The sequence below is a fragment of the Candoia aspera genome, chromosome 6, assembly GCF_035149785.1.
Source record: "Candoia aspera isolate rCanAsp1 chromosome 6, rCanAsp1.hap2, whole genome shotgun sequence".
Classification (NCBI taxonomy): domain Eukaryota; kingdom Metazoa; phylum Chordata; class Lepidosauria; order Squamata; family Boidae; genus Candoia; species Candoia aspera.
This window is the reverse complement of record NC_086158.1, coordinates 97,177,879-97,308,979: the sequence shown is the minus strand read 5'-3', so window position 1 is coordinate 97,308,979 and position 131,101 is coordinate 97,177,879. Positions and strand designations below refer to the sequence as shown.

The window sequence follows — 131,101 nt, the reverse complement described above, 5'->3', positions numbered from 1 at the left end:
CTGAATACACATGCAGTAAAACCGGACTTGGGTTCCACTGGTGGCATTCCATGTTGTCCTCCCCACTAGCAGATGATGCAGCCTGCAGGACTAACACTAACAGTATAGCGATGTTGTCCACAGAGTATAGTCAAAAAAGCCAAGAGGGTGAAATGGAAGCTCTGGCTGTTTTGAACGTGCCTTGCATCACTTTTTTTACCATACCCTGCAGACCTATCATGTAGAACATGTACCATGTAATACAGGGGTCCCCAACCCCCGGGCCACAGACCGGTACCGTTCCGTGGCCTGTTGGGAACCGGGCCACATAGCAGGAGGTGAGCAGTGGGCAAGCGAGTGAATTTACAGCCTGAGTGTCTACAGCTGCTCCCCATCGCTCACATCACCCCATGAGCTTCGCCTCCTGTCAGAGAAAGCAAGCCCATTGGCTGCTATCTCCAAACGGCATGAAGAAAGAAGAATAAAAGGACAGGAAAAAGAGGAAGCCCTTGAATCACCCCAAAACCATCCCCCCCACCCCACACCGCCAGCCTGTGGAAAAATTGTCTTCCACGAAACTGCCAAAAAGGTTGGGAACCACTGATGTAATAGATACAAAGTTAAATAATCAGTGAATAATAAATGTAAAGACCCTTACCCAATTTCAGAATAATCCTTATATGGACCTTCATAGTATAACTCATTTTCAAAGGATTCATTGGATATCTCTAACACTATAGGACCTAAGCAATCTTTGTATTTTTCATACCATTCTCTAGGAAACCCATCTGGCCTGGGGCCTCTCTGAATTTCATAAACTCAGTTGTATGAAATGTTTCCTCTAGCATTAAAGATGCAGCTCATTTCTTTGAATAAGCATGAGAAATTTTTGGAAGATTTATTCTATTCAGAAAACTGGTATCCTCTTTAGAACTCTGATAAGTATGGAAGTCCAAAGATTTAAAAATAATTGCCCCTCAGTTAATACGTATTTTTCCCACAGACTCTTACATTGTATTGCTTTAGTTGTTTCAGCTGAGGAGCTAACAAGTTCCAGGTTTCTCCTGTTCCCAATTGTTTGTTTAATACACTTAAATGAATATTCATATAGCTGATCAAGTGCCAGTTTAGCAGACCTGAAGGCATTCTATTGTTCCAGAGTATAATTTATGGCATACATATTCAAGGCCTCCTTTTTCTTTCCTTTCCAAATTATTACAGTATGATTTTCTTTCTTTTTCTGCTTCCATCAAACATATGCTGTGACTTTAGCCTGTATAAAAGCTTTAAATATATCCCAAACAATCCGCACATTTGTTGACCTGTATCTATTTGAAAAAGAAAATCTGGAAGTGTTTTTGTTGTGGATCAACAAATGATAGATCATAAAAAAGTGACATGCACTACCTTAAACCTACTTGCTAAAAACCATAATATCATAGGACCATGGTCAGATATTGTGACAGAGTCCTAACTTTTATAAAGAATGCAGAATGCAGGTGATCAGGGGTCAATTTTTTAAAAAAAATAATCCAAACAGAAATGCGTACTTTGGCTGAGTTCAGAAGCTATGCACAGTTGGTCTTGGTTAGTACTTGAATGGAAGACTACCAAGAACTTTCCAGGGCTATCAAACCGGGATGTCAAAGAAAGATCTGGAAGGTGGCAATGCTAAACCATTTCCACAACTACCAAGAAAACTGCACAGACACAGTTGTTTCCAGGAAATGTAATGGTATGTGGGAATGACCTTAGGAGACAGGACAATGAGACATAGCCAGGGCAATAATCAGATAAGTGGCAGCTGAGCCCGCAGCAGGAATGTGGGTGGGGCAAGAGGCTTAGAAGAGACCCTCCCTAGTTTCTTGGGCTTTAAAGGGGATGGGGAGAGAGAAGTACTTTCAGACTTTCAAAATTCTGTTGATGTAATCTTACAATAAAGTAGACTTAGCTCATCTGGTCGTGTTTCCTCTCTTGTCTACCTCATAAGGCTGACATCAATCTTGCAAGTCTGAAAGTACTTCTCTCCCCCCACCCCCTTTACAGCCCCAAAACTAGGGAGGGTCTCTTCTGAGCCTCTTGCCCCACCCACATTCCTGCTGTGGGTTATACTGCCTTTTACCTGACTGTTCCCTTGGTTGCATCTCATTGCCCTGTCTCCCAAGGTCATTCCCACATACCATTACAGGAGCTGACTTCCACAAGTGAATCTTTTCCTTTTTTCTATGACTCTTAACTCCATATGGATTTTGCTTGTAGATTTGTAAATAAATAATACTGAACCATCAGCACTCCCTTGACAGCTGAAGTAAGCAGGATCCCTGGAAATTTCCATTTCTCAGAGGAAAAAAATATAAATAGAAAAACCCACTGCAAAACTTCAGGATACAATATACAGTGAAAAATTCAACATCACCATCACTGAGGACAGACTGCCAAAGCCTGTTGACCTGCAGAAATGAATAAAGTTGTGAACATGCAAGGAAGATGGTCTTATTTTTATATTATCATATGACCAGTGATACCATTTGTTCCCTCAGGAAGAAAACATTCAGAGCAAAGTTCTCACAGAAAAGCATACAGCTATGAAAATAGCTGAAGGTAAACTTGTCCTCTTAGTGAAGGTAAATGGTCCTCTTTGGTGCCAGATGAAAACTGATTCTGGAATTGTTTACCACCCACTGGGTGACATGAGCCATCAATCCATTATTTGCCATCTCGTCTTGGCCATGCAAGGCGTACTTGATATTCATAAGTATCTCATATTGAAAAACAGTATCTTAGAGGAAGTACTGATTTCTTGAGAGATTCCAAGCAGCAAACCATGTCTACAGAGAAATTGGAGAAAAATACACATCTCAAGCCCTGACAGGTGCCTTCAAATAAAAGCATTATTTTTCATAATCATAGCAGGGTGCTGATCAAACAAACAGTGAAGCAGATCGACTACCAGCTCCCTTTTCCACACCACATTTGCTTCACGGGTCCTATGTTACAGAGAAAACATCAGAAGATTGCTACAATCAGCATTTTTATTCTTGCTCGGGATGCCATTCTTGAAAGAAGTAATAAGAATTTTCAAATACCTTATCTTGTAACAACAGGCTTGTTAAACTCTAGCTTCAGAAAAATTCCTGGCAATGTGTTATCAACGCACATTTTAGAACATCAATAAAATAATACTTCAGGACCAATAGATGTTCTCAGAATAGCATGCAAGCTTTTGAGCAACAGAGATCTCTGTCAGATTATATTTAAAAGCCATATTAATTGATATTTTTTTTTTAAAACCCTTTAAAATACTGAGTATCCATATGAGATGGAAATGCCTCTTTTTAAGAGTGATTATGGCTAACCATTATGTCATTACAATACTTTTGCCCAGACACAACTTCCATATTTCAATGTAATTATACGATGTCATCTGGGGACATTCTGGCCCATTGTTGAGGTAGTCATGATCTAGTTCCCTGATTCATAATTCCATAGGATGGCCATGGTTTAATCACTGAAGTAGCATCCAGGTTGAGGAAATAATGGCAGAACTAGTCACCCCCATTTGTAACATCTCTACTATCTATCTGTCGATCGATCGATCATCTAACCATCCATCCATTCACCCTCTATCCATTTATCATCTACACATATATCTATTGTCTTTAAAAAAAAAATGCATAGCATATTTGTATCCTTAAAAGACACTCAAGGCAGATTATATGAGTTTTAATGGGAAAAAGATTCTACTCTCTTTCCTTAAGTTAATGGGTGACAAAGCCTAGTAGGTTTCAGACACCATGAGACTGAAAGAGTGTCAGAATAAGAGGGAAATATTTCTTTAATATCAGAATAGCTAACAAGGGCTTTCTTTCTTGTGCTGGGGATGAGATAAAAGACTCATCACGGGAACGAGGGGTGCAGGAATTGTTGTTGTTATTTATTTATTTATTTATTTATTTTCTATCCCGCCTTTATTATTTTTTATAAATAACTCAAGGTGGTGAACATACCTAAGACTCCTTCCTCCTCCTATTTTCCCCACAACAACAACCCTGTGAGGTGGGTTGGGCTGAGAGAGAGGGACTGGCCCAAGGTCTCCCAACCAGCTCTCATGCCTAAGATGGGACTAGAACTCACAGACTCCTGGCCCAGCACCTTAACCACTAGACCAAACTGGCTGTTATGAGATGATTGTGCTATAGTTAGGAAAAAATGGGGACACAGCCCACTGTCAGCAACAAAGTTAAAAGCATCTTCCACAATGAACTAGCAATAGTAGCATAATCAAGACCTTCTTTCCTTCCTTCCCACAATACATGATCTGCACACCGACAATAGCAATTGAACATGTATAAATGTTTCCTTGCCTGCCCACTTGCATTTTCTTCAGTTCTCACGTGCCCATTTACCAGAGAAGATGTCCCTTGTGTTTAGAGAGTGAGATCAAGTCCCCTTAAACTGGAAGGATATTTTAGAATGTGAAAAGTTAGGAGGCAAAGAGTGCTTTGGAACATAGACAGACTAGAGGCAGCTCTTCTTCTGATGGGTAATTAAAAGGTATGAGCTACAAAAGTGAATGCAAAGCTCACAAAGCAAACTCCAGTAAAAGCGCAGAGCGTAGCACCCGGTGGTTTTTCCAGCCATTTCCCCCTCGAGCCTATCTGCAGACTCTTCTATCTTCCTGTGCCTTGCCAATGCCACTGGGGCCATTCACTCCCTGTCTAGTCAGTGATCTCAACCCAGTCTCGAAAGATTTGCCCTGTCTGGAGGGAAAGCCATAATTCAAACTCCCTATTAGCTTAGATGTAAACCAAAAGATGACGGGTGACAGATTTTGCCAGTTATGCCTGGTGATTTTACAGTGTTGAATGAACTGTCAGCTGCAAACATTTCGCTGTAGAGCAAAGGCTTTGAGCCTGTCCCAAAACAGAGGCTTAAGTGCTTTCTCCTGTGAGCTTTGCGGGTTGGAAGCAGAAATGGTGGTGTCTGAAACTGCCCTGCACACACTGGGATTTGCCTAAGACTGCTTGTACTCTATCTCGTCCATGCGTATTTGAGCCTCATATATAAGGTCCAGTACAAAGACTGATACTCATAAATACACTGATAGTAAAACATGTGGAATATTGTTCCTATGTCATAACAATTACTCATCTGAATGTCTCAGGGATTTTTTTATACGCACCCCCCCCCCGCCACCTGCAATTTCCTTTGCAGTCCAGCTGCAGAAATGAAGTAAATGGTCAATATCCTATGAAGGTTACAATGGGTGAATCAAAACTAGTTGATTTAGGCAGTATACATACTTTTTAATGCCTTCAAGTCAGTCTTGACTCCTGACCACTGACAGGTCCCTGCAGTTTTCTTGGCAATATTTTTGGAAGTGATTTGCCATTGCCTTCTTCCTGGGACCGAGAAGGTGTGACTGGCTCAAAGTCAGCCAGTTTATTTCCACATGTAAGCAAGACTAGAACTCATGCTTTTCAGTTTCTGGCCCAGTGCCTTTAACCAATACACTGGGTCATAGTACTCTAAGTAAAGGTAAAGGTTTCCCTTGACATTAAGTCCAGTCATGTCCGACTCTAGGGGGCGGTGCCCACCTCCATTTCAAAGCCAAAGAGCCGGCGTTTGTCCATAGACACTTCCGTGATCATGTGGCCGGCATGACTGAACGGAACACCGTTACCTGCCCGCCGAAGCAGTACCTATTAATCTACTCACATTTGCATGTTTTCGAACTGCTAGGCTGGCAGGAGAGTACTCTACTTAGTACTCTACTTGAGGATAAATCCCAAGGAACATGAAACCTGTATCTTAGTAAAGATCTATCAATTAACAAATGTAAGTCATCTTCTGAAAGAATATAGGAAAACGTCCTAAATGGTGCAGCCATTTTCATTGCCTACAAAAACTGGGTGCTCAGTTCCATCAGCTATGCCAAAATTGAGAGTTTTTAAATGATCATAGTGAAGAAGATAATGACAAAGTGATGCCTAGCGTGTGACTATAAATGACCCCCTGCCTTCCAGTCAATCTGTCCTCTTTAATGGATTGAATGCCCAGGCGGTGAGTTGTCCGAAGACCTTGAATGTTTTACATTAACAAAGAAGGGTGATGTGGGAGGAAGGTGTTAAAAAGAAATTGCAGGCCTTGCATCAATACAACAGGTTTGGGAAGTGGCTTCAAAGCCTTCCATTAAAAATAGATATGGGACAAAGAACAAAAGTAACAGAAGCAGCAGCTTCGTTCTGGCAGAATAGCTCGGCAGGTGCTTTCTCTCTAAAGAGAACTTCAGCTTTGAGGCTCAACATGATGTTGATTAGTGCAAATAAACCTCTAAGTGAGGCACCTTTTCAGAAATTGCAATCAAACCCTGTGATGGGGGCTTCAAAAGCTTCATTAGCTCCCCCCCCACCAAATATAACCTCCCAACGTGAGCTGCACTTTTCAAAGACCAAAGGACTTGAGTGGATGGCAACCTCATCCTCTCTAAAGTTCTTAGCTGGTCCTAGTTGATTGTTTTTGCAAATAGGAAAGAGCCTGGATAGAGAAGTTGGCACGTTAAAAGAAATATCAGGAAATCACCTCCCCTATGCTAAAGAAAACAGATCAGGCAAGGACTATGGAGTGAAATGAAATCTATATTAAAAGGATAATGCATGGCATGTCAGATTAATCATCCAGTAGAAAAGAAGCCCATTAAATGTATTGAGAGAAATGTTATGTAAGAAGAGCACACGAGGCATTTGTCTTATTTTTATGTGCTGAAAGTTATTTGGCTAAAAGGATTCTAACAAAAACCAGATTTTAAATTGCTTCCCCTGGCCCAGAGAAACTGAACATACAGTTATGTAAGAGCCACAGGTCACAAGGATCAGATCCACATCTGGGCAGGGTGGCCAATATAGGTTTCAGTGAGACATTTCATGGAAATTGTAGGGTTAGGGTGTTAGTCTGTGGTGGCCAAAAAAAAAGCACCTTTTCCAACTAATATATTTAACTAAATCACTTAAGCTTTCATGAGCTTGGTCTAAGCCCAAAGGAATGTCAATTCTACACTTAGAACAGTCTCATCCTAATGGATAGGGTGAGGCTCTTAGTCACTGGGCAGTAGAATGAAGAAGTTCATAGAACTGCACTTGGGGGAAAAAGAATGTCTGTCAGTCTCATTAATACGTTATCAGGAAAAAACAAAGAGCAGAGCCTTTTTTTAGGTTGGAATGATAAATCAAGGTCATCCAGGACAACCTCACAATGATAAGAGAGCTCTTACTTTTCAACGTGTTTTCTTCCTAGACCTGAGAATGATTGGCCCCGGATCACCCAACTGGTTTCATGCCAAAAGCAGGGCCAGAACTCACAGTCTCCCGGTTTGTGGACTGATGCCTTAACCACTGTGTCAAACTGGCTCTCTTTTGATAGCAATGCAGAACAATCCAGGATCATTATCAATCATGAATCGACAGTCTCTGCCGAGGATGTTCCACTTGACACTCTCTTAGGTTGCATTTAAAATTGTCCCTGGGATTGCTGGCATGAAGAAAGAGGAATGAGCATCTCTCATTTTGGAAAAAGCATTTCTTACCTGTATCTGGCTACATTTTTATGTAGAACACACACATTCTTCAGAAATAGGAGCAGACTTTTGGCACCACATCAGACCAACTTAAAAATGTTTGCTCCTGAAATCTTCTGTACCTATATTGCTGCCATTGCTGTTCTCACAGCCAATTTTCCCCCATGTCCCTGATTGCATTTTGGTGGTGGTGAGGAAGATAATATGTGTGCAGAGACATAGTGACACTGTCTTATCCAGGACAATCACACTGAGCAGATGAAAAATAAAGGAGAGAAACCATCTTGGGCGGTGTATATTTAAATGACTGAAAGAAGGGACAATAGAAAACTTGTTTCCACTTTTGTGCACACGAGACCAACATCGGTTGTGTTATGCAGCCATGAACAAAATGTTATGTGAACAAAGTTGGAGATGAATTAGGCTGCAGATACTGCCCAAAATGGACTTAGCATTCATTTGATACTCGTCACAGCCGTGCTGTGTAGCAAACAAAACAGCAACTGACCTGTTCCTTTTCACAGGCTGCTGCTAAGACCCTTTTCATTTCAGCAAACCAAGGCTGCTCCAGCCCGCAATATTTGAATCCTAATTATGCTAAAGACTACCTGAGAGGGCCAGTGAGAAGCCTCTGGAAGGGCAGTTTCACTTTTGCAGCCCAGCAGCATTGTGTCCATTAGCTGTGATGCGTAACCAGAGAACAGCCTTCTCCTGAAGGGTTTTTCAGTTACTCATGACGCTTTACAGAATCGTATCATTGATCAGGGTCCTGAAGATCACCAGGGACATGTAAAGATCAAAGCCCTCCAAAGACAGTTTGATTAATTGGATTTCAGCACCTTACTCATCAACACAAAATGACTGGCACAATGGTGGCTGTTATGGAATGTGTCTCTGAAGGGGGAGCGGGGGTGATGTGGTGGATTTCGGCGGTGCCGCTGGTTCTCGGGAAGGAGGGAGCACGTTCCAAGGAGGTGGTAGAGATAAGAGGAGGTGCAGTCCAGGAAGCAATGGTGGGAAAACAAAGAGGTTCAGAATAGCCCTGCCCTAGGGTTCTCCCAAGTTATTTCCCCCTAGGTTAGGTAGGGTAGCTTTAGATTCTGTCTTTGAGGTGTGAGCAAATAAAGAACTGAAGTTTGAATGAACTGATTCTTCATCGTTCTTGGGCTGGGCCTGGCAGTGTCTAATATCATTTCTTCAGAATTATATTCTTCCAGAACGTATTCCTTGGTCAGCCTTCCCCTTTTTGGAAGTCATCTGTAAGTTCCACGATGATGGTTGCTGTTCCAGAAAAGGAGACCACAAATGTCCCCTTCCAACGTTTAGAAACCTATGTGTTTCTTATTTTGAATTCTCTGCAACCTATTCATGTGAAGCAATAATGACAACCGGGGTTCTTCTCTTTCACATACAGCCCAAATATTCCCCTGCAGCACCTTTTGAAATTCCCTTGTCGCTGCAGCTAGCGTGACCAGGGAAAGCAATTTTTGCAGCCCACCCACCCAGTTGAATGAATCACAACCGTTCCATCTTCTCTGCGTCTTTCTAGATCAAGGGAACGTTTGCCTTCGTCCTGACTGCCTCCCAACCTCAGCCCAAATTGTGATGCATGTTGAGGAGACGGCAATCTTAATCCGCTCCACAGATGAGAGCCCTTTGCCGGAGGTTGTTCCGCTACTCCATGAATCACAGTAAAGTAAGTGCCAGAGTAGTGTCGTCCAAGCAAATTTAAAGCAAATTTGTGTCTCGGAAGAAAAAAATCCAGGAAAAGAGGGGTGACACAAAGCAAGAGTTGCAGGGGATGCTCCGTAGCGGTCCGCTTGCCGAATATTCAAGCAGAGAAGAGGCAGCATTCCTCGCCCTCCCCCAGACATAGGGATATTTGTGTATAAAGTGGAAAATACTTCTCTTTTATTCTCTTTTTAGGCTGGCATTAAATGGTCACACACCAAAATGATCTTGGGAGCGAACCCACCCTCTCCCCTTGCCCTGGTTTTCTTTCCCGCTGTAGCCCCATAAGCCAAGATCATCTGCTGCTTGTCGCTCTTTCGTGCTGGCCATTGCAGGCCGCAGGGGCAAGCGAGGGGCGTCCGGGGAGCAAGCTGCAAAAGACCAGCCCCGTCGGCTGCGGGTTGAGGCGGCCCGCGGGCGCCCGCCCTCGCGCCGGCGCGCATGCGCGGCCGCTCCAGCACCGCTCGGCTCGCGGACAGCGGCTCCCCGGCAGGCAGGCGCGCAGGTAGGCCTCTCCGCCGGCCGTCCCCGCGCGTGGGGCGCGGCGTTCCCGGGGGCTCGGCCTCGCGGGGCGCGGGCAGGGGGGGCGGCCCGGTCTCCACGGTCTCCGGGCCCCGCGCGCCCGCCCCCAGGGGTGACCTAGGCCGCGAGGCAGGCAGCCCTGCTTCCCTCCGACCGCGTTGCTACGGCGACTGAGCCCGGCCGTTCGGGCGACCCGCCCTCTGCCCGCGCGGACGCTCGTCTCCACGGCAACCGGCCCCGCCCTCCCCTCCGCGGGGGGATCGTTGCGCAGCTCTCGGGGAAGAGTTGGGTTTCCACGGCAACCGAGCCCCGCCTTCTCGCCTGCCCGGGAGAGATGCCTTCGCCTTGCGGGCGCGTCTGGATGGGACGAGGGAAGCGAAGGGCTGGGGGCTGAGAGGTGGGGGGCCTCTTCGCCTGGGGGGCGCCCTTGCAGCAGGAAGGGGAGCCAGGGCCCTGGTTTCAGCCAGGCGCCCTCCGAGCACCTCCCAGCCATCGCCCAACCTGGTCCATTGGCTCCAGGAGACCCTGCGACCCGTGTGTGGCGGGGGGGGGGGAGGTGGCCAGTTGGGGCTTGGGGGCTGGATGTTGGGGGTCAAGGGGGGACCTTAAGGATGGGGAGTCTGGGAGTCCCGGCTGGAAAAGGGGCCCCGGGTTGGCCGGGTTTCTTTTTTGGTGCTTGCAAGCGCTTTGGGGTGTTGTGCAGGGGGCCAAGCCTTTCACAGCCTGGCATTTCTCTCCCGAATGATCTCTTGGTGGATGTGCCACCGCACGCTAAAGGAAATGCAGGAGGAAAGGGCTGATGATGGTGTCGTCGTCATCATCATCATCATCACAGTAAATATTCTTCCTTCCAGTTTAAGAGTCCAAGCAGAGCAGTTTACAAGCATTATAAATACTGTCAATGGATGCACAACAAATAGTTATTCAATTAAAACACCCTTCAGTTGCAGGTGGTGAAAAGTAGGTAGGTACAGAGATAGACAGACAGATATTCTTTGGTGTGGTCAATGTAACAAGAAAAAAGCACAGAGCAGGGATGTCAGCCAAGTAGGGTGAGAAAGAGGCAGGCTGGGGGCTGTGACAGCACAATTGGAGCTTTGCCTTTCACAGCTGCCATCTTGACTTTTTGACCATATCCTTCGGACACCCTTTGGGTTAACAGTATAGCAGTAAGAAGAGCCCAAACATTAGCTTGATGGATTTTACAGACCGTAAAGCAACAATTCGCAGTGTTTAAGAATATGGATTATTTTGTCACAGTCACTTAAGGTAAACAAATCTGAGGCACCTCAGAGTTTTGTTATTAACGGGGTTGTGAGGTGAATGTGGATATCCCTTGTAAAAGTGACTACATGAAAAACATGGGCTGTGGTTTCAATTGCACAATGGCAAAATCTAGACGGTTGCAAGGAGTGCGCTATAATGGGCTAAAGATAAGGCTCTTCTGAAATTTGGAACTGTAACTTTGTATAAATATAAACTAATAATAACAGGCAGAACAACCAGTCTTAGAACTGACAATGAAGATATTGAAGGGGTTGATAGCTTCCACCTTTTAAGGTCCACCTCAACTGTAAAGGAACAAGCAGTCAAGAAATACACTGCGGAGTAGCGCTCGGTAGAGCAGCTATGAAGGCCTTGGAAAAGATACTCAAATGCTGTGATGTGTCTGTATCTACAAAGATCAGAATCATGAAAACTGTGGTATTCCCTGTGACACTCTGTGGAAGCAGAATAGGAAGAGTATCGACACCTTTGAACTTTGGTGTTGGAGAAGACTCCCGAGAATACCATGGACAGCGAAGAAAACAAATGGATCATCAAACACATCGATCCGGAGTTCTCACTGGAGGCACAAATGACCAGGCTCAGATTATCTTATGGCGGACACATTATTCAAAGACCTGGGTCTCTGAAGAAAGCTCTAATGCTGGGAAAGGTGGAAGGAAAGAGAAGAAGAGGATGACCAGCAGCAAGGCGGATGGACTCAGCTACGGTAGTGATGAGTGCAATATTGGAAGACCTGGAAGACCAGGCTAGGGACAGATTGTTACAGCAAATCTCGATGTGGTCAGCAAGAGCCAACAACAACTTGATGGCACACTTTTTTTTGGTATATATTGCCGCATAACACAAAAACACTTAGATGTTATGGCTTGCTTTGTATCCCTAAGCAAATACTAAATGCAATTATCCATGTACATTTGCCTGGCCAGTTTTAGAATTGTGCACAGAGGAATGTCTTGGTGTGCCCTAAATATGTCAATCCACTGCCCTCAAAAACAATATGTCCATTTCCCTGTGAGTGAATGCATAGAGGTAAATGAATGAGTTTACACTGTGCTAAGTCATGGTGTACTAAATTGTGATTTATTGAATGAACCACAGTTGGGTGGGTTTAGACTATACACTAAGACAGAAAGTGTACCTTATAGATAACTGCAGGGCTCAGTTCACACCAAGTACTAAATCAAAATAAGACAACTCACATTGTAGCTTTATGAGGGGGGATATGACGACACGTGCCTGATAATGTCGTCTGGCAAATGTGACTTACAAACCTGTAAGTATGTGACTGTGCAATATCAGGCATGTCCTCACTGTATCGTACCTGTGTCACTGCTATCACAATTTCTTACAGATGCCACTGCTACTACTCAAGATAGCGTTTTTCCCAACCAGATGCTTCCCTGTACATTTAATTGCTGTATTCTATTTGCAATTTATTGCCAATGCATTCAGTTTAGGAATGCCCTTTGGAACCCCTGACCTGGGTTGTTTTTGAAAGCAAAGGAACTGAGGAAAGATTAGCCTGCCCCCTCTTCCCCACCTGTGTGCTGTGGATCCAAGCCTGATCAGATCCACTACATTTTTTGTTGGGGTTTACAATAAACCAAAGAGAGTGCTGAATGGTGCAAAGATTGCCAGGATACTGTCCAAAACTACTCTTAGCAGGTTGTGGAAATGCATTCATTGTCTAACTCCTGTCTTTGTATTTCTGGGTGATAGTTTTAGGTCTTGGAATATCAGTTTTTGTTCCACTGTGAATTTCATCAGGATTTTTTCCTTAAGACTTACAGTTACATTTTGTGGAAGTAGAATGAATTAGCATGAAATTGTTGCTTTGGGTACAGAATTAGGTAATAAATATATTGTGCAAACAGTGTTATAGGGAGTTAATTTCAGTGGCTTTTATCCAAGGTGCATTTGTATAGGTAGAAAGATATTTTGCTGATGCTTTCAAATCACATTAAGTCACACTCTTTGCATTATACATTGTTTATTGACTAAGCCAAATCATGCATACATAAAACTAAACTATTATTGTTTATAAGCTGTAGTTTATGGTAGAGAGAGTTGTGCAGACCCTGTAAATTCTGGTTTATTCAGTGAACAAAAGATAAGTAGATAAGCTGCGTTCATACATTACGCTGTCGTAACAATGTTTGTGGATAGATAGATAGAATACTTTATTGGCCAAGTATGATCGGACATACAAGGAATTTGACTTTGGTGGAAAAGCTCTCAATATATTTACATAATATCAAAAATAAACAATAGTAAAGTAATAATGTATAGTACTAAAACCATACGATCAAGAAAGAAAAAAATTGAAGGAAATAACACTACAGCTGTCAACCAACACCCACTCATCTTTAAAGGGAGAATTAAGGGACAGCATACTGCATCTGTTGTCCAACGTACGTTCACATCCAACAGAGCATTACCGGTCACATCTCAGCAGTCGGGTCTTACCATACATTGTCAATCATTATATCAGGCTACATTAATAGGAGTTCAACAGAGCAATGGCACGAGGGAAAAAACTGTTTCGATGTCTAGATGTTTTGACATATGGCATTCTGTAGTGCCGTCCTGATGGTAGAAGTTGAAACTGTTTATGTCCAGGATGCAAAGGGTCTGCAGGTATCTTCTCCGCCCTCCTTTTGACCCCTGCAATATACAGGTCTTCTATACAAGGCAGGAGGATTGCAATAATTCTTTCTGCAGACTTAACTATCCATTGAAGTCTATATTTGTCCTGCTTGGTTGCAGAACCAAACCAGACAGTTATGGAAGAACAGATAACAGATTCAATAATTCCTCTGTAAAACTGTACCAAAAGCTCCTGAGATAGATTAAATTTCCTAAGTTGATGCAGGAAGAACATCCTTTGTTGTGCCTTTTTGATGATAGTTCTGATAAGCAACCATTTCATGAGAGTGGCCAGGTCACATGGTATGCTAAACAAATCATAGGATTTGGAAGGCAAGATTTGCTGCCATGGTGTATGAAGCTTTTGAGGATTGTGTACATGTTTTAATAATTAATTTTGAACCCCTTCTCAAACTGCCTTTAGGAGTTTTGGCAGAACAGTGGAGAGGTGTCTACAAAAATGTGGGCAGAAATGCACCACGCAGTGTCAGAAATTTTACAGAAATGCAATTGAAAATCAAGAACAACAGATCCTTTATTAAGCAATTTATCAGGAACCTTAATCTTTGAGGATATTTAGAGGGCAATTCTCTGTGATACCAGAAATGGATCTAGCCTTTATTTTCTGCTAGATTCTTGAACACAAAACAGATCCCTCCAAAGTGGGGCATCTTCTAAGCATGGGTGAAGCTTCCAAGGATGGGCATTCAAATTGAATCATCGGATCCTTAAAATGCAGTCCTAGGAAAATCATTGGGGAAAGTGGATTCAGCTAAATTTAGGTTTGAGGCACAATTGTCTGTATGGAGAGGTGGGTGGGTGGGTGATCAATTTGGCCAGAAGGTAAACGGGGGATTGCAATGTGAGCCTGTGTCATTTTGTACTTGTGTCAGTGCATGCTCATTCCAAAGAGGTGGCCCGTGCATTGGGACGCTCTGTCCACTGTCTTGCTGGTTTTGACCACCATTGTTTGAGCATGTCCTGTTTTAGAAGGAAGGCTCAACAAGTGGGCTGACACTCACTTTAATATTTATGGAGAAACAAATAGGCATTTAGCAGCACTGCATTCTAAGAACGCTGACAGAATTAGGTTTCCGATATAGCTTTCCTGTCTTCTAGGAAACTGCACACGCAATTCTTGTTAGAATCAATAACTTTTGTGGCAAAGTATTTCCTAGGAATTGGCTTTTTCCATCAGAACAAGATCTTTGTTCTCAGTACCTTAAAGCGTAGTGTCTTTTATGGTAAGGTGCCCATCATATGTTGTCTGTTGTCTGTTTTTCCTTTTAAATAGTTCCTCATCTATGAAATATGAGTCACTTGCGGTTGCTCGCTGATACTCTGAAATGTTGTGGCATTTCTTCCTTGGTGAAGAAGAATATAAACAGGAAAGCGTTTCTGCCAAGTCGGCCTTATGTTTCCCCTGGAGTCAAAGAACCGTTTCTGAGTGGGAGTAATTCAAGCTACATTGAGGAAATGTATTACGCATGGCTTGAAGACCCAAACAGTGTGCATAAGGTAAGATTTATATATCCAAAACGTGTGAGGACCCTTCCACACCTAGAAATCTTAAAATTGGTATTTGTGCTTCTCCCTGTTTCATCTCAGGACGGTGTGTGCTCCCTGTTTACTCAGAATTAGAACCCATCTATTCAGATGAGAAGCTCCTTTCTGGGTTCAGGAACAAAGCTTTAATTAATAGGGGATCACCAGCAAGTTTCTTCCACAATTACGGGCTTTTGTGTTCCTGTTATACTATTATAATTTTATTATGGTTATCTTGTCTCGTGAAATCTAGCATATCAGTGTTGTGCAGGATGATCTGCTCTGGATGGAAGGGTGGATGGAAAGGAACTTTACTCGTACAGAGTTTGTTAATTAAGCTAAGAGTTCTTGTGCTTCGTTATTTCTCAGCTGTGGCTTAGTTGAGAAATATGACGAGCCGGCTAGGGAATCCTGGGAGTTGAAGTCCACAGCAGTTAAAGTTGCTAAGGTTGAGAAACACTGGTCTAAGCTGTTAGATTGGTTGAGAATATCAGCACGTGGGTTTGGGTCTTTCACTTACGTGAATGAAAGGAACTTCCATACGAAACCAAGCAAGAGCAGGGCCTTGCAGTGTATGGAAAAGCCCAGCGTTGCTAACACTGATTTGAATCTCTTTCTCTCAAAGCAGAGTGCAAGTATAACTAACACCGTGGCTTAATAGCTTATGCTTTTCCTACAGAATTTAATTTTGTATTTTTATCAGTCGCTTTTCCTACAGAAAACTACAGGTACAGCTTATAGTTGCACTTTTCCATGGGATTCCTTTTTTATCAGTGCTTGGGTTCATAAAATGCAGGAACTGACCTGAGAAGTCATATAGGCAGGTATCCCACACATTTTCATGGATTCCATCTTAGGTAGTCGAGAATATTTTAAAATAAACTTTTCTAACATTTGAGAAAGGCATCTTCTGGGGAGAATACCATGAAGATATGTGCATTAAGAAGAAACATTTTGCAGTGGCTGAATCTCTACAGATAAAATAAGTTATATTTTCCACTTTCTTGACACGGCAGTAGTGTGGAAAGGATAACGGTCATGTCTAAAGCCTTATCCCATGCAGGATTATTCCACAGTAAGGCTTGCTTAAGCACAAACCTGGGACTTTGTTCTGAAAAAGACAAGATACTCATGTAACATTCCACACAATCAACGGCCTGCTTAAGATCCTTTTTTAATGGGATGTTGTCACCTAATGCATGCTGTGATAGCATGGCCATGCTAAACTCTCAGGACAGCTGCTAACACCTGAGTTTAAACATGATGTCACAGATATATTATTTTTTAAAAAAATATGGCCAACGTTATGTTTACATCAGGCCTTATTTTTAGAGGAGTGTAACAAGTATATACTACAGTGCAATTTTTGGACTTCTAAAGAAGTTACTTTCCAAAGGACAGCATTTAGTAAAAACAATATAGAATCTGTTATATAAAAATGGGATAAAATAGACTTAGCAAGTAAAAAAAAAATACAATCAAATATAATAATGCAGACTGAACAAGGAATTTGAAGTCTCTGCCCAGGAAATATGTCCTGGGGAATTGTGACCATCTCCATATTCTGATGTAGTTGAACAGTGCCCTGAGAGAATCTGGGAAAAATTCATCCATGCTGGAAAACCAAAATCGAGAAAGCCTCTTTCACGTTAATACAATACAATACAATAATGCTCTGTTGGATGTGAATGTATGTTGGACAACAGATGCAGTATGCTGTCCATCAATTCTCCCTTTGTGAGAGTTGGTTGATAGCTGCAGTGTTATTTCCTTTAATTTTTTTTTCTTTTCTGATTGTATGGTTTTAGTAAATAACACTGCTGTTTTACTATTGTTTATTTTTGATGTGGTGTAGATATGTTGAGAGCTCTTCCACCCAAGTCCAATTCCTTGTATGTTTGATCATACTTGGCCAATGAAGTATTGTATTGTATTGTTAACTCTCCTCCACCCCTCTTCACCTTGGGTGATCTGCAACTGGCAGCTTCATGCAGACTGTAATGGCCAGACAGGCCCCCTTAATGGTCATTTGATTGAATGTATGGGTAACCCTGGAAGCGGGTGTTTTAGCTAATATACACTATGTGACAATAATGTTAAAAGCATAGTACAACACAGTTGTCTTTTGACTCTTAGTAAAACTGCAAATCTGAAGCATTCCACCAAGAAGCCGTGAAAGAAATTAAACGTGTTTAGATTTCAGCTGTAATTGCCTGGAATCTGTATTTTTCCCAGTTAATCCTTTGAGTTAGCTTTTAAGTTCCAATGTGCTTTTTCCTTCCTCCACCGAAGCTGTCCTCTGTCCCCCTAGTGCAAACTAGCATCTGAAGCAGGTATGGGAATGAAATGACAGAAGCCCTGAGAAAGGTATTATTTCTACTCATGGAATGGTGTCAGGACTATATATCACAGGGAAGAGGTTTGACAAGATCCAGTTATTGCTATCACAAGATTGATTGAAAAAAAAGTGCTTGGATGCCTATGGAATTTCTGTCTGTTGTCCTCTTCCCAATATGCAGCCAGTCTTCCATGACGGTGCCACGACTTCCTTGATTTTGTTTACCTGATGTGGTGGAGGTTGTTGTGCTTTGTTTCTTTAATGAAATTATAATGCCCAATATCAATAATGTTTAGAAATCCAGCTACTAGGAATGCAAGCATTAGGGAATACCACTATGTACTAAGGAAGATGTTACTTAAAATCATGCAAATAACTTTTTTTGGAGCCATTCTTAGCACTGGATTTTATAATAAATTAAATTGAAGCCTTGTGGATGTAACTATCTACATTAAGATGTCCCATAAAGATAGATTATCACTTATATTTAAACTCAGTGTTTCTAGCTTAAACGAATTCATTTTTCTGTCTTCATGTGCTTGTTTTGATTGCTCAGTTAATAGCATATTGTTTCCCTCTTAAGATTATTCATAAAATGTAAGCTACTATAATGCATTTAATCAGAAGAGTCTGCACCTTTTCTGACTAATAAATGTTATTACAAGGGGTATGCTTTCATAAGCTGCAACACTTCATCAGATGCAAAGAGTAGCTAGGCTGATGTAGGATTTCAATTGGGGGAGGGGAAGACAGGTTTGTTATGTGGTTGCAGGTTATATGTGAGGTAGATTACAAGAACCTTGTCAATTAACAAGGCACTTTTTTTGCCCCATGAACTAACATGGCTCTCCTCCTACAATATAATGCATTAGGTTCCACCCACATCCTGAATCGTAACAAATAATAATATTCTGAAGCTGTTTGGCGATGTAGATGGTGACAAGGAAAAGGAGAAGTCCTGTCCCCATGGGGAAGCTGGGTGTTTCTCCAGCATCTCTCTGAGTAGATTAAGGCAGTTCTTTAAGACTCAGATGGACTGCTGAAAGGAAGGACTGCTTTTCTCTGCCCCTTTGCTGAGTTAGCTGGGGTAAAGACAGACTAACTTTCTCCTAGTATGCTATTAGTCAAAGAGAAGCTCCTTCCTCTTTCTCTGTCCTGGAGCAGGAAAAAGTCATGACCTGGGAGAGATGGGAATAGGGAAATGTTTAGCAGGCCAGATGGGTAATCCTGGTGGGAAATATTCACCCCCTGGCTCAGAGGTTTTCCATGTCCATTATAGGGGCAGTGGGGGAAAAAATGCGGAGTTTGCTTGTATGAGATTTGCATCACACCTTGCCTGTCAATCCCAACACTCCTTTTTGCTGCAGAAGGGGGTCTTTGGAGGCTTTTGTATAAGGTTTAATTCAGTAGTTTTCAAGCTTTCCAGATTTGAGAACTTCCCTTTAATTCCAAATTCCTGTCCATTGTTTTTCCCCCATAGTGTAGGACCCACAATATCATGTACTCTTCCCTTACCAAAGTGGGACTCTAGACATTGTAGGAGAGAATTTGGAGGGAAGGGTACAGTATGAGGACAGGAGAAGGGAAAAATATTTCCCCATGTTAGAGGATGGTCAGCAAACTTTTATAGCTATGTAGTGGGTGGGGTGGCACACCAAATTCTAGAGTCTAGAAACAAGAAAAAATGCCATTTATCTCACTACTTCTAAGTTCTAACTCTGTACAATATCTACAATAAGTTATTTATAGTGTGTCTTATGCTCTCTTTGTCTTTTGTAAATCAACAATACTACTGAAATAATTTATTTTAGGCCAGGGTGTGATCTCTTTTGGGGCAATGAGTGTTTCCTTGTTAATTCAACAGATAATAATGACTTTTTGTTCATTTAGTTGAGGATTTGTAACTCATACAAATTGAGTTACTTATTCTCTCTCTCTCTCTCTTTTTTTTAATCCATTCAATCGTGTCTGATTCTCGAGGACTGCCTAGACAAGTCCCTGCAGTTTTCTTGGCAAGGTTTTTTGGAAGTGGTTTGCCATTGCCTTCTTCCTATGGCTGAGAGAAAGTGATTGGCCCAAGGTCACCCAGCTGGCTTTGTGCCTAAAGAGGGACTAGAACTCACAGTCTCCTGGTTTTTAGCCTGGTGCCTTAACCACTACAGCAAACTGGCTCTCCTATTCTATTATACAGACAGGGAATTAATTCATAGCTTAGTTAATTGAGTGCATCATGGTTAAACTAAGGAAGTGCACGTATGTTGTGCTAACATCTGCCTGCCTCAATAGGTGGCATCACTTAGTTGTCCTTGGCTATCTCAATTGGCCTTGAAAAGAAATAATTAAGAAGTCCCAAGGCTGATGGTAGACTGGGAAAATATCCAGGAGGAAGACAATACATACCACTTCCATCATGCTGCCAAGGAAATGGCAGAGATGTTGTTCCCAGTAGTCGAACTTGATTCCATGGTGCCTTGTTGCAGCAGGGGCTGACCTTGTCTGCACATGAAAGCTAAGCAGGATTGAGTCTGAGAGACCTCAAGTGCTGTAGGTTTAGAAATTAAAAAAACATCTTGGATGAAAGCACTACCAAGAAAACAACATGGGACTATCTGCCCATGAAGTCACCAGGAGCTGACTTTCACTTATGGAAGACTTTCACATTTATATGAATGCAATGAAAATATAGTATCATTATCTAACAAATCTATATCTCATTAGTTTTCTAGAAGATGGAGAGTTTTCTGGTGGATAAGCAAAAATACTCAAGGACAAACTTCTTTGGAGAAATTTGATTACCTGGACCATGGTTTATTCAACTACTTGAACCGGACACTAACTACATGGCCTTGGTTCATTCAACATGCTAGGCTTCAATGTAGTTGGCTCGTCTGTGGCTCATGCTAACCTACTTATTAAGTTTGGGCTTAGCATTATGAGAGCCCAGCCTGTTGTGAATTATTCAGCAAACCATGGATCAGCCAATCACAGCTTACTGCATTTTGTATTAATATTAGCAAGGTAGGAGACCATTGTAAAGAGAAGACAGGATTTAAATGCATCCCTGGGGAGGGGAGAGGAAAGATAACTATATAAATCCATTTCTTGTTTCTGATTCTAGTTGTTGACTCCAAGTGTAACATGGCATTTGCAATTACTGCCTTTGGTTTTTCAGCAGGGATGATAATAGGATGGATATGAAGACCTGAATGGGAAGTTTAGGATATGGCAGTAGTAAAAAGGAACCAGAGAATGAGGGCTTGAGTTTGGGATCAGCGTTATGTTGTTTTAAAACTTGCTGGATCTAAGATAACTGTTTCTCACTCCTCTCTCTCCTGCCCCCTACCATCTTGTTTAGTCTTGGGATTTATTTTTCCGTAATGCGACTGCTAAGGCTCTTCCTGGACAACCCTTTCAGTCACCTTTGCCAGACCTTTCAGAAAGCAAAACATCACTTATCCAAAGCCATGGGCTGACTAAAGCCCCTGGTAAAGCTGAGAAGCTGGTTGAAGATCACCTGGCGGTCCAGTCGTTGATTAGAGCCTATCAGGTAAGTGAACAGGGGGACTTGCCATCCTTTCCACTTAAAAATGCATTTGTAACCATTTACTAAACATTTGTAAGAGTTGCCCAGCTTTATGCTATACTGCCAAAGGCAACATTTGATTTTCTAAAGCAAGTGGTTGTTCTCAAAGGCTTTAAACAAATTTCTAAGGGTGTGTATGAAATGAGTACCATCGGGCATAACAACCCACATTCTTGGGTGATTTTATAGAAAACAATATTAATTTTTTTAGTTTTTCATACTATATCACTTCTCTACCATGTTTCCATAACTGTCAAATTCAGTAGCTTTCATCACATATGAAGCCAAAGAAAGAAAGAAGGAAGAACAGACACATTGTTCACAACAAGCAGTTGTTTCCTACATGGGCAATGTTGTGTCTCTCAGCAAGATACCAAGTGCAACAGAAGGCCTACATCCTTCTGCTATGTTTTCTGTTTCTTTTATTAGAACAGAAATTGTTTTATTTTTGTAATATAAATACCACCTGAGTGGAATTTAAGAGAAGAGTGCTGTTTACAATACAGTCATTCTAAGTGGAATATGTTCAAAGCAACAGAAAGAGCCATCATCCGTTGTAAATATGAAGCAGGCACTTGTGCAAGCTATATGTGCAAATAGGGCATTTGGGAAGAAAAGTCCTATTTTCTGGCTGTTTCAGGGGTTCTTAGACTATAATTTCTACAGATAGTGATTTGGTTGCTTAATTATATGGTCACAAATGCATTGGAAAAAATCAAGAAAAACCTTTCCAGAGGTGAAATCCTCATGAAAGCTGGGTTGAGACTTCAAAACTGCAAGAAGCTGGAGGATTATTTTAACCAAAGGTAAAAAATACAGTCTTCGTCTTTAAACCCCTCAGAATAAAGAAGGGATGAAAGAGGAAGCCACTTATTTCCTAATAAAATCTTTGAGGCTATGCCTAGAGGATCAGGACCTTTGAACTTGGATCATTGTACACCTGTGAAGTTTTATTGTGGTGACTCTCAGAAAATGGCTGCCATAGAACCTGACAATTCATAAAACAGTTGTTTTCCAGGTCCAACTGGGCATAATATTCTCTGCTGTGACCTGTTTCTCAGATTGCTCTCTACCACCCACAATATATTTTTATGCTCCAGAGTTTAAACGGTATGGTTTTCCTCCTCTCCCTTCCAAGTTAACAGATTTTACTAGTTTTTCCTATATGGGGGAAATGCAACTGTGAACAGAAGGGTGAGATGAATGTTTCCCTCTAGCTCTGGTCATTCATTTAAAACTGGAACAGTAGATCCAGGCAGGCCAAGCTTGTTTCCAGCTGATAATTTTCTTCATTCGTACAACATCTCAAAGGCAGTGGAGGTGGGGAGGAGAGCACGGTTTGTTTCCTGTTTTTGTAAGTCACCTTCATCTGAATGTTTGCAGCCATTTGCCTACATCCAATTTGTTTGGATGGGCAGTTGTGTGAGGCCAAAGCACAGTTGCAAAGTATGTACTCTGCATTTACAAGGACTCAACTTGGTCCTCATTATTTCCTTGGGGAAAAAGGAATATCAGACAGTAAAACTAAATACTATCTGCTTGTGATCCTGGGGAGGTGCTGCTAGTCAGAATTTCTGCAGAAGAAGGCAAAGGGGGTGGGCAAAAGATGGCACGTGCATGGTGACATAATCTTGCAAATGCTATGACTTACGTACTTGCTGCAGACAGCGTGAAACAAGGATGTAATCACTGCATTTGTATGACATTCTTGTGCTTTCATTTTGAGTAAGAATGACTCCAGATGTTGCTAATGATTTACAAGGCAGTTTAATATGTAAATCCTAAACCAGCTTTCTCCACCCAAGTGCTCTCCCAACCTGTGCTTGTATCTTAAGATTTCCAACTAGCTGTAAACAAAAAATCTCAGAATTTCAGTCCCAGCATATCTGGAATGTAGCATCAGGTGAATAATGTTGACTCATGTGAAGAGTTGAAGACGTCTGACCTCAGGAGACCTTCCATGGTAGTTTCCACATAACTCAATGGTCTCCTCAGTCCAGACGTCCTCAACTCTCACATTGACAGCTGTTCTGATGGGACATTGTGGGTAAGACATGGAACAGAACTTGTTTCTGTAATTTGAGTGGTAAGTTCGATGTCCCAATAGTCCTTTTGTCAGAACTGTGTGGGTTCATAGTTCACTAGATGATTGACTAGATGACTGAGCGATAGGAAAGATGGGATTTGTATGACAGACACTGTTCATAGTTCACTTGTTTCTAAACACACATATGTGCACCTCTACTTAAAAAGTATTTAAGCAAATTAAATCTTAATCTTGAAGTACACATAATTTTTCAGTCACACACATGATATAAGCTTAGCCAGAAAAATACCAGCTAGGGATAATTTTGGAACCATGTTTAGTTGCATGCAAACATGTTTTCTTGTTCTTTATTTCTGTTTCTCTGTTTTTTCTCTCACGTTTCCAGTTCTTACTTATGTATCTTCTTTTTAAATTAGGAGTCTCTGGAACAGTGTTTCCTAATTTCCCTTTGGAAAAATTCCAGGGGAGGAGATTTGTAGGAAAACTTAGGAAACTTCCTTCCTAATCCACTAAATGTATTAGCAGAAAATGAATACTTGGGGTGGAAAATGGGTGGTTGCAAGGATAACTGATCAATGTAGAGGGTCTTTTTTCTTCCCACTTATTAATAAATAAGACTGTTTATAGATTTGTGGGGCCAAGAATATTTTTTGTATTATTAAAGAGAGTTCAGAAGAGTTATACTTCAAATCCATTTGAGAAGCCTGCATTTTAGGAAAGAATTTTTCCATCTCCCAACTGCAAAAAAAAAAAAAAAGTCTATAGCATCATTGTGCATCATGGCTCACCAAATTGTTTAAGTCATTTAAGGCAAACTAACTTTATGAATAAATGAAAGATTTATTGTTTTCTTCCAAATACTTATATTCATTTGCTGTTTTTGCGTTTTCCAAACTTAAAGGAAAATCAGAGGACACAAAACTGTCAAAACCTACCAGACTACCTTGTCTGCAAGCATGTCTTGGCTCAGTCTAAACCATGGCTTGCTTTACAATGGTTTATTGAATGAACCTCTATTGCCTAGATTCACACAACATGCAAGTCATCAACCATGATTTACAAACCAAAATGACTTCTTCCATAGAACAAACTAATCTAAGTCAAACCTGTTGTGACTTAGTACAGTATGTAACCCAAGTCAATGAGACCTTCTTGGTCAGTGTGTGCCCACTGCAAATAAATCAGTTTTCAGGGCCATGACACAGAGGTACGTTAATGACGTATTGTGCTGTGAAATGGGAATTAACCCTTTAGGCATTAATGCTTAAAGAGCCTCAGATTGTCTATGGATGGATGGACAGATGCATGGATTGGCACATGGATGGACAGATGGGTAGGCAGACTGATGGATAGACAGACTGATGGATAGACAGACTTATTTTATCTTACCTTAGTCTATTTCATTTCATTTCATTTCATTGTATCTTACCTTACCTCATTTTATTGTATTATACTGTGGCTGATGTCCATTGTTTTGATTAATTAATAAAGTTGTTCTACTACTACTACTACTACTACCTTTCCTGGAATGCTAATTGAGCAGCCTAGAAAGACATGAGAATTTATCAAGGTAGCACAAGAAGGAGTAGAGAAGACATCAGCTTGCTCTTTTGTGAAAGAAGATTCTTCTCATCCAGAAGAAGCAATCCTTACAACCAACCTCTGGCTCTATTGCATAGGCTTTGCTCGTGAACTTTCTGTATGTGGGAAGATATTTTGGGATGGGGAGAGTGAGCGTAGCAAAAGACTTGAATTGACCCCACCTTCCCTGCAATGAATTCATTCTTTCCTTCTTTGTATTAAATTAAATTCAAACACATTGTGCAACAACAGTCCAAGTCTTGGTTTCAGTACATTTCAAAGGCTGCCCAAAGATGTCATCTATATGTGATGAAAATATAGTAGGGGATAGCAGGAGATGGAGATGCAGAGGTCAGCAGATGTGCACCTTTTGAGAACTGACTCTCTCAGAAATGTTCCAGTGGAGGGTGTCGTCTGAGTTCCTAGCAAACCCTGCACTGCTCGGTGCTCCACCATGGACCGCAGGCCTACCTCCGCCTGCCTTTTCCATAGCCAGACAGTGGCAGGGCCCATTAATTTTTAATTTAGCCCTCTCCACACTGCACTGTCTTGTGTTTTATGGGCCCATTATGCTGAAATGAAGGCTTGTAAAACAGGGAATTTTCAGGTTCAGAAAGGGAGGGCAGGAGGAGGGAGGGCAGGAGGAGGGAGGGCAGAAGAGAATACTCTTTGTGCCTAATAAGAATGGCAAACTGGAAATGAAAACAAATTTATAACTGAGCCCAGTATTTATTAGTATTATTATTTATTGTGCCAAAATGTGTAACTTGGCTCAAAGTAGGAAATAAAAGTTAGGCTCAGATTTTGTTTTAAAAAAGAAAACAAACTCAAAACTTCCGTACCCACAGACACCTTGAATGGATGACCAGGGTGTTGCAGAAATCCGTCCGTCTGTCCACATTAAGGAAACCTTCTCCCTTCCATTGGCTGGCCTTATCTTGCCTTGCCCCAACTCTTTTTCCTCACATAATTACATTCCCATTCTGTCAGTCACACTCAACCCAGATGCTGAGGCTGAAAACCTCTGCATTTGTTTCTTCTGGCTTCTTCCACGCAAAGGAGGCAAAAACATTCTTCCCCAGCAGCATTGAGTTAGGATGGTGTGGGACCTCCCGCTCACCACTAAATTTCCTGTGTGTGAAAGGAAATGGAGGAAGAACAAACACCATCACTAATCTGAGTGGAAGTATTTGATTGGAATAGTTTCAGGATACCAGCCGGTGCTGTCATACGGCAGTTGACGTGCTATGAAACTTTCTGTGCCTCCTCTGCTGAATGCTCCTCATACAACAGAAGTATCTTATGACCTACATATCATGGGAAGGAATCTAGGGGTCCTTGTTGTCTCAAAAACAGGATTACTGGATCTGTACTTTTTGTATGGGGATAGAACATCTTTGGCCTTCTAGACGTAGCTTAACCACAGCTCCCAGCACCAACACGCCATTGGTCATGCTGTCAAGGACTTTGAGTTCTTCAGCAGCATCTGCAGAACAACAGGTTCCTCACCTGGGCTCTTTTTGCTTTCTTGTGCAAGCTTATAAAAGATACTGTGCAGGAAATCCCACGGAGATTAAAAAAAAAAAAACTTGATCTCAGGCGAGGATGGTTTACATCTTCTATAACTTTATTCTGTTCTGTGGTTATTCACTGAAGTTCCCCAGTGCTGTTTTATGATGTCAGTAGATGGGGTTTTTTTCTGGTTGCTAAGAGTAATGCATCTTAGAATTGTAAAAGGTAGTTACTTGCAATTGGAAATAAAAAATAATTTCTGTTTTCTAATTAAGCAAAATATAATGTTTAGTTTTGCAAACGATGTAAGACAAGCTTTACCATAATCCACAGGCCAATGACAGTACTACTTATTTTCAGTTTATAGGGCACTACAAAGCTCAGCTTGATCCTCTCGGGATTTATGCCATTTCTTTTGATGCTTCAATGAGCGATCAGTGTAATTCCACAAATTTCGGTGAGCTCCCTCCTTTGATTTACTTTGTTAGGATGATGTTTGTTCTTTTCTTTGCCTTTCCTACTTCCCTTCTTTCCCACTCTAACCTATTCAGATCCGTGGACACCATGTGGCTCAGCTGGATCCCTTAGGAATCCTGGATGCCGACTTGGATTCATTCATTCCATCGGATTTAATCACTACTATAGATAAACTGGGTGAGAATTTTAAACTTGTTTGGAATAAATTAATATCCATAGTCAGAGGAATGTCTCAGGAAGAAATGCAACTAGCAAATTAGTTACGCATTGCAAAATGGAATATTCTTTCCTATTGGAATATAGTAGGAAAGATCCTGTTTAGTGAGATTGTCCTCTAATTATGCATATTAGTTTATCATAAATAGATTAGTATTTCTTTTTTATATGTATGTGGGTTTGTGTGTGTGTGTATGTGTGTGTGTGTATACACACACACATACATGTACAAACGTGTACACATACATTGTATTCTTAACTGAAGGAGGAGCTCTCTCTGTGTCTCTGTGTCTTTGTGTGTGTGTGTAGGCCTGGACAGAGGAGTTTTTAAGCAGCAAGGGTCTGGGGTGAATTTTAAGAAGTGTTCAGAAGTCAGTTCCATCTTCCAAAAGTTAACCAAGAAATTAAAATGAAACCAAAATAGGAAATACTGGGAAAGAAAATACGTTTCTCAATAGGTAGGGCATTAACTTGCATCATAATATCTTGAAAAATTTGCTCTTATGGTTGCAGATATCTTCAAGCAAGTATCAACTGTGTGTTCACTCTACACTTACGTTTGAGCAATATAACGGGGGCATTCACACATCACATTAGGCATTGTATATGTTAACCATGCTTATAGCATAGCTTGCTCAAATCCAGTCACCTATGGTTCCCTCAGTAAATCATGGGTTGAACAATTACTCAATGTGTTGTGTGAATCCAGTCAATATGTAATACTTCTTCTCCCCTTTTGTACCAAAATGAAAGGATAATTCTTTGTAGAGAAGGTCTGAAAGGGAACAAGGTAAGCCATATCAGGTGGAACTGGGATGTAGAGTCTATGTTTGATTTTGGCTTGCTGTCTTCCTGTCTCTTTGCTAACGATGTTAATGTCACAGAGTTTTATGGCTTGTATGAATCTGACTTGGACAAAGTGTTCCGATTGCCTACCACCACCTTCATAGGGGGAAAAGAGACTATGCTTTCTTTACGGGAGATCATCAGGCGACTGGAGGTCAGTGTGGTTATATATCTTATGTTGCTTCTTGCTCCTAAATGGAACATGGGTGATTTTCAGTCTTCGCTCTTCATCTTCTGGTGAGGAGTAAAAACTGATGACACTAAGATTGCAGTATCATTTATTTGCTACAGTTTTACTTATTTTTATACCAGTTCAGAGATTCCCAGCCACTATGTACAGTAGATCTCGGAAAGAATCCCAACAGAGGATGCTGTCTGCCATAATTGTCTCCTGTAGATGGCCAGTATTTCTCCAGAAGAAAGGGATACAGTATACATTTGACCCAGGACCATCATTAGGCCTTTAATCTAGTTCTGCAAGCAGGAGGGTGTCCTCCTGCAATTTTTTGAAAACCCTGTACTGAAGTTAACTCAGATGGATATGGAATTTCATATACAAAATGTATAGCTCATCTCTGCGTTATGAGTCCTCTGAATGGTCCTTTTTAAAAACATTCACTTCTTTGGAAAAAAAATCCAGAAGCATTTAATTGATTTCTCCTCAAATAACAGAACGTTCTCTAAATGATAGTTGGTTTAGCAATCACAAGAGGGTCTACGCCTCTTACAGTCCAATTTTTACCCCATAATTCCACATCATATTTGACAGAATTTCTTAAACATGAATAAGGATGTTGCAAAACTATTGTTCAGAAACAGTTTTAAGGAGTATTATTTTCTGTTTGCATGTATATGTTACCTATAGTCTTGAGTTTAAAAGTGTCATGAGCACTGATGGTGAGCAGGAGGGGGCCCCTATCCAAGAGGGAAAATGCATGCGTAGTTTAGAGGCTTTGAACTTTCCTTCGAAGAAACCCAGAACAGACCCGCCTTGAGTTTGGGGGTTTATCTGTCTGGGTTTTCCCACGGTCCTTCAGTTTGGTAGGATTTTCTGTCTGTTGTTGTTGTTTATTCGTTCAGTCGCTTCCGACTCTTCGTGACTTCATGGACCAGCCCACGCCAGAGCTTCCTGTCGGTCATCAACACCCCCAGCTCCCTCAGGGACGAGTCCGTCACCTCTAGAATATCATCCGTCCACCTTGCCCTTGGTCGGCCCCTCTTCCTTTTGCCCTCTGCTCTCCCCAGCATCAGCATCTTCTCCAGGGTGTCCTGTCTTCTCATTATGCGGCCAAAGTATTTCAGTTTTGCCTACTGCAGCAGTAATAAAACACTAGGGACTTATTCCTCGTCTCGGCGTGGTTCCCGCTAGTCAGGACAAAAAGTGTGTGTCTAGAGCTTGTTTTCTGGTACTATACATTTTTTTAAAAAATTGAGAGCAACAGTGCAAAGTTGAGGGAAGGAGTATGAAACTCCACAGCAACTCCTGGCTAGCATTTGAGTAAGGTTATATCTACACTGAGGTTTTGAAGGAGTTAATTCCACGGGCATGGAGAAATGCAACCTTTTATGTAGGAAGCAGTAGTAGACTATAAAATAAACTTTATTGACTTGTCTGTCATATCACCCTTTTAATGTATATCTACGTTACCTTCCTATCCAGAATACCTATTGTCAACACGTAGGGCTGGAGTTTATGTTTATTAATGATGTGGAACAGTGCGACTGGATCCGGCAGAAGTTTGAGACTCCAGGCGTCATGAAATTTAACAATGAAGAAAAACGGACGTTGTTGGCCAGACTGGTACGATCAACGAGGTACGTTGGGAAGGAGTGATGAGTGTGATGCTGAGATCTGTCTCATCAGAACATATCTCAAATGTCATCAAAGCTGTCTTAGCTGTTAATAAATGGTTAGTTTTTTCCCTAAGTTCTTAGGGCGGATTGAGCCAAAGATGGGAGGAAACAGGGAAAACCCAGACAGGCTCTTTCAGCCCTCATCACAGTTAATGAACATACCCATTAATGCTAGTCTTCTCTAGAACGTTTAAATATTAATTTTACACTGTTACTCAAATATAACATTTGCCTTCCCTGGGAGTATTTATTCAGCGAGACAGCGGTAGTTCACTCTTGCCCAAGTTTAATTAAAAGAAAAATGAATTTCAGCCAGATGCGTTTAATAATTGGGTTAACATGGCATTTGAGTGACAGGCTGTTAACAGTGTGTCATGGAGAAGTTTTGCTCATTTATCTTCCGGGAAGGGGGGAAAAGCCTTCAGCCGTACAATTCCTGCTGGTTGCGCCGATTAACACGAGAAGGATCTGTTTAACAAAGTAGGAAGAAGTTTCTTAGTGTCTAGTTTATATGCAAGAACTGTCAAGAAGAGGAACTGAACCAAAGCATATCCCTTAATAATGGTTATATGCGGGTGGGGGCTGGACAATGGATATGTGCTACAGAAAAGGCTGGTAAAGAGATCTAGAGATAACACAACCTGAATGCATTATTTGGCATGCATGAGCTCACAAGGGAGGGGGGCATGCTCAGGGGAGGTAAAAAAGGGGGCGGGGCTTAGCAGTTGCAACCACCATCTTGACTGGTTTGATTCCCCACCCCACCCCACCCCTTGCAGATGCCCCTGCTTTCTCACTTGCTGTCCTCATCTGGTCACTGAGACTTTGGTGTCAATAAAACATATTTATCACCTTGTGTGTGCAGGTTCCTAGCGTCACAAGAAGCTAGATTCCAAAAATGGTGACCAATCCGTTGATTCAGTTGCTAGATATTTGAAGTGCTGGGTAGAATAGAGACCACCCCACCCACTCTCATATAGTATGTTGCTGCTTCAAATAAAGTAAAAAAACCTGTCCCTCTCCTACTTGACTTTTTTTTTTAATGCCCATTTCCCCCCCTTGTGGTCTGTCTTCTTGGCATATCTGTGCTAGTATTAAGTAGTTGTTAAATGACAAGAAAAGAATAGTGACTGTAGGAACCTAATGTCATTTTTCTTGTCATGCTTCCATCAAAGTGAGACTTTCTGTGTTGATGGGAATGTCTCCCACAAAAGAGCAAGTGTAAGTTTCATGCAAGAAACTTATAGTAGAGTTATTCAGTTACATGGAATCAGAAGGAGTCTGGTAGCACCTTTTCCAATTAACACTTTAATAATGTATGCGTTTGAATAAAATGTGTTAATTGGAAAAGGTGTTACCAGACTCCTGAATTTTGGCTACCGTAGACTGATGTGGCTTTCCTCCTACAATGTGTGTGTTACATGGTGTGTTACCTATAGTTATAGTATCTTAGAAAAATATAGCGATTTTATTTTATTTCATGTGTTTAATAATGTGTGAGTCATGCTGAAATCTCTTTGGGGAACAGAAGATAGTAAGTCAGAGATTTTGAAAACTAATTAAATAATGCATAATATTAATTGGCTCCATAATGCAAACAAGTTTTTATAATCTTGGTGATTCTTGGAGTTCTCATGTAGACATTTTATCCTTTTAAGGTTAGTATTTCTAAGCTTTACTAATGTCTTTTTCAGGGTTCATTGAAATGCTTCCAGTTGTGTGTATTACCTTGAGCCCACTTGAATTAACACGGAACACCCTATTTGGGCTTGTCCTTTAAAAAATGACTTCTCTGAGTATTGATTTTTAAGGAATAGATGCCTGTTTAGTTGTTGCTGGCAAATAACTATGCAATGCTGTTTTATTCAGTGCAATTTCTAAGACTGTGATTGTTTGACGTCAATAGACAGGATGGGCCACTTCAGTGGATGTTTGGTTCTTTGTTTTAGAAACAGACTTGAATTTGTATATAATCAGTAGTTGCTTTTTCACTTTCTTAGGTTCGAGGATTTCCTTGCTAGGAAATGGTCATCAGAAAAGCGCTTTGGTTTAGAAGGATGCGAAGTAATGATTCCTGCTCTTAAAACTATCATCGACAAATCGAGTGAAATGGGAATTGAGTACGTTATAATGGGCATGCCCCACAGGTAATTGCCTGGCTGATGCATCTGATCCCTTAGCAATGAACTTGCTTGCACTCACTCACTTCAATAACTTGCTGAATATTATTAGAGATTTTGGTCTCACTTTTTTTAGAGGTGGGCTGTACAATGCCACTAGCTTCGAGTTACCCTTGTAGAATGGCGTCAGGAGCAAACCACATTTATGCATTGATGTTAGAGCTCCTATTTCCACTTGAAATGGAACAGACCTCTTAAAGTTGCATAAATCTTTTTTGAAACAGAGTTGAGGATAGGGAGAAAAAGTTTCCCTTTGTAATCTTCAATTGTGGTTCAAGCTGCCTTGGGGAAATGAGATCAGGTGGTGAAACGGAGTCTTGATCTGTGAATTACATTTGCCAAACCTCTTAGGGGAGATCTTCGTCAACTTGGAGGCTGAGTTTGAATTGGAAGCCGGTTTGGATACATTTAGTGTTACGCCATGCCAGGCTTTATCAGTTCCTCAAACCACTGCATTCTATGAATAAGAGCTTATTTCTCAGCAGAATGGCATATTCCTGAACAAGAAGATTGCATTGCATGTAGGAAGGATTAATTTATATAAGAGAGGCAGGGATGTTGCTTTTACTAAATGAGCGCATATCTAATTTCCTAGAGGTAACAAATTCCAGATTTTTATGGAACATCATTCCCTTTGAGCTTTTCAATTATTTGATAACACCAAATCTTTATATTTAGCTTTCCTTGTGTTCCATTGTAGGCTATTTAGCTGACTATTTTCCTCACATTATTTTTAAGTTTTTTTCATTTAACGTGTCATTGTCATTTTTGTGCTAATTTGTTCTGTTAACCAAGAACATTCCTCTTCAATATAAACACTTGGGGGAAGGGGGGAACCACTCCAAACCTTATTGCTTAGGATCTCCTTTTCCTACTATTTTTTTAATTTCTTGCTTTGCTATCAGTCTAAATTTAAGTAATAAACCTGCAACATACAAATTTTAACAATTCATGCTGTTGCCTGCTGCTTTTTCCCAATGTTCTTGTCCATTAGTCCCCAAATTTGGCAGTTTAGCAATTCAGCTTATTTCTGTTTATCAGTGGTCTGCTAATTTCAGCAAGGGTCTCTTTATTTTTTAAAACTGTTCTGTTCACATTTATGTAAGATAGAAATAAATTGATAATAACAATTAAGCAAAGAAATAATAAAATTATAAAAAAATTGTGATGTATGATACTGAACAAAAGAACGTAGTCATCAGTTCTCTAAACGAAGTATATTTTATTGGCATAGATTTGTTGATTTTTCTTCTTTGTGGTTTATTCTGGATGCTTTTTTTCCCTGCTAGAGGAAGACTGAATGTGTTGGCTAATGTTATCCGAAAGGAACTGGAACAGATATTTTGTCAGTTTGATCCAAAGCTTGAAGCAGCTGATGAGGTGGGAAACAGTTCTTTCCTCTTCAACACGTTGTCAGCTGCAACTGCTTGTCTTGATCACAGTGCTGTGTGGGCATTTGGGTTTCGGCAACTAGATCGCTTTCCATAAAAGCTAGAGTTACTATTTATTTAATTATTTTCACTTTTTGTAGGGTTATGTAAACAGATATAGGTCATGTTCTGTCATATCACTGAACAGTAATAGTTGACATTATATATTAAAAAAGCAAGTTTTGCTATCTCAATTTATCACAGTGCAGTTTTCATTTAAAGTAGGCTTGTAGCCTTCTGCTGCTGCCTCTGAATATCAGACTGATGGACCAAAGCATGGAATGGCCAAGGAATAGAAAAGGGGGGCTACCAGAAGTTCAGATGACTACTAGAAGCCGACAAAAACAGAAAACTCTTTAGCCCTTCCTGCCATCTACTGGTTACCTGGATTTTTGCATACCCATTCTGGAAGCCATAGGCAGAATATGAGTGTGTTGTCAATTATTCTGCTGTTGGGCAGTTCAGAAACTTAATGGACAACACAAACACTCTCCTCCCAGGATTCAGCTACGTTATGAAATAAAGAAAAAAAAAAACACAACTAAAAGAATCTCAAATACAAGAGCCAGCTGCAAACTTAGAATTCTGGGTATACTTTGCTGGATCAGATGAAGACGTTCAAATAAGTCAGAGTTTAGCTGAGTAATCACTGTTTAGCATTCTGCCAGTCCATCCTAGTAGTATATGTTTAAATTAACATTCACAATTTCTTATTGCCTAAGGGATCTGGAGATGTAAAATATCATTTGGGAATGTACCACGAGAGGATCAACCGAGTAACAAGCAAAAAGATCACCCTGTCCCTTGTGGCCAACCCTTCCCATTTGGAGGCAGTAGATCCTGTGGTACAAGGGAAGACCAAAGCTGAACAGTTTTACCGAGGGGATACTGAGGGAAAGAAGGTAACATTGTCTGAATAGCTTCGGTTTAGTTTCATACAGCTTCAGTTTTGAAAGCTTGTTTTGATTCCAGCTGAATTTTTAGAAGACGTTGTGTGGGGAATCACCCTGGATGTTGGGTAGAAGCCATGATGGCATCCAAATTATGTCTGGTCTGTCATGGCATCATTGTGCAGATGATGCACATAATGCACTTGGGTTATAACCAAAATGAGGCAAGTACATAATTCAAGTCATTTGGGGGACGAAGGCACGATACATGGGCCACTTGCCTCCGTGCCCTTGGATGGTTCTCTCTGAGGACCACACTTTGGTTTGAACTGACCAGGTTGTGCACGGTGAGGGCAAAACTCCAGCTACTTTTGGAAGTATTAGAAGATTGTTTCCCTCTCCTTCCACTTCTTTTCAGCCTTATGTCCAAGTCAAATCCAATATTCTAAACTCCTTTCGTAAGCCATTCTGCAATGCACAGCCTGATGCACTACTCGTTACAGCTTCTTTGGGCCAACTGCTGCTCGTGCTAATTGGGCTAGGGCTTCCACCACTTGTCCTTCTAGCAGCTGAAGGATACCTCTAGCACACTTCCAGCCCGCGCAACGTTGCATGTCGCCCATCATTTAAAATAACTCCGGTTTAGAATAATTCTTTCTTAAGTCTCCAGCTTATTATCTGGGGCAAAATTCAGCTTTATTAGAAATTTACTCCGAGAAGGCAGTTTTAGTCTGAGAAGGAAAGTTTCCAGTTCCTCTCTGGTCAAATTACCTGCTGGCAACTCAAGTCGCAACAGGCGTTCTGCCACCTATGTGACTTTGTTTGCAACGGGCGGCCTGACGTTGTTCCCCGGGGTTTACGTCAGACTCACGCAGCAGACGTTCTTCTTAATTTCATGAGAAAGCTTCACTGAAGCATCACATTCTTCCAAGGATATGTTATGCGGAATCAGAGCAGGGAAAATACTGTATTTAAGATATCTTTACATGACTTTGTGTTTTACATCATTCAAAGAAGGCAGCATGATCATTTGAAACAGGATTTAAAATACAACACATCTTTCAAATGGAAATTAAAAAAATAGACTATCTTCACGGGAGTGGGCTGGCTTGACTGAGAATGATATAAAACTAGATCTGTGAAAGGAAATGGAAGGCAAGGCAAGGCAAGGCAAGGCAAAGGAAGGGGAAGGAAGGGGAAGGAAGGGAAGGGAGATCCGCTAAATAAAGCCAGCAAGAGCTGGAGGAAACAACCGAGATTTCATGAGCACAGAGTGGAGAAGGCGTTCCACAAAATGGCCCAGTTTTATATAGATAATAGGCTGGTTTGTGAGAAAGCAAGAGCCTGGAGGGAAGCTGGAGAATTCCTTCATGACCAGGAGCTCTTTTAGGTAAGCTGGCCCTAAGACATTGAGGGCACCGAAGGTCATAACCAGTAGGGCTCTGCGCCTTCAGAAGAAGAGCTTCAGGACCTGTGGAAATGCAGAGGTCTCCCTTTCAGAACCATTAAAGCAGCCATGTCTTCTTCCAGACTCACTGGTGGCTTTGGGAGCTGCTCTCAGCTTCATGGCATAAAGTGGCTCTGTGATGCACGTATGTGGAGATCCGGCAGCAGCTTTTAAAGCATTGCACAAGCCTGGGAAAAAACCCCACACTTGCTTTAATTATTGGAAAAGGGATGGTCCATGCAGTGGCTTCCCATTCACATGTCCTCTTCCAAAGCACTTGCACCACCTTCATGATCATCTTTGTGAATTGCATCCAAGAACAGGCATGCTTCTTTGTAACTTGTTGGCTGATAGGTAACTACATACATTACTTTTAAACCCATTATGACTTAGGTCATGTCTATTCTTCTGCACGGAGATGCTGCCTTTGCTGGCCAAGGAGTGGTTTATGAAACCTTCCATCTCAGTGATCTTCCATCTTACACCACGAATGGCACTATTCATGTTGTGGTCAACAATCAGGTACAGAGCAGAAAATACCCTTAAGAATTTGAGTTGCATTAGCATCTTTGAACAGCTCTTTTTGAAACTATTGTAATAGGTAACAGAACCTATTTGGCCCTGCATGGAACCAAATTGTCCTATGGCAGAGAAATATGTGTTAAGAATTCCAGTTCTCAGAATGTCCAGTCAACCAGAGTTGTAACCCCAATAGAGTTGGAGGACACTAGGTTGGAGATTCCTGGTTATAGGAATTTGGTTCTCTCTCTTTGGTGTTGCATATACAAGGTAACTCTGAAATTAGAAGCAAAATATTTAATCATGCTTGTCCAAACCAATCCTGCAATGCCATGGAATGTGTAGAGTTTTGTTTTCCATCTCTTCCACTAATGAAAATGTTGCTAAATCAAATAAGAAAAAAATGAAATAGTACATTTTTCAAAAAATTAAGGACATACGCCAGGCCTAAAAGCATACAATACTGTCATAGAATTAAGTACCAAAACCTAAATCTCAGACACTTTAATGACTCCAATAGAGTAGAAGAGAATATCTGTAGCTCAGGGTTGAACTGTGGAATCCTTGGTGCTCTCCGAGCTTGGTTATTTGCTTGCAGATATTTCTTTACCCAACTAGGCACGTCATCGGTGCTGAAGATGTTACCTAGTTGGGTAATGAAATGTCTGCAAGCAAATAACCAAGCTTGGAGAGCACCAAGGAAAGTCACTTTAATGACTTTCAGTAACAGAGAGGTGAAGGAAGAGGAATACTGCAATTACTCAGTTAACTAAGCAGTCTTGCATTTTAGATTGGTTTTACTACGGATCCGCGAATGGCTCGCTCATCTCCATATCCAACGGATGTTGCTCGGGTGGTCAATGCACCCATCTTCCATGTGAATGCTGATGATCCGGAAGCGGTGATGTATGTGTGCAATGTCGCTGCAGAGTGGAGAAATACTTTCAATAAAGATGTGGTTATAGACCTGGTAAGGGCTCTTGTTCTTTAACCAGATGGCTATCTAAAATGTTTACGTATAATCTTCTTTCCCATGCGTACGAGAGAGCTTTTCAGAGTGGCCACTTCCTACCAATTGCTTTCTGCTGCTGCTGAAAAACCTCTTCTGAGAATTTCTCAGGAGCAGCGCTGTTCTGAGAAGAGACAATCAGCACAATCTTGCATTTATGCAGATAGGCGCTGAAGGGGGTGCACGTACTTTTTAAATTCTGTTTTTAAATTCTCTGTACAGAAAGTTATGAACGTGATACAGTGTTAATGATAAGCTGCGCATTTCTCTTTGTTGTAGGTAGAAGTCAGTGAAAAATAGGATCTCATGTTGCTTTGATTAGATGCTTCACTCTGCAGGAAATCAAGGAAATCCTTCTCCTCTATAAAAAATGTATTTTACCACTTATGCTTCCCAGCAGTTTATATTTTGCTTTTTAAAAAACTTGCAATTGGGTGGATAGCAACGAAGAGCATGCATTATATGCACACCAACATTTCATGCTTTAGTAAGTCTGAGCACCATTTTACGTGGAAATGGAAAAAGCCATCAGAAAAAAGGAAAAATTTCTTCTCCTTTCTGTTCAGAGGGTGAGGGTGATACAACTTCACCATGACAAAAAAACCAACCTTCCTCTGCAGGTGTGTTACCGAAGACGAGGCCACAATGAAATGGATGAACCCATGTTCACTCAACCGCTGATGTACAAGCAGATTTCAAAGCAGGTGCCTGTGCTGAAGAAGTATGCTGACCAGCTGATTGCCGATGGAGTGGTAACGCTGCAGGAGTTTGAGGTAGCCCATGACGGTGGGGGATGCTGGTTTTGTGGAAAGGAACATTGCTATCGCCTGTTGTTTTTACTGGCTATATTAATAATGGATCTTTCCATTTATTATTATTTTATATTATTATTATTATTATTATTATTATTGTTATTGTTATTATTATTATTATTATTTGTAACTAACAGCGGAAGCCAGATCGTTACTTCTGAGTCTTTAAAATGAAGTAAAATTGGACATCCGACAAGGTTAAGCAAAACAGGAACGAAGCACAGCATGCGTGATGAGTGTGTAATAACCGGAAAGGTGGAAAGGCAGAGGCAAATCAGTGAAGTTCGAGGGAGGGAAGGTTTGATTGCAGTGTTGCACACCACACTATTTCTAAAATGGGGCATAAACCCTGAGACAATTTCTCACAGGTTACCAGCAGCCTTTCTGTATGCCTGGGGACTTTGGAGAGAAGGGGTTCAGCGAAATTAGAAGCAATACCTGGTGACGGTGGCCAGCCAAAGACTGGGCATGCCTTGTTAAGCAGAGTTGCCCCAGACAGCTGATTCTGGCTGTTGCAGAAGAGTAGCCAGATGTTATTTAGATTATTAGGGTCGCATTTCTGCTGCCAGAGAGCAAAGGGACGTTGCTTCCGTAGTATGTTTTTTCCCTTCCACAGTCCCCAAATAATTGAATGCACAATAATTAAACTAATTAATTCAAATAATTGAATGCAGAATGCAGCGGCGCAGGCAGTTTTGTGTGCCCCTAGGATAGCACATATTATACCTCTGCTCCCTAAGCTGCTTCAGTGGCCAGTTTGCTTCCAGGTCCAATTTGAGGTGCTGGTTTTAACCTTTAAAGCCATTCATGGCAGGGGACCGGTTAACAGGGACCTGAAAGGAGCCCCCTCAGGCGTCCCCCGGGCAACAGTGACGTTACCGGCAAATCCTTTCAATACAGAAGTGCCTTGGTAGGTGCTTCTGACACCCACACACACACACACACACACACACAAACACAACAGTTATCTGAGGGACCGCCTCTCCCCAGTTATATCAGCCCAGCCTATTAGATCCGGCAGAGAGGGCATGTTGCAGGATACCATCTGCCAGGGGCCTACATTTGATGGGTCCCTGGCGATGGGCCTTCTCTGCCGTGGCACCCACCTGCCTTATGGAACATTACACCTCCCCCAATATTAGGATAGTTCCATCCCTTTTGACGTTTTGGAAGTCCCTCAAGACCTAGTTATGCCACCAGGCCTGGGGGTCCCAGGGAACTGGAGATCTGTTAAGATTGGTCCACCATTGAGGTGGATGTACTCATTCTCTTTCTACCTAAACAAACATTTTTTTAATGTTGATTTTTGTATTTTCAATGTTTGTTTTTATATATGTACTGTTTTTATCTGATTGTGTGCTGCCCAGAGTCACTTCCCATGAGATGGGCAGCTATATGAATTTGACAAACGAACAAACAAACAAATGGCCTGATCACATTTTGACTTGGAGGGCGGAAAGTCTCTTAGGTGCTATTCCTTCTTGGTAGTAAAATACAATGGAAATATATATATTTGTTTTTACTTTTCTACTCTGTTGTTCCTCTGTGGAGCCCCGTTCATTGGGGGGACGGGCTTCTCTCATTCTCACAGTATCTATCAGTATGAGAGGCTGAAAGATAGAGATGGGTCCAAAGACATCAGGTAAGCTCACTGGTTAAATGAGGACTTAAACCTTATAATACAATGATGTAGCCTCAAGGGCTGAATAATTATTAGGGCTGTGAACCCATTCAGAAGGCTGCTTCACTCACTGGGTCACCTTGAGTGGAATGTCCTTCCTAAGCTGCTTATCAAGACATCATCCACAACAGTCAGCGTGGCCATGTTGAGGGCCTTCCAAAATCTGCACATCTACTCCAGAGGTCCAGAGGTCCAGAGCATACACAGAGAACTGTGAATGTTCCAGCAGGCCTTTGATGGGACTTGCCGATCTGTGAGCTTCAAGGAATGTCTTTCCAGGTGATTTATAGAACATAGATCAGGAATCAGCAAGACTTGGTTGATACTCTTGGATACACAGATAGGTCTCTCCAGAGACTTGGGGATCCTAGGAATGTGTTTGTGGGAATATGGTCATGGAAATGGGAGGAATCAGAAGGACTTTGGGCAGATGAACTTTTGCAATCAAATAGTCTTTCCCCTCATGCTGAAAACTACAGTTAATCATAGTATTCTGTTATATGTGAACCTAGGACTGTGACTAATAGCTTTCAGATGTACCACATTTGTATATTTGTAAATTCTGTAACCCTTCTTCTATTCGACAGGAAGAAATTGCAAAATATGATAAGATTTGTGAAGAAGCTTATACCAGGTCCAAAGATAATAAAATTCTCCACATTAAGCACTGGCTTGATTCACCTTGGCCAGGTATCAAGAGTTGTTGCCAATTGCATTGAGATGCCTAGCTTTTCAGTGACTTTTTTCCTGTTAAGCATGGTTAATGGTACGCTTGAAAATTTCCTCACTTAAAAATAAAGAGTGTTTTAATTGGTTATGCAGAAGACATTTTAAGTGGTAATGCAGAAGACATTTGGATCAGAGATCGGACAACCTTTTCACAATTTCGCTTTTAAGCAAGTTTCTAGAGAAGGACCATCAAGAAAGCAAGAAAACTAATTCTTCTTTCTTCTTAACTCTGTGTTTAGGTGTCCAAATCAGACTTCAATAGCATAGTCATGGCTGCCTTCTTGACTATTTTGGCACCCACACACTCCCCAGGCATCCCTGGTGGTGGTGATAACTTTCGTATTATTTTCCTCAAACCAGCTTAAGTCTGTCCTTGTGTGGGCCTTTACAGTATTAAATTTAAAAAGGGAAAGCTGTTGCCAGCATGTCTGAGAAGCCAAAAGGAAGTAGTAGCTTAGCAAATCTCCCTTCCTGCAAAAAAGGTTAAAAATATTTCACTTTCCATCTCCTATCTTAATCATACCTCCCTGTTAAGGTCACTGAAACCACCAAGCCAAAAAGTGTTTTCAGCCTAACAGTGGCTTGTCATTTCCATAGAAATCATAAAAAGTTGGGCAGGCAATAAATTTAAATAGTAAATAAATAAAATCTGAGAATATTAATGGGTGGGATCCACATGTTGTGTAAGAGGCTGAGTCCTTTCTCAGAGTATTAACTTAGTCTTGGAAGTTGGCAGGTTGACCTCTACAGTCGAGTAGTGGATTTAGACAGGAGCGAAGCAGTCTGAAAATAGATACTTCTGCCCTTCAGAAACTTCCTTACCCCATTACCTGGTAGTGAAATGCCAAGGCAGCCCTAAGCTAATCCTTTTAGTGCCAGATAATGCACAGGGAGATTTTGGGAGACAAGGAAATATAACCGACCCATCCCTTCCAGTCCTCACCACTTCAGGTTCCACCCAACGTGGAACAGGAATACTCTGTTAAAGGCTGGAGATGCACCGCCTTTTGTTGTAATTCCTCAATTAATTTTTCAGAGAGAAAGATTTAATGGTTTTGCCTACTATTCCAAATGTCTCTCATTTTCCAGGGTTTTTTAACTTGGACGGTGAACCAAAGAGTATGACTTGTCCTCCTACTGGCATCTCTGAGGACGTGCTGACTCATATTGGGCAGGTTGCCAGCTCTGTACCCCTTGAAGGCTTCAAAATACACGGAGGTGAGAAGAGCTTAATTCCTTCTGGGTTGGGAGTATCAGCTGCTGACACTTGGACCCTCCAAAAAGCATCAGCACAAAACTGTTTCTTTCTCTCTCCTGTTCCACCTTTTGTTTTCCAAAGAGAAAACATTTACCTCTCTTCATGCCCCCGCACTTTACCATGTGGCCATAAGAGCTCATTGCTATTTGAATTTGAATATCAGATTTTTTTTCTTCAGGTTTATTAAAAACGAACACAAATAATCGTAATGGGATTCATTAATTAAGTTTTTCTAGGTAACCGAATTGAAACCATCATGAAGGTGTTGTGAGCTTTAATCATCTAGCAAGTGTTGCATTGCCCTGGGATTAGTGCTAACCTAACCGTAAGGGAAGTAATAGTAGAGGATTCATGCATTCCTCCCCACGAAAATGAAAGTTTGAAAGGAAAAATGCCTTTGCATTTTGCATGCTTGTTTCCGCTTTATTACAAATAAAGCGGAAATAAGAAAGAAGCTGGAAAGGGAGGGTTCTGAAGGAAATCAAGAGCTGTGTCCACTGTGATCACTCCGTATCTCTAGATTGAAAAAGCCTCTGCCGAAATCTGTACTCATAGCCACTGTCCAGCTTCTCTAGAGAGTCAGCTTTATCATGAGCTAGATTAACTGGTTATTTTCACATCTGTATCTCTAGTCATACTGTGTCGGTCTAATAACAAATTATTCAATGAGCTGGCTGTATTTTATTTATTTTTCCTTCCTCTGAGATTGATCAACAGGGGCTTTATGCAATTAAAATTCCCGAGAAGCATTTATAGCAATGTTTTCAATTATAACTCTTTAATGTTTTGTGTCCAAGTGGCATGTAATTAACAAAAATGTTATTACTGAGTCACAATATCATTACTCATTAGGAAGCATTTGAAGGAAGCCATGCAGATGAAGTGTGACAGTTCTTTAGTTGCTATAAATTTCGATACATAAATATTTTGTTAAATCTGGGTAGGCATTTCTGGATCACCGAAAAGTAATAATACATCTATGAACTGTCTGCTTGCTACTTTACGGACATCTGTAAATCTTTCAAATTTAAAGAGGCAATTGTTAGACTGATTCAGTTTCAATTTATCAGTCATTCTAGAGTTGAAACTGTCAGTTGCAACAAAGTGAAATCTTGGTTGCTTCATGAAATAGCCAATGGCTTGCCCACAATATTAAGCCTTAATACAATTGTTGAACTTGAGGAAGGCTTTATTCATGCAAAAGGCACAGCATTCTAGACAGCACCTTTGCTTCTGTTGGGAAATGTCACAAATTAAGCAAAAAAGTAACTTCTTTCATGAATGAAATGTGGAATATGCTTTATTTGTTAATAGGTGTTATTGCAACATTGTGTTGCTTATTTCATGAATAACACTATTTTCATGGACATAAATAAAAATGTAGGGATTTGGATCAGGCAGATCCAGTCAAAAATGCAAATAAAACTGAGAAGTGAAGTGAACATGTAAAGTCGTTCGGAGTTTGGAAGTTGGGAGGACAGATATTTGTCTAAGGGTTTAGTCTTTTTAAAAGCAAATATATTAACGATGTGAGGTGTAAGGAATATTAAAGTGTCAATTATAGTCAGGCTTTGTATATGACTGCCCAAAGTGTTTTGCCATGTAACAATGGCAAATGAAGGTAAATAACAAGCTAGAGCTGAAACGTAGCTGGAGCTTAACTGTGTGAAAGTTTTGCAGTGAACTGAACTGCTTGCATTATTTTCCAGTAGTGCAGCTGGTCAGGGAGGAAAGCGAATTGAAGGTTTAAATGAGGTTACCATAGAGTCCGTGGTATCGTGTCTTTGGGAGAATTGACATACATGGTTTACCCACTGCCTTGCAAATGAGAACAAGTCAATACATCTCCAACTACCAGTATTTTTTCCTCATGCCGCATTTAGGACTTTCTCGGATTTTGAGAAGTCGACTAGAGATGACAACGAACCGGGTTGTTGATTGGGCCTTGGGAGAATACATGGCCTTTGGATCTTTATTGAAAGAGGGTATCCATGTCCGGTTAAGTGGACAGGATGTAGAAAGGGGCACCTTCAGGTGAGTTGTAGATCATCTGCCATCCATTTGGGAGAAAATAGACTTTGCTGAGAGTTGATGCTAATATTAGCCTGCCTCAAAGTTACAGTGCACTTTTGGGATGCATACTGTATTTTCTGTAACTGCTGAAACGTTAGTAAAAATGAGACACAATTTGCAGTGGAACATGAATCTCGGAATTTGAAATTGGCTGGAAGAATTCCTAGAAGTGTTAGGGGCAGGCCAGTGTTCATGGGATGAGGGTCGTTGATTAAGCGTGGAGAACAGAAAGCAACTGCATGAAATCTTTGATGCTGCGATTATCACATTCAGATTTCAGAGAAATGTGGGACCATTCAGAAATTGCTACACATTTACCGTTTGCTTTCTAAAATATGATTTAGAATTTTACTACTTCCAAATGAATAGTTGTCTTCTGTATGTTTCAGCAAAAATGATGAAGAATCTTTCCACCTCTTACAGATAGCTCATTTATTATGGGATAACTCCTCTGTTTTATTCTGAAAAGCTTTTGATAGTCATTCTCTCACCTCTGACTCAAGTCAGTCTCGTTTTATGCTATTAATTTGTTTCTGAATATACTTTGGGAGAGTTCTTGCTGGATGCTTTAGAAGAACAGAGCTTCTGTCTGCAATGTGTTCAGCTTGGGGAAGCATATGCACACAGAATAGCTATTTTCGGGGTAATAGCCCTTCTTTCTTTAGTGGTTCTAGAACTTGAACATATTGGTGTGTTTCACTCAGTTAGTCTTGCTCAGGGAGTTAATGGATTACAGTAATTACTTCAATCGTCTCTGTTTTGATAATGTTCCTTGGTGCCCCATTCTAATGCTGATTAATGGAGCTCTAGAGGGCTCTAAGCAATGAGCGTGTGGAGGGTGGGCAGCAAAGAATCCAGCTCTTTAAGGCCTTGGTCTTGAGAATTGCTCAAGGAGGTGGAAACAGAGGCGCAATGCAAACCGCCCACATCTAAAGGCAATGAGTAATAGAATTTCACAGCTGATTATAATTTGAGGGAAAGCAGCCGTGTTGTGTAATAGCTTCCACACTTCATATTTTATGGAGTATAACCGTTTACCTCTAAAAGCTTCATGCATTGCATAACAACAATTCCAAAGTTATCTTTAGCGGCAGAGAGACAGCATAAATTCACTTGAAGTTGAAGGGCTTTAGTCCCATTCCCCCATTTTAAAAAAATCGTAATGTCAATATATTGACATCAGTTGTTAGTCCATGTAATCTTCAGGATGTGGTGAACATTGCTACTTGCGTACAGTATGCTGATTCTGATTGAATACCATTAGGCGTTAATCTCTAAGAATGTGAAAAATACTTGGGGAAGTGTGCACTGCAGCGGGTAAGCATGTGAAAAGTGAGCAACGAAAGCACTGATTTAAGATCTCATGTGTGAACACCTTTGGTAAAAGGCAAACCACTGCATCTCGGCCTCAGTCCACCCATGGTAGGATGGAGACGGATCGATGATAGTTATTGCAGTAACATATTTAAGATGCCCAAATGTTCTGTGTTTCATAACTCCATTGCGTTTTGTTTTTCAAATACCTTTTCTCTGTCTTTCTGAAAACCTTGGTAGCCATCGCCACCACGTGCTGCATGATCAAGATGTCGACAAAAGGACCTGTGTTCCTATGAATCATCTCTGGGAGCAACAGGCTCCTTATACCGTATGCAATAGCTCTCTTTCAGAATATGGGGTCTTGGGTAAGTCTGATGGCTTTCTGTTGAGTTAGGCTTTAGCTTAAGTGGATGTACGTAGCTTTGCTAATTAGGTTTAATTATATTTTGACATTATCTCAACATATTCACTAGATTTTTATCTTTATTTTAAAAAATATTCTATGATTTCAGTTTAAAAATAACACATGGACCTCTTTTATTGTGTTACACCTGGAAATAAAATCTGGCTCCTGCGCTGTTAAACTCACTGGAGATAATTTTTAGGTGATGATCACTGGAAGTGGAATATAAGATACAGCAAATCATTCTTTAGCAGAGCATTGTGTAATGCCACTTCGGTGGTTCAGCTTGTACTGGAAAATAGATTAAAATAGTTCTTCGGCATGAGGTTCTCTAAATGAGGTTAGGTTAGAAACAGAGTCTGTACAGAATAATTGGAGTGAGGTCCAAATCCTGTAAAACAGACAAACGAATAAACAGACTTACTGCTTGAGCATCTTGATGGGTGTGAAAACCATAGGAAATGGGGGAACAGCTGCTTTAACATTTTTAATAGGAAGTGGTTTAGAATTTTTTAAAAATGAAATTAAATATGCTTCCTTGAATTCCTTGAAGGAAAGATAGAAAATATCTATACTGCAGTAGGATATATAATTGCAGTGGCAAACACTGCAATTGCTGAACAGAAAGGTATGGAGCTATTTGACATGCAGTATGTTTCACATATTATTGTATCTGACTTTAAGGATATTGGTACAAAGGTAGTGAAAATGGGCTCCTCAGATAAAAATCCTGCTTCAATACCCTCTGCTTAATTGCTGGAGGCAATGAAAATGTTGAAGTCCCCACTATCCTTCTGACTGGAAGTCCTTTTAATGGTAATTGTGGCAAGAAGAGGGAGCATTCGCATAAGCAGAAATTATTTCACTTATTTTTATTTTTTCCGTTTCAAGGCTGCCCAATCCCATAACAACTCTGAGCAGCTCACAGATAAAAATCAAAAGAAAACAAAAGCTATTAAGAAAAAAAGACAATTGACCAGAAACCCCAAAAGCCAAACAGCTAAAAAACCAGCCAAAGTGTCAACGAATACTCTACAGTATATACTGCATTGCGTAGACCGATAGTGTAATGCCCAGGAATTCCTGCATCCTACTTCTTTTATTTTGGTTCAGTTTTCACACACACCATACCTAGAGCTATGATAAAGAAGGGGATGAAACAGTGGATTCAAATTGGTATTCAAGTAAACAAGCACATTTCTCTTTTGGGAGCTCCCCTTAGTGTTCTTTTGGATTGGAGTTAATTAAGTAAGAACAAATTGAACAGGCCTATGTGATGACGCTCCAGATCGTTTGCCTGGCAGGGGCAGCGGCAGAGCGCGGGCAGCTGTTCAGAGCAGCGAACCCCAGGCTGAGTCATTGTGATACCATTAAGAAGCACCAAGGGAATAATAATTCCACTAAATTGTTAATCTGGCATAACTAATTTGCCAGAAGGATAAAATTATTAGCTTGTAATTACGCTGTAGTATAAAAGAGCATTTCTGGAGAAAGGAATAGTATGAAGTTGGGGATAATGAAAAATATGCAAGCAGTATCCTTCCAGTCATTTGCTGGGAGTTGGATATACAATAATATTTATTTGTGTAATGATGGGAGATGATGATGATGATGATGATGATGATGATGATGAAGAAGAAGAAGAGGAAGAGGAAGAGGAAGAAGAAGAAGAAGAAGAATGGGATATTTGTAGGGTGCGAACCTTTTACGTTGTTATCCACTCCTGGGCCACCCTTGATACAAGTTACTTTTATATAAAAGCGTGGGACAATTTCTTCTGATAACAAACGTATCTATGAACACATAATGGGAAAGGGTTTAGCATAGTTACAGAAACCTCAAACAGGCCATGATAAAAAACGTACTATGGACAGCAGGCCTGAACTAGTTGTGACGATTTTAAAAGTCAATCCTAGGTTATATTTTAATTCCTTTTGTCATTAGCCTAATAGCCCTCTTTTATTTCTGGCCTTCTTTTAACTAGCAGTGGTTTACTAATAGCTATTTGGAGCGTAATTTAGATGAAGGGGGCAGCATTCATATATTTCCAAATCAATATATTTCTAATTATACCAAATGGAAGTTTGAGGGTGTGCACTTACCTCTCTATAATAACATTAAAACATTATATTCTCAAAAATGCTAAGTGGGGACCAGATTCTACTTTTGTCTCTTTTTCTCATCCTTTAATGTCTGGTTACATGATAGTTCTGAAACAGAATTGGCTCGAAATGCTTTTGGTGAGATGTTACAGTCCATAGCTTACTCTCACTTCTTCCAAAACTGCATCTCAAAGACTAAATGACTCCTGTAAGGAATCATTATATTTATTATGTATTTCTTTCATTTTACATTTGTTCCTTTCTAGATATGTTAAATGCAGGCTGGAATGTATTCAGTAGACTGAACCAGACATTTTGGTAAAATAAGTGATACATTATTCAAAACACTTTCTTTAAAAAAAAATCTGTAGTCAGAAAACCCTTCCGTCATAGGAAGTCTTGTTGAATTCTGTTGTAGCTTCATTTATGTTAATTGAAAGAGTCTTGCTATTTTTGACCACCCAGCTTGCTGTCAAAGAAAGATTGGGAAACAATACAATATGAACTAAACACCAACATTGTTTCTGAACACTTCTGTCTGCTGCAGTAATACATAAACACAGAGATGAAGGAGGGACCACCACCGTAAGATTCTTAAGACAAAACATTCCAGCATACTCCTTCCTTGTCATTTAATCCCAAGGAGAGAAATTCTCCTTACTAGTCATAGATGGAATCAACCCACAGGTCTTCTGTGGGTAAGCCCATTAGGTACCCATTACAAGTTTGCTGCAGAAACAGTTTCCGTGGATGGGTCTCTGCCTTTTAGTTGAAGCACTGAAAGAAGTAACAGTCAGATACAGTTTGGTTCAGTGGAAGACATTGGTGAGTCTTGTGTGCAACTCCAGCATTTCTTTATAGTAGCTGTATTTACTCTCATCTGGTATATAAAGTATAAATTGAAACCCTTTGGGCTTTTAGTCAGGGCCATCCAGCCTGGAACTTTGCATCCGTAAATGCTACATGGATCTCTCGGCTTATAAGGAAATGATTACTAGGGAGCCCAAAATCCTGGACAGAAGATTTATAGATTCTATAGATCCCATTGCCTTTTCTTAAGTGTCCTGGATCTGCACTCTAGAACTCAGCTTCTTCCTTGCCTTTGTATCCATAATTTCCACTGCAATCCTCATGTTCCTTGAAAAGTGTGCCTTGCAACAGACTTTTGGTTCTAGTGTTGAATAATCACTTAGAATTGAACCCAGCAAGACCTTTCCAAAAATCATAGCATATGATAAAAAAGAAAGATGCATAACTGCCCACAAGGATTTAAAATAGGACCAAATAGTCAACATAAAAATACTGCTTATTAGATTCTGTGGATTTTATATTTCGTTTTTGTTTTGTCTAATTTTGTCTTTTTTCACATAAACTGTTTCCAGTCAGAAATTGCTTCGTGATGGGAAAAGTGCATAATTAAGGCTGTGCTTTCTATGCTAAAACTATTTTGTGACTAAACATAAAGCATAACAATACATTATGCAGTTCTGTGGCATCTTCCATGATCAAAAATGCAACCATATCCATGGTAATGAAAAGGTATCATTGTTATGAAGGGGAACTGTTTTCCCTTGATGCCACCCATATTAAAACAGCTTTGCTTATACAGCATTAACATTCATTCTGTGAAATAAATCAGGCCTCAGATAAACTCCCAGAGGCCTTTTATCTTGAAACAAATTGCAGGCTTCAGTCTGTGCAATCTATATCTCAAGTGACAAGTACATGCGACCTGTCAGGAGGGGTTGCTGGTGGGCTTGAAGCTGTAGCTGACAGGATACAGAACATCTCAAGAACCACATTGTCGGTCAGCAGGAGCTTCAGCATTCCTAAAGCTTCCCAGCTGAAGGCATGAATGCAGATTTTATCATAGCTGGAAATGGAATCCCAAAATTTCATTTCTATGTTCGTTGATGACTTCTCCCTAGGTTGCCCAATTTATGTGCAAATTATGCCCATGACTCCTATAATTAAATAGGACTGTCATTCATTTTCAGCTGACAGACACTGAATTTATCAGGGTTATCTTCCTCAATCTGAATATACATTATGTTCCCTGATTTTCAGTATGGACAGGTATGTGAACTTGGGATATAGAAACTATGCATGAACTTTTGGGACAGTTTGAAAAATTGTTGGTTCCTGCAGGAGATTTGTGGATGTTGTGTGAGTTCCCTGCATTGACCTTGTAGACAATGGGGATGTACTGGGGGTTTCCAAAATCAGGAGGAATTGCTGTCTGTAGCCATGAGAGCTCATGTATTTCTATTTAATGATGGAGGTATAGGAAGAATAATTTTCGAAAGGGAAATTACTCCTATTACAATGCAGTGCCTAAAAGCCGATGAGGTAATTAGCTTTGTAGTAACCTTTTTTTGAAAATACATCTATCTTCGTTTAACTGTCCACCTCTATATTTGATGCCATTCAGCATGTTTGCCTTTTTCAGATGCTGCACCCAATTCTGCCTTTCAGCTGTCAGCCTTTGTGAACCTGTGCTGTAAAAATTTATTTTTCAACCAGGTTATTATTAATAATATTATTTTTAATTAGAACCTTAGTTTCTTTTGCTGCCTCTAGGAACAAAAATATATTCCCGTGAATCAGATTAAAATGTAAAAGCATAATTGAAAACCAGTAATTGGGGGGAAAAAAACACAAATCCAAGGAACTAGCAACCTCTAACTAAAATATGAAAAAAAATCAACTTCCAAAAAAAGCATCTTTTTTTTTTTAAGATCCCATCTGGAATAATATAGGGTGGAGGTTTGGGACATTTCTTTAGGGATAGATAGATAATAATATACTAAAATATATATTGAATGGACTATGCATATGTTATATGTGTGTGTGTGTGTGTGTGTGTGTGTGTATGTACTGTTTTTCAGCTTTTGTGGAAGTAGCAATACAAATCACAGAAACGTCTGCCAAATGTAGCCACTGTGGTTGCAATCACACATCAGAATTGCTCCCGTAGGAAAAACATTTACCAGATGCTGTTGAATGCTTTGAAATGCTCCAAAAAATAAATGCCTGTGAATTAGCCTCTCTGATAAAGGTTGCTGCACCCAGTTCGACCCTTCCTTCCATTTGACCCAAACCCATTCAACTCTGGCATTGCCCCTTGTGCTCCATCTCACCTGCTCAATGCTCCATTTTGCTTCCAGTGTTCCCTTCTGAACCCCTCATACTTTCCTGGAAAGATTCCTCAATTTTGTTTTCCCTTCAACAATTTTCTCTCCAGTTTTTGGCTTTTGTTCTCATATATTCAACCTTCTCTTTGCTTAATTTCCTGTATTAGAAACTCCTCTAATATGGTATCTCAGGTCAATAGGGTCCTTATAAATAGGGTCCTTATAAATAGGGTCCTTATATTGACCTTATAAAAAGTTATTGTGAATTCAGTATTTTATTGTCATTTACTAACATATATTCTTCAGCAAAGGATCGTTACCTTGTCGTGGTGCTGGAGCTTGAGCACCTCAGTGATGCCATGAGCTAAACCGTGAAGGGCCACCCAAGACGGGAAGGTCATGACAGAGAGGTCAGACTAAATGCGATCCCTGGGGAAGGTAATGGCAACCCACCTCAGTATTCTTGCCGTGAAAACTAAATGGATCAGTACAACCAGAGATATGTCGGTATACCATCGGAAGATGAGACCCCCAGGTCAGAAGATGGTCAAAATGCTACTGGGGAGGAACAGAGGATGAGCTCAACTAGCCCCAGACGTGATGACGCAGCTAGCTCAAAGCCGAAAGGACGGCTAGCGGCCGACGGTGCTGGTGGTGAACGGCGAATCCGATGTTCTAAGGATCAACACACCATTGGAACCTGGAATGTAAGATCTATGAGCCAGGGCAAATTGGATGTGGTTATTGGTGAGATGACAAGATTAAAGATAGACATTCTGGGCGTCAGTGAACTGAAATGGACTGGAATGGGCCACTTCACATCAAATGACCACCAGATCTACTACTGTGGACAAGAGGACCACAGAAGAAATGGAGTAGCCTTCATAATTAATAGTAAAGTGGCTAAAGCAGTGCTTGGATACAATCCAAAAAACAGTAGAATGATCTCAATTCGAATTCAGGGCAAGCCATCTAACATCACAGTAATCCAAATATACGCCCCAACCACAGATGCTGAAGAAGCTGAGGTAGAGCAGTTCTATGAGGATCTGCAGCACCTACTGGACAACACGCCTAAAAGAGATGTTATTTTCATCATGGGAGACTGGAATGCTAAGGTGGGCAGTCAAATGACACCTGGAATTACAGGTAAGCATGGCCTGGGAGAACAAAACGAAGCAGGACATAGGCTGATAGAATTTTGCCAAGACAACTCAATGTACATAACAAACACTCTCTTCCAGCAACCTAAGAGACAGCTTTATACATGGACTTCCCCAGATGGACAACACCAAAATCAGATTGACTACATCCTTTGCAGCCAAAGGTGGCACACATCTATACAGTCGGTAAAAACAAGACCTGGAGCTGACTGTAGTTCAGATCACAAACTTCTTCTTGCACAATTTAGGATCAGACTAAAGAGATTAGGGAAGACCCACAGATCAGCTAGATATGAGCTCACTAATATTCCTAAAGAATATGCAGTGGAGGTGAAGAATAGATTTAAGGGACTGGACTTAGTAGATAGGGTCCCGGAAGAACTATGGACAGAAGTTCGCAACATTGTTCAGGAGGCGGCAACAAAATACATCCCAAAGAAAGAGAAAACCAAGAAGACAAAATGGCTGTCTGCTGAGACACTAGAAGTAGCCCAAGAAAGAAGGAAAGCAAAAGGCAACAGTGATAGGGGGAGATATGCCCAATTAAATGCAAAATTCCAGAGGTTAGCCAGAAGAGATAAGGAATTATTTTTAAACAAGCAATGCGCGGAAGTGGAAGAAGACAATAGAATAGGAAGGACAAGAGACCTCTTCCAGAAAATTAGAAACATTGGAGGTAAATTCCAGGCCAAAATGGGTATGATCAAAAACAAAGATGGCAAGGACCTAACAGAAGAAGAAGAGATCAAGAAAAGGTGGCAAGAATATACAGAAGACCTGTATAGGAAGGATAACAATATCGGGGATAGCTTTGATGGTGTGGTCAGTGAGCTAGAGCCAGACATCCTGAAAAGTGAGTGTCATGTTTCCCATTTCAATGTTCTGTTAACATTGTAACGTTTCACATGTCAAGTCATTTTCCGTGTCCATTCGCTTCGCTCGTTCAGGGTTTTTCCATTCCTGCGCCCTCCTTTGTTTTGGAGCTTTGGAATGTATGTTTGGGTTTGCGATCCTGTTCAAGGTTACTTTCCCAGGCGTGTGTAACGGTTCCTAGCACCTGGGAGGGGGCGCGTACTGACGGGTGCTTGGGGCGGGACTGGCTTGCAGGCAAGGCTTTTAAGTTTGTATTTGGCGCGCTTTTGCCCATTCTCAGCTTTCTCTGTATTTGCATACTATTCCTTCAATAAATCAGTTATCTTTAAGCCCAAGCTTGTGAGACTGAGTATTTGGGATTAGGCAACCATTACAGTGAGGTTGAATGGGCCTTGAGAAGCATTGCTAATAACAAGGCAGCAGGAGACGATGGCATCCCAGCTGAACTGTTCAAAATCTTGCAAGATGATGCTGTCGAGGTAATGCATGCTATATGCCAGCAAATTTGGAAAACACAAGAATGGCCATCAGATTGGAAAAAATCAACTTATATCCCCATACCAAAAAAGGGGAACACTAAAGAATGTTCAAACTATCGAACAGTGGCACTCATTTCACATGCCAGTAAGGTAATGCTCAAGATCCTGCAAGGTAGACTTCAGCAATTCATGGAGCGAGAATTGCCAGATGTACAAGCTGGGTTTAGAAAAGGCAGAGGAACTAGGGACCAAATTGCCAATATCCGCTGGATAATGGAAAAAGTTTCAGGGAGTTTCAGAAAAACATCTATTTCTGTTTTATTGACTATTCTAAAGCCTTTGACTGTGTGGACCATAACAAATTGTGGCAAGTTCTTAGTGGTATGGGGATACCAAGTCATCTTGTCTGCCTCCTGAAGAATCTGTATAATGACCAAGTAGCAACAGTAAGAACAGACCACGGAACAACGGACTGGTTTAAGATTGGGAAAGGAGTAGGGCAGGGCTGTATACTCTCACCTTACCTATTCAACTTGTATGCAGAACACATCATGCGACAAGCTGGCCTTGAGGAATCCAAGGCTGGAGTTAAAATTGCTGGAAGAAACATTAACAATCTCAGATATGCAGATGATACCACTTTGATGGCTGAAAGCGAAGAGGAACTGAGGAGCCTTATGATGAAGGTGAAAGAGGAAAGTGCAAAAGCTGGCTTGCAGCTAAACCTCAAAAAAACCAAGATTATGGCAACCAGCTTGATGGATAACTGGCAAATGGAAGGAGAAAATGTAGAAGCAGTGAAAGACTTTGTATTCCTAGGTGCAAAGATTACTGCAGATGCTGACTGCGACCAGGAAATCAGAAGACGCTTAATCGTTGGGAGAAGAGCAATGACCAATCTCGATAAAATAGTTAAGAGCAGAGACATCACACTGACAACAAAGGTTCGCATAGTTAAAGCAATGGTGTTCCCCGTAGTAACATATGGCTGCAAGAGCTGGACCATAAGGAAGGCTGAGCGAAGGAAGATCGATGCTTTTGAACTGTGGTGTTGGAGGAAAATTCTGAGAGTGCCTTGGACTGCAAGAAGATCCAACCAGTCCATCCTCCAGGAAATAAAGCCAGACTGCTCACTTGAGGGAATGGTATTAAAGGCAAAACTGAAATACTTTGGCCACATAATGAGAAGACAGGACAGCCTGGAGAAGATGCTGATGCTGGGGAGAGTGGAGGGCAAAAGGAAGAGGGGCCGACCCAGGGCAAGATGGATGGATGATATTCTAGAGGTGACGGACCCGTCCCTGGGGGAGCTGGGGGTGTTGACGACCGACAGGAAGCTCTGGCGTGGGCTGGTCCATGAAGTCACGAAGAGTCGGAAGCGACTAAACGAATAAACAACAACAACAAAAACATATATTGCTTGGGTGTTTGGGGTTTTTTACAGCCATAAATTCAGAAACAAACTGTAGTTATATGCAATTCTGTCTAGCTATTGTGTGAGAGAAAGACCTTTGCACAGTGAAGAAGTATATTTCTTCCTCCCTCTTTGCCACTTTTGCATCATCTCCAAAAGAGCCCCCGGGAGGGAAATTGCCCCTCCCCCTGCCAGCAGATGGAGGCATGTTGAATTTCTTCAGTGTTTCTGCATCTGAAATTTGACCATGTCCTCTTTCCAGTGCAAGGAGTGACCAGTCACATTATTCAGAAGATCCCCTATGCCTACGAATGGGGCATATAAGTAGGGAAGGAGGGAACAAAGGCAAAACAGGGAACATTAACAAGTCGTTCTGCCTGGCAGTAGACACACAGACAGAAAGAGAGAGAGAGAGACAGAACAAAGTAATCTCCTCCCTTTACAAGTCTTCTTCTTCTTCTTCATCATCATCATTATCATCTCTTTACAGTGTAAAGAGACAAAATCTGACATTCTTATTCGTCATAGAAACAAAGGATGAAAATGAATGTAGCTCCCTTGGTCCACCTATTAATCACTCTGTTGTTGATTCCTCTCTAAAAGAAGCAAGGACAAATGCGACTGGCTGTTCCTAGCCCTTGTTTCACAGATAAAAAGTGAATTTCAGGTGACTCCTTTGAGTCAGGCTTGGCTGCTCACCACTTTACGGAGGCATCCACGTTGTTTAGTTAACAATAATATGGAAACAGTTTACTATTAGCATCTTCAGAAGTGTGTTCAGACTTTCCAATCTCATTAACAGCCCTGGAATTTCCAGGTGGGCTCATTTCCATTTCTAACCAGAGCTGGCCCTGCTGTCTTCGACTTAGTAAGTTTAATTGAGGGAGCAGCCCAGGAAGGCCAAATAAGGCCACCAGGTGCTGCTACCGGCAGAGATGAATTGGATCTCAAGAACTCCAGAATTATTTTTTTCATAGATACAGACTAAGGCTCTGGATATGGAAAATAGATTCCACACTTGGAAGTGTACCCTTCCAGCTTATTTATTATTCCCCATAAAATTTCAAATCATCTAGCAGAACATTATATGGTAGAGCAGTGTTTCTCTACCTTAGTGACTTCAAGATGTGTGGACTTAAACTCAACTCCCAGAATTCCCCAGCCAGCAAAGCTGGCTGGGGAATTCTGGGAGTTGAAGTCCACACATCTTGAAGTCTCCAAGGTTGAGATACAATGTGGTAGACTATTTGTTTTCTCACCCCTCCCTTTGATTTCCACTGAAGATCAGGTCTTTATGGGCATCGTCTAATGCTCTTCTAGGGTCCTTTGTACTCTTACCAATCTTGTGACCTATTTAAATGCAAACACTTCAGGAAAAGGGTAGGTTGAGGGCAGGGGCAGAGAGAGAAATATCTTTTATCTGGCAGGCATTGCCATCTATAGCTACACAGGACATGTGAAGATAAACAGGTCAGAGTTGGCATGGGTTATTCAAAAATAAACTAGGTTAATATTGTTTATAATATTTCCATGAACTCTCCAGCTGTGCTTGAAATCTTGTATTCTGGAAGGACACAACATAGCTGCAGAGTGGTTACAGCTATTCTACCCATGGGCTATTATTCCACCTGAACAGGAGCTAGGCGAGAATGATGGTAGTCACTTTACATTCTATAGTAGTTCTTTGTTCCATTCTTTTAGCAATTATTTAATGCCCCAATTCATCCCCAGTGTCAATATTTTACTGTAAATGTGTTAATCCTTTTTGTGGAGAAGGGAAACAATAGTAAGAGAGGCTCATTTAACATTTGAAGGCATTCCAGCTGAATTTGGAATATGACCAATTTTAAGAATTGAAGCCGCACCAACTTTGGCCCGTAGCCACCTTTCACGTTAAGTGTACTGTGGACTTTTCCTATGTGACTCCAGTTAATTCTCTGTCTCCATAAAGTAGATAATGCTTCAGTAAGTGTACCATATAACTGAATGGAGACTGGGTTTATTCCCAGAGCTGCCCCCTTTCTTTCCTGAAAAGGTTTTCTAAACTAGTTTAGTGTTGTGTTGTGTTGTGTTCAGTTTAATACAACAGCTGAGAACTCATGTTTCCATTTCAGAAACCATGATGGTTTCAGAGATGGAGATACACAAGACAGATTATTTTTTGACATACAATGTAAGGAAGGATTTCTATTCCTTAACTGGAAATGCTTCAGCATAAGAGATCTAATCATAGCTTACTTTCACCTCTGATTCTGGCTGCTAACTCTGTTTTCAGTATGTCTAAGCATGGCAGAAAGTATTGTGTCTAGCTGGGTTCTTAGTGTTCTCTGATCTGGCTTCTCATCCTACAGATGTTTAGCAGAAGCTTGGCTAAACACCAAGAGCTCTATAATTCAATCCTGAGCTACAGATACAGGTAGTCCTTGTTTAGTGACTGCCTCATTTACTGACTTTTTGCAGTTATGAAGTGATGAGAAAGTAATGCTACCTCCAATCCTCGCATTTACAACCTTCACAGGTCTGCAAAGCAAAGGAAAGCTGAAGTCAGATTGTAAGCACAGTTGTGGTTTCATTTTGTGACTGCTTCGCTTAATGACTGAGTTGCTAGTCCCAGTTGTGATGGCTAAATGAGGACTACCTGTATTTTCCACTATGGCAAATATTGGGTTTAATTGCATCTTTTCCCTTCTTGCTTAGGTTTTGAACTTGGTTTTGCGATGTCAAGTCCCAACGCGCTTGTGTGCTGGGAAGCTCAGTTTGGTGATTTTCACAACACGGCACAATGCATCATTGACCAGTTTATCAGTTCTGGGCAAGCCAAGTGGGTTCGTCACAATGGAATTGTCCTCCTTTTGCCCCATGGAATGGAAGGGATGGTAGGCCTTTCAGCGATCACAATAAGACTTCTCTGTCAGCCAAAAGCAATTAGTTTCCTTATTGCAGATTTGAAATAATGCATTTTTTCTAAGTATTTTGCCATTCCTATTTAAATAGGTTCATAGGTCCATAGACTCATAGGATTAGAAGGGGACTTTTTGGTCTTCTGGTCCAACTGCCTCCCCTGCCTAGTGCAGGAACCCTCATACCATCAGTAGTACTTTATATTGTGAATCTTTTGTGGTGAATAAAAGTATTAGTGAAAGAGCACACAAGTGTTTTAAAATGATTAATGCACACTGGAGAACAAGCCCCACTAGTTTTAGTAGGTCCTGATGCTGAGAGATTTTGTAGAGTTATGATGTGTTCCAGCCATACAATAAACACATGCACTGATCAGCAGTCTTCTACTAAATCTGCGCTGCAGCCATCAGTGATAAAGACCACAGCTTATAGGCCACTGTTCGAGTCAAGTGACATAAATTCACGTAATGATTCGAGCAGGATTTGTACTGTAGAACATCTTGCTCGACCAGTTTGAACATGCTGCTGTCTTTTGTAGCTGTTGATTTTGTGTTGCACTGTGCTGGGGATGCTGGCAAGAAGCTCTCGTGCCTGGAATGACAATTGTATTTGGAACTAGAGGGTACATAATTAAACTTGTTTTCCTTTAAATGATGTAACCATCAGGGCCCAGAACATTCTTCGGCCAGGCCAGAGAGGTTCCTTCAGATGAGTAATGACGATCCTGATGCATTCCCAGTAAGTTTATTGATTGATGCTCATAGTTGCTCCCTCTTCAGCTGCCATTTCATCCTTCTTAATAACGTTCCCTATCAAGCATTGGTTTTAATCCTTCAATGACATTAGTTGAGCAGACTTCAAGAAAAGCACACATGTAAAATATCTGGTGGATTAAGCATAAAATCTGTCTGGCAGTGGAAAAAACTCTATGTAGTCATTAGAAGCTTCCTTTGCTAGAAGAACAATAAAGTCACAACTAGGATCACCAGTGTTAGTAAAATATAAAATGTGTATGGGCATATTAATATATAGGGTCAATTAATATATTATTTGTTGCAGAGCTACAAAAAGCGGCAAACATGATGTTATAACCATTACTCGAATTATCTGAGCTAGGCAGAGTTGCCCCATGGTCTGCATAGGTTACACAGAGCACATAATTTTGGTATTCTCAGTCGTTACATTGACAACAGAGAAATTTTTCTGAGAGTGCCTTGGACTGCAAGAAGATCCAACCAGTCCATCCTCCAGGAAATCAAGCCAGACTGCTCACTTGAGGGAATGATATTAAAGGCAAAACTGAAGTACTTTGGCCACATAATGAGAAGACAGGAGACCCTGGAGAAGATGCTGATGCTAGGGAGAGTGGAGGGCAAAAGGAAGAGGGGCCGACCAAGGGCAAGGTGGATGGATGATATTCTAGAGGTGACGGACTCGTCCCTGGGGGAGCTGGGGGTGCTGACGACCGACAGGAAGCTCTGGTGTGGGCTGGTCCATGAAGTCACGAAGAGTCGGAAGCGACTGAACGAGTAAACAACAAAGATATGCCAGGGAAGTTAACTATGGATCTAGGCTGTTGTCCTGGAGCAGAGGAAGAGCTGTGCTGAATCACACTTAGTACCTGTTTTGTCCAGCAATCTGTTTCTACAGCAGGCAAGGAGTTATTATAATCCCACAACGAGGCCAACTGGCACTCAGAGGCAGAGAGCCCCTGGCATTGGGAATATGTGTAGCTTCATGGTTAGTCGCTGAGAGTAGCTTTATCCTCCACTGGGGGAAGAGACGACTGGGAATTAGTCACAGGTCCAAAGACTAAGGCAATGTAAAGGCAAAATAAAAATGTCATTGGCTATTCATCGATCATGCATTTAGAAGTATATTTAGGGTCCCAGTGTTTATACACAAATTGCTCCTAACTGGAAAAATATCTTAAAATATCTTGGATCTTGAGCAGGGTTTTGGAAACCTGTTATCTATAATCCATCCTGATAGTTCTTGATGAAAATAGGGAACTCTTTAAATATTTTTATGGGCTGGGCAACCCCTTTCTTGCAGGAAAGAGATCCTGGGCTAACTATTTCTGAACAGAACAAATAATCAAAACTTTTAATGGCACTTGGTGGAATCACTTTGATATGTAGCATTTTAGGTATTCTGCATTTTAGCCATTTCAGTAGAAATAGAATTTGACTCAAAATTTCCTATACTTCCTTATAGGAATAAAAAACATCCCCAAACCCTAAAATACCACATGGTAATTGACTCTAACCACAGCGGAGAATAACCTCAGAATCAGACACAAAGAAAGGCGTGAATCTGTGCGCACTGTGAGAAGAAGCTGTGTTATTTCACTGAAATTGGTAAATTGTGCCCTCCGTGTGCCTTTTTTGATGGTACCGAGGCAGTGTTCGCAGAAGCATCTAAGTGGTATAAGTTTGTCTGACCAAGATGAGTCTTGAAGGGCTGCATTTCACCTGCCGTTCCGAAGCCCTTTGTTCCCACCAATGGCTAAACACTTAGGAAGATAAAATGGATATAGCAGATGGCACGAAAGCAGTGGCTGGCTTTCTAATATCTCTGATCTGTCCCTCTCCAGCAATTTGATGATGACTTTGAGGTTTCTCAGCTCTATGACTGCAATTGGATTGTGGTGAACTGCTCAACGCCAGCCAGTTATTTCCATGTCCTCCGAAGGCAGATCTTGCTGCCATTCAGGAAACCTGTAAGTCGTTAAATGATCGTGCTTTTCTTTTATTCGTTGCCTGTAAATTATAGACTGCAAGGTATTGGAAGACCAGACTTATATCCCAGAAATGACCTAAACAGTAGAAATGATGAGAAAATTGTTTAGGGCCCACCTGGAAGTTATTTTTCTGCCCATTTTGGATATTTATATTTATACTTGGATTTGGATTTGGGCTGGTCCAACTTTTGCAGCTGATCCAGACTATAACGAATGGTAGGTGGTCCCAAGGGATGAAAAACTGCATGACTGGATTCTTAGAGATACTGTTCTGTTATAGTAAGACAACTTGCCTCAGCTGGCATTTTCTGATGCAATTCTGATGTATTGCGGTTTCCACATACTTTGGTGGAAGCTGCTTGGAAACTTTCTTAAAGACTTGAATTATTTCATTTTTTGCAGTGACTGATTGCTGTGGCTTTGATTTATGAAATGTGGTTGGGGGGGTTAGCTATCTTAAAAAACAATTGAGCGGGCTGCATTGCAGAACTTCATTTAAGGGCAGGGCCCAGTTTCAGTCAACTTGATTAGTAGAGAGACATTTTCAGTAGGGTGTTTCCGTTATGGCCCATCTTTACTGAGGATTTGGTTGTAAACAATTCAGCATTTTATTCAATGTGTGCAAGACTTTGTTTGAATATACTGGCAAATATACTCACATTTTAATGATTTTACAGCTAATTATCTTCACACCTAAGTCATTGCTGAGACATCCTGAAGCAAAATCCAGCTTTGATGAAATGGTGCCAGGTAAATTTGCTTGTTTTGGAAACATTTTGTTTGCCCCCTCCCTTCTTGTGACTTCCTCATCTTCTTAAAGGTAAAGGTAAAGGTTTCCCTTGACGTAAAGTCCAGTCGTGTCCGACTCTAGGGGGCGGTGCTCATCTCCGTTTCAAAGCCTTGGAGCCGGCGTTGTCCATAGGACACTTCCGGGTCATGTGGCCAGCATGACTCACGGAACGCCGTTACCTTCCCGCCGAAGCGGTACCAATTAATCTACTCACATTTGCATGTTTTCAAACTGCTTGGTGTGCAGGAGCTGGGACGAGCAACGGGAGCTCACCCCGCCGCGCGGTTTCGAATTGCCGACCTTCCGATCGACAGCTCAGCGGTTTAACCCGCAGCGCCACCGCGTCCCTTCCTCATCTTCTTACATTGCATTAATTTACATTGCAGAATTTCCCTGGGTGACACGGGAGACAGCCAGAACTCCTTGCTGTTCAGGGTTTCAGGCTGACCCTGAAGGGTTTCCTGTCTGTCCCCCGGCTATAATCCTGCGCCTCCACAGCCACTGATTTCCACTTGAGAGCCAGGAGACAAAAATAGCAACTCACTGAGATGCCTGAAGATAGGACTCGGATTTGTGGAAGTTTCTGGGAGAGATTATTGCTGGAGTCCTGTCTGCACTAACTGGGGAGTCAGTCTCCCTCAATGTGTGTGACTTAGCTTCTGAGTAGACCGTCCTATCCTGCCAAGATCCATTAGCCAAGAGGGAAATCCTGTTCCTTCTCTGAATAACTCTTTGACGGTGTTCCAGCTTTTAAAAAAAATATTTATTTATTCGTCATGGTTATTTGCTGCCCATCTCGCCAAAGCGACTCTGGGTGGTTTACAATCAAAATAACAAGAGATTAAAATACCATAAAAACAAGTTCATCATAAAAATATATATGTAAATATAAAATATAAAACCCAAGATGGAGAAACAAACAGTCTCAATAAAATTCCTCAGGGCCGCATCAAGGTGCCAACCACCCCCATGACTGACTATCTCCCCTCCCACGCCAAGCGAGGTGGCAGAGCCAGGTCTTCACCCCCTTCCGGAAGGCCGGGAGACGGGGTGCCTGCCTCACCTCCGGGGGTAATGTGTTCCACAGGGCGGGGGCCACAGCAGAGAAGGCCCCTTCCTGGGCCCCGCCAATTGACAATCTCTCATGGACGGGGTCCGTAACATGCCCTCTCCGCCTGACCAGGTGGGACGGGTCAATGTGATTATGTTGGCTTTGGGGCTATTGAAGAAAACAGGGCTCCTGTTTGCATGTGTGTTTAATCTTATGCACACAGATACCCAGATGGTGGGCTGGTAAATCTGCTGCACCTGAAAGGAGAAAATCATGATCAGCCCTTTTGGCTTTCTTGGGGACCTGGAATTCCAGGTTGCAGCAATGGGTTAAACAGGATTCCCTTGCTCTGTTAGAGGGCTATGCAGGGCTTCGGAAAGAGTTCGGAGAAGGTATGTTGGAATATGCAGGGCCATTTAAAGCGGCAGTGACTTTTCCAGGGAAGGTGTGGTAGGTGCGAAGGGCAACCCCCCTCCCCCACTGTGAAAAAATTGAGCTATTTTAAAGGAGTTGAGACAGGTGAGGTGCGATGTTCCTGCTCCCATGCCCTGCGGGCACCTTATCCAATCTATTTCCTATGCACTGCACCAGCCCTCTGTATGAGTTTATGAGGTTGTGGTTCTGTGCTTGTCAAATCTAACAGCTGTTTTCCATACGTCCAACTACAGTGTTGCCCTTTCATAACATGAGATAATTCGTTCTGAATTTCTGAATTAATGTATGAGCAACATACAATACCAACAAAGGAATAAAAGATTGCACGCCCCAGCAACCAGCTTATCCAATAAAAACTGGAGTTAAAAGAGCAATTCTAAACAGCACTGGAAAATATTTTAAATGCTTTAAAAGATGTGAGATGGGCGCTGGCCCTGGGAACAAATTCCAACTTGAGATGCAGCCAAAGAGAAGACCCCAATTCCTGTTACCACAACCTTTCTCCCACTAACATAAAGATACGGAGAAAGGGACCAGTTAAAAAATGAGGTTATTTGGAGCTTTAAAGTGTAGAAACAGCTGTTTGAAGTATCTTTGGAAATAGCCTGGGAACAAATCCAGATAACTTTAGATATTTACTAATCCAGTTCAGCCCTCTGGCCAAGCAGTGGGATTGGACTAGATCAACATTTTTCAAACTTGGCAATTTTAAGATGTGTGGACTTCAGCTCCCAAACTTGGCAATTTTAAGATGTGTGGACTTCAGCTCCCAGAATTCTCCAGCCATGAAAAACACTGGACTAGAAGGCACATAAATATGGGCAGTGATCTCTCCAGGGAGCAGGTAAAATGGACTCCTGGGGATCTGGACAAGCAGAATCTAGCTTCATCTCCATACTAGCCTGATCCTTTGGGAAGGGCACAGTTTCCTGCAGAATGGTTCCCCCCCAATCCATTCCCCAGAACATCCCTGCAGATAATACAGAAGTTTCATGTATGTGGAGTCAGAAGAATGAGGGATACTATTGACCACTCTAACCTTTTTCTTGACCAAATCCATCTTTCAGGGGCGTTAATAGCCAAGCATGTTTTTTTGTTCCTAGGAACCAAGTTCAAGCGTGTGATTGCAGAAGAAGGAGTTGCAGCTGAGTCTCCTGAGGATGTGAATCGGGTGATTTTCTGTACTGGGAAGGTGTATTATGATCTTATTAAAGAAAGGAAAAACCAAGATCTGGAAAAAGCAGTGGCTATAACCAGAGTGGAGCAGGTAAAACAAATGCCTTAGAAGCTGTAGAACACGTGTTTGAAAAACAATTCTACGTTTATGTAGTAATCAGTTCCAAGCTTTGACCCCTTGTTGCGTCAGAATCCATTCCCCCCCCTCCCCAGTAAGAAAGCAGGCAAAAAGAATAGCGGTGTTCTGTATTGAAACAAGACCTGTTCAGACCTGTTCTGATTTGGTGACCAGGATTTAAGGTTGTGATAGTGGATGTCAAGATTAAAATCCTACTGGTTGGAATCTAGTTTACTGTGAAAATTACAAATCCATCTTTCTTCCATAAAATGTTAATAATATTATCGATCGTTTGCTTCATTATTGTGATACTACTTGTCACTGTGATGTTTTACTCCATTTCTTTCATTTGCAAGTTAAAAAGCCTAGTGTACTGTATATCATGTGCATTTGAGTGAGAATGTCTTTCTCTGCTTTCTTGTGGCTTCATGATATTAGCAAGTAGTGCACGACATAACAAAATAACTTGTGAAAACGTCTGAAGGTTCTCACAATTACCTGAACGTATTGCATGCTATAGATTTTTTAAATTAATTGAGATGGGCTTTTGACTTGAGGTCATGGGGAACCCTTCTTGGTTTAAAGACAATAGTTAAAATTCTTCTGGCAAATGTACCATGCCCTCTTCCTCTTAGAACACCAAGACCTGAAATTGCTTAATTTTGATTATGGAATTTCATAATAGTGAATTTTGAGAAGTATGTACTAGATGAAAGTAGCTACAAACATTTGCATTGAGATAAAATGCAAAACCAGCAAGAAAAGCCTGTACTTTAAATATGTAAGAGTAGCAAAACTACTACCTGTACCTCCACTTAGTACCACATTAATCTGCTACTGTGTGTGTGAAAAAAGTATTATTTCTCCTTGGATCAAGATACACAATCATTTCCTAACTCATTATTTGGAGTGCAGGGAGCCTTCTTCAAAAGAGATTGTACATCTGACTGGCAGTTGTTGAAAGAGGAATCAGTTCCGATCCATTTGTGCTTTCTATCTGTGCCTTCATAAATCTCTTTCTGCTGCATTTCTCCTCCAAGCTACAAAGTTTTAAAACAAAAACCTTTACCAACGTTCATATTTTAATTTGCATTTTCATGCATGTTCTCACACTTACCATCCTAAAAGATGGAAGTTTTGAAGGATATGAAGAATAACTGCATTCTAGTCCTCACATCTCTGTAAGAAGTGCAGACTGTTTGGTTCGCTTTGATACATGGATCAAATAAAACCTTTGCCCGTCCCTGTTGATGTGCATGGGATACGCAATGGTGATTAAGGTATGTGACTGCAGAACGTTAAATCTTTATATTTCAGAGGGTTTTTTTAATACTTTTTTCTAGATCTCACCATTTCCTTTTGATTTGCTAAAAGAAGAAATTGAGAAGTATGCAAAAGCTGAGCTTGTTTGGTGTCAAGAAGAGCACAAGAACATAGGCTATTATGACTATGTTAAACCTCGTTTCCGGACCATTGTGAACCATACTCGACCTATATGGTAACCATGTTTGCACGGAGGGACATTATTACCTGAAATCCATTTAGCGCCAGGCAGTAGGAAATTGCGGGGTGTAGAGCATGTTCAGCCAGTAAGTTGCAGTTCTTCTATAAGCTTCCTCGTGGGAGGATCAGCAGACTCCTGCAGAATCTAAATATCCAGACTTAAACCACATGGGTGAATCTGCTTGGAGCACCAATCTACAGTAGAGATATGAAAGCGTTTTGGAAAACGGAAGGAGTGGTGAGGAAATTTGTGTGGAAGACTGCCTGCTTCACTGTTGTTCATATAGCTGGATAAAAGTTGGTTGGACTACTGGTTGCCCATGTAAGATGTGGACGCTGTAGCAGATACGTCTATTTAGATGCCAGTTATCTCCTGTATAATCAGCCATTCAGTGGAAATAATAGTGTTAGTAGGTATTATTACATCTACATCTACTTCAGATATATCCCTAATTTATATCATCTTTCCTCTTGTATCCGAAGGTATGTTGGTCGTGAACCAGCTGCTGCTCCAGCGACAGGCAACAAGAACACTCATCTTGTGTCACTCCGAAGATTTCTGGACACCGCCTTCAACCTGGAGGCATTTGAAGGAAAGACATTTTGATCTTAATTCTGTGTTCCATTTCTCCATTACCTAGAATTTATGTATTTATGGAAGGAAGGCCAAGACCATAAAAAGGAAATAAAAGTTAGTTGAGGGTTTGAGTTTTTCAGGCAGGGAGGGAGTCGGTTCTTTCAAAAGGTTATCAAACTAGCCTCTCCTGTATGCTGCAAGTGTTAGAGGTAACTTCTGATTCTGTTAATTTGGTTTTAAGAATTACAGCACTGCTACCTCTTAGTGAAGAGACAGTGTAACCAAGTCTTGTGCTTTAAGTCTGGGAACATTTGAGTTAGACTGGATCAGTATTTGACAGCATTTTTTTTAGCGATCTCCCCTTCTTTGTTAACTTCCTGTATGTATAAATGATATATAGAATTTAGCCAAAATTCTGACTTGCCTTCTGTTTAGGTACCCAGATTAATTCTTAGGGTTGCACTGAGAGGAATGCCATGCCTTGACTGTCTTGGTCAACAGAATCAACAAATTTTGCAAGCAAAAAAGATGCAGAGATAAGATGGGTATATTGAAAACATAATTTTGGAGTAACTCTGACTTACCGTGTTGATACTTCTTCATCTTGCAACCTAGCTTGTAATTTTCAGTAAGACGTCTCAAAAAGCTGCCCAATATTATGTTGCCCGGGATATTGTAAAATGTAACTGTAGTAGTTGTAAGAATAATAAAATATAATGCATCAGAAATATTCCACCAGAATTTGATTGTGTGCCATCAAGTCGGTGTTGACTCTTAGTGATTACATGCGGGTCTGTCCCCAGCGTGGCCCTTCAGGTGTTCCAGCAGTTGATGCATGCCTTTGTATGCTGCAGTTTCACATTTGCTCAGGATTAGAATGACTGTCGTATAGAAAGCTGAGATGTGGCAAAACCTTTGGAGTTTTTCTTTTCTTTTTTAAAGAATTTCAAAGGGGATGACTGCAGTTTAAATAATAATGAGTCTATATATTTCGCAAGGAAGGTCATCTCAGTGGAACTTGAAATATTTTCGGTCTTCTTCACAGTAATAAATGCTCTTGTAGCTGGGAACAGGGCAAGATTAACATAGACATAACACTTTGAAAGCATGGCTTTCCGTTTTTGTTGTTTGTGGATCATACCCTTCTGCTTTAAAAAATAAATGCATCCAGGAAATGAAAAAAATGAAAAAAATGTAAGGTCTGTTTTATTTTTAGCTTTATGACAGCTTCTTCTCTATGGACTGATACTAGTATCCTGCTCACAAAAATACTAACCTCCATCGTCATCGTCATCGTCCCATCTTCTCTTATCGTTTGGTTTGAAGCCTTCTCAGTTCAGTCCTGTGAAAATCGCTGGGCAACTGGGGAATGTCTTTTGAGCCAGCTTCTTTTTATCTGTTCCGCCAGTGTGAGTGCACTGAATAAACTAGCTTTCCCAGATGATTTCTGATCCTCACTACTGCTGCCTGCAGGGCCATCAGACCGTTTGAAAGAAAACCAGCTAATTAGGGGAAAGCATCACTTGTCTGATTTTTATTTTTAAAAAGTTGATATTTCTTCGTAGTTCACGTGATACTCAGCATTTTGAAGGAGAAATAATGACATTTTTCAGGTGTCGACTCAAAATCTCTTAAGCGGTATCCCAAATGTCACCTTTCTAGGCAGTGCAGAAGCCCGTCAGTCTCCTTCCCATAATCACGCACAGACGTTTTTGCCCATCCAGACAGGCACACAAATTAATCATGGTTATATTCTGTGCATAAATGGATTTATGGTCCAGTCCTCTGTGTGGTTTGTTGGTCTTTCCTCTAAAATGGCCTTGAAGCTGTGTCTCCTGCCAAGTTGGTGGCTGAGCTACAGAGGAAATTCTGGGGGAGGGAAGGACCAGGCAGGTTTCTCCAGCGGTGGTTCCCTGTGCAGTAAATGGCAGTCTCTTGGGCCTGGGTGAAATTTCCACTGAGGAAAGTCAAACGCTGCACTGGACTAGAGTATCTTAAGACTCCTCTTTTGAGAGAGAGAGACCGATGACTGATAGCCTCCTACCTAGCGGCATGGGAATTTGCTGGGCATTTAAAATACTTGGTGACCCCATTCCTGCATACAGGAAAGGAAAATCTTGTTCATAGGCTGTGCTAATTACTAACAAGCATTCCTTAATAGAATTGTGCAGGATATGACTATGTTGTCATTAATACAAAGCACGCCATACTGTGTTGGCTAAGTCCTACTAGTAACGCAAGACATCTGTGTGAAATTCATTGCCACAGCGAATGACAGGTTGTGGTAGGAGATGAAACAAGTAATTTTATTGTCATATTCAGGAGAGACAATTACGTTCACAACTAAACATTATAAGCATCCCCTCAGGTAGTGAAATAGGGTTACCATAGTTTTAGAGAGATATGAGAAAGTGGTGACGTACAGTCCCCCAATTACTTAAAATAGGGAGCAGCATGCAATACTTTACTCTGTGTAGCAGGACTGCAGTAGAAAGACGGTTCTCATGAAGCTGCAACATACATAAAGGCTTTGATCATGTGGCCACAGCTGCCATCTTGACTTTTTTGAACCCCCCCCCCGACGTGATGATTCAAGAAGTTGAGGAACTCTTCAAAAGATAAAGATGAGCAAAACAAAGGACAGAAAGGCTCTAAACAGTTAGATATAAAACTTCTCTGATATGTAGAAGCGATTAGTGAATTGGAGAACATCCTGGTTTGGCATCAGGATAGGAAAGGAACTTTTTTCAAAAACAAAACAAAACAACTTCAGTAGGCTTTTAACACCGCCTCTCTGGCTTCCTGGCAAAGCGGATCCAACTTTCCATCCCCTCCTGAGGGAAAGAGAGCAAAATGAGTCCTAATTAATAGAACATCGGTGGATCTTGATCTGTTGCATTTCTTAGCAATGAGTATGTGGAGTGTATGGCTGAGATACTGAATGTCCATGCTGGATGCCGTTGGCACTTACCAAAATCTAAATCATTAATGTTGCACTGAAAGACGGTCTCCCCATTCACAATCAGCTGCACATCGTTCCAGTCTGGAATGTCTTCGAGGATTATTTGATGCCCATCTGCTTTTAACAAAGCTGCAGAAAAGTTCAGCAGGCAGGAAACAAGAGTTCATTTCTGACGCTGTTGACATCCAGGATGAGATAACACATGAAGAGCATCACAAGATTAACCCCCCCCCACCACCACCACCACAGGATCTCATTGGAGCATTATAGCCCATTTTCTGCACCCTGTGCCAACTCTCTTTTAAGTCTCCCCCTCCCTGTTTAAGTTTATTTGCCTTTTCTAAGCGTAAGAGACCCAACGAAGGATTTCTTCATCAGAGGTTTATGCTGACCCTCAGAAAATCCTTGTTGCTTCCCATCTGACTTGGAGAAAAGAAAGTCTCCTTGTGATTTCTCCCATGCCAAGGTAAACGGGGTTTAAACTATGTCTGTTTCTCCCTTTCATGGTTGATACATTGCAGCAAGAGGTGGTTTGTGTGCCTACTTGTCTTTTTTTCCCCCTGCCTAGTCAAATAATTTTAAAAAATGGGTTCATGCAACAAAGACAAAACCAAACAAAGCACATTTTTTAAAAGCAGGGACCTCAAGTTTCTCCTCTTGGAATGGACTTTTGCTCAGACATTGTCAGGAGTCAGCCTGACTTTCTGTCCTCAGCCTTCCATCAATTTAAAGGACTATTAATTTTTTACTCCGCTGGATTTCTGCACCTCTAGCAGTTGGGCAAGATACTGAATCTATCAGGAGATAAAAAAGTTGCCCACACAATGCAAATAATAAATTGCAGGATATGGTAATTTGCCTTTTAATTTTTGAGTGTGAGCATACAATCTTTGCTCTTTTGGACCTGTTGAGAAATGCAGACAAAATGTTTTTTTTCTTCTTAGAACTTCACAGTTGTAGGAACTCTGTCTGCTGGCGTGGTTCCACTTCATGGCTGAATCAGTTGAGCATCTCTCTACAAGCCAGCTGTGACCTCCCTCTGCCCCCTAGTTCTGATGCTGAATTTTAATTTAGCTTCTTGATGAATTACAGGAAGTTTCACCAGCAAGAAGTCCAGTTAATTAGGCTCTTGAAGTTTGGGCAAATGTTTTGCTAGTCTGGAAGAGATGTCGTCAGTGGCTTCTTAGTGCTTTCTGGAGAGGCTTAATGGGATTGTGCAATTAGCAAAATGCAAAAGGTAAGCTACAGGGGGGTGTCTTCCTCCTGTGCTGCCACATCGCCCATTCTTGTAACATTTTTCTATTCGGCTTCCCCCCAAATTAAAATAAAAATATAATGGACAGTCTAGCAAGTGCCAACAGAGATTTTTCCTTTGATGACCACAAGGTCAAATTATAACTGAAGTTGTATATTTATTTATTTATTTGATTTTTATCCCTCCTTTATTATTTTTATAAATAAGGCGGTGAGCATGCCTAATACTCCTTCCTCCTCCTATTTTCCCCCACAACAACAACCTTTTGAGGTGAGTTGGGCTGAGAGACAGCGACTGGCCCAGGGTCACCCAGCCGGCTTTCATGCCTAAGGCGGGACTAGAACTCTCGGTCTCCTGGTTTCTAAGCCAACACCTTAACCACTAGATCCTTAAAAGAGGACATTAGATGGTACAAATCTCCATCAAATCTGAGTCTGGGCCAGACCTGTAACCTGAGAAAGCATCTCAGACTTGACCTTTCCTAGTTCTCATGAAGATAACAGTAATATTAGCATTTATAACTCTGGTTTCCTAGTCTGATCTACCTTGAAGGGCTGATACCCTTCCATTTCCAGTTGGAAGTTGGATATTTGTTTTTATGTATTTTCTATCTCACCGTTATTATTTTTTATAAATAACTCAAGGTGGGGAACATACCTAACACTCCTTCCTCCTCCTCTTTTCCCCACAACAACAACCCTGGGAGGTGGGTTGGGCTGAGAGAGAGCGACTGGCCCAAGGTCACCCAGCCAGCTTTCAGGCCTCAGGCGGGACCAGAACTCACGGCCTCCTGGTTTCTAGCCTGTTGCCTTAACCACTAGGCCAAACTGACTCTCACAATCTAATGCTATGATTAGGATTTGTGAACAATCTATTAGGGCTTCTGTGTGAACTAAGGACCAGCAGCACGGCAGTTGTCAAAATCTTTTAAAAGGAGGAATTGATGTACTGGATATGCCTTAATTCAAACTGTGTGTGTTTTACTGTAAACTGTGCAGAGAGTTCCAGTTAGTGGGTGGTTTAAAACAATTTTTTAAAAATAAATTAAAAAAATAAATAAGGGCCAGAGCAGGTGTGATGTTAATTGGACAGCACCAGTGGATGTTTCTTTTTGGATGCCAGTAACAATTTTATATTTTTTAATAAAAGTATATTAAAAGTTTTTAAATGTGCATTTTACCTGAATTTATGCAGTTAGAATTAACTTGAATTTACGCCAGAAAATCCTTGAAAAACAAAGCCTGAACTTTAATGCACCTTTCCAATAAGTTCACCATTGGTGTTAATTCATTAGGGAAAGTTCTCTTCCATGATTTCTTTAATCAGGAAATTCTCAGTTCTCCATTGCTCATTAGATCTGCTTGAAAGTGTGACTTGTTCAGAGGTGCTGTCCGAATTGCTTCAAAATCCTTTGGATGATTCTTTTCTTGGCTTCCATAAAATACCGACTTTATGCACTGGGATTGTAGTTTAACTCAAGGTTCCTCAACCTTGGCAACTTTCAGATGTGTGGACTTCAACTCCCAGAATTCCCCAGCCAGCGGCTGGGGAATTCTGGGAATTGAAGTCCACACATCTGAAAGTTGCCAAGGTTGAGGAACCCTGGTTTAACTGCTTTGGGTTCCTTTGCACTTTCAAAAGCAAGCTAGAATATATTCAAGGATAGGAGTGGGGTAGTAAATTACTTTCTGTCCCCTGTAGCTTGGATACTTATCCTAAATGAATCAATCCCTTGGACTCAACTTGTGACGAATGAGGGAGTTTTTCTCAGCTGATTGTACTGCCTCAGGGTGGGATGTCCCTGGTAGATTGAATGGACAGAGCTACCATCTGGGGAGGGAGGCTGAAGTACGTATGTGAAAGAACAACTGGAACAGTTACGTACCATGGAATATAGGTCCCTTGGGAGAATCTTAGGTGGTATTCCTGTTCTGTCTTCACTTCTGTCTTACGGGCATGTTTATATATAAATCAGGTATTACAAAAAATCCATAAAATTCTCCAGTGTTCTCTAAGAAAGCCAAATCTTGGCTTTAGTCTCCAAAGCAAAGAAGATCAATGTCTGTAAGATCTCTGGAGCTGGTCTTCATCAGGTCTCTCATTATATTATGGTACATTTCTGTATAAATTATATCACTTTGCACCTATCTATCTATCTATCTATCTATCTATCTATCTATCTAATTTCTATCACTGCCCATCTCTCCCAAAAAGGGGACTCTGTATATGTCTCTATATGTCTGTATATGTCTGATGTATATGTCTACATCTAGACATATACATTAGAACATGTACCCTTTATGCTACTGCATAGGATCTGGTTCGCTCTCCTGGTCTCTGTTGGCAATTCTGTCCCTAAAAATTCCCTTAAGAGCAGGGATGCATGAATACACAGCCAGCTATCAACAGTGACCCTTGGACTGTCTGCCAATTAAGTTTTCTGTTATTACTAAAGGCCTAATTAGATAATACAGTGGGAGCTGTAATTGCATTTCCCATTTCCTTTGCAGGATAAATGAAGCTGTGTTCGGAAGTAATTGTTAGGGTCGCAGAATACAGTAAGGGCTACACAAATTCTGAGTGCCCTATAAACGAAGAGGAAAGAAATAGAGCAGAGTTGAACCTGTTCTCCTGTACCAGCTTCTCCATCCACTCCATTCCACTTCCCAGATGTTATTGGTTCCATGGGAGAAAAACTAAACAGATACAAATCTCATAAAAACTGTGATTTTTATAAGAAAAGGTATGGCTTTTTCTCATAAGTGAAGAAACTGGTGGCAAGTTTTGGCTTTGGCTTTGGCTTTGAGTGGTTACCATGTAAAAAAGCAAACAAGATCCACAGTCATCAACACAACTGCTGGTTTGTTTTCAATGTGCGTCAGTAAGAAGCAGGTAGAAGGTCAAGTCTTCTTTGAGTCAAGTCAAAAGTGGCTTTTATTTATTTACTAATCAAATTTTTATGGCTGCCCATCTCACCAAAAGTGACTCTGGGCAGCATGCAACAATCGAGTAAAACAACAAATATATATCAAAAATTGTTTTAAAAGTAAAAAAAAATTAAAATTAAAATACTATTGTGTCCGTGTAGCTCCCTTGGCAACAACATGGAAGCGTTTTTCTCTTCTCTATTAACTTCTTCTGGGAGTTTTTTCCCCTGATTTCCCAGTCTCACCTGCAGTGTGAGCATTTCCTGGTACTCTCGTTCCTGTGTTCTAACTGGATTTGACCCCGCTTAGCTTTCTGAGATCAGCCAAGGCTGAAATGGGTTGTATTAAAAGAACTGTTGTTAAAATGAACTTCTCTCCTGTGATCCCACAGGGCTACCGTTTTCCTGGCTAGCAGCATTTTTTAGACTAAACACACTCACCTAGGACTAACTCTCACTGAACTCAGTAATAGGACCCACTTGAACCCATGCTTTTTTGTTATTTTCACTTAGGATGCCCAACACATTGTTCTTCACAAGTGTCTTGTGGGCGATCCAAATATATATTTCCATATCTTTGCTCAGACAACAACTGCCTTCTGTTCCGTATTAAAAGCATTCAAATAGGCACACCAGAAATGACATGAGGGGCTCAGATGGCTTTTAATTCAGAAAAAAATGACTTCCTTCTTCTCCCAGACAGCAAAAGTATGGTGAGCTATTCTGAACTGTTCATCTTCTTACCAACAGAACAGAGAGCAGAAGATGGTATAATGTTCCCCCCCCAAAATAAGGGAAAACGTCAACAACAATTGTAACAACAACAGAACCCCTACCACGGTTGTTTTCCATCAGAAGAGGAAAGAATTCTGTACATATTCCTTTCTTAATTTATTCTTTTTAATACTTTGTTCAGCTTAGGGGGAAGAATTTCTCTCAACAGGCAAGGTTTTGATGGCAAAGCAACCAAGCAAAGGAATAGAACCCCTTTAACAGTAATTTTAGAATGGATTTTCATCCAGTCATTACAAACAGGGATTGACGTGAATAACCAATGCTGGAATAGTGTGGCAGCCAAGAAGTCCACCTAGGAATTAATCCATAAACTAACCATTTACAGAGGTCTATTGAAAGGGCGGATTTGTTTGTTGGATGATTCATCCAGCCCGGGCTGGGCAACGTGTGAAATGTGCAGCTCAGCCTCCTCAGCTTCTGAAGGACCACAGGAGGCCATCTGTGGAGGGACAGGGCTGAAAACGGTCAGCCCATTTTTGTTCTTTTGGGGGGGGGGAGGGGGATGAAGGATGGAGTTCCAAAATACCCCAAACCTCACAAGTGGGTAAAAATTATGCAGCTCAAATCCAGCTGTTTTGCTAAATTTCAGCAGTTGAGCTCAAGTGATGATGCGGGTGGGGGCGGTCACGACCTGCCTGTGCCATCCACCAAGACAGCTGCCATTCAGGTTGGGTGAATGGCCTCCATAACTCTTCCCTCCAGGCCCTGACCCCTGATTCCACTTCTCCCAACAAGGAGCCCACGGGGGTCACGCACCTTGCAAGCCCTCCAGGCGAAAGGTCCTGTGTTCCACCACCCCACAGCTTCGATAGGGCCCATATCTGAGGGTCACCAGGGCATTCTTTGGCATTGCTGGGCCGGCTGTCAGGAGACTCCTGAGGAATGAGGAGGCAAGCTGAGGGTGGGGCTAAAACACTTCCTTCTTTGCTGCCTTGGGATCGCTTGTGTCCTTGACATCACCCGCAGTAGCCATGGCAAAGCTTCTTGTTTCCTTAGGGATGCAGTGTCACAAAGGAAAAATGTTGGCATTCAATTCTGTGGAGCTTAATTTAAAGAGAGAGAGAGAGGGAGAGAGAGAGAAGTGGTGGGGGAAGGAGGGAAAGAAAGCGAAGTACAGAACTTCCAAACTTGCAAATTAGTGACATTTTGATGACTTGGTGAAGGAGTGTAAGCTTTTGTCATGCGCTCAAACTAAAGATGTTTCCCTAACACCGTGGGCACTGAAAACACCTCAGTTGGATTCAGAATGCATTCATCTGGCTTTTAGGGTCTGGGGTGAATCCAGCCATTCTGTTCTCTGAACTATAGCTCAGCGTTCTAGTGAACCAAAAGAAGGTGGAAACTTCTCCGTGAAGATTAATAGGACTGAGTTGAATCTACAAATTTCATCTGGGGATCTTTTTGTTCCTCTTCAAATACAAGAGGATGTCTCTCTCTCTTAAGGCATGTGTTAATATTGGCTGCCAAGAGTGATAGGATTAGGCAACCGTCCTGCGGTTGGGGCCCCCATTCTCTCCCCACCAGCTACAGGATCACAGCTGACATCACAGGAAGAGGTGAGGCAGGGGGGCATTTTCTTTGGCAATCTACTCCAGGATTTTGAGCAGGACATCTGGAAGTAAATAACTTGTGTCTTCTAACCGCCCCCCCCCCCAGTGGCCCCAAATCAAAGATGAAATTTGGTGGCAAAATGACCAGATTTGAAGGGATCGACAGAGGCTTTTAAGGGTGAAAAGGGAAGTGCTGGTCTTGCACTCTTATTTTTGGGGAGAGGGGACCCAACTCCTAAACACTTGGTCATTTGGTTGTTAAACTCTGGCAATGTAATACAGTAGACTCTCGTTAACCAGAACTCAAGCAACTGGCAAAAAAAATCTGTATCTCTCTGCTGTCATCTAGTGGGCATTAGGGTTTAATAGTAGCTCTCAAGCAACCAGAAACTACATTTATCTGGTATCTACCAATCCCCATGGGTGCCAGTTGATAGTCTACTGCATTAGCCTATGGGAGGCACGAATTAGGGGCTTGGGGTGCTAGTGTGCAGGTCAGGGATTGCCACCCTTGCTGGCAGTGATTTATTTATTTATTGATTGATTATATGTCATCAAGTCTGATGTTGACCCTTAGCAACCACATCAAAAGATTTTTTTCCAGGAGGATCTGTCTCCAGCCTGGTCCTTTAGGTCTTGAGACAGTGCTTGAATCGGCGAGGCTGAAGCATGCGCTGCTTGACTCAGAATAAAACCCACAACCGTTTTCTTCATTTTGCTTTTTATTCACTACTGATTAGCAATCAACATATTCTAAATTCATAGTATCTGTGCATGATATGCAGTTAGCCTCAAGACTGACTATGGGAATGATTTTACACCAGGAACGTAAAATCTGTACCTCGTCCTAACCAAAGAGGCTATACAAATACACATTAGATTTGCCATACATCAATACTATGTTATAAAAATAAAATATTACTAAAATATTGACTTTAAATATAATACAGCTCACAGCATAAAAAGCTGGGATATATTGTCACCTTGCTGTTGCATCAGTAACTCCATTAGCTCATCTGAATACCGCTCTCATATCTGGCCTGCAAAAATCCATGTAGCCATAAGATGATGGTAAAAAGACACAGGAAAAACAACTCTTTTCTTTCACCTAAAGGCCATCTGGGTTTTTTCAGCCCAGATACTCACTTGAAAAAAAATATTTAAGCAAGAGGTCTCTCTCATAAATCCTGATCTACAGACACAACTACCCACAATTTTACATATGTATTGGATCAAACCAAATGAGAGATTAACTCAAGAATGCAGTTAACTTGTCTAATTTTTCCAGCATAAATGGTAGCTTTGGGGTGTAGAAGCAGGATTGCAATGCATGGGGAAAAAAAACTCTTTCCCACACACATAGCAATAAAAATCCTCCACCTCGAGGAGAAAAAAATCAGAAAACTCACAGACTTCAATAAAGTGCTTGGTTTGTGTGTGCGCAATATATATTGCATAAATATGTAAAAGTTCTTACAAATAAAATAATGCCACTGTTAAAAATCAAGAATGGTAAATTTTACTGACGGTTTTGATGCTTCCAATCAAACCTACCAAGACACCCATCTTGGGCTTTGCTGGTGCACCCATCAAAGCTCCTTCAGTCGACCATTGCTTTTGTGTCTTGTCCTTCTGCAAGGAGCTTAGGGCAAAATTCATGGGCGCTCCCACAGGAAACAATTCAGTGGGCGTAATGACTAGTCCAAAGTCACTCCCTGAATTGGATGGGTGAGTACTGATGGTTAACTGGAATTGCTTATTCTGCTGCTGTTCTTCTGTCTACACTGTGTCACCACCACCTGGTAGGAGAGGGAGGGAAAACTTGATAATTAGCTTTCTTTTGGAGTCATACCTGCAGCTCTTTTAAGTTGCAAAGATCCGATTTTCCTTTGCTTGGAACTTACAGCGCAGAAAAAGTAAGGTAGGACCACATAGAAGGACCTCTAATCCTCAATAAATGTGATATTTCTAACTTCATCATCTCCAACAAAACCTCAGAGCACATATCCTGAAGGTCCATAGCCAAATACTTGTTTACATTTTCCATTAAATTTGCATAGATACCCATGATATATATTTTTCTAAGTTGCAAAATAAAATTGCATTCTATTGCTTCAATACAGCTCATTTTAATTGACATGATAATGTACCAATGATTCCCTGAAATAAAACACACACAACACAAAACATGAACATAAGAAAATACAGCGTATCACATACAGTAACAGGGTAGGTTGATAGCAGGATGCCCAGAATACAAATTGGGTGGGTTTTGTTTAACAATATATGGGCATGCATTTTGTCCAACTTAACAGACATTCCACAGAGACATTGCTTTATCCAGTATATGGGACTGAAACAGGACTTGGGTCAATACCTTAAAATATCCCTGAATCTGACGTTCTCTGTGACACCCAGTTTTAACATGAAGTCATGCTTGTTTCTGGAATCAAAGTCCAGAGCATTTCTGTGCTGCTTCATTTAGTTCTAGGAATTAACTTGAGTCATTGATAAAGCTTCTAGAAAAGAAGAAGGCATTATATTATACAGGACAAGATGCCTTTCATTGAATCTTTTTACTGCATTAGCCATTTCATTGTTGTTGTTTATTCATTTAGTCGCTTCCGACTCTTCGTGACTTCATGGACCAGCCCACGCCAGAACTTCCTGTCGGTCGTCAACACCCCCAGCTCCCCCAGGGACGAGTCCATCACCTCTAGAATATCATCCATCCACCTTACCCTTGGTCGGCCCCTCTTCCTTTTGCCTTCCACTCTCCCTAGCATCAGCACCTTCTCCAGGGTTTCCTGTCTTCTCATGATGTGGCCAAAGTATTTCAGTTTTGCCTTTAATATCATTGCCTCAAGTGAGCAGTCTGGCTTTATTTCCTGGAGGATGGACTGGTTTGAACTTCTTGCAGTCCAAGGCACTCTCAGAATTTTCCTCCAACACCACAGTTCAAAAGCATCTATCTTCCTTCTCTCAGCCTTCCTTATGGTCCAGCTCTCGCAGCCATATGTTACTACGGGGAACACCATTGCTTTAACTATGCGGACCTTTGTTGTCAATGTGATGTCTCTGCTTTTAACTAGCCATTTCATGCAAACCAGGTATTAGATCACCTGTTTCTCAGAAGAGAAAAAATTCTAGATAGATATGCATAATGATGGAGAGAAGAAAGGAACAGCCATCCAGCACAAAATATAGTTTATATGTTGAGAGATACAGCCAAGAGGACATAGGACTTATGCCACCCTTTTCCAACCTGGCATTTTTCAGGTGTGTTGAGATAGCTTCGGACAGACCCTACCTCAAATTCTTCATCTCCAGGCACTACATCTTAAGAAGGATTCAGAGAAAGTGGAATAGGTTTTGAAAGGAGCAACAAGAACAAGAAAGGGACTGAACATAGTCCTATGAAGAGAGATGGAAGAAGCTGGGCATCTCTAATCTTGAGAAGACTAAGAGATGAGATGGTGGTCCTCTTGAAAGACTTGAAGAGGAGAGACAAGACTTGCTCTGCATCATTCCAGAGTGCAAGACTATTGAGTAAAGTTATTGGAAGGCAGATTCTGATTGAATGTTTGGGGAAAATAACCCTAACAGTAAAACAGCTTGACAGTGGAACCAGTGACCCAACAAGGGTGATGCTGGGTTCCTTTTAGGATGGGATGTGTTCAAATGGAGGCTGGACAGCCATCTGTGTGTTTTAATTTGAGACTGGGCTAAGGTTGGATTCCGCTTCCAATCTATGAATCTCTGACTCCATCATTCTATGACTGCAGCTCCAAAAGCTAGGAATTTGAGGAGTGGTGAGTTGGGGAGTCTGCCTTACAAAAAGCCAGGACATTAAGGTAACTATTTCAGTGCAGTCCACATTAACAGGCTGTATCACCCAGGAGTATCAGAAAGGCATCTCCCCCAGTCCTTGCTGGAGATGCCAAGTATTGAATTACTGTACAGTCATACCTTGCATGCAAAGGAGGCCTTCTACCTCCATTAAGCTCTGATCTTCCCAAGAAATACCCATTGTCATGGCACACAAAATCCCCACTGGACCAGCAGAAGCTTCTTACGCTGTCTCACAGGCCATTCCTGGAACAGCCACATGGTCATTCTTGGATCTCTTGCATTAGCTGGAATCAGACCCACAATCCTTAGAGGGCTAGATAAGGTTTTGACATCTTTTTCTTGTGTCCCCCCACTGTGCACTGATGATGTTTCCTATCCTGGTAATGAAGTATCTGCAAGAAAACAAGCTCAAAGAACACCAAGAACTCAACAGTTCAGCCCTGAGTTACATATATTCTTTGCTATTAACATATTTTTCTAATAAAACAATTAAAGCATGCATCATTTATCACAATGCACCCTGAAGAGAATATGAAACAGATGCAATATCAGATGCAGAGTTAAGCATTTGAGCTAGTATTTGTTCAGGGCATTGGGAACGGCCCTGAAGGACATAAGGAAGAGCTACTACTAAGACAATGGTCAGATAAGAGGGGTTTGACCCCAGGCCAAGAAAATGACCTGAGAAAACATCTTAGACAAGCCCCTCCCTAGTTCACATGAAGATAAAGTGAGGGAGGGGGGAAGCGCATTCAGACTTGCAAGATTTTGTTACTAAAGCTGTTACAGTGAAGGTAGTCCTGACCTATATGTCCTTGGTTTCTCAGTCTGATCTACCTTTTAGACTGGCAGTAATTAGTTAATTAATATTTTGATTGAGTGATTGATTGATTCAAAATGGTTGGTAGAAATTTAAGAGGAGAAAAATGCCTTCCAATCTTCACTGGCTTGTAACCCAATCTTCTTCAGAAGATTTTATTGCCCTCTGGTGAAAGATAATTCCTGTAATAGCTTCTTGGAAATATGTGATGGATCTTCATCATCATCCATGGTGTTCTTTGGCTTCTCTTGAGACAAAGCACCCCATGGAGCAAATGTTCAAGGGGAAAAAAGAGGGCAAAGTCATTCCAGACCATTGGTGGTAGACATGTCTGCTTAGGCCTTATCAACGTTTTTTTTTTTAATCTGTTCAATCGTGTCCAGTTCTTGGAGGCTGCCTGGACAAGTCCCTGCGGTTTTCTTGGCAAGGTTTTTCAGAAGAGGTTTGCCATTGCATCCTTCTGAGGGCTGAGGGTGTGTGACTGGCCCAAGGTCCCCCAGCTGGCCTTGGGCCTAAGGCGGGACTAGAACTCACGGCCTCCTGGTTTCTAGCCTGGTGTTTTCACCACTACACCAAACTGGCTCTCATATCAAAATAACCTCTATCAAAATTGGGGGTCACATATACATCCTTAAAAGGATTGGTAAGCATCTCTTTCTGAGAGTCTTGACCTGGAAACAGGGATATATAATTATAATATAATTTCTTAGGTCTTACTGTTTTTTTTTAATTGTTTGAATTGGCTAGGTCACTGTTGCTCTTTGTATCCTGCTTTGGGTCCTTCAGGACTGAAGCAGTTTATACATCCCATAAATAAATAAATAAATGAATAAATCATAGAGAGTTGGAACACTTGCAAATGGGATATATTGCACATTAACCGCAGTTATTTCTAAAACACTAGTGTTCACCGGTTATTTCAAATTACACACTGGGATGAATTGCATGTAATTTCATTCTTTGGGTCAATCATTATTCACACATTTGCTCTGTGCTGCACTGAAATGTCAGCTTTCTAGATAATTTAAGCTCCTGTCTTGATAAATATTGATAGGAATACTCGCTAAAGAAAAATAAAGTTCTCTTGCCTCTAATAAATAGCTGGCATTTCTACAGAAACATCACTCTACTTTAAGAACTGTTTGCAAAGAGGAGGAAGGAAAAGCCTATGACACACATGGAATTAGAGTTTGGTAGCAGGATGACATCCTTCCACTTTAGCCTGGATGCTTGTCGAGGTCAAGCTGGATCTGCTACAGAGCTCCTTCAGGTCCATTAGACTTTCACTTATGGCTTTGGCGAATTTGCTGGAAGAGGTCTCTGGACAGTTTTTGAAGCTTGAAATGCAGAATAAGATATACTCTGACTGTGGATTGTAGCAAGCCCCATAGCCTTGAGGAATCACCGGCCCGTAGCAGCAGAACATTTCCATTGTGGTTGGGACCTAATTTCAAGAACAAGAAAATGGGGCTAAGTTAAAGATGGCTGGGTTGAGTCATGGCCTCCACAGATGTAGGGCTCTAGAGATGCAGCAACAAAGAGGTGGCCTTGGGATTGTCAGTTTGACTGAAAGAAGAGGAAAATGGCTAAATGCATTCAGGATCATCATCCTAAATTCATTGAAATTATTTTTAAATATCAAAGATATTTAAAACTATCTTTGTCAACTCATAAAGGCTGTGAAGAAAGTCTCTTTAGCCCTAAGTTGTCCCCTAAAATAATTGAAATGTGGACTTCCATAGCTCACATTTTGATTTGATTTGATTTGATTTGATTTGATTTGATTTGATTTGATTTGATTTCATTTCATTTCATTTCATTTCATTTCATTTCTGTCATGTCATGTCATGTCATGTCATGTCATTTCACAGAACCAAAGAATTATAGAGCGGGAAGTCACCCTAAAAGTCACCTGGTCTAATTCCTGCTCAGAGAAGAACCCACTCGAGCAGCATGCTGGCTGGGGAATTCTGGGAGTTGGAAGTCCACACATCTTAAAGTTGCCAAGTTTGAAAAGCACTGCACTAGAGCATCTTTCAGACGACTGTTCAGCCTCTGTTTGAAGACCTCTAGTGAGGACAAGTTTCGTTTCACTTCATTTCTCAACTGAGTGTTCATTTGTATACACTGAAGATATTATCTCAACATGAAGTTGATGATATTCAGCCCTACTGAAATGAGGATTAAGGTTGTGACCAACTGAATCATTGTTACTGCCAACAAAAGCAACAGCCACAAAAACATGCCATTATTTGAAAACAGTAATTAGTGGTGTTTGGTTTACAGCATATTAAATAGCTGAAATGAAGGCTAACACAGGGCTTGACTAGTTCACTAGGATTAGTGTTTTTAATTGTTATTATCTGAATCATGACTTTACTGCGAAGTTTGGGAAGTATTTCACTAACTTCTCATAAGCTTAGGAGATGTTTTTGGTCTGGCAAGCAAAGCCTAAGTGCCCAGTTTTCTTGATACTAATTCACTTTGGATGATGGTGATTAGGTGGGTGGGGGAACAAGCTGTCCATGCAGTTCTTTTAATTTGATCATTTTATTACATATCTTCGGCAGCGTACAGCTTTGCCAACTTAATCCACATGTAATCAGATTTTGAGCACACACTGAGTTCAGTGGAACACATTAGTCTTGGAATAACATTATTAGTTTGCTCATCAATTCTTTTTCATTGGAATCATACTAATATGAAAGATAGCTGTCTTTTCCTTACAGCTTTAATGGTGAACAGTTTCTGAACATACATTTAAGAGATGAGTTTCTTCAAATCTCAGAGATTTATTATCTTGAAAAAGCCTTGGAGCCAGTAAATTCTGCAAAAGCTATTTACTATGGACAGGACCCGAGTTTCTTCTTTCTTTTTTTCAGTTTCTTTTGAGTTTTGTCATTGTTGTGGAATGCAGGGCTTTCTCTGAAAGCAAGATGCTGCAGGTTAAGAAAGCCTTATGTTCCTGCCTTTGTTGTGCACAGGCTTTCAAAAGTGGCATTTAGCTTTTAATGGCATAGGACAGGCCATTAGTCCCACTAATAGAGTTACAGAAGAGGCAGATAAATTTGCTGTACACCAGCCAAAGGCCATCAAGCTATTCAGATTCCCTTTTTGCCCATGGATGGTTTCTTGGACAATTTATGTAGGGATAGCTGGGCTACGCATAGTCATGTCTGAAAAATCCACAGACAGCATGACAAGATCAAATGACTTATTAGATTCCTTGTCTGCGTTTTGCATTAGAAGCTCCCCTCCAACCAGTTTTGAAAGGCAAAACACTTCTGGCCTTGTGTATCTCATGCGCAGCCTCAGAGCGCCAGTTGTTAACATAGCTTGGTTGGTTAAAACTGTGTATGTGCAGAAATGCGTTATGATCTAGTGTTTGCGGGCTGAGCAGCTCAAAGAATTTACAAATGAAATTATGTTGACTTCAGTAGCAAAGGACACAGAACAGTTTGAATCTTCATGCTTGTCAGTTGTCTGCAAATTGAAAAGAATGACTCTTAACATTTGGAGCCTGCAATATGAGCAAAGACTGAGAGGCTCCAGTTTTCCTTGTGATCAGTTGCAACAAGAACGCATAACCTCGAGCCTTATTGGACACCCAAAGCATTTGGGTGGAGTGGGGTGCTTAGTCCCCCCCAAACCTGTCATAAAATTATGATTAAAAAAAAAAGAAAGATGTGAGAGAAAGCGAATTCTTAAATACCTGGCAAGGCATCATATTAAGGGCATTTAATTGATTTTAATTTAATTTTAATTTTAATTACAAATAATTCTAAATTCAGTTCAGTTTGGTTCATCTTCCACTTTTCCCACTGTTTTGTCTGTTTGGGATCGTGGTCCTGGGCATGCTGCTTAAGGTCAAAGGGCAGCCCTTTGGCCCATCTTGTTTTGTGTCAGAAATGCAGGAAATAGAAAGGGGGAAAGTATTAATTAAAAGTTAAAAAGTTAAAAACATTTAATAAAAATATAAAATTTATATAACTCTAGCCCAGTGCCGGGCTACACTGATGGCAGAGGTGTTTCCAACCAATGAGTCACTCTGTGTGCATGTCGGTCCCAAAGGGCACTGTAAAAGATGGGTAGTTGTCTGAATATTGCCGCATTCGCAGCAAATATCCTTGCCCTCAGGGAGAAACCCCCATTCTTCCACATAATCTTTAGTTCTGGCCAAACCAGTGCACAGTCTGTTTAAACATCTCCAAACCGTCCACTCCTCTGAACCTCCAGGCAACTCCTCAAGTGGCTCTATCCAATTATGAAGTTGTTTTACTTGAGATTTCCATCTTTTTAATCGTCCTGTTTGAGGCGTAGTAGCAATCTCCTCAGTGCCTCTTGACTTCAATCTTTTTGTAGGAGGTACTTGGCCAAATAATGGGTGTGCCAGATCGTGTAACACCTTTCCATATTCCATGCCTTGTGCCACACTCCTTCTAATGCCCGCTGGGGCTATTTCTGCCAAGATATATAATTTTTCAAGTGGAGTGGGGCGTAAACATCCGGTAACAATGCAGCATGTGCCACTAAGTGCCCTAGAGTAGAGTGCACAGAGCAGCCCCAAACGGGGCAGGCATACTCTCCCGCTGAGTAGCACAATGTGAGGATGGCCATGCGTAGAGTGGTAGGGTGAACACCCCAAGTAGTACCAGCCAGTTTCCTGAGAGGATTATTACGGGTGGAAATCTTTTGCTTTAAGTTGCAACAATGTCTTCTAAAGGTTAGTGCTTGGTCCAGTGTTGCACTGAGGTAACATGGCATCTTGCAATGTGCCAGACTCACTCCATCCCAGATAATAGCAAGCCTACATCAGGCCTGCCTATTTTTTGAGGTGGAATGCGCAGACATTAGTTTTTGGCGGGTCAGGTTTTAGTCCATTCTCGTTATAATATTCAGACATATTCTTATTCAGAATATGCCTTTGGCTGAAGAATGTTTTATATTTCTGGTTATATTTTACTTGAAGGTTTCTTGATCAGCTTTGATCAGCCTCTTGGGGAAGAGAATGTTGACTGATCCAGTAAGGCTTTTTTTTTGTCCCCAAATAAAATATTTTTCTCATGTTTTATTTAGGGACATACCTGGACCATTGGCTACAGTCTACCCTTTGTTTAATTTTATCCTTTGTCCATTGCCGAAATGGACAACCATTGGCTATTCATTTGTGCTCTCAAAAGTCTAAGAAATGAGAATTTACAACGTTTTAAAGAGTTGTTGGGAGTCAGAAAGCCTCTACCAGGTTCATCACAAGTTGTCACTGATTCATAAGGTCTGTCACAGGGAGAATAATGGAGATTCTTTCCTCTGATTAATCCCAGTAAAATTTCACTCACCTGGCTGGTAGAGAGAATAAATTGATTGCTTGCCAAATATGCTTCATCAGTAAATAAGTCTGGCAGTTCGTCAAAGGTTTCCCGGGCCATCTCTCGCAATCCCAGCAAATGATTGTCTATGGCCATGCCTGTAATAGCCTGTGCCCCAAATAGAGAATGAAGGCATAATTGATCACTGCAGCAAAACACGAGCCTATAAATTTGTACTTCTGGATTTAAAATGAAACCCTTTCAGTTTTTACCCAATGGACTTTGTGGCAGTGTTCAGCTTGATAGTCACACTTCTCTGGAAGTGGAAAATCAAGAAGGACACGATCCTAGCCTTGCTGATTGAAGGAAGCTCCATTGAACTCAGTGGGATGTTGTAGGGAATAGGGAAATGACCTTGACAGAGATAAGCAGGGCCTGTTGCTGGGCAAAAGAGGGTGGACCATTTTAAAAGTCCAGAACAATGAAATAACATTCAGAAGTGGCTCAGGCAATGCTGCCCTGATTCACTGGGCCATAAGATAGAATAGATAGAATGCTTTATTGGCCAAGTATGATCAAACATACAAGGAATTGGACTTCGGTGGAAGAGCTCTCAGTATATTTACTTAATATCAAAAATAAACAATAGTAAAGTAATAATGTATAGTACTAAAACCATACAATCAAGAAAGAAAAAAATTGAAGGAAATAACACTACAGCTGTCAACCAACACCCACTCATCTTTAAAGGGAGAATTAAGGGACAGCATACTGCATCTGTTGTCCAACGTACGTTCACATCCAACAGAGCATTACCGGTCACATCTCAGCAGTCGGGTCTTACCATACATTGTCAATCATTATATCAGGCTACATTAATAGGAGTTCAACAGAGCAATGGCACGAGGGAAAAAACTGTTTCGATGTCTAGATGTTTTGACAGACGGTACTCTGTAGCACTGTCCTGATGGTAGAAGTTGAAACAGTTTATGCCCAGGAGGAGTATAAGAAGGAGGGGCAGGTCCAGCATAATCAGACTTGCGAGATTCTGTTATTACAGTCAATCTCAATAAAGCAGAGTGCTAGTCTTCCTGTGGAGTTTGATTTCCTGGTCTGGTCTATCTAGTGGGGCTGACGGACACCAGGTAGACTTTTTGTACAAAGGAATCCCCAGTATGTTCAGACAATCAAGGTCTTGTATATGCTATTTCCTTTGGGCCTCTGCATTTTTTGGTTTTGCTACAATTCTTGTTTTTCTTCAATATATTTAACCGGTTGCCACTTTTACTGCTTTTTGTAATTTTGTATGATTTTGTTCTCTTAATCTGATTTTACCTTCATTTTAGGATTTTCATCATAAAAAAATAAACTGTGCTTAATAAATATATAGGATTGTAATATCCATCTACTTTCAATTAATGTTTACAATAGTTTGTCTGGAAAGTTTACAACAACTTTTCCATTCTAAATTGACTAAGGACAATTTTTTGCACACTTCAAAGTGGTAGATGACGCTGAAAGACATATAGCTTAATGCAGCCTTTCTCAATCTTTTGACCCTGGAGGAACCCTTGAAATATTTTTGAAGCCTTGGAGAACCCCTGCACATTCAGGCTCAAATGCAGGCCAGAAGTTACAAAATTATTATATTCCTTTCGTGGGTAAGCCTGTATGGATGCATTAACAGTGTTTTTAAACTAAAAATAAAGAATGAAACTTCTTTAACATGAAGTTGTCTGAATTTGAAGTAATGTTTAAATTAATTTTGACCTCCCAGGGAACCCCTAGTGACCTCTTGCAGAACCCTAGGGATCCATGGAACCCTGGCTGAGAAACCCTAGCTTAATGAGTTTATGGGCATAATCTGGGGCTCTTATTTAGGAAGGCAGAAAACAAGAATCTGGCAAAAAAAAAAAATGTTCACCCTGCTACACACTAAACTATTCTTCAAAGCAGATGAATAATACCACAAGCAAAGAATAAACAACTTTTCACGGATCTTTAGGAAAACAAGAATCAAATGTTGGCCTGTCTCACATCAGAGTGAGTGCAAGGAAGGATGATCAAACCGAGGAGTGGTCACCATGTTTTCCTCCCATCAAAAGAAATGGACTGGTGGATCAATGAAAATGTTTTCCTATCTAGTGTGATTTATAAGGCTATAAGCACTGACATTTTTCCACACTAGATTAATGTCCTATCTAAAGAGAAAGAGACTGCAATGACCTAACACAAAAAAGAGAATGCCAACACATCCTGCACAAGGGGGAAAAAAAAAATCCTAAGTTAATTTTGTTAAGGCTGAAAGTTTAATTTATCATGACCGTTTGCCTAAAGAAGGGATAATTAACCACCTAGTGGTTGCTATGTATGCTACATCTGGGACAATTGCTTCCCGAACAAGATTGTATAGGAAAGACTTTGAAAAGTTTGCAAGAGCCAGGCTGGATTCAGCTCTAGGTCCAACTGGCACAGCTTTCAAAATTCTATTTCTTTGTCCTACTAACTATGGAGGTCTTTCCAGAAATCCAGGAGGTTCTTCTTTCCTGAGCTTGCCAGCCTCACAGGGTTCAACATTTAGCTTTCTTATTGAGATTCTAGATGATTCCTTTGTCTTAAAATAACATCAGCATCCAGAGTTTTTTGAGGTGGAGATTTTTTTTTTTTAGACTGAAGACCATACTAGGATTTTAAATAAGGCTACCAGATCTGGGATGCAAAAGTCTCAATGGCCACTAGATGGCAGCACAGAGGTGTATCTTTGCCACCCTCTAGTGACTACGTAGTTGAGTAGCATGCAAGGGATCACACATTAAAAAGTACACAAATGCTTTTGAAAACAGTTTTACCTACATAATTCATTCTGACCAGTCTATGCTAATTAGGCACCTTTCTTGAAAGATTTAAAGCACAAAAATTCCATGCCAGACATAAAGTTGAAAACAAACAAAACATTCTAATCCAGCCTCTGATTTCTGGAAAGTGAAGTACTTGAATTTCATGGTCATCGCCACCACCGGGTGGTTTTTTTGGGGAAGTAAAGCAATTTTGCTTTACAAAAGCATCTCCCTTTTGGGGGGAGATGGACGGTGATAGAAATTTGAAAAATAAAATAAAATAAATAAATTGCTTTTTATCATGTAGTTGCTTACCAATATAGTGTAATTGGTCTGAGCTGCTATTGCACTCTTAAATAGCTGCATTTTTTCAGAATTCTGTAGATAAAAAAGAACATAGATATTTTCTAAAAGTATATATATACACACACAATTCCATTACTGAATGGAAACAAACTTTTACAACCAAGTAATTCAGAGGTTTATTCCTTTGTAGAGATGCTTCAGGAAGCCTGTCCTTGGGAATAGAGCTGATCCTAAACTGGAATGCAAGTCTGAACAGCATTTGCCCATCTCTTTCACCTTCTCCAAATGTTGCAGTTCTTCAGTAAAAACATGGTACCAAAAGAAGTTTCAAAATGCATAGCGGAGGTTGAGTCTTTGAAAGCAAAGTAGAGAAAAGGGTTCAAATACAAGTTTAGCTGTGTAGTTATATGCCAGTGTTCATGCACTGTAGATTTTATTTCTTCATGTTTCACAGGGATGTAGAAATGGGATATAAAAGAATGTACCCAAAGCTGTAACAGTCCAGATATAGGCTGATCCGTCCATCCTGCCTTCTGGCTGACTTTTCCCAACATGGTGCTCCCCAAATCTGATGGGATTAATTTTTTTGCTCCCTATGGGCCATTAAGGACTACAGATTCAATCTGATTGAAGCCAATGGAATGAAAGCAGTTTTAATAGTAATAAACCAACCATTAAATGCTTCAGTATCTCAAGAATTAGGTTTGGACTGATCAGCAAAAAAGTAGCTCAAAGCATGCAGGAGCTAAAGACAGCACTTGATGGAGCTCTTTAAAGCCACCGCATCTTTTCTAGGATGGCATGCCTTCTCTCCTCAGTTGCCATGAGATCCCAGGGATAGATACAGCTGCTTTAAAGAGCTCAGACTGGTGCTGCTTCTCCTCCCACTTGCTTTGAAGCACCTACTGAAAATGAAGTCTAAACACTGCACAACTCCACACACTACTGATTGTGTGACGTTTCTGAAATGCTTTATAGTTACCCCTTAAGATGAGAAGTTACACCTTCATTTGAGCTTACAAAGTAGGTATACTACTTAGCATAGGACTACTTTTAAGCTCACCATCATTGGACATCTACCAAGGATTACTCACCAGCATTGTATTCCTTGTAAAATCCAGAACCCTCTAGGCCATTTCTTCTCTTTCTTGCTCTTCCCGTCTACTCACCTGTCCTTTATGAACAAGCAAAGGAGGACAGAAGTAAAGCATTCCCCAACCTATCTACCTCAAGCTCCCATTTGTAGTGGGAGGAGAGCAAGGGAACTGATCATCTCCAACAGTGGAAGGTCTGTCTTCTTCACTGCCTTGGGTACTTTATCAATGGAACGACAGGACAGAAACGGAGTTCTTATATGAACACAAAATGTAACCAAATGAAGCCACATACCGGTAGAGCTGATCTCTTATCTTCCATTCCTTTTACAAATGTTAACACTTCAGGAGTGGCAGAGCGGATGTTGTCTACCCTCCCGGCTTCATATCGACGAAGGGAAGCACTTTCGTAGGTGGGAACCAGCCTCATGTTCAACCTACGGTGGGATGACAATTGAATCATGATTGAACCACCCCTGTAGAAGCTTTAAACAGCTAGAAGAAAACTGTACCCTGATCCAGGTGACTATTTTACTGCTGTGTTTCCGATTTGGTTTAGCACTTCATTTCCATCCAAATGGAATTCTGTAGGAAGAATCTGCATGGCAACCAGCTTGTTCCCTCAGCTTGTTCTCGTGGCCAACATGCATCGAATTACTGTACATTTGCTCTGGGTATGCAGAGCATGTAAAGAAAACCTTTATGCCAGTCAATCAAGCGTACTCTAAGTTTAAAGAATGTTTTATTTGAATTACGTAATATCATGTGAGATGACAACCTTATTAAAAATTCATTTTAAAAAATCCCTCCATGAATAGCACAGGACCAAAGTGTACCATAGCCTGCTAGATTTAAGAGCTATTGGAGTGTAGGGCTAGTGCATCTAGGCTGCTAAAATAAATAAATAAAGAAAAATATAAAGAAAACCTGGGCTGCAAAAATCTTGATCAGTGTTTCTCAACCTTGGCAACTTTAAAATGTATGGACTTCAACTCCCAGAATTCCCCAGCCAACAGAATACACACTGGCTGGGGAATTCTGGGAGTAGAACTCCACGTATCTTAAAGTTGCCAAGGTTGAGAAACACAGCTCTAGACCACCACTAGAAGATAGCAAAGAATTATAGAAAACTCTTCCTTGCCATCTAGTGGCCACCTGGAGTTTTGGGCCCAGGTAACACAACCCTACTCTAGATTACTCTGTGGTTAAAAATTGACAGAATCCTAAGAGGGATTGTGAAGTCTTATCCTACAGAAGTTTATTTATTGATTTGATTTGATTTGATTTGATTTGATTTGATTTGATTTGATTTGATTTGATTTGATTTGATTTGATTTGATTTGATTTGATTTGATTTGATTTGATTTGATTTGATTTGATTTGATTTGATTTGCGTGGCTGCCCATCTCAGCAAGTGACTCTTAGTGGTGAACAGTCTTAAAATAAATTAAAAACAAATTCTCATCAGAGGTACAAAAATTAAAATACACAGCCCCCAAGGAAATATCTAGTTGTACCGAGAGAGCATCTAGACAGACTGTCTAGTTTTAGCCAGAGAGTCTGAAGGCAGTGTTTGTGGAACGGCTGGCTGTGTGTGCTCTTTTGCAAAGGGGAACCCTTCCTTTAGAAGGTCATCCAGTCAGATGGCAGCACCTAGCTAACCTTTGGCTGATCCGGAAAAGCTCAGCAGGGCCAGTCCTGGTTAGTACTTGGATGACAGATCATTAAAAAAGTGTAGGATGACAGGCTACATGGGAGATAAAAAGCAAAACACTTTGAATGTATTATTACCAGGAAAATTATATGGAGAGGTCTGTGATGGTACCAGGAACTGAACTTAAGTCAAAAATGATCTTGTTCCAGATTATGAATTTGTGTCCAGAGATCTGAGACAAGATCTTTTTAGGTTCTTCCTAAAAAGGTGATGTAGGATCAGGTTACACTTTGGCTGAACTCTGGAAATAACACCTTCCTTCCCTCCCTTCTCACCACAGGTCTTTCCCTGTGCCTTCCAAAGCAAAATCTGAAGCCAGCCCACCAGTCTCCAACTGGAACGGGACTATCACATTGCAGTAGTGGGGAGGGGAGTAAGGGAAATAAAATGTTTTGTAGAATGTCTTCTTTTGCACTGATCTTGGCCCACCCACCTTTGTTTTAATGCTGCACTGACCATTATTTGCTGATTTCTAACGCCAATTTGTATGGGCTCTTGAACATCTCATTTAACTTCCCAGTTAGTTGTGCTTTAACTGGGGCAAGTTTGCTCCTCTTTAGATTCTGAAAACAACAAGGGTAACCTGATCCTCTTTTCTGATATGGTACTAATCAATGTCTTTCATTTTTGTGATTGTTAAGGGCAGAACCAGTTCCTGGCAGTCATGTCTTGTTTTCTCTATAAATTGCAATGGCTGCATTAAAAAAGTTAAACACAAATAGTACAACAGAAAGGAACGGACAGCTCCACTCAGAAGATAACAGTTTTGGAGCAGCCCAAATGAGCAGTGGAAGCAGACCAGAATGCTGAGCATGGTCAAGAACTTGGAATTAGAACATTCTGGGCAAACTGAACCCTACCTTAGATTACCACTTTGATATGGACCATATTCATACATTCTGCCCTCCTCCTTGAAACATATTTTTTGTGTGATATTACGCAATTTGCATCATTTGCATGATGATGTCACAATACATGTGATGTCATTGCTGCTTCTACTGGATTCCTTAACAGGATGCTTACTATGAGTCCTCTGTGCCTTACACCCCTTCCCACTTTTTCTTAATGTCAGGTTTGCCTAAGGGCTAAAACTTCCATTTGGGGGGAGGAGAAGCAAGCACTTGGCATCCTTTGAAACATGGATCACCTTGAGTATGAGAGGGAAAAGATAATCTTTCAAGGAATCTCCACAATATCCAGAAGTCAATCAGGAGTGGGAAGGATTTGTTTACTTGTTTCCATAAGGGAGGATAGCTCAACAGTCCCTCTGAATATCCTATATGGGTGGACAAAGCAGAAAAACTGACTTTTTGGACAACCAGTCAGGGAAGAAACTGTCATCTCAGGATCTTCTTTCTAACTCTATCTGAAGGTACAGAAGCTTGGCAGCCTGCTCTGAACTTTCCCACTCCAAGCAAGACTTTTCTTACTTCAGAGAACCTTTGAACAGCCTGGACTTTTGACCACAAAGTGGACAACAGGCTATCCTGGTTCTCCACTGAGCTATATGCTTCTTTATCATACATTTCCCACTGATATGCTTTCACTGAGTTCTTCATCAATAAACCCAACCCCTTCCTCTGAGCCATGTTTGGACACCAATTTTGATGGCCATGTTATCTCTGGAATTTACAACACTGTTTAGTTAAAGGATCTCAGCTGCATACCTGTCCCAGCTGGACACCCCCATGTAACATGTAGTTTTGCCAAAACAATCTGTATTAAGGAAAGCTACAGAGAAAGTTGTGTATTATTTGCCGACAAATGGAAAGAATGACGTAGCAAGCAATTTGGCCCCACTTTGACGTGGACTGCAATCAGAGTGATCAACATCTTTTCTTCACATACCGGTAAAAAGCAAACTGGAGTGCCACCTGGATGTATGCATCTGGGCTCATCTTCTGTTTTTTGATAAATTCTTTCCCATAGTTTTCAAATTTATAAGCAATGAAATCTAGATTTTTCACCAGTCTAGAAAGTGAGAAAGAAGGAGAGAAATAAAAGTGAGAAGTTCTCATCTTTTTTTCCCTAAATTAATAAATGCTTCTCCCAGCAACCCCAGAAAGCTCTCCAACGCATTAGGAGGATCGTGTCCATAATAAACTTGGAATTCAGGCCCTAAACTCAGTATCTGGCTTGTTTGGTCCTCTGCTATTGAAGAAGCAATCCGTTTCCTTTGAGCTCTGGAATAAACAGTCCAGGGGAAGCAGGCTTTCAAGTGGAGGCACAAGCACATGCAAAAGACTAATGTTTGAATTCAAATAGGCCATTCAAATTAGCTACTTTTATCCCTATTGCAATCATCTTTCTCTGTTCTGAAACTGTAGACTTATTCTACAGACTGCTTAGAATACACCTTGTGCACCCACAAAGGGTCAGGTTTACATAAAATGCAAATACTAACATTTGGCATCCAGTTTGCTTCCTGTCCTGTTTGTAGTCATTCTTAATGCAACAGGAGCACACGGACAACAATACATGTGACCTTGCTGTGCTGAATGAAGTCGCCCAATTCTGCAGGGCGCTGAGCCCTGTCCTTTTGTGTGGATTTTCTTCCATATATTTATGTATTTAACAGGGCTGAGCAAAGCTTTCCGAGGGATATTTCACTTGCTTCAAAGGTTGTGCACAGCCCTGGCATTTAATATATTTCTTTGCCATTTTTCAAGGCTGTGCTTTTCCCAAGGTGCTTATAATGTGAAAGCAAAATAGGAATAGTAAAATAAGCAAGTGGAAACAAAGAACAGCTGAAATAGCTAACAGCAGAAAATAGTGTTTACTATTCAGGCCTTTCAGTGACAAGCCAGAGGGAACAGATATTTTGAAAGAAGCCACAGATGAAGCCATTCACATCTCTTTTGGAAAGGAATTTCAGATGAGAAGCTACCACAAACATGTTTTTTTCTGTACAATAGTCCTTGTTTAACAACCATTCATTTAGTGATGGTTCAGACTTACGACAGTACTGAAAAAAGTGACTTACAACCAGTCCCCACGGTCATGTGATCACAATTTGGGTGCTTGGCAACCAGTTCACATTTATGACCATTGCAGCATCCCATGGTCACATGATTGCCATTTTTGACCTTCCCAGCCAGCTTCTGGCAAGCAAAATCAATGGGGAACTGCATGATTCACTTAATGACCATGTGGTTCACTTAAAGCCCACAGTGATTCGCTTAACAACCACCACAAAAAAAGTCATAAAATTGGGTCGAATTCATTTAATGACCACTTTGTTTGGCAACCAAAATTCCAATCCCAATTGTAGTTGTTAAGTGAGGACTACCTATAATGCCTATCTTACATTTACCAGCTGAAGATTTGCAAAATATAGAATTACAACTATAGACAAAAAAAAAAAAAAGAAGAAGGCAGGCAGGCCTTAATCATATATAAAGTCTTTCTGCACTTTATCCCACTTGCAACTGCTATGCTTTCAGCTCTTTCCTCCACCAGTATCGCCCCTCAATGAATTAATGAACCCCCTATTCATTTACTGTGTTCAACGGATTAGTCAGTGAAAACTGGCAGCCCTGACCGTTCTGTATGAAAAATGAAGCTGAACAATCCAGTGCAATCACTGTACCTTTCAAGTCTCTCTGCAGATGAAGCCAGGTGTCCCTGAACGTCTGGAGAACATTTCCACCTCAGTCTCCTTGGAGCAGGAAGCTCGCTCACTGAATCTGCCCTGACCAATTTCTTTGCACCTTCTTTCCTGTTTATGGAGAGTTACAGAAGCCCAGTGGTTTGTTGATTGGTTTCTTAGCTCTCTGGCCTGCTTTTCTGAATTGTTTTTACAACTCTGAATCAACTCAGGAAAGCTACAGTATCTCCCAGATACCTGCTCCATATGATTATTGCTTTGAGTCAGAACTGGTTTCAGCTGCAGCTGGAAACCAGAGTTTGACAAGTTCGAGGAAATATTTTTTTCTGTCTAAAAAAAGAGGTTGAGTTTGATTCATGGAAATATGGAAGTAGTTTACCATTGTCTTTTCTAGCACTCTCTTTTTTTGGGGGTGTGTGTCTTAGTCTATCTTACAGCCCTCAGATTCCTGATGGTCTTTCATCCAATTCACTGACAAAAAACCCTACATGGTTATGTCCATGTAGTTTCCAGGAGTTAAGTCTGATCTGAACTAGAACTTACTTTTTCTTTTCCTATCTACTATTTCTTCTCTGAGTCAATGGCCTTAAATTGGGGACTGTCTTCCTTTCCAGTAAATACAACAGAAGTTACACATTACTAATTTCATCATGAGAGCCAGTTTGGCATAGTGGTTAAGGCACCAGGCTAGAAACCGGGAGACTGAGAGTTCTAGTCCCACCTTAGGCACAAAGCCAGCTGGGGGACCTTCAGCCAGTCCCTTTCTCTGAGCCCTGGGAAGGAGGCAATGGCAAACCACTTCCAAAAAACCTTGTCCAGAAAACTGCAGGGACGTGTCCTGGCAGTCTCTGAGAATCGGACAAGATTGAACAGATTAAAAAAAAGGAAGTTCATCACATTGCTTCAAAATGCCAAGGGGAGAAAACACCCTCATTAAGTGTTGCCTTACAAGATTTTGCCAAGTAAGAAAGATTCCATCATGTCTGTGTTTCTGCACAGCCTTACAAAAAGGAAGTAATGAGTAATAGGAAGATATATATTTAAGTAGTGGTGGCTTCAAGGCATTGCTGAAATCAGAATGTCACTAAGACATGACATGCACATGCTGAAGCAGAAAAGCTTCTTATAGCAACTAAAATCAGAGAAGTTCCTTATAGCAACCAAAGGTGACTTACATGTGCTTCAGCAGGTGTTTGATGCACTGTACAAGAATGATCCCATCAAAAGGGGAATGCTCACATACTGTTCCACAGACTCCATCTCGCCCTACAACAAACTAAGCAGGGAAATTAATTTAGGCAGAAATGAAATATGAATTTAATAACTCCTGAATTCAAAAGAATGCAGTATATTTTGCCTTTAAGATACCAGTTAGAGAAGCAGCCCAGCCAGTGTTAGAAATGGAGGCAGGGTTCATTTTATGCACTGGACAAAGATCACAGAAATCATTCTGAAGTTCCCATGTGTAATAGCATCCAAAGGTCCAAATTTTGACATACTGTAGTTGGATGAACTGAAAATACCCAAAGGCACCCATTGTGCCTCAGCAAAAAAAGTTAAAGGAAGTGTAAAAGAAGAAAAAACGTGGCTGAATTTTTAAAAAACACAGTTTGAATAATGTTTATGAGGACATCCAGCCAGTCATGGATAGACCATTCTCCTTCCCTTCCAAATGTGAAAGTGAGTAAGAATGAGAGAATGGGGAAGAAAGACTTCATAACTGTGTGGATATAAAATAATCTGTCCCAACAATTAAACAATTTGGAAGCAGTTGTTGGATCATAAGACTTCTTCACGCCACTTTCCAGATGCTGAGATCAAGGCTTTTCTTTCTATAGAAACAACTACTGTAAGATAGAGAAGGGAAGTCCTTATTCCCTGCTGTCTGGCCATGAGAACTGGTTAAATTCTTTATATTTTAGTATATCTCTGGGCAACTCAGGGAATACCATTCTTCCCCCAGCACTTGCCTTCTTGCATATCTGCCGATTATTGTCACACTTCGAGCTCTGAAAAACCTCCACCATGATGAGATTCTGGCTACACAGTGACTGGAACCCTTCTGGGGCTTGAGAAGTGGAACAGTTCTCGTATACATTTCTCCCCGCCTGCCACAAGAGGTTGATCAACATCCACACAAGGGAACTTCAAAATGTGGAATTTTGTGTGACTTGCTTGACCTTGAATCCAGCCCACTTCTTGGCAGTCAATCTGCTCTTTTTTCTTCTTCTTGGTACGTCTACTTCTAAACTTTTAATTCTCTTTTCATACGTTGGTACAGCCATTCTTTCCTCTTTTACTTATTGCTGGCTATCAATGGATTTTCTTTCTAAGACACCCATTTTCAAAGCAGACTCCAAAATCTTTGCCGAAAGACTGCGACGTGATGGTTAAAAATGTGTAACATCTCTTGATGACCAATCAGCAGATGACTTTGCAGTCAGAATCTTTCTCTGTACAGCATATGTAGCTCTTACTTGATAATCTAATGGAGTTTCACCCTGATTTTTGGAGAAGGCATGCTTATTCCTTCTTGCACAATTTAGGATCAGACTAAAGAGATTAGGGAAGACCCACAGATCAGCTAGATATGAGCTCACTAATATTCCTAAGGAATATGCAGTGGAGGTGAAGAATCGATTTAAGGGACTGGACTTAGTAGATAGGGTCCCGGAAGAACTCTGGACAGAAGTTGGCAGCATTGTTCAGGAGGCGGCAACAAAATACATCCCAAAGAAAGAGAAAACCAAGAAGGCAAAATGGCTGTCTGCTGAGACACTAGAAGTAGCCCAAGAAAGAAGGAAAGCAAAAGGCAACAGTGATAGGGGCAGATATGCCCAATTAAATGCAAAATTCCAGAGGTTAGCCAGAAGAGATAAGGAATTATTTTTAAACAAGCAATGTGCGGAAGTGGAAGAAGACAATAGAATAGGAAGGACAAGAGACCTCTTCCAGAAAATTAGAAACATTGGAGGTAAATTCCAGGCAAAAATGGGTATGATCAAAAACAAAGATGGCAAGGACCTAACAGAAGAAGAAGAGATCAAGAAAAGGTGGCAAGAATATACAGAAAACCTGTATAGGAAGGATAACAATATCGGGGATAACTTTGACGGTGTGGTCGGTGAGCTAGAGCCAGACATCCTGAAGAGTGAGGTTGAGTGGGCCTTAAGAAGCATTGCTAATAACAAGGCAACAGGAGACGACGGCATCCCAGCTGAACTGTTCAAAATCTTGCAAGATGATGCTGTCAAGGTAATGCATGCTATATGCCAGCAAATTTGGAAAACACAAGAATGGCCATCAGACTGGAAAAAATCAACTTATATCCCCATACCAAAAAAGGGAAACACTAAAGAATGTTCAAACTATCGAACAGTGGCACTCATTTCACATGCCAGTAAGGTAATGCTCAAGATCCTGCAAGGTAGACTTCAGCAGTTCATGGAGCGAGAATTGCCAGATGTACAAGCTGGGTTTAGAAAAGGCAGAGGAACTAGAGACCAAATTGCCAATATCCGCTGGATAATGGAAAAAGCCAGGGAGTTTCAGAAAAACATCTATTTCTGTTTTATTGACTATTCTAAAGCCTTTGACTGTGTGGACCATAACAAATTGTGGCAAGTTCTTAGTGGTATGGGGATACCAAGTCATCTTGTATGCCTCCTGAAGAATCTGTATAACGACCAAGTAGCAACAGTAAGAACAGACCATGGAACAACAGACTGGTTTAAGATTGGGAAAGGAGTACGGCAGGGCTGTATACTCTCACCCTACCTATTCAACTTGTATGCAGAACACATCATGCGACAAGCTGGGCTTGAGGAATCCAAGGCTGGAGTTAAAATCTCTGGAAGAAACATTAACAATCTCAGATATGCAGATGATACCACCTTGATGGCTGAAAGTGAAGAGGAACTGAGGAGCCTTATGATGAAGGTGAAAGAAGAAAGTGCAAAAGCTGGTTTGCAGCTAAACCTCAAAAAAACCAAGATTATGGCAACCAGCTTGATTGATAAATGGCAAATAGAGGGAGAAAATGTAGAAGCAGTGAAAGACTTTGTATTCCTAGGTGCAAAGATTACTGCAGATGCTGACTGCAGTCAGGAAATCAGAAGACGCTTAATCCTTGGAAGAAGAGCAATGACAAATCTCGATAAAATAGTTAAGAGCAGAGACATCACACTGACAACAAAGGCCCGCATAGTTAAAGCAATGGTGTTCCCTGCAGTAACATATGGCTGCGAGAGCTGGACCATAAGGAAGGCTGAGCGAAGGAAGATCGATGCTTTTGAACTGTGGTGTTGGAGGAAAATTCTGAGAGTGCCTTGGACTGCAAGAAGATCCAACCAGTCCATCCTCCAGGAAATAAAGCCAGACTGCTCACTTGAGGGAATGATATTAAAGGCAAAACTGAAATACTTTGGCCACATAATGAGAAGACAGGACACCCTGGAGAAGATGCTGATGCTAGGGAGAGTGGAAGGCAAAAGGAAGAGGGGCCGACCAAGGGCAAGATGGATGGATGATATTCTAGAGGTGACGGACTCGTCCCTGGGGGAGCTGGGGGTGTTGACGACCGACAGGAAGCTCTGGCGTGGGCTGGTCCATGAAGTCACGAAGAGTCGGAAGCGACTAAACGAATAAACAACAAAATGCTTATTCCTACTTGAAGTCAGTCCCCAACTCTGCAAGCTGTTCTGGCAGGGGAGGGAAGCGGGTTGCTTCTTCTGACAATGAGGCATTTATCTCCCCAAATTCCTGACAGGCAGTCTGAGAAACTGTTTTCAACAACTCCCAGAGAGAGAGAGAATCTGCAACTTAATCCATTACCGTTTTGTTGGAAATCCCCTATGCTCCATTTCTCAGGAAAAAAAGGACTTTTAAAGAAAGACTGCCCTATATTCAAGGTTTTTTTTTTAAAGAACGTAAGCTGATGTTTTTTTCTTTACAATGACAAGGCAACTGTACGCAGAGGTGAGTGACATTCTACCATACCATGCAGAGGTTAATTCAAAACTTACCTGATAATGCCAACCCTTAGGAAGGCTTAGCTTTAGGTTGAGAAGATAAGAGAGGATTGTGTCAGATTGTGAAAGGACTGCTAGAAAAGCTGGTGGTGGCTTTGGCTGTGATTGAGACCCCTCCATTGTTTTATAGAGGACAGCTCCCCTTTTCTCTGATATCTTAAGGCAGCGTATATAGGGATCTCTCCTAAGTTTAACCTCAGGAAGTGAGATAAGTGAGTTAGACAAGAGTGGTTGACCCAAAGGCACCTGATGAGCTCATGTTCAGATGGAGATTGAATTTAGCTGTCCTGGTCCAAAGCCAACACCTTAACCACTACATTTCATCCAAGTGGCAAACCCAGTATAAACTGTTGTCCTCTTTATTAGGATGGCCAGATAGCAGAGCCAGTCCACCATGAAAGCCGTTCAGAAGAAATGCTTTGGACCTCGTGGGAGCACAGCACTTCTCTGCTATTTATTAAAGAGCCCCACTTGCGGGGTGGTGGCTCCCTGTGAGACTGGGGAAAAAAAGATGCGGCTGCTTTAAAGAGATGACTAATTAAAATGAATGGTTGTTGGAGGGCTTGAAGCAAGTGGTAAGCTGGGACCAGAACCCAAGATACACCCCAATGTTTTGCTTCTTTTCGGTTCTAGCACAGTATTCTGCCAATGAAGGCTGGATTAATTGTGACAAAATCTGAACTGATGATCACTTTTAGACTGCTCTTTAAAAAAGGCTGATGGCTCTGGACTGCCTTAAAAGAAAGTTAGCATGACCATCCCCTGGTAGTAGAGAGGTTGCCTTGCAGAAGCAAAAGTAGTGCAGAGAACAGATGCGGACCCAGAACTTTCAAACCCATTTTTAGTTGCTAAAGCCTGGTTAGGCAGCCCTTTTCTTTGAAAGGGCCACATTGTAGTGAGACAAGAAGATCTTAACTGACTTCCTGGATTCAGCCAGGAATTGATGTGTGTCGTTCTCCTGTTCTGGTGGTTGGAACTTACCTGCATAGACTTATCATACCAACGATTGGCACCATTTTTATTGTAGCCTCCTCCATGGAGAAGTTGCAAGGCCCTGTCGGTATCACTGAGCTCTCCCCCGCCCGGACTATCAAGACACACCAAGCACAGACTTCGTTCAATCATGTCAAAGGAATCTCGGTTTGTAGAATCTGGAGTACAAGACAGTTTGTTTGGCATAATTGCAGGCTGTTCCGTGGTTTCCCACCTCCTAGATGAAATTGTTATGCTTTGTAATCTTATTCTCTGAATGGTAAAAACTCTAGGGGTGCCAGCATTTTATTACTTCAGAATGAAGTTAGTGGAAGTTTACAGTGTATAATGTTGGGCTCTTTACCCATAGGGCTAGGGGGAGATTAGATCTGGAGCAAGTTGGTGGACTTCCCTCTTCAGATTAATCTGCTGAACTTGAAGGACACCAGATTTCTTTGGCAATTTGGTGGACTTCTGGGTGGACACAGATATCATGCACATTTTAGTAGATCAACCCATGAAATCAAATCATTCAGACTGGATATTGGACATTCATATAATCCAATCTTTACCTGAGGAAGCCCAGCAGCCTGTTCTACCTCTCACAGTTTTGTCTGCAAATTCCTCTGCTCCAGTAACAGTAGGAAATGTGAGCATTACAACTTATGAAAATAAGAAGTGCCTGTTCAGGTGGGACCAGAGATCCCTCTTGTCCGGGATGCAGATGAGACTACTTGGTTAGGAAGAGCTTCTGTGCCTGCAAGCAGCTGCCAACTCAATGGCAAGACATTGGGCAACCTCATTTCAGTTTCTGAAATGAGGGGAAACGAGGGTCAAATATGCCTAAACGAGTATTTCATAAAGAAGTAATGGGTGGGCATGCTTCTCTGAAATCAGGCAATTTTGATATTGTCTGCAAAATTAAAACTGGGTATGCTTTTAATTTGGGTTCAGAGAAAACATGAATTAAAATATGCTCCAGGATTAGCATATGCCACATGCTAGGAATCACTGAAGCTTTGTTCCGTAGCACTCCCAGGCTTCTCTACAGGTAGTCCTCTCTTAACAACCATTTGTTTAGTTATGGTTCAGACTTACAACAGTTTTGAAAAAAATGACTTACAACCGGTTCTCTTATGACCATTGCAGCGTCCCCAAGTCATGTGATCATGATTTGGGCTCTTGGCAACCAGTTCGCATTTATGACCATCAGTGTCCCGTGGTCATGTGATTGCCATTCTTGACCTTCCTGGCCAGCTTCTGGCAAGCAAAATCAATGGGAAACCATGTGATTTGCTTAACGCCTACATGGTTTGCTTAATGCCCATGATGATTTACTTAACTCCCACTGCAAAAAAGGTTGTAAAATTGGATCAGATTTGCTTAATGACCACTTCACTTAGCAACCAAAATTCTGGTCCCAATTGTGGTCATTAAGCCAGGACTACCTGTACAATTTAAAAGGAATAAATGAGAAGAAAATGTGCGGTCACCTGACAAGGAGATTGCAGGCAGAACAAGAATCCCTTGGGGCAAGTGGAAAGAAGAAAAGGGAGCGGGAAAATGCAGGAATGGGGACCACCACCTGCCCCATTGGAGCATCCCAGACTGTGCCTTTGGGACTGTCCAGGGCAACTCTGCCAAGGGACTGAATGACAGGAGAGGGTGGAATGCAGAGGTGGGTCTTGCCAACCTTCCATGAGGATTGCCCGGGCCTTGGCCCACTCCAGCCTTCCATCTGAGGTCAGGAGACCAATTGGGGGAAGCCTCTCTTCTTCGTTCTCTGCCATCTTAGCTATCTTCCGTAACTGGGTGAATAGGTCTCCCGCGCTGAGACGCCGGAAATTAATGACCACGTCCAAAACAAAAAACTGTGGACAAAGCATCAGGAAGGAAAAAAGGAAAATGGGTTGAACTCTGAATCAGGTGGCGATTGCTGTACAAATCCTATCTTCCCATACCTAATTTCCTCCATGAGGCCACCCACAACTTGTTCCTGCTTTGCATGGTTTTGTGCCACATCTACCATCTGCAGGACAACCGTCAGCCTCTGAGCATCAACAAAGCACATTTGGATGTGGCCAAAATAAAATTGAACTGGATGCCTTTGCGCAATGCATCAGCCAGCTAGACCTGAGAGACTTTCACTTCTGCTACATTGGCTTACAAGAAGAGTCACTCAGGGGCATTTGGGGGGATCAAAAAGGTCAAGATGGTGGCTGTGCCCATGCAAAATCCCACCTCTTTTTATTTGTGCTGTAGATGCGATGCATATAAAAAGGGGCAGGGCTTCAATCACATGATTGTGGCTGCCATATTGACTTTTCTTGGCTGGCTGGGGAATTCTGGGAGTTGAAGTCCACACCTCTTAAAGTTGCCAAGGCTGAGAAATATGATCTAGAGCAAAAGTAGGCAAATTTTTGATCCCTCTTTACAGTTCTCTGAGTGCTGCTTGGCACCACTGATTTTGATGGTTCCTTGCCAAAACTTGCCAGTGCAGTTTCCCTTTGGTTTGGTGGAAAACAGAACCAGCTAGTCTAGAAATTTAAGGCAGCTGGTATAATCCAATGTTTACGGGAATTGGAATCAGGAGATTCCAGACTGAAATCCCCACTTGACCACAGAGCTCACCAGATGACTCTGAGCTGGTCACTTTCCCTCAGCAAAATCCACCTAGTAGGGTTGTGGCTGTGGAGATGCATCTGTCCAACCTACCTCACTGTCATGTCAACCTCACAGAGTTTACTGCCTTGAACTCTTTGAGAAAAGTTGGCCAATAAATACAATAAAGAATTACTAACTTTAAAAAAAAGATGGAAAGTAAAGTCTCCCCTGGAAAAACAGGAAGCACAGATAAAATCCCTACCAATTTCCTACAATAGACTTAGTCAGTGAGGTCTTCAGGCACTTGACAATAAATTGTGACTTTAGTCACCAAGAGTTTCTTCAGTGTGTCTATGACGGTCAAGAGCCAGATTAGAACAAGGAAGCATACAGGTAGTTCTCACTTAATGACCATTTGTTTAGTGATGGTTCAGACTTATGATGGTGCTGAAAAAACTGTCTTATGACTGGTCCTTGCACTTATGACCCTCACAGCATCCCCATGGTCACATGACTGGAATTTAGGCACTTGGCAACTGGTTTGCATTTACGACTGTTGCAGTGTCCCATGGTCACCTGATCACCATTTTCGACCTTCCCAGCTGGCTTCCGGCAAAGAAAATCAATGGGGAAGTTTGTGATTCACTTAATGACCATGTGGTTTGCTTAACGACTGCTGCAAAAGAGGCCGTAAAATTGGGTTGGATTCGCTTCACAACCACATTGCTTAACAACTGGAATTCTGGTCCCAATTGTGGTTGTTAAGTGATGACTACCTATACATTCAGAACAAACTTTTCAGTTCCTTTTTGATTTCTCTCCATCCTGTTGCTCCTGTCTTCAGGCATTCCTTTATTGAAATGACCCCCAGCCTGGTACCTTCCAGATCTGTGGGCTTCAGCTCCCAAAATTCTCAGCACTGGCTGCATTGACTGGTGAATTCTGGAAGATGAAGTTCACACACCTGGTGATCACCCAGATTGGGCAAAACTCCTCCAACCTGAGTTTAAACACATGCTCGATCAATTCAACTGAAAGAAAAAAAGTGGGTGTGGGGTAGATTTTTAAAAGATAATGTGAGATTAAGGTGCACTCACCTGATTGTTACAAGCAACAATGATGTGATCTGGCTCAGGCATGACATTGCTTTTCTGGGACACAAGGGTGTCTTTTGTAAGTCCTGGAAGGCGATAGGAAGAGAAGAGCCCATAGTATTGCTTCATACAAAGAGGGTGACCAGACAGTTGTCCACGAGCAAAATCCACAGGGACTGCATGTCTGGAGGAACAGAACAAGAGACAAAGTGAAATGTGTGTGTGGGGGTGAGGGGTAGATAAAAAGGAAATCTAATCAGAACAATGGAACCTTGATAAAATCAGATAAAAAGCGGTTGTTGGTAGATGGATGCCAAAGCTGAAATTCATCATTCTTAACATGCCCACTTATACCTGTGTTCCAACCAAATTAGAATTCATGGATGAACATTGGACAAATGCAGACAGTAATAGTCAATAATAAGGACTAAACATGCCTGCTTCTTCCCCTCCTTTAATGCTCTGCTAGAAGTTGAAATCATACGAAAATATGAACGTGTTGTCACGCATCATAGAGGTCCTTCTGTCAGAGAGGATTAAGACCTTTTGTGGGGAGCAAAGGAAGACCTTGGATGGACTTAGTCGTTTCTGAAGGGCAGGCAAAATTATTGGGCCAATGTGGTGTCTGATCCCCTAACATTTGGGAGAAACATGAGATACTAAAATTGAATATAGGATCATATTAATCTCTCATTCAAGGGATAGTAGAAAAATTAACAATTGTAATGTTTTGTTAGCGATGTCCTTTGGAGACACTTGTAAAAGAAGTGCTAAAGTAGGTGGAAATAGCAGAATTTATTAATTATTCTGCAAAATACCATATCAACTGTTTTGCTTCCTCCGGGTACCCATCTTACCACTGTATATGGCTTATTCTTAAGGAAGGTCCTAGACTCAAAATTAAGACACAAATTTATTCCAGTCACTGGAATAAAGATTTTTTTCCCAGAGTTTCAGCTAGAATACTAATCAAATTGTTGAGTCCCATTGTTGAATCACATGAGGTGCATTTGAATAAATTCAGCAATTTAGAAGGATTTTGTCCACATGTAAAAGCTGTTCAGCAAATTGAATCAACTCAATTCAACCCTTCAAATCATGTCAAGGCATATTATATGGAGATGATCCAATTTTCAAATAGCTAAAAAATAGTCAAATTTTTGACTTTGTTGAGATTGATGATCCAAATAGAATGATTTGAATTGGATAATAGCCAAGTCAGTAATCTGATTGCGGAAGATTTATTGAATGGATCTGAAGCAGGGATAGAAGTGCATGCATTGTTGAGCCGAAATGTCGTGCAACACAACAGGGTCACTCACCACAAGACATAACACATGCAGGCAGGTTCAACTGACAGTTTTTGTTTGTGCAATAATACTAGGGAAGATACACTGGCCTGCAATGGAATGAATATGCAAAGCTTCTGTGCTCTGGCAGATGATCACAGCCACTCATAATAACATCTTAAATTCCATTCCACACAGGTCTAGTTTTGTTATGCTACTCATTGTTATGACATCAAGACATTTATAAATCACATCTTTCTCCCTGCAAGGAACTCTAAAAGTGGCTGCCCTGTGATGTCAAACTATAATTCAGGGCTGCACAATTTTTTCAGGGCTGAGGGCCACACTTGGCCTTTTGAGCATCACTGCTGGGGCCATCCTCCCAGGAGTAATGGGTAGAAACAGGACCAAATTAAAATGGTTTGATTTTTATTTATATTTTTGGTTTTCATTCAGCTGAAATGTAGTTATTATGATTACTCCCAATTGTGTCTTTCTTAATTTCCCCTATCCTATTAAAAAAGAAGCATCCAAAACCTTTGGAGTCCTTGGGAGGAGATGCTTGTGAAGCTTTTCATCCTGGGATCACCCTGGGACCAAAGGTTGTGCAGCTCTGCTATTCTTGCTTAGGAAATATTTTTCAGGTCTTCTGAAACTAAACTCTGGGACAGATGCCAGATGTAGTTATGTTAATTGTCCAGAATTTATGGGACTTACCCCCCAAAGCCTTACATCTAAATTACACCTACGATTCTCCTCAAGACTAAGAAATGATTTACTTTGGGCAAGTGACTTCATCACTGTGTGAGGTCATCTCAGCTGAACCTCTGCAGGTGTCTTATGTTCATCCCTTTCTCCTCCTCATTTAAGAATGGATTCTGTTGATAAGTGGCAAATTTGCTTACGTGTCCAGGAGAGCTTTATAATCAAGAACTCCAGAAATGAGATGGGCAGCAAACCTAGAAGTCAAAATATAGAAGTTCCATGGATTTCTGCAGCAAGAAATTATATACACATCATCACCAGTATAGAATTATCATGGTGGACCTTTGCCAGCCAATAATCAAGTAGCAGCTTGGTAGGATGTCCATCAGTATTAATTGATCTTATTACTTCCATTTTTAAATCTCATCATTCCTCCAAAGAGGAATGGATGAGGTTCTCAGCTAAGCTGTCCTCACCACAACCCTGCAAAATAGATTAGATACCTGATGTGGTGTGGGAATGCAAACCTAGGTCTCCTGAGCCTAAATCCAGTGTTTTAACCATCCATTAAGAAAGTCTCTTAATGGGCTTCTCCTCCCATTCAAATCTGATTGCTCCTTGAGATTGGCCAGATTAGCCAGCCAGTGGATACAAGTAGTTCATCAAAAATGCAAGATAGAGCTATTTTAGTGCTCCCAGTTTTCTCCCCCACCTCTGAAACTCTTCTTTAGAGGGATATCTTGATCTCTTCTTATTTTCCCTTCAGGCAGGCAAGAAGGATAATAGGTTGTTTGTTTTAACCCACCTTTGATTTGGGCTAGTCTTAACTACTGATATTTTACAGTACTGTGCATGAGTGACCAGACTGATATTTTGATGCATTCTCTGCTTTTCTGTGAATTATTTTTAAACTATGTTTGTCTCACTGCAATTCATATTTGGTCAAGATTGTGCTTAAGAGCTGGACAGCACTTCCTCTTTCCTCCTCCTGTCCAAGGTTTCTAAGTAGGGCTCCTGTGTGCCAAGAGGCTTTTTCGGTGTCAGGAGCTGTGCAACCAGGAGAGATGCAAAACAGCAATGAAGCTATTCAGTTTAAAAGGAGGACATAAATAGAGACATCAACATTTAGGATTTTTTTTGTTTTTAGTTTCTGAAGATGATCTAGGCAAAATAGAATAATTCTGATCAATGCTGCCATTCTGTATTTTACAGTGTATTTCTGATCTGCAGATTGTATGGTTTTAACTTAGCTTTACCAGCACAAAGTGGAGTCAGGAAGGGCTGAGTATGAGGAGGACACCTGAGTCTGAGATGCAACTGTGTTGTAAATTCAAGTTTTATACAGAACTGTAGTCCCTGTGCCTTAAGAAAGGCAAGGTAAGAAGTCTGGCATTTGGGCTTTTGAAACATTGGAATTCTTACATTGTACGCAGAGTAGAATGAGATTAAGCCCATAATCATGTTAGCAGTTAGAGTAATGCATTTGTCAAAACACAATAATCTAGATCAATGCATTTAATTAGAATTTCAATATTTCAAAATTGCCTCTGTACTTTAGAAAATACTAAGTATTTAATTTGACTGGTAATGTGTGCTCAGGGACGGCTTGTTATAATAAAAAGGGGAAATATATTTAAGAACATTAAAAATGGGCTTTGGAAGTTTTTAAAAGGAAAATCTCCCTCAATTTGGGTTGCTTTCAGGTGGCTACATGGATAGGATAGGACGTAGCAGCCTTAATTTATTTATTTTATTTATTTATTCTTCAAATTTCTATCACCGCCCATCTCTCCCAAAAGGAGACTTAGGATGCTGACTCATTAAAGCTTAAGTCAACCAGTTAAAGCAGCCAAGTCCTTTTTCAGGCTTCTGGAAACAGAAGTGGCTGCTTTAAAGAGATAATATGCTTATGCTCCCTCCTTCTTCCACATATTAATCCAACCCTCTTTTTTGGGATCAGCCAAGATTATTACAGTAGGTGCTGCCTCCTACTGGAACTTAACCTATTTAAACATCTGGAATTCTTATGCAGTATTATTAGTTGAACAGTGTTAAGGGAGGGCCAGAACATGCTGGAAAAATATAAAGAAAAAGTTACATACATCTCCAGGTAGGCCTGAGAGAGAATCCTGTCTGAAGAGCCTGAGAATCAAGATAAGATCTTTTCCTCAACTTGCTGTCTTCCAAATATGTCGAACAATGACTTCCATAAACCTTATGGTACAATACTGATCTGGATAGATCAGTTATAAGATAGCTTCTTGTGTTACTTTTATATATCGTATCATATTGCTTAATTTACAATATTAAGACTGCAAAGTTAACTTTCTTTACCTGGAAGTAAGCATCACTGAACATGATGGGACTTACTTCTGGGTAGTTATTTTGGCTTGGGTGACAGTGAATTTCACCTTAATGACATCAGAGAGAAGGGTTCTCTTGACATCTCTGTATTAGGGAATACTTACTTTTGTTCCAAAATCTTGGGAATATATCTTAATCCTTGGAATAGTAGTCATTAAATATAAGGAATTGGATTTAGGGATATCAAAGCATGCAAATTATTCATAGTTTTCCTGGTTCACCTCAGAGGAGTCTACCCAAATCCTTCAATCATCCAAATGGTTCAGAAATGATACGGATATTGTATGAAAATGTCAAGAAACCATCTGTGTCATATTAAAGCCAGTTTGGTCTAGTGGTTAAGGCAACGGGGTAGAAACCAGGAGGCTGTGAGTTCTAGTTCCTTCTGAGGCATGAAAGCCAGCTGGGTGACCTTGGGCCAGTCACTCTCTCTCAGCCCAACCCACCTCACAGGGTGGTTGTTGTGGAGAAAATAGGAGGGAGAAGGAGTATTAGGTATGTTCACCGCCTTGAGTTATTTATAAAAATAATAAAGGCAGGATCGAAAATAAATAAGATAACATTCTTTTTTGTTAGGCCACACACTGATTCCACTTCAGGTTTTGGAAGCGGCTAGCTGAAAATCCAGACCGTTCTTCAAGATCTGTCTACTTTTCTTGTTATTTCCACAATTCTGGTGAGGCTATAATCTAAATGGCAAATGTTTGAGTTGCTCAGACGTCACAGTTAGATCCAGTCTTCACTATCGTCTGGCAGGCGGTCACTGGAGCAAAGCAGAAACCAATCTTTCATGGCTAGGAGGACCCAAGAGACTGTTTATTGGGGGAAAATATGTCATAAGTAGCAGAAGCAATTTCAAAGCCAGTCTATCTTCCCAGAACATTTTCATTTTCACATCTATAGGCAAGGGTGGACACAATGAATATGTTTTCCTTGAAAAGTGTGACCATTAGCCTCTGGTTTCTACATGATCAAATGTGGCATCTTCCTCTTATAGTTAATCCACACACTTCAAGTACAATCCAGTTACTTACAGGGATTTTTATATATATTTTAATTGATTGGAATATTATAACAGTAATGGAAAATACCACAATATCTCTGTTTTTGATACATGTTTAAACTGTATCTATTCTGGTAAGCAGTGTAGTCTCTCTCTGTGTGTGTTTACACACACACACACACACACCAAATTCCTCATTTTAGTTGTTTTTGTCTGCTGGAACTGTCTGTAGTTTATCTACTTTTATTGCTTATAGTTTATCTGTCACTGTGATTTTTATGATGTGGCTTGTTATTAATCTCTCCAGACAATGCAAAATGAATCAGAAGGGTGGGATATAAATTATCTAATGAATATAAAAAATAACTAAAACAGGGTGAAGGCAGAAAAGGCTGGTTTCAGTTTTAACACAGACTTATTCAAAGCAACACAAAGTGCAATCCTGAAATGGATAACCCCCTTTAAATTCAGTGGGGCATGCCGGGGTCTGGTTTGGCTATAGCTGGGCTGAAATAAAAGAAGTTGCCTATCAAATAGGTTGATGTCAGACAGATAGATGAAGGAGCTGTGGAGCTGAAAGTTAAACACGAGGAAGTCAGTCTCCCATGAAGGAAGGTTTTCAATTCTATTGAGGGAGATTCCTGAATGATTGGAAGGGAATGATTTGAAATATATTCTGTGGGTGTGCGTGTGTGTGCGTGCACGCGTAAATAGGTGGATGTGGATGTGGATGTCTCCAGGGATGGGAATATGGATGCTTTCAGAGGTCACCAAACTACAACTTTAGCATTCCTCATCATTGGCTGTGAAGATTGAAATGACGAAAATTGTAACTGATCAATATTCAGAGCAGAGGTCTGCACGGGGAGAGGATGGTGTCAGAAGAGACAAGATGGCAGCCACAACCGTGAGGTTGAAACCTCATCCCTTTTGTTAACCTGTGTTGCAAGTAAAAAGAGTCAATGTGGCCACTGTCTTGACTTTTTGATACCCACTCCTGGTGGATGCCCCTGTTTGGGAAGCTATGGTTCCCCCACCTCTGCTGTACAGATACGCCTAGGTAGATACAAAGGCAGAGAATGATTGTGGACATGAAGAAGTAACTTAAAGGTAATTCAGTTGAAACCCATTTTTGTTTAGATGATGCTACTTCAGTTCTTCATATTTCTTTTCAAGACAGAATAAACGACATATAAAGCATAGGTTTTAATGGGGGCTTTAATACAAATCTGTGGAAGGTGCTTTAAATTCTCATGCATTTCAGAAGTAGTGTATTCAGAAAAGAGGAGGAGTCAAAACAGAAAATCAGAGTTGGCCATTGAGCTGGAAAAAAAAGTTTAAATATCTTTACGACTCTTCTGTGCATAATTTGGACATCTGTTTGTCATAAAGTGCAACGGATGTAGCTAGAATGGAATGTTTTGGTCTTCAGTGGGTCTTCAGATACTTTACCTCAGTTGGTCATCTGCTTCTTGGAACTGCTGGTGAGCAAAGATAACTGCTGGGCTAGAATTGATTGGAAGGGCTGATTGGTTGTTAAGATACATGTCGTCTAGCCAGTAATGTAAAACCTACCAAAAAAAAGTGTTATATAGGTACACTGTCAAACAATATCATATGCATCCTCTGTGTTGACTTAGTGCATATTTGTGAAATTAAGCATCCGCTGAAACCGTTCCTTGGAATCATTTTGTCCGCTGCTTTTTGAACAGATACTTTCTGTTTTGTATGTTTTTGAAAAAAAAAACACCCTACCCCATATAGGTAGTCCTCACTTAACAGCCATTCATTTAGTGACAGTTCGGACTTACAACCATGCTGTAAAAACCGACATGACCAGTTCTCACACTTACGACTGTTGCGGTGTCCCCGCGGTCACATGGTCATGATTTGGGTGTTTGGCAACCGGTTCACATTTATGGCTGTTGTAGCATCCCATGGTCATGTGATCACCATTTTTTGACCTTTCCAGATGGCTTCTGGCAAACAAAATCAATGGGGAACTGCATGATTAGCTAAATGACCATGTGGTTCACTTAACGTCCATAGTGATTTGCTTAACAACCACCGCACAGCAGGTCATAAAATCAGGTCAGATTTGCTTAATGACCACTTTGCTTAGCAGTTGAAATTCTGATCCCAATTGTGGTCATTAAGTGAGGACTACCTGTACTCTCTAGACTTCACACATGGCAAATTTTCTAATCTGCTTCATCCATTGGTAGTTTGATTTTAACAAACACATAATTTTTAAATGTAGAGAAAACCCCCATCCCCCAAACACTTAAAGAAGTATGAAAACCTGGAATCTAGTCCTGGCCACTTGAATGCAATCACCATCATGGCTTCCTTCTCTAGCCCTCAAACACTGAAAAAAATTAAAAAGTGGTTCCTGGCCCCCAAAGATTGCCTGTTCCTGACATACAGGGTCTTTCAGACAAGCAACCTTCTTGCAAGTAAGTGTGTCAGGAATCATTGTACCTGTCTCCAAGACTCCTGTATTCAAGTCTTGACTGAACGTTGCTGGGCTGAGCCCATTGTTTCAAGATACTCTAGCTTTCTTCTACCATCAGTGTCTCTGTCTTTCCTATTAATGTCCTCTGATGACACAGGCCTAGAGTGATTCTTCTGTCCCATGCTTGTCTTCCATTGTCCTCAGAAAAGGAAGTCTGTAAATAAGCTTTTCTCTGTACCAGTAATGCCTCTGTGATATGGGAGCAGCTCAGCAAATCCCATAGAGGAGGGGATGAAGGAAGAAGAAGCTTAAACACCAGTTTGTTGTAACCCTTTTCACGCATTTTATGATGAACATATTTGAAGCTGAAGGACAGAAAACTTACCCAATTCTCCATTTTTTCATGTCTTTCAAGAAGCTTTTTCTGAAGGAGCTCTCCTTGGCCTCCTGGTGCTCCAAACTTCTCCACAATAGTCTTTGTCTTCTTATATTGTTCTTCGGACACCAGATGTTTCATGCACCGAAGGTACGTATCTAATGTTTGCTGAAGTGGTGGAACTGGAAGTTTGGGCAGTAGCTAATGAAAAAGATTCCAAGCAATTGGGAATTGGGTATTCCTATAGCATTTTGTTTTACAAAACTACTTTCCTGCAGTTGAATTTCAGCTTTGATGTTCTAACCTAATGCACACTTTCTTTCAGATTCCATACAGCATAGGATTATAACTTTTGAATAGTTTCATAGAAGGCATAATTTGCTATAGGTAATGAGCCAATGAGCAGTGCACAGTGGAGCCAAAATATCCTGTCCCATTCTAGCTTTGGAAAAGACATTTTTATTGTGCAAACTCTAGCAGATCAGTGTGTGTTCTATTTTGCAATTCTCTGGGGTGGACAATTTGTCTTCTAAATTTCTCTAAACTTCTTTTTAATGTATGATAGTCTGCAAAGAGCATACAGACAGAAACCAAACACTGTAAATTCTAATACGTTAGCTTTCCTGTTTAATTTTCCTGAAATAGAAGGAAAAATATAAGCCAGTTTTACTCTGCTTGATTTTTTTCAATATTAAACCTCTATGAGGGGGAAATGGCTAAATTTTTCCACAAATTAAAAAAAAAAACCTATTAAAATAATTTAACAATTTTATAAAAACTATAGAAAAACAGATGGGACTTCTATTGCACCATTGTGGCCACCACCTTGACTTTTTTTGACTATGCCCTGCTGCAGTGCCTAAGGAAACAAAGTGGCTTCCTCCTTCTCATTTCTCATCTAAGGAAGGAGAAGACAGTTCTTTTAAAAAAAAATTGCAAGGCCTAAGAGACATCCGGACAAAAGAACCTAAACCGTATTCACTTTGAGAGGATAGATGAAGAAGGGCCATCATAAACTCTTCTTTCAGTCCAAGGAGGACCTTCATTGCTTGTTTTTGAACTTGAAACTTTATGGGTTGAAGCTATTTGACTTAAATGTTTGGGTTGCCTTCTTTCCCATCTCCTTCTTTGGGTGGGGATGGGAGGGTCATTTGACATCTAGGTAAACATCCATAGAATTGCTTGGTAAATCAGAAATCATTTTGTTGTTAAGTAATCTTAATTGATCGTCCCTGTCCTTAAACATTTCACGCTAGTATATTTTCCACAGAAAAGTGACCTGTTGAGCCTCACTCTTTTTTCCCATGAAGAGGAACAATGTGATATCTGTTTTTCTAAACCAGTGTTTCTCAACCTTGGCAGCTTTAAGATGGGTGAACTTCAACTCCCAGAATTCCCCAGCCAGCCATGCTGTCTGGGGAATTCTGGGAGTTGAAGTCCACCCATCTTAAAGTGGCCAAGGTTGGGAAACACTACTCTAAACTCTTCTCCACCCCAATGATACTTGCCCTCCCCTTCAACATCCCTTCTGATGCTTCTTTCCATCACTCACCATCTCATCTTGGCTTTGCATGCTATTTTCCTTTTTTGCTGTGGCTTTCTTTAGGATTGGCATCCTGAACTTCCTCTAGATCCTTTTAACAGAGAGCAAAACCTGAAATCACTTGCAGAGGATTGCAGACTCAGCTCCTTCAGTCTAGAAATAAAAAACAATAATAATTAGAAAAGGGAAACAGAGATAAACTCAACTTTGCAATGCCAGGGTCAGTCTTTACATGCACAGATAAACTCATAGCAATTATAGTCTTCATAGGGGAAAATCTAAGAAATACACTTTCCAGGTTAAGAACATTTCTCTTTAATCTAGAGATAGGAAGCTCTTGTGTCTTCTTTTTGTTGTCCTCTAGCTGTGATTGTTGAGACCTGGTTGCATAAATTCCTGCCATTTTGAGGATAACAGCTGAAAACTGGGTGGTAAACCCTGAAATATCACAGGTGACAAATAATGACCATTCCCTAATTTTTCCTCCCAGCAGTCTTTCCCACATGAATAATTTGTGATAACTTGCCACAAATTAATCTTGGGATGGTGGTACTTATTTGCAGGAGGGAAAACAAATCCCCACCAAGCTTTGTTTGATCAGCAATTTGTTCAGGTGGTGGACCCCCAAGATGGAAGGTTAACACATCAAGTGAGGCTCCCTTTGGCTTTGTTGAAACTATTTGCCAAATATTCATTAATTCTTTATGGCTGCATACATTCACAGGATGTTGAAAATGAGTTCAGTTGCTCTGTTTCACACCCTGGAAGTCAAATGTTATGGCAGTGCAATTATTGCAATAGGATTCCTCAAAAAAAAAAAAAAAGTATTGATTCCACCATTTGATGTTGGACTTGTCTATCTAATCAGGGAGGAGGAGGTTGAGACACCAGCCGAATAGCACACATTTTCACAGCTCTCCCTAGTTTAATTATATTAATAGATTTTTAATGATTTTCGGACTTTTAAAAATCTAAATTATGTTATTCTGGGTGAGATGAAAGTAAAGGAAAAGGCATAGAGCAAGGATTTTCTGCTTTGAACAATATGGGAAAGAGAAAGAAACAACATGGTACCAGCCCGGGATCTCTCCCCTCATGGAAGTCAGCTAAACAGCCAAAGATTGACGAACACTTTGCACAAAAAGGACCTGTGAGTAAAGCAAACTTCCCTTCTACTTCCAACAAATTTGGAGTATTTGAATGGGATTTGCAAACAGAATTGGTGAAACAACAGCTATTAGAGCTCTCCCTGTCTGTCAGGGAAGAGTTGGGAGGGAGTCGGGAATCCTCTGTGGGCTCTCCACTGCAGATAAACAGTCCAACCATTAGCCTTGGGGAAACCAAAAATAACTTTAAAGGTAAGAAGCAAAATCAGGACAGGGAGAAACTTCCTTGGGAAAATACAACTGAGTTCATGGCAAAACTATCTCTGCTTACAGACCAAAGTGTTATTTCAATATCTGAGCTGCTGTCAACCATAAAATATGATTTGGACATGCTGAAAAGAGACTTAGAGGCAGACATTCAAAAGCATGAAACCAGACTTTTCATTCCAGCTAAAGAGTATGCAACAGCCCCAATTAAGTCCTGTAACCAGGGCATGAGTGCTATCAAAGAGCAAGGAACCAAAGATAAAGTAAAGCAACTTGAGGAAGTGCCACAGCAACTAAATGTGTGTAGCAACAACTCTGTAATGCTGGAAAAGGTAAAGAACAGGAACCATTCATACATCCAAGCTCCTCTGGATATTAAGGAAGTACTCCCTATGAAACCAAGTCACATATTGCAAACACACCAATTGCTCTCAGCATTTTTCTGAGTAGGCATAACACCGGATGTTGGAATTCTAGGTGGGCAATCGTAGTTTCTTTAGGACAACTTCTTCATTGCCAATACGGCCAAATTGATTTACGTGCTTTCAAATGGCTTCCAAGTGCCCCTTACAGCAAGCGGATTCTTTTGACTTTTAAACAACCCGCTATTCCACTGATGTTACTTAGGATGAGGGCATACTTAGCTTCATTCCAAATTTCCCCCACCAGAGTTTTTCGGAAGGAAAAGATTAAACCCTTATTTGTTTCCATGTCACCTATATTAAATAACCACCTTAAGCTGGTTCCAGAGGGACCCAAGGCTTCTGCCTCCCTGCCCAGGCCTTGAGAAAGCCAGGTTTAATCTGTGGGAGACGGTCAGCCTCACCTGATGAAGACTCTTCAGACCCAGCAGAAGCAGGTCTTGTTAGTGCTTTTGGCTCCCTACCAAGGAATGAACAGAATAATATTCCACACACTAGAAAAACTGAAGACAACTTTACTGAGCACAGTTGCTACAGTGAAGTCACTTATAGACCTTGTGTCTCCAATCGTTGGCACAAATGACTCCTCCTTAGCAGAGAAAGGGTTACCAGCTGCTCCGCTAATTGATTTGGTCTCTGTGCCCCATGCAGAAGGCTGAAAAAGCACGTTTAATCTGTGGGAGACGGTCTTTACTCCAACACCCCCAGAAGACTGGCAATAGGTTGCACCACTGAAGATTTAAACATACCACCAGGAAATGTAAACTCGGCCCCACAAACTATAGAGATTGCAGACCAGCATTCACAGGACTCTAACTCAGCTTCACGAAAGGACACCTGGACACCCAATATTGGCTGTTTCAATGCTGCAGTTGGCAGCACAGGAGTCACGGGATATAATCCCCCCAGTGCTTCCCAGGAAGTGTCCACAGCAAACTTTTGTCTGGCCAAACTGAATAACATTCAATCAGCACTACCCCCCTGTCTCTGGAACATTGCAGGGTGGAGATCCAGGAGGAGATCCATCATTTCTGGAATATATATCCAGCTATGACATAGTTTTTTTTTCAGGAAACATGGCACGCGGCCGAATTGTTAGTAGAAGGGTTTAAGACAATCACATTGGAAGCTGTGCCTGGTGCAAGTCTTAACATCTACCTCCCTGCAGGCTCAGATAACTAGTTTGCATTGGCAGTTCTGCTTCAATTTAATAGGAGTCAACTCCTTCTGAACAATGTGTACATCCCACCCCTGCGTATACGTTCACAGATAAGACATGTATGGGATAAAATAGATACCTATGTGGAAGATCTAATGGTGGCATTCCCTGCAGCACATTTAATATTGGCTGGCAATTTTACTGCAAGAATTGGAGCTAATGTTAAATCACTTTTTGCCAGATTTCATCACCAACCTTTACCCTCTATAATAACACCCCCTATTTTGTGCCGCCAAGCCAAGGACATATACAGTGACTATAGAGGGCTTGGCCTTCTTTGAACTTTCACAAAACTGAATTTGGTAATTTTAAATGGGTCTACTAGTGATGATTACCCAGCTGAGTATACCCACTGGGCTGGCATCAAGCCTTCCCTGTTAGATTATGTTGGGATCTCTCAGAGTTTAATCCCCTATCTATGTAAGTTCGTAATTGTCAGTCAACCTGAAAGTGACAATTTCCCTGTTACTTTGTGCCAAAAGGTCTCTGATAGGTCGTTTCTACCTTCTTGCCACGTTTCATCAGTGGCTGATGACCTTTGTCCCATTCGTGCTAAATGGACACCTCGGCAAGCAGACATACTGTGGTTACCAACTCCATTAGTAGGGAACCAGCCAAGTCTTTTTATTCAGCAATAGTGGAGGGTAAGTCAGATGACATCATACTGGCTAATTTGAATAACGTGACCAAGTTAGTTCAATCATTGTTAACAGCTTCCCAGTCTGTTACAGTTAGGCATGATCCGAGAATGCGTATGCCTGGTTCAGCCATGAATGCCATGATGCTTGGAATTCTCTAAACCACCATTTTAAATTATACACAGAGAATCCTGGCTGTTGTACAATTTCTGAGTTAATGACATTGAAGAAACAGTATAAACAGTTAACCTGTCAAAAAAAAAAAAAGAAAATGGAATGCTCTGAGGGTCTCCTGGCAATGCTTGATAGCGGCTGCCAGCGTGAAAAACCCTGCTATCTTCTGGAGGCTGGTAGCCCCTTCTTTTTTAAACAATATTTATAGCTCTTTGCCACATATATGGGAACGCCATTTTGTTACCCTATATGGTCAAGCAGAGAATTCCCTGGCAGAGTTGGAGTTGGATGTGACCTCCTTCCCCCATTAGCCCCCAGTCTCGCACTCAGAGATCAGAAATAAAATTAAATGGTTCAAACCAGGGAAAGCCCCTGGTTCAGACTTTATTACGTATGACGTAATAAAACATAATTTGGAATGGTGGACTCCAGTGCTAGCCTCACTTTTCACTCCTATAGACCGTTCAGCCATGATACCAAAGGATGGGGACTTGGCTACTATAATACCCACATACAAGAAGGGCAAGCGAGACGACCCAGCTACTTCCTGCCCAGTTAGTTTGTTAGGTCAGATCAGCAAAATGTTTGCCAAACATCTCCAGGAGAAACTAAATGGTGGGCTTGAATCTGAAGACATTCAGATGGATGAACAGGCGGGATTTAGAGTAGGACGATCAACGTTAGACCATGCTTTGGGGCTGCAACGTTTAGTAGAAAAGGACACCCATCAATCAGGACAATCCCTTTATGCAGCATTTATTGACTTTAGGTCAGCTTTCAACACAGTATCTAGAACCAAACTGTGGTATAAACTGAAACACTCCACCATGGATAAACAGTCTACTCCTGCTGCTCATTAAAATACGCGAGAATACAAGACTGAAAATCCGGCGCAGTAACCAAGGACACGTCACAAAGGAAATACCTGTAAGGAGGGGAGTCAGACAGGGATGTGTATTGGCTCCAGTTTTATTCAACGATTGTTTATTTATTTATTTAAATTTATATCACCACCCATCTCCCCCAACAGGGGACTCTGGGTGGTTTACAGTAAAATAATGATAAAAACATATCCACCTGAGTTACAGTCTAAAAATATAAATAAAGTAATAAATATAAAATCCAAGTAGAGATGGAACCATTCTATAACCTCATTGGTCCCTCATTTAAGTAACCCCACTTTTCATCCCCCTAAATTAGCCCAAAGACATGTCAATTTATTACTCTATGCCGATGATGCAGTAATTCTGCCATTAACCCCTACTGGCCTCAAAAGAGCCTTGAGATCACTTATGCATTACTGTATTGAGGAGGAACTAATAATAAATTACACAAAAACGAAGGTACTTACTTTCTCCAAACATCCAAAACAGAGAAACTGAACTTAGGTGAGCAGCCCATTGAGCAGGTTAAGATATTTAGATATCTCAGGATAGTTTTTCAAGCCACGGGAAGCAGAAATGCCCCCCTGGACTATGTAACTCACAATGCTCAGAGATCGACATCAGCCATCTAGCATATTACTTTACCAGAGGAGCACAGTTTATCCCTGCTGCAATTAAGTTGTTTGCAGCTAAACTGTGAGCACAACTGCTATACAGGGGTCAGTTGGGACCATAGAACAACACGACTGCCTTAGAAAGAATCCCCCCAAAAATTCTAAGAAATATCTTCCAGGTTACCCACTGGGTTCCAAACGCTGTACTTTGATGGGAAGCAGGAGTTAGTAAACTCGAATCTAACCTCTGGATAAATACCTTTAGCTACTGGTTAAAATTACATCACAACCCCGGTGGGCTGACCCATCTAGTATTGGCAGATAATTTTAAATCTTCCTGGGAAACAGCCATCCTAAAGAGACTGAGCCTCTGTGGTTTGTCCAGTAATGCCGTCTTAGCCTTAGAGTCAGACCAGGCTAGATCACTACCAAGGCAAAGGATCTTAGATATAGAAAGTAAGACAGAAATTGCTGCCTTTTCTTGTAATATATTTGCCAATAATCAAATTTTACTGACCAAACCAGGCCCACATTTATATTATATCACTGTCCCAAAATTTAGGAGAGCCTTATCACTAGCCTGATTGAATGCCCTCCCTACAGCTGTTCTGGAGGGGAAATATAAGAAGATACCATATGAAACTTGTCTTTGCCCCATGACGTGGGTGCTGTAGAAACCATGGCCCATGTTCTCCTGTATTGTCAGTTTTATAGGGACATTCACAACCAGTTGATTACCCCCCTTTTGTTTAAATTCCCAGGCCACTCTGACAATTTTTACATACATTATCTGTTAAACAATGAAGATAAATGCTTTTCTCTGAATGTAGCAAAATTTTGCTACGTTTGGTGTAAGCTTCACCTACAAATGGTTGTTAACATGATTGATACTACTGATACCAAGAGATAGCTGTTTGTTTTATGTATTTTATTGGTCAATGACCGTAATAAAGTTTCTATTCTAGATTCTATTCTATTCCACACCAGTGTTTCTCAGCCTTGGCAATTTTACCATGTGTGGCTTTCAACTCCCAGGATTCCCCAGTCAGCATGGCTGGCTGGAGAATTCTGGGAGTTGAAGTCCATACATGGTAAAATTGCCAAGGTTGAGAAACACTGTTCTACACAATGCTTCTGGTTTCCATGTATTATCTTGCCCATTTTACATCCTGTAAAATGAAGCATCTGAAGATTGGAACTGGATTCTTTCTAAATGCCATACAAGACATGGTGCATGGCTGAAATGGTATAAATCTGTATCATTGCATTCCATATCATCCATCCCCAATCTATAACTTCCAACGTGTTGGATTTCAATTCCTGTAACTCCCAGTCATTCATGTCTGCACATCAGGCCACTTAGTAATTCTGGGAGTTGAAGTCCACAGATTATGGGACACAACCTGATTGGAAAAAGGTGACTAAGATATCCAGCAATGCCTGTCCTCCCTCCCTCCCTCTCTGTCTCTCTCTGCAGTGGAATGATGAAAATTATGTCAAAAATGAACAAAAGTTTTGTTATGATACATTAGGGCTTGGAGAAATACTACATGGTCTATATCTCTTCTGCTTATTCATAAAGATGTGAGATCTAATTGGAAAAGGCAGGTTAATTTTAATATGATTCTTGGCATTCAATATTTTGGCTTTCCTGCCACAGTTTAAAAGGGTTGCAAATGATTATTGGGAGTGTGAACTTCTATCATTAGTGATATTGTGTGTGTGTGTGTGCGTACATAAAACTGAAAAATTAATCCTGCTTTAAATTAAAAGTAATCCCAAAACAAATGATACTATAGAAAATCAAATAATTAAAACTGTACAGAATCAGAAAAGGTAAAATCAGAAAACAGACCTGTGACAACAACAACAACAACAACAACAACAGAAACACATCTTTTTCACCCCATAGGATAATTACCCCATGGACAATGAGCTTTGTTTGAGGGGAGAAGTTTTCTCATATTCACTGATGGGAATGGGCCTTGTTAAAAACAAAGGCATGAACAAGGTGTGCAAATGGCTGAAGACATCCCTGCTTAAAAGTAGGGATGCTTTTGGAAATTAGTCCAGAGATTCGCTGCTGCTCAGGAGCAGCTGTTTGCTGGAGATTTTAACCCTTTCTGTGAACCCAGCAGGCTCTGCTTTCTTTCCTTGTCCTCTTCTTGCTTTGTCTTTAACTGGTTCAGTTTCTCCCCTTGTTACCCCCTTCCCTTCCCAATCCAGCTACCTTTTTCTCTTATCCAATGCACAGTTTTTATTTCTTCTTTGCTGTTTCTGCTGAAAGACAGAAACTGCGTGCTTATATTTGTACTGGCATGTTTCTGTGGGAGAGAGTGGCTTGTGCCTGTGTGACAGGGAAATGTAAATGGGGATAAATCAATTTTGTAAATAGGACAGCTTATTTTAGAAGCAATTAATTTTAACCCATAGCTCTTAATCCAATTAATATAAATGTATATTTTCTTCTGCCCCTGCAGAAGTATGGTTTTGGACAAACTCACATGCCACGCATATACATCACATGCACCCATTTATTGCACGTGAAATCTCCAGGACTGCTTTTTGGCAACCATCTGTGGAGAAGCTGGGGAAGCTGGGCATTGAGCAGAATCCTGTCTGCGTTCATACATTCATGATCATCTTGCTTTTGGATAAATACAGGGCCAGACAAGGCAACGACATTAACATGAAAGCTAATTTAAGTCAGCAGCAACCAAACCAGTAGACTGAGCTGCAAAACAAGCTAGTAGAAAAGTGAAGGTGAAACTTCCCACTGAAGAAGAGAAGAAGGCCTGTCCATCACAGGGTAATTGCTTTGCAGAATGTCTCCAGGCCAAATGTCAGAGAAGACATTTTCTTATTTCTCAAGGTTTCCATGCTGTAGAAGACTTAATTATGCCAGAGGAAAACGTTCCATAGATGGCTTTATGGCCAGCTCTGCCCAGATGATTTAAGGGGTCAGGGAAATGTTAGGAGCCAAATCAATGCCGGTGGCTTTGATTAAGCTGAACTCCTCATGCCCCGTCCTGCCAGTGGGACCTGCAATGGGGAGATTGACATTTATGGGGTCCTGTGGCTTTTGCAGCCCTTCAAAGCCAAGGAGTGGTCTGCAACAGAGGAAGAGGATGGAGGAATCTCCCCAATAGGGACAAAAGAGATCGATCAGACATTAAATCACAGTTTGAGTCAGATTAGTGGGGCTGGTTCACGCAGAGCACACCCCAACCGTCCTTCAGTTGTAAGGAAAAAAAGTGCATTCCGATACCCTTTCAGAGTAGCTCAAGAGGTACAGGCGACAATTTTATGCATATGTCAGTGGGAGGAACACAGTTATTTATGGCTTTCAGAAGGAAAACAAGAGAGAGAGAGAGAGAGAGAAATGGTTGTATTGCCAAAGACACCAGTTTAAGATGAAGAAAGGAAAGGAAATTAAAAGGAAAACTAAACGGTATTAAAGATAATTGTAGCATTCCAGCTGTGGTATTTTGTAATTTTAATTTCAAACATCTTGGAGGTTTTGAAGGAGAAGGAGAAATCCTAGATGCTTAATACTATCTTATCTTAAATTTCTGGCCACACTGAGGTGATTTAGATATTTAGTTCCTCCAGACTTGTGTGATTCACCTTCTCCTTTTGTTTTTCTAAGGATGTAAGGGATCATGAACCTCTCTTAGTCATCCCTGCATTAGGAGGTCTACTGCATTAGGAGGTCTCTTGCTACTTGGAGAATGCATTATTAAGTGAAGTTGGAGAGAAGGGGAGAAGAAGTGCATCCTTCCTCCAATGTTGGGGTTGGCTATATTTTATATCCCTAAATATATACATTACTGTAGGTGAGTTATTATGGGGTGATGTTAGTATTACATCACTGATAAGGTAGGTGAAAATGTCTTTAGGTCAGCAACGCGTCATACTCTTAAAGTGGATGGATCTTCTTTTCTGGGGAAGGGGCTGTTGATGGAGATTTTATGGGGTGAAAAGGGTCAGACAGCTCTCTTGCTTTGTCCTGCATTCTGAAAAAAAGAAAGAAAGAAAGAAAGAAAGAAAGAAAGGAAGGAAGGAAGGAAGGAAGAAAGAAAGAAAGAAAGAAAGAAAGAAAGAAAGAAAGAGGGAGGGAGGGAGGGAGGGAGGGGTCAACTTTTTACATTCCCCCCTCCAAAATTGTCATGGGCTCAGAAGGCTGTAAAAAGGCTGCTACAATTTTTGCATTCCGCTTAATGCAGTTATAACACAAAGTCAGAGGAAGGAAGGAAGGAAGGAAGGAAGGAAGGAAGGAAGGAAGGAAGGAAGGAAGGAAGGAAGGAAGGAAGGAAGGAAGGAAAAAGCAGAAGGAGGGAGGGAGGGAAATGGCAATTACACCCCCAGATTTGTCTTTCGTTGCAGCAGCTTCCCCTGAAGAAGGCCATCTTTCCTTAAGAGTACTTGGAAAACACAATTTCCTTGAGTTTGCAAATCACCAACTTCCATCAAGATGATCTGCTGTCCTTTATCTCTTCAGTCATTTGTCTTCTCCAAACTGAAATGCATGATCTGAGATCAGCTCCTTTGGGAAAAGGTTCAGCTCTGGTCATTGTGCAGTTCTAAACATGATGTGTGGTTCGTTGTATCCTGAAACTGCTTTTCTATGGCTATTTTTCCAGAGCACCACCAGGAAGAAAAGGGGATAAAAACATTTTAGGAAAAGGTCTGCTGAACCTGAAGCCCCCTCCTGCACCTTGAAGTGTCCGACTCTTGCAGTGAATTTGATAGTGTCCCAAGATTTGATCCTTTTCTATACTGAAAACACAGAGACACACTTTATCCTGGTACCAACATGTGAGAATGGGGACTGGATCAGGAAAATCCAGTGTGCATCCCTCTGTTATTCTTTCCCAACTGAGGAAACAGGATGGATAGAAATTCAAAGTTACAGAGTTTCACTAAAGTCTCTTTCGGGATGGTATCACCACCTGATTACAGAGAAGAGAATGGGGGGAAGAACGATTGAATTGAGGAGTCAATATATCCAGCATGATGGCTTAATCCTTCAAGATACACGCAAGCTTTTTGCAGCATTCTGTAGCATAACTATGATAAATAATAACAATAATAACCATTTATAAATATTCTGCCATAAATTGAGTCCAGCATTGGAAACATTTAAGATACTCCATTACCGCAACTCACCAAAGAGCATTAAAAGGTATTAGAATTGTCTTTCTCTGAATCTGCCAACGTTAATCTTTGCAGTGTGCATTGAAGCAAATTTCCTCATGTTTAAGCAAGATTGGCATTATGGAAATACTGGTAAATGCACTTGAGAGGGTGTAAAATGCTAAAGATAGAACTTAAGCTCAACTTCTAGTGATTCCATGTCTATATGGGTTTTCATGACAATATTGAAGTGGTTTGCCATTGCAGCATTATTATTATTATTATTATTATTATTATTATTATTATTATTATTATTATTATTTCCCAGTCTACTGTAATAATCCTGGGATCTACCTGTAGTCTCCCTTCCAAGAACTAAATAAAACTGAATCTAGTTAGCTTTATTTGAGGTCAGCCAAAGTCAAGGTTTTGCTTCTGTAGGTTAATAGATCTCTATCAAAGCAAGGTCTGTGCTTGTGTGTGTGTGTGTGTGTGTGTGTGTGGTAAATCTATTTCATTTACATCTCAACTCATTTACATCCATGCACTCTAGCATGAACAGTTTCCAGAGAAAGGGGCAAGAGAGAACTGTAAAGGCATGGATCAAAATTCTTACAGTTCTCCAGTGAATAGAAACAAAAAGATAAATTCTCCTTTTTTCTGTGCTTCTATCTCCCCAGATCTCCCTCTCTAGCTTAAACTTCTGGTATTTCCTGTTGGCTTCCCATCCAAGCTCTGACCTTGTTGAGCTTTTTCTTGGAGGTACATACCCCTGATTGCTTAGAAATGCCACGGTCTCCCCATCTCTATCTCTCTACTCCAGGGTTTCTCAACCACGAGAGGTCCCTAGAGGTTCCCTGGGAGATCATGATTTATTTAAAAGATTATTTCAAATTCGGACAACTTCACATTAAAGAGGTAAACTTCATTCTTTATTTTTAGTTTAAGAATGCTGTTAATGCATATAAACAGCCCTAAACATGAAACAAATGTCCTAATTTTGTAACTTCTGGTCTATCTTTGAGCCTCAATGTTCAGGGGTTCCCCCAGGCCTGAAAAATATTTCAAGGGTTCCTCCAGGGTCAAAAGGTTGAGAAAGGCTGCCCTAATCAGAAGACATAGCCCTTGAGTTCGATTTCTTTGTGTGTGCACCAGTGAAGGGGCATCCTGGTGGAAGATCTGCCTTCGTTCTGAGGCACTGAGAGATGGAGGGAGAGGGAGGGAGCTTACGAGGAAGAAGTACACACATACACACAAGCACAGGTTAACCTAGGTCTTCTATGGAGCCCCTAAGTGTTGTCTGTATGTGTGAGAATGCTAGTGGCGTCCTAGCGTTATTCCCTGGATGTTACATTTGCTTGCACTTGAGTTCCGTTGCTCTTGGCAGCACTGACCCTGGTGCAGTTGCCATCTGTCCCAGCATTATGCCAGGGGGACAGTCGCAGTGCTGCACCTTCATGCACGTCTGATGAAAGCCAAGGGCTTGACGGGAGGAGGGAGTAAGAGGCAGAAGAGTTCGAAGGGTCCTGTTAACCAGCCACCGTCTTACAAGACTTGCTGACTGGTCTTTTGCTCTGTTGCCTCCTATAGTCAGGAGACATATTTTGAAAATGTCGCAGTTCCAGTCCCTCCCCGCAAACATGATTGAAAGCATGCTGTCTCCCTCTCCTTCTCTCTCTCCCATTGTGGTGGGATATACGTGCAATAAATAAGAGCAATTTAAGTAAAAATGCAAGGACCTCCAGCTGTATTGCATGATTAGGTTTTTGTACATCATGGTGGTCTTTTGGTGCATACAGTTCACGTGACAAGCTAAGTCCTACCTTTGGGCTTAGCATTAATTTAAAAAGGGCAGTTCCTTTAGGCATACACAGAGCACACTGCCTTCGTAATGGAATAATCTGGAGTGGCCTTCTCACCCAACCCTAGCAGCAAACAGCAGGTTTTAAGATGGCTTTCCTGTAAGTTAGACTTGAGGCTCAAATGCAAGCTTTAGGCAGCATGGCTGAGTTGAAGGCCCTCCACCCAACCTTCACGAGACAAGAAAACCATATTGGCATGAAATTGCCACATTGCTGGTCCTTCTCCAACCTCTATTTCAGTGTTTCTCAATCTTAGCTACTTTAAGGTGTGTGGACTTCAACTCCCAGAATTCCCCAGCCAGCTTTGAAGTCCACACACCTTAAAGTTGCTGAGATTGAGAAACCCTGCTCTATTTGTTCCCGGTGATTTCATCCCTTGACTTCTCTTCAGGGTAGTGGGGTGACAGATCCTTCCACTTGGTCAGAATAAGGGGAATAGCCCTTTATGCAATGAGGCTACAGATGATATGAGCCTGTCTCACACATGGGTTGAGAACATGACAAAGCCAGGGCAGGAAAAAAAAAAGAGGTCACCAGAAGATGTCTGGGCCATGATCAGGTGCAAGTGGAGAAGGGCCTTTTAAAAAGCAGCTAATGGTCATTTCTGAAATAGCAAGATAAAACCATAATGTGTTCAGTGCTGCAGTGGTAGAACATCCCTGAAGATAGTCTTGTTCAAACTGAGCTCGCCTCCTCTTGACTTCATGGAGTTATCCTTGTTGTTTTCTTGTTTCCTTTCTTTCTTTAGCAAATAGATATAGTCACCCATGGAACCCCAGGCGGTGAACGGAAATAAAACATAACCAAACTGTACAATCCAGTTCAAAAGCAACTGGGCCGAGCCCGCTAAAAATCACATTATCGGAGTATGAAGAAAACCCACAACAGAGCTCCACCAACATCCAGGCCCCTGCTTTCTGGGGGAAGATGAGGAAATGGCTAAGCCCAAACTGATCCTTTGGATTGCAGTGGATGAATGTGGTTTGCTTAGCTCAGCAGAAAGAGAAAGGAAGAGATGGAGGAAAGATGGTTTGCTCACGTTTTCTATGCAGGCATCTGGTTTGCAAAGGCTGCCTGTCAATTTCTGCTGGAATGGATGCGAGTGTTAATTTATGGAAAGAAATTGGAGAGAAATTCAGTTGCAGCAGGGTAAAAACTCCCCAGATTGGACCTGTGATGGGTATGTATGTGAAGGGAACAGCATGAGAGGTGCATGGAGGGATGGGGATAAAGAGCAAAGAGGACAAGACCGAACGTGGGCATTTAAATCACCACTTGCTTATATTGCCCCTTCCTTGGGAAATCAACTAATTGCAACTAAAAGCACTGTGGACTGCCTGTTACTGGCCACCAGTTCCAGAGATAAACAGGTAACAGGCTCCATTGGTGGAATGGGCACATTTTAGCAAGCCAAAAAAAAAAAAAAGATGCACAGTGGCAAGTCTGCCATCTGCCTGCAACCCTATCAGGAAGATATTGGGGAAACTGGGGGGGGGGGGGAGGTATTGAGGGGGGCAGGTCAGCTGGAAAACTCTGATACTGCAGCCCTCAAAATGGTTCAGCCACCAGACTCACATCCCCCCCCCCCCCCCAGTTTCAGGATGAGCTTCTTCTTCCAAGTAAGCCTTTGAAAAGCTATATCCTCAACCACCTTGAGGATCACACACTCAGGTCTCACAGTCCCCAGCGATGGAAGGCTGAGTGTCGGGAATTCCAAGTGCGGTTACTCCAGAGTAAACCTCATGCCGCGAAGCTCAAACTCAGCAGGGTTTGAGAAGTGGGCTGCAGTTCAAAGGCGCCGATCAGAATCATTTCCTGCCAGCACGTCCGGGGCTTCCTTCTGAACAGATGGGCTGGCCTGCCCCACAAAGCACTCGCCCGCCTCCCCTCATCCACAGCCTGGGTATTAATGCCCAGTCTCCCAGCCGGACTCTTAAGCGCAACCAGAGACCAGAACAGAAAAATCTCACTGAACACAAAGCGCCTCCAAATCAATGCATCTGACCGTTTGGAAATGTGCCTTTTCCTTCATTTCTTTCCTCTAGTGACGCTGATAGCCGCGGAAAAAGGGACCCCGGCGATGTTTTCCAACCGTCCCCTTTCACGGGTTTGCCTGCCAAGACTATGTTCACACAACTGAATTAACTCGGGCACATTCACCCCTCCGCGATCCAAACGGGCTGGGTTCTTGCAACGCGCAGAGCCACCCCGCCTCCAACGCGCTCCTTAGGCAAAGCGGCACGGAACCCGCTTAGCAGGTCGTGCGAACGGAGCTGCCGGCTCTTTCCCTGGGCGCGGGTGTCGGAAAGCGGCTCTTGCCCGCAGGCCGGCTCCCGGGCTCCCTTACCTAGTGGCCAGCGCATCCGCGGGGCTGGCGGGTTGGGGAAGGTTCCTTCGCGGCCGGTGCTCAAGCGGCGGGGCGCGAGCGGCCTCGGGCGGCGCTGTCCGTGGTGCCAGCGGCGCGGGAGTCGCCTGCCCTCTCCGCTTCCCCGCCTGGCGGGGCTGCGAGGCTCCCGCTCTCCGCCTCCCTCTTCGCTAGCCCTCTTGGGATGGGCGAGGATGCAAAGCAGGGCAGCGACGGGCAAAGGAGCCCAGGCGGGGAAGCGGCGCCCTTTCGCTGGGCGAGGCCGGCGGCTACGCGCCTAACGTTCCTCGGAGCGGTTCCTTACCGTGCCGAAGCGCCGCGGCGGCTTCCCAACTCCTCAAACTTCTTAGCCAGCCGGGCCAGGGGAAGGGGCTCTGCCTCGGCCAAGGGAGGGGCGCGCCGCCCCGGCATCGCTCTTCCTGCGCGGCGGCTCCCCGTCGAACAACTTCGCGAACGGCTGCAGGGATCGTCGCAGGCGCGCCGCGCTCTCACTGCGCGCCTCCCGCGCGGCTCTTGGAAAAAAGCCGGGAGAGCCGAACACCGCGCTGCGAAGCAAGCCGATCCCGGGGCTGCTCAGAAGCAAGCCCCCCTCGGCTCCCCGGCATCTACTCCACAGTAAGGGAGGTTCCGGTTGGCAGCCTGAAGTCTGCTGTGCTTTTGGTGGTGGCGCAGAAGGAGGTTCTCCAACGTGGTGCCCTCCAGATGTGTGGGTGGACTACATCTCCCACCAGCACCACGCGGAGGTTGTAACCCAAGTCATTTGAAGGGGAGGAAACCAGGTGGGGGAAGATTGGAGTAGCCCGTCCAGACTGGCACCAAACTTCCCCCCTGCTTCTCCTCCCCGCCCCTGTCTTGCCATGCCATACCTACATTTTGAAGTTCCCGGTGGTCGATGCCAATGTAGAGCCTATACTCACCGGTGTTCTAATATGGCTGCCAGCCTTTGCTTGGGTCAGTCAAGACAGTGCCCAACATTAATTGAATTGTCTGGATTGGCCCCTCTATCCAGCCTCCATTACTGCCTGGCTAAGCGAATGCCCATTGCTCTCCTGGGTCGGGAGTCACCCTCTTCCAGACCAATGACGGGGCTCATTTCTTTCCCCCACCCAGTGCTGTAAGGGAGGGGCCGACCCACCATCCCACACCCCAAAGACACACCTTTAGTCCACACTGGAGCTTCCTTCCCCAAAGAGCGAGGAATAAAGCTCCCCACTTTCTTCTTCGGGCTGGGCTGGGACTTAGCTGGAAGCCAGGAGGAATACGCAGAAGATGGTTTAACTTCTGACTTGGAAAGGAGTTGAGAGAGCCCATTGGAGTTGCCACCATGTTCTGATACAAAGGAGAAAGGGCCAGTGTGTGTGTGTGTGTGTGTGTGTTCCATCACTGGGACAATCTTCATTTGCAAAAGTCGTTATTCACTCTTGTAAAAAGTCAAGGAGTTTCTAAGGAACAACTGGGCGGGGGGGGGGGGGGAGGTAGAAAAGGGGAAAGAATCCTCCCGGCAACACAGCTCACCTGCTTGATGTGATGGACTACAGTGACGCAGCTGGTTATCAGGAGGGGCGGAGCACATTCCAAAGGTGGGTGGGGTGAGACAAGAGGTAACAGGCCTAAACTGGATCGCGGGAAGAGGAAGGGATTTAGAATAGCCACGACCTAGAATCTCCAGGGTATTTCCACTAGGTCAGAGTAAAAAAGACTGGGGAATGGCAAACCACCCCACTATAGTCTGCCAAGAAAACCCCTCCAGTGAGTCAGACATGACTCCGTGCTTGCACAGGGGACCTTTCACCTTTCAGAGTAATACAAGTTCCATGTGGCAAGATTCTGTCTATTCGGTGTAAGCAGGTAAAGACCTGGACTTTGGCTGGATTGCTTCTGTGTCATTCTTGCACTAGGCCTGACACTTACTAAATATCAAACTAAGCACAGCTGGTTGTGAGAATGAGGCCCAACCTTTTGGGTTCATAAATGGCCTGGTGAAGGGGTTGTGTGAATACAGCAACTG

The 131,101-nt window shown here is 41.5% G+C and overlaps 3 protein-coding genes across 3 annotated transcripts; 1 reads left to right on the top strand and 2 right to left on the bottom strand.

Annotated features, from left to right (window-relative positions):
- Window positions 1-9,737: 9,737 nt before the first annotated feature.
- On the top strand, window positions 9,738-67,134 carry OGDHL (oxoglutarate dehydrogenase L). The gene is made up of 23 exons (XM_063307727.1): window positions 9,738-9,788; window positions 15,036-15,259; window positions 20,980-21,171; window positions 26,899-27,001; window positions 27,925-28,040; window positions 29,547-29,701; window positions 31,741-31,887; window positions 33,210-33,300; window positions 34,073-34,252; window positions 36,081-36,209; window positions 36,997-37,176; window positions 37,836-37,988; window positions 40,296-40,398; window positions 41,527-41,655; window positions 43,579-43,729; window positions 45,323-45,450; window positions 57,351-57,529; window positions 58,221-58,292; window positions 60,151-60,276; window positions 60,975-61,047; window positions 63,677-63,840; window positions 65,211-65,365; window positions 65,854-67,134. The coding sequence occupies exons 2-23, from the start codon at window positions 15,053-15,055 to the stop codon at window positions 65,975-65,977; spliced, it is 3,057 nt and encodes a 1,018-aa protein (XP_063163797.1). The 5' UTR covers window positions 9,738-9,788; window positions 15,036-15,052; the 3' UTR covers window positions 65,978-67,134.
- Window positions 67,135-68,716: 1,582 nt separating this feature from the next.
- C6H10orf53 (chromosome 6 C10orf53 homolog) lies at window positions 68,717-74,735 on the bottom strand. The gene is made up of 3 exons (XM_063306282.1): window positions 74,642-74,735; window positions 68,919-69,038; window positions 68,717-68,781 (listed from the first exon to the last, which is right to left on the bottom strand). The coding sequence occupies exons 1-3, from the start codon at window positions 74,733-74,735 to the stop codon at window positions 68,717-68,719; spliced, it is 279 nt and encodes a 92-aa protein (XP_063162352.1).
- Window positions 74,736-81,290: 6,555 nt separating this feature from the next.
- CHAT (choline O-acetyltransferase) lies at window positions 81,291-114,544 on the bottom strand. Its single transcript, XM_063307851.1, has 14 exons — window positions 114,416-114,544; window positions 112,873-113,064; window positions 111,485-111,603; window positions 106,866-106,919; window positions 104,675-104,855; window positions 102,667-102,844; window positions 100,983-101,152; window positions 96,147-96,247; window positions 94,954-95,082; window positions 93,213-93,335; window positions 89,946-90,087; window positions 88,566-88,628; window positions 85,444-85,581; window positions 81,291-81,551 (listed from the first exon to the last, which is right to left on the bottom strand). Exons 1-14 carry the CDS (start codon window positions 114,476-114,478, stop codon window positions 81,291-81,293), a joined length of 1,914 nt encoding a protein of 637 aa, XP_063163921.1. The 5' UTR covers window positions 114,479-114,544.
- Window positions 114,545-131,101: the final 16,557 nt, after the last annotated feature.

Coding starts and splice junctions, on each gene's coding strand:
- OGDHL (XM_063307727.1), top strand. CDS start 15,053: ATGAGTCACTTGCGGTTGCTCGCTGATACTCTGAAATGTTGTGGCATT. Junction 45,451..57,350: donor TTCAGAATATGGGGTCTTGG/GTAAGTCTGATG, acceptor CTTCTTGCTTAG/GTTTTGAACTTGGTTTTGCG. Junction 63,841..65,210: donor CTATAACCAGAGTGGAGCAG/GTAAAACAAATG, acceptor ACTTTTTTCTAG/ATCTCACCATTTCCTTTTGA.
- C6H10orf53 (XM_063306282.1), bottom strand. CDS start 74,735: ATGCCAAAGAATGCCCTGGTGACCCTCAGATATGGGCCCTATCGAAGC. Junction 69,039..74,641: donor TCGCCTGGAGGGCTTGCAAG/GTGCGTGACCCC, acceptor ACTTTTCTGCAG/CTTTGTTAAAAGCAGATGGG. Junction 68,782..68,918: donor CATTAATGATTTAGATTTTG/GTAAGTGCCAAC, acceptor TCTTTCCCTCAG/GAGGGGATGGAAAGTTGGAT.
- CHAT (XM_063307851.1), bottom strand. CDS start 114,478: ATGCCAATCCTAAAGAAAGCCACAGCAAAAAAGGAAAATAGCATGCAA. Junction 101,153..102,666: donor CCGGGCAATCCTCATGGAAG/GTTGGCAAGACC, acceptor CTTGTACTCCAG/ATTCTACAAACCGAGATTCC. Junction 81,552..85,443: donor TTATTCTCTCTACCAGCCAG/GTGAGTGAAATT, acceptor TCTTGAAATTAG/GTCCCAACCACAATGGAAAT.